The sequence below is a fragment of the Tachyglossus aculeatus genome, chromosome 3 (assembly GCF_015852505.1).
Source record: "Tachyglossus aculeatus isolate mTacAcu1 chromosome 3, mTacAcu1.pri, whole genome shotgun sequence".
Lineage (NCBI taxonomy): Eukaryota > Metazoa > Chordata > Mammalia > Monotremata > Tachyglossidae > Tachyglossus > Tachyglossus aculeatus.
In genome coordinates, this window is record NC_052068.1 from 61,874,756 (window position 1) to 62,001,817 (window position 127,062).

The window sequence follows — 127,062 nt, forward strand, 5'->3', positions numbered from 1 at the left end:
AGTAAGCGCTCAATAAATATGATTGAATGAATGAATAAATGTTGGGCAGGGACCATCGCTTAGTCCAGTGCTGTGCACACAGTAAGCGCTCAATCAATACGATTGAATGAATATTGGGTTGGGACCATCACTAGATGTTGCCAACTTGTCCTTCCCAAGCGCTTAGCCCAGTGCTCTGCACACAGTAAGCGCTCAATAAATACGATTGAATGAATGAATGAATGAGTGTTGGGTAGGGACCATCGCTTAGTCCAGTGCTGTGCACACAGTAAGCGCTCAATCAATACGGTTGAATCAAGCAGTCGTCTAACGCGGCGAGTGCGCATGCGCACTAGTGCGCGCGGAGCCCTGGCGGTGGGGCGGGGGCAGCGCCGCGCGCCACCCTCCTCATCTTCCGCTCCAGCTGCGAGTGGAGGGGTGAGGACCGGAAGTGACGCCGTGGGCCTCTCCGGGGGACCGGAAGTGACGCCGCGGGAGCGCAGGGGACAGGAAGTGACGCGTGGCTCGCCCTCCCGGGGGGCCGGAAGTGACGCGCGGGGGCCGCCCTCTTCTCTTCCGGCGGCGTGTGAGGGGGCTTCGGGGCCCGCGAGGAAGGCGGCGGTGGATGCCCGGACCGCCATGGACCGGGCCGCCATGGACCAGGCCCGGGACCCGACCAGCGGGTCGCAGAAGGTGCCGGCCTTGGGGACCCCCCCCCGTCCCTCCCTCCCTCCCTTCCCCCCCATCTCCCCCATCTCCCCTCATGGCCCTCCGCCATCTTGTCTGACAGCCCCACGAGGGACACCCCCCTTGGCCACACAGTCAGCGCTTAACCATAATCATAAAAATATAATAATCATGATGATGTCATTTTATTAAGCGCTTACTATGTGCCCAGCGCTGTTCTGAGCGCCGGGGGAGATCCAAGGTGGTCGGGTCGTCCCACCTGGGGGGCGCAGCCTTCATCCCCATTCCACTGATTATAATAATAATGATGATAATGATGATGATGTCATTTATTAAGCGCTTACTATGTGCCCAGCGCTGTTCTGAGCGCCGGGATAGATCCAAGGTGGTCGGGTCGTCCCACGTGGGGGACGCAGCCTTCATCCCCATTCCACAGATTATAATAATAAAAAAAATAATAACGATAATAATAATAATGATAATAATGGCATTTATTAAGCGCTCACTATGTGCCCAGCGCTGTTCTGAGCGCCGGGATAGATCCAAGGTGATCAGGTCGTCCCACGTGGGGCGCGCAGTCCTCTTCCCAATTCCACAATAATAATAATAATTATAATAACAATGATAATGGCATTAATTAAGCGCTTACTATGTGCCCAGCGCTGTTCTGAGCGTCGGGGGAGATCCAAGGTGGTCGGGTCGTCCCACGTGGGGCGCGCAGTCTTCATCCCCATTCCACTGATTATAATAATAATGATGATAATGATGATGATGTCATTTATTAAGCGCTTACTATGTGCCCAGCGCTGTTCTGAGCGCCGGGGGAGATCCAAGGTGATCAGGTCGTCCCACGGGGGGGACGCAGCCTTCATCCCCATTCCACAGATTATAATAATAATAATAATAATAATAATGATGATGTCATTTATTAAGCGCTTACTATGTGCCCAGCGCTGTTCTGAGCGCCGGGATAGATCCAAGGTGGTCAGGTCGGCCCACGTGGGGCGCGCAGTCTTCATCCCCATTCCACAGATTGTAATAATAAAAGTAATAATAATGGTAATAATAGTAATGACATTTTATTAAGCGCTTACTATGTGCCCAGCACTGTTCTGAGCGCTGGGGAGGTTACAAGGTGATCAGGTTGTCCCACGGGGGGGACGCAGCCTTCATCCCCATTCCACAGATTATAATAATAATAATAATAATAATAATGATGTCATTTATTAAGCGCTTACTATGTGCCCAGCGCTGTTCTGAGCGCTGGGATAGATCCAAGGTGGTCAGGTTGTCCCACGTGGGGCGCGCAGTCTTCATCCCCATTCCACAGATGATAATAATAGTAGTAATAATAATAATAATGATGGCGTTAATTAAGCGCTTACTATGTGCCCAGCGCTGTTCTGAGCGCTTTGATAGATCCAAGGTGATCAGGTTGTCCCACGTGGGGCTCGCAGTCTTCATCCCCATTCCACAGGTGATAATGATAATAGTAATAGTCATCATCATCATCATCAATCGTATTGATTGAGCGCTTACTGTGTGCAGAGCACTGGACTAAGCGCTTGGGAAGTACAAGTTGGCAACATATAGAGAGGGTCCCTACCCAACAGTGGGCTCACAGTCTAAAAATGATGATGATGGCATTTATTAAGCGCTTACAATGTGCCCAGCGCTGTCCTGAGCGCTGGGATAGATACAAGGTGGTCAGGTCGTCTCACGTGAGGCGCGCAGTCTTCATCCCCATTCCACGGATGATAATAATAGTAGTAATAATCATAATAATAATGGCGTTAATTAAGCGCTTACTATGTGCCCAGCGCTGTTCTGAGCGCAGGGATGGATACAGAGTGATCAGGTTGTCCCACATGGGGCTGGCAGTCTTCATCCCCATTCCACAGGTGATTGATAATAATAATAATAGTAATAATCATCATCATCATCATCATCAATCGTATTTACTGAGCGCTTACTATGTGCAGAGCACTGTACTAAGCGCTCGGGAAGTACAAATTGGCAACATATAGAGACAGTCTCTACCCAGCAGTGGGCTCACAGTCTAAAAATGATGATGATGTTGTTTATTAAGCGCTTACTATGTGCCCAGCGCTGTTCTGAGCGCTGGGATAGACCCAAGGTGGTCAGGTCGTCCCACGTGAGGCGTGCAGTCTTCATCCCCATTGCACAGATGATAATAATAGTAATAGTAATAATAATAATGATAATGGCATTTATTAAGCGCTTACTATGTGCCCAGCGCTGTTCTGAACGCCGGGATAGATACAGAGTGATCAGGTTGTCCCGCGTGGGGCTCGCAGTCTTCATCCCCATTCCACAGGTGATAATAATAATAGTAATAATCATCATCATCAATCGTATTTACTGAGCGCTTACTGTGTACAGAGCACTGTACTAAGCGCTTGGGAAGTACAAATTGGCAATATCTAGAGACAGTCTCTACCCAGCAGTGGGCTCACAGTCTAAAAATGATGATGATGGCATTTATTAAGCGCTTACTATGTGCCCAGCGCTGTTCTGAGCACTGGGATAGACCCAAGGTGGTCAGGTCGTCCCACGTGGGGAGCGCAGCCTTCATCCCCATTCATTCAATCGTATTTATTGAGCGCTTACTGTGTGCGGAGCAGTGGACTAAGCGCTTGGGAAGGACAAGTTGGCAACATATTCATTCAATCGTATTTATTGAGCGCTTACTGTGTGCCAAGCACTGTTCTAAGCGCTGGGGGGGATACAAGGTGATCAGGTTATCATCATCATCATCAATCGTATTTATTGAGGGCTTACTGTGTGCAGAGCACCGTACTAAGCGCCTGGGAAGTACAAGTTGGCAACATATAGAGACAGCCCCTACCCAACAGTGGGCTCACAGTCTAAAAGGGGGAGACAGAGAACAAAACCAAACATACTAACAAAATAAATAGAATAGATGTGTACAAGTAAAATAAATAAATAAATAGAGTAATAAATATGTACAAACAATTAATGAGGTGCAAGGGACGGAGCGAAGTTCAGGTAACACCACAATGCATCACCACCAACTGATACCACTGGGCTGACACCTTTCCTTTTTTTTTAAAGTAAAAAAAAAAATCAGATGTGTGAACATCTTAAAATCCTTAATCACCATTTTACAATATACTGTGATCATGAAATTGAAGCTCACTCTCACACATTTTGCAGGTTTCTGTGTGAAAGTCACAAGACTATGTTGATGACTTTAAGGTTCATATGTCTCACACTTTTATTCTTTTCAAATGTAAACAGAAAATAGGATTCGACACGGTTAACATGAATTGAAATCTCTAAGAAAAATCACGTTTGAAACCCTGGTTCATTCAAAGGCACGGCACTGGATGCAGTCACTGTCTTGCTTCCATTCGACGGCGTTGCTATTTCTTCACAGCAACAACTGCGTAACATCTGGGGGACTTCACGGGATCAAATAACCTCACCAAGGCAGACCAGGAAATGCTGGCCTGTAAATCGATACATGATTTAAAGGTTGTCCCACGTGGGGCTCTCAGTCTTCATCCTCATTCGACAGATGATAATAAGAATAATAATAATAATGGCATTTATTAAGCGCTTACTGTGTGCAAAGCACTGTTTTGAGCCCTGGGTCAGATACAGGGTGATCAGGTTGCCCCACGTGGGGCTCACAGTCTTCATCCCCATTCGACAGATGATGATAATAATAATGGCATTTATTAAGCGCTTACTATATGCCCAGCACGGTTCTGAGCGCTGGGATAGATACAAGGTGGTCAGGTTGTCCCACGGGGGGCTCGCAGTCTTCATCCCCATTCCACAGATGATGATAATAATGATTACATTTGATAAGCGCTTACTATGTGCCAAGCACTGTTCTAAGTGCTGGGAGGGTTACAAGGTGATCAGGTTGTCCCACGGGGGGCTCACAGTCTTAATAATAATAATAATCATAATGATGATGGCATTTGTTAAGCACTTACTATGTGCCAAGCACTGTTCTAAGCGCTGGGGTAGATACAAGGTGAGCAGGTTGTCCCATGAGGGGCTCAAAGTCTTACTCCCCATTTTCCAGATGAGAGGACTGAGGCCCAGAGAAGTGAAGTGACTTGCCCAAGGTCACACAGCAGACATGTGGCGGAGCCGGGATTAGAACCCATGACCCAAGCCCGTGTTTTGTAAAATGTGGAATAATAATAATAATCTTGGTATTTGCTAAGCTCTTACTATGTGCCAAGCACTGTTCTGAGCACTGGGGTAGAGAAGCAGCGTGGCTCAGTGGAAAGAGCAGGGGCTTTGGAGTCGGAGGTCATGGGTTTGAATCCCGGCTCCACCACAGGTCTGCTGTGTGACCTTGGGCAAGTCACTTAACTTCTCTGAGCCTCAGTTACCTCAGATGTAAAAAGAGGGATTAAGACTGGGAGCCCCACGTGGGACAACTTGATCGCATTGTATCCCCCCCAGCGCTTAGAACAGTGCTTTGCACATAGTAAGCGCTTAACAAATGCCATTATTATTATTATTATTATTATTACAAGGTGATCAGGTTGTCCCACGTGGGGCTCACAGTCCTAATCCCCATTTTACAGATGAGGGAACCGAGGCCCAGAGGAGTGAAGTGACTTGCCCAAGGTCACACAGCTGATAAGTGGCGATGCCGGGATTAGAACCCACGACCTCTGACTCCCAAGCCTGGGCTCTTTCCACTGAGCCACGCTGCTTCTCTGGCTCTGATTAAGAGATTAATTGGGGACTGATTAAGGGACTCTGGGGATTAAGACTGTGAGCCCCACTTGGGACAATGGGATCACCTTGTATTCATTCATTCATTCATTCAGTCGTATTTATTGAGCACTTACTGTGTGCAGAGCACTGGACTAAGCGCTTGGGAAGTACAAGTTGGCAACATATAGAGATGGTCCCTACCCGACAGTGCTTCGCACACAGTAAGCGCTTAACAAATGCCATCATTATTATTATTACTATTATTAAGACCGTGAGCCCCACGTGGGACAACCTGATCACCTCGTATCCCCCCCAGCGCTTAGAACAGCGCTTGACACATAGTAAGTGCTTAACAAATGCCATTATTATTATGATTATTGCCATTATTACTATCATTATTATTATTAAAATGGGGATGGAGACTGGTGAGCCCCACGTGGGGCAGGGACCGTGTCCTACCCCATTTGCTTGTACCAGTACCGTGCTCTGCACACAGTCAGCGCTCAATAAATACGATTGATTGATTGATTGTAACCACCCCAGCAGTTAGTACAGTGCCTGGCACATAGTAAGCGCTTAACAAAAGTGATAAAAGTGCTTGACACATAGTAAGCGCTTCACAATTGTCATTATTACTATTAAATAAAGGGTCGGCTGTGGTGGCCACGTGGGGCCCCGAAGCTGCTTGGCGTGGCCCTGTCCCACGTGGGGCTCACAGTTTCAATCCCCATTTTACAGATGAGGTAAAAAACACGGAGAAATCAAGTGACTTGCCCAAGGTCACACAGCCGATAAGCGGCAGAGCCAGGATTAGAACCCGTGACAATCTGATTCCCCAGCCCATGCTCTATCCCCTACGCTGTGCTGCTTCTCCGTGATGGTGATGAAGCACTGAAGAAGAAGCAGCGTGGCTCAGTGGAAAGAGCCCGGGCTTTAGAGTCAGGCGTCACGGGTTCAAATCCCAGCTCCGCCAACTGTCAGCTGGGTGACTTCGGGCAAGTCACTTCACTTCTCTGGGCCTCAGTGACCTCATCTGTAAAATGGGGATGAAGACTGTGAGCCCCACATGGGACAACCTGATCACCTTGTAACCTCCCCAGCGCTTAGAACAGGGCTTTGCACATAGTAAGCGCTTAATAAATGCCATTATTATTAAGACTTTATTTTTACTAGTAGCCTTTGCTAGTCTTTCACCAGAGCCAGTAACAAAATGAAGAGATTTGAGTTTCATTTTCTCTTCGTCCAGAGTGCTACCTTAACGTCGCTCAAAAAACGGGCAACAAGAGTTAGTGGGCTAAAGAAATCAAGGCAGTGGTATTTAGTGAGCTCTTTTTTGTGCACGGGAGTTTACTAAGTAACCCTTACCTTCTTGGAGTTTACAGTGTAGCAGGGGAGACGGGCATTAAAATAAAGTACGGGTAGCAGAAGCAGCCAAGTATATAGATGGATATATATGTGCTGTGAGGGGAGAGAAGCAGCGTGGCTCAGTGGAAAGAGCCCGGGCTTTGGAGTCAGAGGTCACGGGTTCAAATCCCAGCTCCACCAATTGTCAGCTGTGTGACTTTGGGCAAGTCGCTTCACTTCTCTGAGCCTCAGTTACCTCATCTGTAAAATGGGTGTTAAGACTGTGAGCCCCCTGTGGGACAGCCTGATCACCTTGTAACCTCCCCAGCGCTTAGAACCGTGCTTTGCACGTAGTAGGCGTTTAATAAATTGCCCTCATCATTATGAGGTGTCCAATTGGACTCAGGTTGGAGAGAGGTCAGGAAAGACCTCTTGGAGGAGGTGTGATTTTAGTAGGATTTGGAAAACTGGGAAAGGTGCGAAGGCGTGGGGAGTGTGTAGGGGATGGCGAGAAATGCCCTGGACAAGCTGAAAAAGGCTTTAATTAGCAGTTTAAGAATTTCTGTTTCAGCTTTAATTTAAGAATTTCTGTTTCACCTACTGAGACAGAAACCAAGTTGTAAGTCCCGAGCACTTCTAGGTAATTTACTGGCTTTAATTTAAGAATTTCTGTTTCACCTACTGAGACAGAAACCAAGCTGTGAGTCCCGAGCACTTCTCGGTAATTTACCTGAAAACTACTGGTAGTAATGAGCCTGAGAATGGCAAAAATGTTCTGTTTTTAAAACGGCCTTGGAATCGATTTTTAACAGAAAGGTAAAAAGGAGAAGAAGCCCAAGCAAAATAAACCGAAGAAATTGCAGGCCGAAACGGAGGTATCCGAAGAGCTTTCTCCACCCGCCCTCAAAAAGGTGAAAAAGAAAGAAGAGCCCTCTGAAGGGGAATGCGGTCCTCCAAAATCGAAAAAGGCAAAAAAGAAGGAGGAGCCTTCTGAAGACGCACTCAGCACCCCCAAGCCTAAAAAGGCAAAAAAGAAAGAAGAGGTTTCTGAAAATGAACTCGATTCTCCCAAACCTAAAAAAGCCCGCAAAAAGGGAAAAGATTTGGAAGAGAAGAGCCCAACGCAGAAATCGTCAACAGATTATGGAGTGGCTCCCTCCAGCCCTGTGTCTCAGGCACCCAATGTGGCAGATGAGCCACAACAGGTAAACTACAAACTCCAGCGTGCAGTATGTAGACATTTCCACTCTGCTGTTAAATGCATTTCACAAACACAGTAGGGAAGAGCCGTCGATAAAGTAGCGATATTTCGTGGGCAGCGTGAATAGCGATGGTTCCTTCAGCTAGAGGGTTGTCTTGTTGGAAAAAAAAGTATTGGTGAATTTGGGTATTTCTTAGTTTTGTAATTATGTTTTGTACCATGTGACTTCCAGTAGATGACGTTCATTCATTCAATCGTATTAATTAAGTGCTTACTGTGTGCAGAGCACTGTACTAAGCGCTTGGGAAGTACAAATTGGCAACATCTAGAGACGGTCCCTACCCGACAGCGGGCTCACAGTCTAGAAGGGCGGGGGAGACAACAAAACAAAACATATTAGTAAAATAAAATAAATAGAATAAATATGTACAAGTAAAATAGAGTAATAAATATGTACAAACATATATATATATATGACGTGGACTAAGTTGGCTGAACTGATCAGGCATCCTGATTTTTCTTGCAAGTAAACATCAGATACCAAAGTGTGCACTGATGAGTCTTGGCAAGAAAATCATCTGAATAGCATGGTCCCAAATAGAGTTACTTGGGTAGTTCAGATTTCAGATGAAAATAATTTGGGGGCTGGGCGGCGGGGAGGGAGAGAGAGATGGGAGGAGGGAGGAAGGTGAGAAATATATGGCTAATTAGAGGTTGGAGTCTGAGTTATCTATATAATGAAAAAGATTTGACCGCTGCCGTGTTCTTCCGAAGTCCACTGAAATCATACTACCTACAGTAGCACTTGCTCAGTGCTGTGGTGTGTCTTCTCGGACACAGATTTCAGATCCTTTTATTTTCTCTTCACTTTTATTAGAAATTCCTTCCTGATCACCATTCTCCAAGAGTCTGTAGACCTGTAAACAAAATCTTAAGGAATGGAAATGTTCCTTAATTGTAAAACTACCAAATATCTTGAAGGACTTAAGTGAAGCCTAAAAGGAAATAATGTCATTCATCATCATCATCATCAATCGTATTTATTGAGCGCTTACTATGTGCAGAGCACCGTACTAAGCACTTGGGAAGTACAAATTGGCAACATCTAGAGACAGTCCCTACCCAACAGTGGGCTCACAGTCTAAAAGGGGGAGACGGACAACAAAACAAAACATACTAACAAAATAAAATAGAATATTTTGTTGGCCACCTTTGTCATGTTGTGCCTGAAACTGTCAGTCAGTTGTGTTTTTCGAGCGCTTACTGTGTGCAGAGCACCTTACTAAGCACCTGGGAGAGTGCAGTATAACAATGAACGGGCACGTTCCCTGCCCGCAACGAGCTTACAGTCGAGAGGACTGTACAGTGCAGGTGCTTAATGGACTCTGGGTAGTAAAAACTAATCCAACATTTGGACCCATTTGGTCGACAATAGCCAACGTTTCACAAGGGAAGTAGCGTGGCCTAGTGGATAGATCACGAGCCTGAGAGTCAGAAGGTCATGGGTTCTAGTCCCGCCCTCTGTCCGCTGTGTGATGTTGGGCCATTAGCTTTAACTTCTCTGCGCTGTAGTTCCCTTATCTGTAAAAATGGGGATTAAGACTGTGGACAGGGACTGTGTCCAACCCAACTATCTTGTATCTACCCCAGCGCTTAGAACAGTGCCTGGCACATAGTAAGCACTTAACAAATGCCATAATTATTATTATTACAAGTATGAGAAAATGAAAAAGAGCCATCTGCCCCACTCAGACACTGTGTGCCTCCCCTTCTGGAGTCCCACAGAGCCACCAGGGACCTCCACCCCCTTCACCTTAATTCTTCCCACTCTTGGATGGTTCGGGTTACTGTAGGGGTCCCGGGACTCAGAACCCAAGACCCCCGGACAGGACAGCAGGACTCTGCTGCTGAGACTTCCCCTGGGAGCCCGTTAATAGACTTTCAGATTTCTTTTCTCTCTCTTCCCCCATTCCACTTCTTATGGATCAGCAGGGCAACCATAAAAGGTCCTCAGATGACCTGTGTAGATCCTTTCTACCTTTTAGAGTTCTGGAAGAATAGTTTTAAACAGCTGGGAAAACGGAAAAGGAAAAAAAAAGGTTTGTTCCTCTTTGCCTCTAATATGGTGTATTTTTTCTCCTGATTTGGCAGGACCTAACTGCTGAGCAAAAGGAAGGAGCCTTCTCTAATTTTTCTATCTCTCAGGAGACTATCCAGCTTCTTAAAGGTAATTTTTATATAAAGCTGTCGTTTAGTTGTCGTATAAAGCTCCTCCCTCGGCCCAGCTGGGTGAGGGGGAGGGTTGACGTCAACTTGGGGGCTGAAAGTCTTAAGCCAAGGTGTGGGGGAAGAAAGCTGGCGGGGCAGGAGACCCCAGAAGGGAACGGTGAAATGTCTCTTTGCCACCGTCCGCCTTCCTTTGGTGGGCAAGGGGCAGTGGGAGAGGGTAGGGGGGCTTCTCCAAACCAGAGTTTAGCTTCTCTCCCCTTAAGCAGCGTGGCTCAGTGGAAAGAGGACGGGCTTTGGAGTCGGACGTCATCGGTTCAAATCCCAGCTCCGCCACTTGTCAGCTGTGTGACTTTGGGCAAGTCACTTCACTTCTCTATGCCTCAGTTCCCTCATCTGTAAAATGGGGATTAAGACTGTGAGCCGCATGTGGGGCAACCTGATCACCTTGTAAATGCCCCAGCGCTTAGAACAGTGCTTTGCACATAGTAAGCGCTTAATAAATGCCATTATTATTATTATTATTATTGTTTACCTAGGTATAAATCCTATCTATTGTTTTATAGCATCAGTTTTTGTTAGAACTATATAGTAATGGATTTCTAGTGTAATAAAATGATTAAAGTCAGGTCCACGTGCGCACTAGAGAATGTGAAACGGGAGGAAACTGCAAGTTTCCCAGTGTGAAACTCTGGGAAACCGCAAGGACCCTGTAAATTAACAAATGCCTGTCCTTCCTTTAAACCTTAGAATGTGCCAGTCAAGGTCAGATAAATGCATCTTAGTAGAGCTCTTTGGTAATGAGGATTGTTGGACCCGAATAAAGCTCGTTGGTCACGTGAAGTCTTGGATCCAGGGAGCGATAGGCATCGTGTCCCGGGTGCAGGGCGAGATTGGGGGGAGCTCTGTGAAGTTCTCTGTTTTTTGCCTTACGCCTCCCCTTAGACCACGGAGGTGCTTCGTTTCCTAACCCAAGTGTAACTGGGCCTTTTTCCAGCTCGCGGGGTGACGTACCTGTTTCCCATACAAGCAAAGACATTTGGCCACGTGTCCAGCGGGAAAGATGTGATTGCTCAGGCCCGCACGGGAACGGGGAAGACCTTCTCTTTTGCCATCCCTCTCATTGAAAAACTCCAGAGAGATCTGAAGGACCGAAAGAGAGGTCGCCTTCCAAAGGTAAACCCCGGTAGAAGCTTTGGTGGTTTTACGTACGCGTCTGGCGGGGGTGGAGCGATTGATGTGTGGGGTTTTGTCGGCGAGACATTAAAAAAAAACGTATCACGCTTTAATTCTTTAACTTCAATGTCTCTGGAAACCCATCACCTGCACAAGTTACATAATGTGGAGTCAATTTCCTGCGTTTTCAGCAGTGAACCTGGGGGATGGACTTACTTCAAACGTTTCGCGACTTACACAATTTTCCATCGCCGTTTCAGTGGGAAAGCTGGAATTGGAGAAGAGTTGCTGGGGATGTCAAGCTCAGTTTCCAAGGAGGGAAGATAACTCTCATTCATTCATTCATTGTCATATTTATTGAGTGCTTACTGTGTGCACAGCACTGTACTAAGCGCTTGGGAAGTACAAGTTGGCAACACACAAAGACGGTCCCTACTCTCCCAAATGAACTCTGCCTAATCACTCGTAGCGTTCTTGACCACGTAAATCTTGCTTCTTTATTTAACAGAGCTATCACAGACTGAAATGTTAGCGAGACACTGCCCCTAGCAGCGTGGCCTAGTGAATAGAGCACAGGCCCGGGAGTCAGAAGGACCTGGGTTCTAGTCCTGGCTCCTCCACTTGTCTGCCCTGGGGCTTTGGACGAGTCACTTCAGTTCTCTGGGCCTTAGTTCCTCCATCTGTAAAATGGGGATTGAGATAGTGAGTACCATGTGGGACAGGCATGGTGTGTATTCTAATTAGCTTATATAATAATAATAATATAATAATGGCATTTACTAAGCATGTACTATGTGCAAAGCACTGTTCTAAGGACGGGGGTGGTTACAAGGGGATCAGGTTGTCCCACGGGGGGCTCACAGTTTTAATCCCCATTTTACAGATGAGGGAACCGAAGCACAGAGAAGTGAAGTGACTTGCCCAAAGTCACACAGCTGACAATTGGCGGAGCTGGGATTTGAACCCATAACCTCTGACTCCAAAGCCCGGGCTCTTTCCACTGAGCCACGCTGCTTCCCGCTGCTATCTACCCCAGCGCTTAGTACAGTGCCTGGCACATTGTAAGCGCTTAACAAATACCAAAAAAAAAACCTAAAGAGCATTAGGTATCCTTAAGCAGTGCTGCCTTTGGAATTAGAGCTGCTACTTGAACGGAAGCCCGGACCTCACTTAGTTTGTTGAGATAGTTTTGGGTATCGGATCGTGCATGTGGAAGAAGGACCGGAAGAAGTTGTTGGCTTTTTCTTTTTCCAGTGGTATTTGTTAAGCGCTTACTACGTGCCAGCCACCGTTCTAAGTGCTGGGGTAGATACAAACTAACCAGGTTGGACACGGTCCCTGTCCCACGTGGGGCTCACAGTCGCCATCCCCATTTGACAGGTGAGGTGACTGAGGCACAGAGAAGTGAAGCGACTTGCCCAAGACCACACAGAAGAGGAGTGACAGAGCCAGGATTAGCACCTTGGCCCTCTCATTCAGTCATATTTGCTGAGCGCTTACTCTGTGCGGAGCACTGGACTAAGCGCTTGGGAAGTACAAGTTGGGAACATCTAGAGGCGGTCCCTACCCAACAGCGGGCTCACAGTCTAGAAGGGGGAGACAGAGAACAAAACAAAACATATTAATAAAATAAATAGAATAAATATGTACAAATAAAATAGATAAATAGGGTAATAAATATGTACAAACACATATACAGGTGCTGTGGGGAGGGGAAGGGCCCTGAAGGGATGCTCCCACTATGGTCCCATTCAACAAAACCAAACATATTAATAAAATAAAATAAAATAAGTAGAATAAATATGTACAAATAAAATAGATAAATAAATAGGGTAATAAATGTGTACAAACATATCTACAGGTGCTGTGGGGAGGGGAAGGGCCCTGAAGGGATGGTCCCATTCTCTACTCCTCTCACCGCCTCCATCCTCTCAACCTCAGTCGAGGTCGAGCCACCGAATACCGTTGACCGATCGAAAACGCCTGAAAGAGAGATGTGATTTTTCTTTTGTCCGTACCTCTTCCCAACGCCCTTAAGTTTTCTCCTGATCCGGATTCTCAAGTTGGCGTATTCAAGTCACGGAAAGCTCGTCCCCGAATGAGTCCGCAGAGTGTCAGGAGAGGTGAGGGGGCTCGCTGAATGAACTCCCTTCTTTTCTCTTCCCATCCAGGTGCTAATCCTTACTCCTACGAGGGAGTTGGCAATCCAGGTAGCCAGAGACTTCAGCGACATCACCAAGAAGCTGACGGTGGCTTGTTTTTACGGCGGGACCGCATATAATGGGCAGAGTAAGTCCAGCGTGGCTACCAACTGTTCTTTTGTGCTCTCCCAAAGCGCTCAGTACAGCGCCCTACACACAGTAAGCACTCAGTACATACCGGTGATTGATCGAAAATGCTTGAGAGATGTGCTTTTACTTTTGTCCATGCCCAGTCCCCGTGCTTTCTCCTGATCCGGATTCCGCATTCAATTCATGAGAAACTGAACGGGAGAAATGAATAATGTAAAGTTTTTTGACCTGCGGCCCAATCTGCTTCCTCAAATATCAAACCCCGACCTATGAGTTTTCTCCAGTAACCACCCGGTCCTGTGGTTCCTTCACAGTCGATCACATCCGAAACGGAATTGACATCCTGGTCGGGACTCCGGGTCGAATCCGAGACCACATCCAGAGCGGCCGACTGAATCTTACCAGTCTTCAGCATGTTGTCTTGGATGAAGTTGACCAGATGCTGGATATGGGGTTCGCCGAGCAAGTGGAAGAAATTTTAGGCGTGGCTTACAAGAAAGGTATTGAAAACGGAATGGAAAGCACTGGTGATGAAATGCTAGAAAGCGGTGGGGCCTACTGGATCAAACAAGGGACTTGGAATCAAAGGATCTAGGTTCTAATCCTGCCGTGGCACCTTGAACTAATCATTTATCTTCGGTGCCTCTGTTTCCCCAAATGCAGAACGGGGATTCAGTACCTGTCCTCCCTCCTGCTTAGACTCTGAGCCCTATTTGGGACAGGATTGCATTTGGCCCGTCAGGCTTGTATCTACCCCAGCTCTTGAAACACCGATCATCACATAGTTAGTGCCCAACAAATCCCTTAAAAAGATAAAAGAAATGACAGGAATTGGATAAACGTTAGGGAAAGGGGATGTTTGGCTAGGAGATGTGGACTAGACGGACACCGAGGGCATTTTTCCTCCAGCAAGCACTTAACGTGTTCAGTTTCTGCATCACCCTTGCATCCAGCGCTTAGAACAGTGCTTTGCACATAGTAAGCGCTTAAGAAATACCGTCATTATTATTTGGATTTGCATCCTCCATCTCTTCAGCCCTACATCACTTCATTCATTCAGTCGTATTTATTTATTATTCTCCCCCTCGCCCCCCCTCCATCCCCCGCATTTTACCTCCTTCCCTTCCCCACAGCACCTGTATATATGTATATATGTTTGTACATATTTATTACTCTATTTATTTATTTATTTATTTATTTATTTTACTTGTACATATCTATCCTATTTATTTTATTTTGTTAGTATGTTTAGTTTTGTTCTCTGTCTCCCCCTTTTAGACTGTGAGCCCTCTGTTGGGTAGGGACTGTCCCTATATGTTGCCAACTTGTACTTCCCAAGCACTTAGTACAGTGCTCTGCACATAGTAAGCGCTCAATAAATATGATTGATAATGATGATGATTTATTGAGCGCTTACTGTGTGCACAGCACTGTACTAAGCTCTTGGGAACTATAAGTTGGCAACATATAGAGACGGTCCCTACCCAACAGCGGGCTTACGGTCTGGAAGGGGGAGACAGGCAACAAAACAAAACATATTAACAAAATAAAATAAATAGAATAAATACGGATGAGTAAAATAAATAGAGTAATAAATACGTACAAACATATATACATATATACAGGTGCTGCGGGGAGGGGAAGGAGGCAAGGCGGGTTCACCTCCACATCTCATCTATCTTGCTGCTGACCCCTTGCCCATGTCCTCTCTGTGATATGGAAGTCTCTCCAGCTCCATTTATGATGAACCATCACTCTCCCCCACCTTCAAAGCCTCACTAAAAAAAACATCTCCACCAAGGGGCTTTCCCCAATTAGGTCCTCTTTTCCCCTACTCCTTTTCCCTTCTGTGTTGCCCTTGTATTTGGATACATATACCCTTTCTACACTTGATAGTCACCCTACCTTTGGTCCCAGAGCAATTATTTATATAGCCATAATTTATTATCTTATATTAAGGTTAATGTGTCTCCCTATCTCATCTGTAAGCTTCTTGTTGGCAAGGGAACATTTCTACCAAATGAACTTGTACTTCCCAAGCGCTCTGCACACAGTAAGAGCTCAATAAATATGATTGAATGAATGAATTTAATAACACTAGTGCGTGTCTCTCCCTCTAAGACCGTGTGCTTTTGGTGATCAGGGAATGTGTCTACCCTCTCTGTTATAGTGTACTCTCCCAAGCGCTTTGTACAGTGCTCTGCACTCAACTGCTCCATTCGTTCATTCAGTCGTTTATTGAGCGCTTACTATGTGCAGAGCACCGTACTAAGGGCTTGGGAAAGTACAATACAGCAATAAAGAGAGACAATCCCTGCTCAGTATGAGCAATGAATGCGATGCATCGACGGTGGAATCTTAATCAAGGTCTTGTCCCCGAATAATGGTGATGATGATATATAAGTGCTTACTATATGTGTCAAGCACTAGTCTAAGTGCCCGGGTAGACACGAGTTAATCAGGTAACCGGTAAATCAGTAGGACTATTTAAAATAGGATCAGAAAGTCCGGGGATGACTTGCTTAATGATGATGATGGCAATTGTTAAGCACTTACTATGTGCAAAGCACTGTTCTAAGCACTGGGGGGATACAAGGTGATCAGGTTGTCCCACTTGGAGGTCACAATCTTAATCCCCATTTTACAGATGAGGTAACTGAGGCTCAGAGAAGTGAAGTGACTTGCCCAAGGTCACACAGCAGGCATGTGGCGGAGCCGGGATTCGAACCCACGACCTCTGACTCCAAAGCCCGGGCTCTTTCCACTGAGCCACGCTGCTTCTTTAAGAATGCTTAATGTCATTCTCCTGCCATTTCAGTAATTAACACTATTTTTTTCTGAGCGTAAACAAAATCTAAATCATTTTCATAATCTGAGATTTTTTGGGGTTCCTGGACCACTTACTTAGGGGCAAGATTTTCCCAGTTGCCGAACAGTTTACGCCCGAACTCTGTTGATCCTGTTAGAAGTACCGAACCGTGACACTGACTAAAGTGACTTTTCTCTTTTTTAGACTCAGAAGACAATCCCCAGACGTTGCTTTTTTCGGCCACCTGCCCCCACTGGGTCTACGATGTTGCCAAGAAATACATGAAAGTGAACTACGAGCAGGTCGACCTTATCGGCAAGAAGGCGCAGAAGACCGCAATGACGGTGGAGGTGTGTGATTCTTTACCAGTGGCTTTAAGGCGTCCTGCCAGCTTACTCGCACGTACTTATGTTCCACTACCGTCCAACCGTCACGCTTCGCTCCTCTAACTCCAGCCTGTTCTCGGTACCTCCGTCTCGTCTGTCCCACCTCCCGCCACGTCCTCCCACTTTCCATCCAACAGTCCACCACTTTCCAAACCCTCCTAAAGTCACGTCTCCACCGAGAAGCCCTCCTCATTTCCCTCGCTCTCCCTCCCCTCTGCGTCTCCGGTGCGCTTGGCCGGGCGCCCCTTAAGCACCTGGATACTTGTCCGAAAAGCTCCTCGGAGCAGTCAGAGGCCGTGATTCCATCTCTTGCCACCCTCTAATAATAATAATAATTTTGGTATTTTAACAAATAATAATAATGGTATTTATTAAGCGCTTACTATGTGCAAAGCACTGTTCTAAGCCGCTGGGGAGGATACAAGGTGATCAGGTTGTCCCACGGGGGGCTCACAGTCTTCACCCCCATTTTCCAGATGAGGTCACTGAGGCCCAGAGAAGTGAAGTGACTTGCCCAAAGTCACACGGCCGGCGATCGGCGGAGCCGGGATTTGAACCCATGACTTCTGAATCCAAAGCCCGGGCTCTTTCCACTGAGCCGCGCTGCTTCTTCCCTGTATCCCCTTCAACTGTTTGGTACCCTCTAGACGGTAAGCTCGTCTTTGGGCAGGGAGCAGGTCTGCCAGCTCCGCTGTATTGTGCTCTCCCAAGGCACTTTGTACAGTGCTCTGCACACAGTAAGCGCTCAGTAAGTACCATTGATGAGGATGCTGTCCCTCGCAAGGTCACGTATCAGACCATATAGTTGAAGGGGGTATAGGGAAGAAGCAGCGTGGCTCAGTGGAAAGAGCCCGGGCTTTGGAGTCAGAGGTCATGGGTTCAAATCCCGGCTCCACACACACACTTGTCAGCTGTGTGACGTGGGGCAAGTCACTTCACTTCTCTGGGCCTCCGTTATCTCACCTGGAAAGGGGGATTAAGACTGTGAGCCCCCCGTGGGACAACCCGATTACCTTGTAACCTCCCCAGCGCTTAGAACAGTGGTTTGCACATAGTAAGCACTTAATACATGCCATCGTTATTATTATTAAGAAGAATGAGCTGTGGTTAATGGTGCCTTTTGACCCCGCGCCACGCTAGACGTTTTGGACTCCGTGCCAAACCTTAGGAGCGGCAGTCGGTTCTGTCACGTGGCTCAGTACACAGTGGTAGCCCACTGTTGGGGAGGGACCGTCTCTCTATGTTGCCAACTTGTACTTCCCAAGCGCTTAGTACAGTGCCCTGCACACAGTAAGCGCTCAATAAATGCGATTGATTCATTGATTGATTGCGCTTTTACTGGGTGCTCTATCGCGGTGTCCAAAATCCTCCATCCCCATAGGGTTTGGTGGTTATTTCGCACCAGGAGATAAACGGAATTTTCTTTTCCCTCTAAAGCATTTGGCTATCAAGTGCCACTGGTCTCAGAGAGCGGCAGTCATCGGGACCGTCATCCAGGTTTACAGCGGGACTCACGGGCGGACCATCGTCTTTTGTCGGACAAAGAAGGAAGCCACCGAACTGTCCGTCGACGCTGCGATCAAACAGGTGGGGGGTTTCCCTGGGGCTTTGCAAATTAGCCAAGAATCCCCTATGGTCACCTGAGAGATTTGTGACGGGGAGAAATGAGGCCATTTACTCTCTATCTCTAGGGGTTTTTTTTGTTTGGGATTTTCCAAACTGTACGGGGCCGGATAACCCACCCGTTGGTCTCCAGGGGAGTCGTGTCTGCTCGAACGGGGAAGTCGTGCTCTTGGATAAAACAAACAAACCTCGTTTTGGGGGGGATCACTTTATAGTTGCCACTGATGCCGTAAAGGTAGGGCTAGGTGGTTCAAAGATAGCGAAACGGGCCGTTATCGGACACGAAACTCCTGTATTATCTTTGTATCCGATAACGTTAGACTTACTGTTGTAAAAGTAGAGTGCTTTCTTTGCCCCTGGGCCACTCATGGTTATTGTACTGTATTAAATCCCCCCAAATTGTGGACAGCCCGAGGCTGAAGTGGGGAGTGTCCTGCTGAGAGCTCACCTCCTCCAGGAGGCCTTCCCAGACTGAGCCCCTTCCTTCCTCCCCTCTCCATCCCCCCATCTTACCTCCTTCCCTTCCCCACAGCACCTGTATATATGTTTGTACATATTTATTACTCTATTTTGCTTGTACATATCTATTCTATTTATTTTATTTTGTTAGTATGTTTGGTTTTGTTCTCTGTCTCCCCCTTTTAGACTGTGAGCCCACTGTTGGGCAGGGACTGTCTCTATATGTTGCCAATTTGTACTTCCCAAGCGCTTAGTACAGTGCTCTGCACATAGTAAGTGCTCAATAAATACGATTGATGATGATAATGAGTGTTCACATCTCGTTCTGAACCACACTCTCACACACAGCAGTTCCTAGGCAGTGTCAATTTGCGCATCGCATTACACCAGAACCTACTCAGGTTGTGGAAAGACGCATTTCCTCATAGTAATGTCGTGCTGCATCCAAATCATGGAATGAAAATGTTCATTCATGAAATGTTTCATTCATGGAATGAAACAGAAATGACTCTGTCTTGATTGGAAGCGGCCAAAGGCTTGTGGCCTCCAACAGTAGTTTGCGTCGCGTTAATCTTGGTTTCTTTCCTTTTTTCATATCCTGGAGTCTGTGTCCTTGGAGTCAGTGCTTCCCCATCGCTCGAGTTGTTAGTAAACATGTAAAATTTCAACTTTGGCCTCTTCGCCTTTCAAGAAACATACAACTCTTGCCGTTCTTTCCAGTGTTAATCCTATTGTCCGTCTTGATTTTTTTTTTTTTTTTAAGGAAGTTGAGCCACCCAAGTGCCTCTCTTGTATTCACGGTGTGTGATTTGGCATTTTGGCAGGACGCTCAATCGCTGCACGGTGATATCCCCCAGAAGCAAAGAGAGATTACATTGAAAGGTTTCAGAAGCGGTGTCTTCGGCGTTCTGGTGGCCACAAATGTAGCTGCCCGTGGGTTAGATATCCCTGAGGTCGATCTGGTAATTCAGAGTTCACCCCCGGAGGTAAGTGACTTGACATTTTCTTCCCCTCCCCGAACAACAAAAAAATGTGAGGTTTTCTATATAGATTCGTGATGGAATTAGAAATGGAGTTTCTATGTTATCGTAACTCAAAAATGCTCAAAAAACTCAAAAAAACTCAAAAACATGACTTGACCCTTAGAACGACTGGATATTGCCTTTTTTCGCTCGTTTTGTGGGCCGGGAAATTGTCTACCAACTCTGTCGTACTTTACTCTCCCAGGTGCTTAGTACAGGGCTCTGCCCGTGGTAAGCGCTCAACAAATAAGTTTGATGGATATTGTTGTATTATTGGTAGTTAAGGTATTACCTTTTCGTGTTGCCCTTTCAATATCTGCTTTATCTGTTTTGGGGGGAGAAATAACCTTTTTCAAAGCCTCATGGCTTTTATAAAACCCTTTCTAAATGGTTGATAGTCTAAGAATAGCTCCCTAATTAGGGTTGTTTGCTGCATTTGCCAGTTTTCTGACCTGTGAAATACTAGCCTGTCGAACATATTGAGCGCTTACTGTTTGCAGAGCACTGGGGAGAGTACAATATAACATAACAAGACACGTTTCTACTTTACCTCTGCCCCGCCACCCCCTTTTTCGTTGTTGAAAATCCATCTCCTGTTTTCGATTTATTTTCTTTTTAACAGGATGTGGAATCCTACATCCATCGTTCTGGGCGGACAGGTCGAGCCGGTCGAACGGGGATCTGTGTCTGCTTTTACCAGGCCAAGGAGGAGTATCAGCTATCGCAAGTGGAACAAAAAGCGGTAAAGCTGTTCAGATGTTCCCCAGTTTGTACTTCCCAAGCGCTTAGTACAGTGCTCTGCACATAGTAAGCGCTCAATAAATACGATTGATGATGATGATGTTCCCGATGATCCAGCGCGTTGGAGATGACTCCCACCCAGGCCACCCGTCAGCTCTTTGAACTCAGTCCCTTCGATTCAATCTCTTAAACTTGTTCGTGAGGGATTTCAGGCCCATCCTAGAGAGCGTTGGTTTGAAAAAGTCAACTATGACTTTTGAATTTTGCCTTTTGAAAGAGCTGTTCGTATTTACAAATACCCTTCAGCCATTTCCGGAGATAGAAATAGTTTTTCCGCACGTGGGGTTTTTAGACCTCTGAGTTAATCGAGGCTTTTGTGCTGCTCGTTCATTCATTCAATCGTATTTATTGAGCGCTTACTGTGTGCAGAGCACTGGACTAAGCGCTTGGGAAGTACAAGTTGACAACATATAGAGACTGTCCGTACCCAACAGTGGGCTCACAGTCTAGAAGGCAAGCAAAGGTGGAATGGGTACTTGGAAAACCGCCCAATTTTACTTTCCAGTGAATGAAGCTAGGGAACATTTACTGTGACAATAATAATAATAATGATGGCATTTGTTAAGCACTTACTATGTGCAAAGCACTGTTCTAAGCGCTGGGGATCAAGTTGTCCCACGTGGGGCTCACAGTCTTCATCTCCTGGAACTGTCCATTTGATATTTAAGTTCGGACCCAAAGATCGGTCCGTTCTTACGGACGAGGGAACTGAGGGTCCGAGAAGTGAAGCGACTTGCCCCGGGTCACGCAGCAGACGTGGGGCGGAGCCGGGATTCGAACCCATGGCCTCCGACTCCAAAGCCCATGCTCTTCCCACTGAGCCACGCTGCTTCTGTACAAAAAGCACAAAGCTAATGTCATGACGGTTGATCCGTTCCTCCAGGGCATTACGTTCAAGCGGATCGGCGTTCCAAGTACCACAGAGATAGTCAGAGCCTCCAGCAAAGACGTCCTCAGGTCAGTTGTTTGCTTTGTGTCGGCGACAAGTTGCGGTTTGCGTTTTGTTCTGTGGTCCTGGGTGCGAGGTTGAGTGTTGGCACAGCTAACTTGGGGCTGGGAATATGGCTGAGGGATGGAATCCCATCCCGTCTTGACTTCTGCATCCGCCTCCTCGCTGACCGCCCCTTCCCGGCCCCTCCAGCCTCGTCTCTCTCCCCGCTCCAGTCAGTCCTATTTATGGAATGCTTACTGTGCGCAGAGCACTGTACTAAGCGCTTGGGAGCTTACTACACATTCCCCGCCCACAGCAAGCTCTGCCGCCCGGATCGTCGTTCTGCAGAATCTCGCTGATAATAAAATTGATGGCGTTTTTAGATCGTTTTTCCGCACGTGGGGTTTTTAGACATCTGAGTTAATTCTAGACTGTGAGCCTGCTGTTGGGTAGGGACCGTCTCTAGATGTTGCCAACTTGGACTTCCCAAGCGCTTAGTCCAGTGCTCTGCACACAGTAAGCGCTCAATAAATACGATTGAATGAACGAATGAATCAATCAAGGCTTTCGTGCTGCCCGCAAGCAAAGGTGGAATGGGTAGAGAAGCAGTGTGGCTCAGTGGGAAGAGCCCGGGCTTGGGAGTCAGAGGTCATGGGTTCTAATCCTGGCTCTGCCACTTGTCCTCTGTGTGACTTTGGGCAAGTCATTTAATAAATAACATTTATTACTCTATTTACTTATTTATTTATTTATTTTACTTGTACATTTCTATCCTACTTATTTTATTTTGTTGGTATGTTTGGTTCTGTTCTCTGTCTCCCCCTTTTAGACTGTGAGCCCACTGTTGGGTAGGGACTGTCTCTATGCGATGCCAATTTGTACTTCCCAAGCGCTTAGTACAGTGCTCTGCACATAGTAAGCGCTCAATAAATACGATTGATTGATTGATTGATTGATTGATTTAACGTCTCTGTGCCTCAGTTACCTCATCTATAAAATGGGGATTAAGACTGGGAGCCCCCTGTGGGACAAACCTGATTACCTTGTATCCCTCCCAGTGCTTAGAACAGTGCTTGGCACATAGTAAGCGCTTAACAAATGCCATCATCATTATTATGATTATTACTTGGAAAACCATCCAAGTTTACTTTCCAGTGAATGAAGCTAGGGAACATTTACTGTGACAGGAATAATAATGATGATGGCATTTGTTAAGCGCTTACTACGTACAAAGCACTGTTGTAAGCGCTGGGGAGGTTACCAGGTGATCAGGTTGTCCCACCGGGGGCTCACAGTTTTAATCCCCATTTTCCAGGTGAGGGAACTGAGGCCCGGAGAAGTGAAGTGACTTGCCCAGAGTCACCAAGCTGACAGTTGGCGGAGCCGGGATTTGAACCCGTGACCTCCGACTCCAAAGCCCGGGCTCTTTCCGCGGAGCCACGCTGCTTCTCAAGAACCTCCATTTCCACCTGAAATAGAATCTCCTTCCCGTGGGCCTTAAAGCTCCCAGCTTTCCGCCGTCACCGATCTCCTCATATAGCTCGGCTCACCCCCCCCCACTCCTCTAGCGCCAGCGTCCTCACCATGCCCCAATTCATTCATTCATTCAGTCGTATTTATTGAGCGCTTACTGTGTGCCGAGCACTGGACTAAGCGCTTGGGAAGTCCAAGTTGGCAACATATAGAGACGGTCCCTACCCAACAGCGGGCTCACAGTCTAGAAGGGGGAGACAGAGAACAAAACAAAACTTGTTAACAAAATAAAATAGAAACAATTTCATTATAATAATATAATAATATAGCATTGTATTATAATGTTAATATTATATAATATATAATGACAATGATATTAATATTAGATATTATTATATATAATATAATAACAGAAACAAAATAATAGAACAAATATGTACAAGTAAAATAGAGCAATAAATAGGTAAAAACATATATACATATATATGTATATGTTCACATATATAAATATATATAAATATACACATAATATATTATAATACATATAATTTATATAATATAAATATATAATATATTATATAATATTAATATAACATAATGTATGATATATTATATATAATATATATAATATAAATATATATAAATATATATAAATGTATATATGTGTATATATACCTGTATATATGTATATATGTTTGTACATATTTTTTACTCTATTTTATTTGTACATATCTATTCTATTTATTTTATTTTGTTGGTATGTTTGGTTTTGTTCTCTGTCTCCCCCTTTTAGACTGTGAGCCCACTGTTGGGTAGGGACTGTCTCTATGTGTTGCCAATTTGTACTTCCCAAGCGCTTAGTACAGTGCTCTGCATCTAGTAAGCGCTCAATAAATATGATTGATGATGATGATGATGATATGCATATACAGGTGCTGTGGGGAGGGGAAGGAGGTAAGGCAGGGGGGATGGAGAGGGGGCGGAGGGGGAGAGGAAGGAAGGGCCTCAGTCTGAGGAGGAGCAGGGATCCATGGGCAGAGAACAAAACAAAACATATTAACAAAATAAAATAAATAGAATAAATATGTACAAATAAAATAGAGTAATAAATCCGTACAGACATATATACATATATCCAGGTGCTGCGGGGAGGGGAAGGAGGTAAGGCGGCGGGGATGGGGAGGAGGAGAGGAAAAAGAGGGCTCAGTGAGGGAAGGCCTTTTGGAGGAGGTGAGCTCTCAGTAGGGATTTGAAGGGGGGACGAGAGCTAGTTTGGTGGATGTGTGGAGGGAGGGCATTCCAGGCCAGGGGGAGGACGTGGGCCGGGGGTCGATGGCGGGATGGGCGAGAACGAGGCCCAGTGAGGAGGCTTGCAGCAGAGGAGCGGAGGGTGCGGGCTGGGCTGGAGAAGGAGAGAAGGGAGGGGAGGTAGGAGGGGGTGAGGTGATGGACAGCCTGGAAGCCCAGGGGGAGGAGTTTCTGCCTGATGCGTAGGTCGATTGGTAGCCACTGGAGATTTTTGAGCAGGGGAGTAACATGCCCAGAGCGTTTCTGCACCAAGACGATCCAGGCAGCGGCTTGAAGTATGGCAATCCCGACCATCTCGCCGCCTTGCCCTTTCCCACGCCCTCCCTCTCCGGGTCCGCCAGACCACCGCTCTCCCCGCCTTCACATCCTTATCAAGGTCCCTTCCCTCGCCGCCGTCAGAACGAGGGTCAGGCAATCGAATGAGCGGTTTGAAGCCGTCCAGCCCTGTCATTCCGTCCCGTAAACGCGAATGTTTCTAACGTGCAGGTCTTTGGATTCCATCCCGCTGCACGCCATCGATTACTTCAAGCAGCCCGCCCGGGAGCTGATCGAGGAAAAGGGGGCGGTGGATGCCCTGGCCGCGGCGATAGCCGTCATTGCAGGAGTCACGTCCGTTGAGCAGCGCTCCTTGCTCAACGCAGCTGCGGTAAGAGCCCCTTCCTTCGCCCTCTCCCTCCCTTTGCCCTTTTTAATCCCCTCCTGCTCATGACGGGCCGGCTGTTGTGTCTTGAACGGGTCCAAACGGGTAGATTTTTTATTCCTCAGGGCGCCCGTATTGTACAGTCCTCTCTTCTAGACTGTAAGCCCACTGTTGGGTAGGGACTGTCTCTATATGTTGCCAACTTGTACTTCCCAAGCGCTCCGTACAGTGCTCTGCACACAGTAAGCTCTCTGCACACCATAAGCGCTCAATAAATACGATTGATTGATTGATTGATTGGACTGTAAGCTCATTGTGGGCAGGGAGAATGTCTTCATTGCTGGAGACGCAGCATGGCTTAGTGGCTAGAGCCCGGGAGTCAGAGGACGTGGGTTCTCATCCCGGCTCTGCCACTTGTCTGCTGTGTGACCTTGGGCAAATCACTCTGCTTCTCTGTGCCTCAGTTTCCTCATCTGGAAAATAGGACTGTGAGCCCCACGGGGGACAGCCTGATTAACTTGTATCTACCTCAGCGCTTAGAACAGTGCTTGGCCCATAGTAAGTGCTTAACAAATACCATTATTATTCTTATTATTATAATTATAATTTTTATACTGCATTTTGGGCGAGTTTTGGTGCTTAGAACAGTGCTTGGCACATAGTAAGTGCTTAACAAATACCATTATTATTATTATTTTTATACTGCATTTTGGGCAAGTCTTGGTGCTTAGAACAGTGCTTGGCACATAATAAGTGCTTAACAAATACCATTATTATTATTATTATTTTTATACTGCATTTTGGGCAAGTCTTGGTACTTAGAACAGTGCTTGGCACATAGTAAGTGCTTAACAAATACCATTATTAACATTATTGTTTTTATGCTGCATTTTGGCCAAGTCTTTGTGCTTGGAATAGTGCTTGGTACATAGTAAGCGATTAACAAATACCATTATTATTATTATTGTTATTATTATTATTATTTTAATACTGCATTTTGGGCAAGTCTTGGTGCTTAGAACAGTGCTTGGCACAGTAACCACTTAACAAATACCATTATTATTATTATTATTTTAATACTGCATTTGGGGCAAGTCTTGGTGCTTAGAACAGTGCTTGGCACAGTAAGCACTTAACAAATACCATTATTATTATTATTATTATTTTAATACTGCATTTGGGGCAAGTCTTGGGCTTAGAACAGTGCTTGGTACATAGTAAGCGATTAACAAATACCATTATCATTATTATTGTTATTATTATTTTAATACTTCATTTTGGGCAAGTCTTGGTGCTTAGAACAGTGCTTGGCACAATAAGCGCTTAACAAATACCATTATTATTATCGTTATTACTATTATACTGCATTTTGGGCAAGTCTTGGTGCTTAGAACAGTGCTTGGCACATAATAAGCTTTTAACATTATTATTATTGTTATTATTATTTTAATACTGAATTTGGGGCAAGTCTTGGTGCTCAGAACAGTACTTGGCACATAGTAAGAGCTTAACAAATACCATTATTATTATTATTGTTATTATTTAAATATTGCATTTTGGGCAAGTCTTGGTGCTTAGAACAGTGCTTGGCATATAGTAAGCGCTTAACAAAGGCCATTATCATTGTTATTATTATTTTAATACTGCATTTTGGGCTAGTCTTGGTGCTTAGAACAGTGCTTGGCACATAGCGCTTAACAAATACCATTATTATTATTGTTATTATTTTTATACTGCATTTTGGGCAAGTCTTGGTGCTTAGAATGGTGCTTGGTACATAGTACGTGATTAACAAATACCATTATTATTATTGTTATTATTATTATTATTTTAATACTGCATTTTGGGCAAGTCTTGGTGCTTAGAACAGTGGTTGGCACAATAAGCGCTTAACAAATACCATTATTATTATTGTTATACTGCATTTTGGGCAAGTTGTGGGCTTAGAATAGTGCTTGGTACATAGGAAGCGATTAACAATACCATTATTATTATTATTATTATTATTATTATTATTTTAATACTGCATTTTGGGCAAGTCTTGGTGCTTAGAACAGTGCTTGGCACAATAAGCGCTTAACAAATACCATTATTATTATTGTTATTATTATTATACTGCATTTTGGGCAAGTCTTGGTGCTTAGAACAGTGCTTGGCACATAATAAGCACTTAAATACCATTATTATTATTGTTATTATTATTATTATACTGCATTTTGGGCAAGTCTTGGGCTTAGAACAGTGCTTGGCACGTAGTAAGGGCTTAACTAGTACCACTGTTATTATTTATTATTATTATTCTTGTTATACTGAATTCTGGGCAAGTCTTGGATTCATGGAAATAGCTTGGGCCTGGGAATCAGAAGGTCATGGGTTCTAATCCCGGCTCCGCCACTTGTCTGCTGTGTGACTTTGGGCAAGTCAGTTCACTTCTCTGGGCCTCAGTTACCTCATCTGTAAAATGGGAATTAAGAGTGTGAGTCCCTTGCGGGACAGGGACTGTCCAACCTGATTTTCTTGTGCCCGCCCCAGCGCTTAGTAGAGTGCCTACCACATAGTAAGTGCTTAATAAATACTACAATTTATTATTATTACTATAATAATAATTATTGTTACTCTCCCAGGTGCTTAGTACAGTGCTCTGTGCACACGGAGCATTCAATAACTATGATTGAGTGACTGAGTGGGGGGTTTAGAGAAGCAGCGTGGCTCAATGGAAAGAGCCCGGGCTTGGGAATCATAGGTCATGGGTTCTAATCCCGGCTCCGCCAGTTGTCAGCTGTGTGGCTTTGGGTAATAATAATAATAATAATAATAATGATGGCATTTATTAAGCGCTTATTATGTGCAAAGCACTGTTCTAGTCAACTGCTCTGGGCCTAAGTTCCCTCATCTGTACCATGGGGGAAAAGACTGTGAGCCCCATGTGGGACAATCTAATTACCTTGTATCCCCCCCGGCGTTTAGAACAGTGCTTGGCACGTAGTAAGCGCTTAACAAATGCCATCATTATTATTATTTAGAAAAATGGGGCTTTTGCAGTTCGGGGCCTCAACTATAAATGCCAGAAATGAATGGAATAGTAAGTGTTTAACAGATGCCATCATTATTATTATTTCGAAAAATGGGGCTTTTGCAGTTCGGGGCCTCAAGTACAGATGCCAGAAATGAATGGAATAGTAAGCGCTTAACAAATGCCATCATTATTATTATTATTTAGAAAAATGGGGCTTTTGCCATTCTCAAGTATAGATGCCAGAAATGAATGGAATAGTAAGCGCTTAACAAATGCCATCATTATTATTATTATTTAGGAAAATTGGGGGCCTCAAGTATAGATGCCAGAAATGAATGGAATAGTAAGCGCTTAACAAATGCCATCATTATTATTATTATTATTATTTCGAAAAATGGGGCTTTTACAGTTTGGGGTCTCAAGTATAGAGGCCAGAAATGAATGGAATAGTAAGCGCTTAACAAATGCCATTATTATTATTATTATTTAGAAAAATGGGGCTTTTGCAATTCGGGGCCTCAAGTATAGGTGCCAGAAATGAATGGAATAGTAAGCGCTTAACAAATGCCATCATTATTGTTATTATTTAGAAAAATGGGGGGCCTCAAGTATAGACGCCAGAAATGAATGGAATAGTAAGCGCTTAACAAATGCCATTATTATTATTATTATTATTATTATTTAGAAAAATGGGGCATTTGCAATTCGGGGCCTCAAGTGTAGATGCCAGAAATGAATGGAATAGTAAGCACTTAACATGCCATCATCATTATTATTATTTAGAAAAATGGGGCTTTTGCAATTCGGGGCCTCAAGTATAGATGCCAGAAATGAATGGAATAGCAAGCGCTTAACAAAGGCCATCATCATTATTATTATTATTTAGAAAAATGGGGCTTTTACAATTGGGGGCCTCAAGTACAGAGGCCAGAAATGAATGGAATTTAGCTTTAAAGGGGTTTTAGCAATAACTGCAGAAAGACATTTCCTTTTAATTTTTTTTTTTTTAACGCCTTACCCCTCCTACTTCCTCTAGGACCGGGCTAGGGTGGTAACTCTTGGAGTGACTCGGGTTTTACCCGGCCCCGTTTCTTTCACCAGGGTTACGTGACCATGACCTTGCAGTGCTCAATGGAGTTGCACACCATCAGCTACGCCTGGCGAAGCCTGAAAGAGCAGCTCGGCGAAGACATCGATGACAAAGTGAACCACATTTGCTTACTCAAGGGGAGGATGGTAAGATTGGCGGTCCTTTAATGTATCTGACCCGGCGGCGTCCTGGTTGTAGTGAAAAGCATGCACGGACTGGAAAATAAGCGGGAAGCAGCATGGAAAGAGCCCGGGACGTCGGGGGACCCGAGTTCTAATCCCAGCCCTGGCACTCGTCCGCTGCGTATGCCCCTGGACGTATTCGATTCAATATTGAATTGAAGGCCCTTCCTTCCTTCGTGGCTCAGTTTCCTCAACTGGAAAATGGGGATTGAGAGTCTGTTCTCCCTCCCGCTTTAACGGGGGACACGGTGTGGGGCAGGGACCTTCCAACCTGATGAGCCGGTTTCCATTTCGGTCCAACCCAACTCTCTTGCAGAGAAGCAGCGTGGCGCAGTGGAAAGAGCCCGGGCTTTGGAGTCAGAGGTCTTGGGTTCAAATGCCAGCTCCACCGCTTGCCAGCTGTGTGACTTGGGGCAAGTCACTTCACTTCTCTGGGCCTCAGTTCCCTCACCTGTAAAATGGGGGTGAAGACTGCGAGCCCCCCGTGGGACAACCTGAGCACCTTGTAACCTCCCCAGTGCTTAGAACGGTGCTTTGCACATAGTAAGCGCTTAATAAATAATAATAATGATGGCATTTGTTAAGCGCTTACTATGTGCAAAGCACAGCTCTAAGTGCTGGGGGGATATAAGGTGATCAGGTTGTCCCACACGTGGGGCTCACAGTCATAATCCCCATTTTACAGATGAGGGAACTGAGGCTCAGAGAAGTTAAGTGACTTGCCCAATGTCACACAGCAGACGTGGCAGAGCTGGGATGCCACCATTAATTAATTAATTAATTACCCTGGCTCTTAGAACAGTGACTGGCACATAGTAAGCGCTCAACAAATACCGTCGTTATTGTGAATATCTTGTTGCCAATTAGTACTTCCCAAGCGCTCAGTACAGTGCTCTGCACACAGTAAGCGCTCAATAAATGCGATTGATTGATTGATTATTGTCCTAGCACTTAGAACAATGCTTTGTTTTGTTGTCTGTCTCCCCCTTCTAGACTGTGAGCCCGCTGTTGGGTAGGGACCGTCTCTCTATGTTGCCAACTTGTCCTTCTCAAGCGCTTAGTACAGTGCTCTGCACACAGTAAGCGCTCAATAAATCCGATTGAATGAATGAACGCTTGACACTTAGCTAGCGCTTAACAGATAATATAGCAGTAACTTAAATTGCTCAGATTTTCGGCTTCCGGTATTAAAGGCCGTAGCGATAGCGTGTGAATCGTTGCTCGTTGGACGAATTAACGGATTTCTGTACTTTCTAATCCCAAATTTTCAACCGACCTTCACGCGGTCAGATTTCAGTCGAGTGACCCAGTCCGATTTCCATCAGTAAGGTGTAGCGCTTACTCTTCCATTCATTTCTGGCATCTATACTTGAGGCCCCAAGTTGCAAATGCCCCATTTTTCTAAATAATAATAATAATAATGGCATTTGTTAAGCGCTTACTATTCCATTCATTTCTGGCATCTATACTTGAGGCCCCAAATTATTCTAAATAATAATAATAATAATAATAATGGCATTTGTTAAGCGCTTACTATTGCATTCATTTCTGGCATCTATACTTGAGGCCCCAAATTATTCTAAATAATAATAATAATAATAATAATAATAATAATGGCATTTGTTAAGCGCTTACTATTGCATTCATTTCTGGCATCTATACTTGAGGCCCCCAATTTTTCTAAATAATAATAATAATAATAATAATGGCATTTGTTAAGCGCTTACTATTCCATTCATTTCTGGCATCTACACTTGAGGCCCCAAATTGCAAGCTTCGAATGGAATCGCTTCGCGTTCTTTCGTTGGGAGTCGTGCCATCCTTTTTCCCTTAGAGTAGCGTGGATGCGAGGTGCTTTCGGTCCACACAATTTACCGATCGCGCGGTTTACGCGAAACTACCTAAAAGGTTGACAGGAAGGGGCTTCAAGAGACACCATGATCCTTCAGGCCCCGACGGGAACGCGTTCTGCCGATTTGTCCGTGGAAAACTGATCTAGAGGACTTCCTTTGGTTTCTAGGGTGTTTGTTTCGATGTTCCTCAAGCGGCCGTGCAGTTCATTAAGGTATTGTCATCTTGGATTTTAAATTAAAACCAGTTCGCTTAGGCCTTTGGGTACCTATCAGTGCTCTGCACATAACCAGTGCTTAATCAATACCATTGCTTGATTGAATATAGAATAAATGTATCGAGCCAAATGGGGGGAAAAAAGGCACGACTTTTCTTTGTTATTTTATTGAAATTCCATTTCACTTTCCTTATTCCGCCCCCTCCCCGCCACTTTCTTATGACCTTTGATTTCTCGACTCTGTTGGGTGTTGCCAACTTGTACTTCCCAAGCGCTTAGTACAGTGCTCTGCACACAGTAAGCGCTCAATAAATACGATTGATAGGGACTGTCTCTATGTTGCCAACTTGTGCTACTCAAGCGCTTAGTACAGTGCTCTGCACACAGTAAGCGCTCAATAAATATGATTGATTGATTGATTGATCTGCGTGTATTTACCCCAGCACCCCCCAAGTGAGAAGCAGCGTGGCTTAGTGGAAAGAGCCCGGGCTTGGGAGTCAGAGGTCGTGGGTTCTAATCCCGGCCCTGCCACTTGTCCGCTGGGTGACTTTGGGCAAGTCCCTTCATTTCCCTATGCCTCAGTTCCCTCATCTGGAAAATGGGGATGAAGACCGTGAGCCCCACGTGGGACAACCTGATGACCATGTATCCACCCCAGAGCTTAGAACAGTGCTTGACACACAGTAAGCGCTTAACAAATACCATCATTATTATTATTGTATAATAATACAATATTACACTATAATATTGTATTGTAACAACAATAATCATATTATTAATATATTAATGCATAACACATATTACATATAATTAAGTACATCAATATATAATATTACTAATGTGTTATGATATGTTAATATATAATATATACTAACAATGTAATATATACTATATTAGCATGCTATATCATTACATATATAACACACATTGTATAATATATATAATATGTGTAATATAGCATGCTATTTCATAATTATTATTATAATTATATTACACACATGCAATATTGCATCATTGCATCATTACATTATCACACATTATATTTACATTTAACATTACAATATTAATATAATATTACAATAATACAATGATAGTATAATATATATCTTATACTATATTGTAATCAGGCACAATATTATATAATTATAATGCTATTAACATTATATTAATAATATAATGCCATGATATATAATGATATTAGCATAATATTATATTAATTTAATTATAGTATAATATTGTCTAACCCAAATTTGTTGGAATTGACTAGAGAATGCTTTTATTTCCACATATCCCGGAATTAAAGGAGTTTATCAGTGGTTTGGGTTTGTCCTTTCCCAGATTCTTTCTAATTCTGGATGAAACTCCTGTTCCCCAGGAACAATGGCAAGACACAAGGCGCTGGCAGCTGTCGGTGGCAACGGAACTGCCGGAATTGGAAGAACCCTATCGTGACGGAGGCAGAGGAGGCCGAGGCCGAGGCGGAGGCCGAGGCGGAGGCCGAGGCCGGGGAAGTTTCTCGAATAACTTCAGAAATCGTGAGAGATCCGGAGGTGGCGGCTTCAACAGAAACGACAGGTTCCCAAACAGAGGCCAGAAGCGGAGTTTCAGTAGAGCGTTCGATCAGTAATTGGATTTTGGGGAGAATGAGTCAATTTGGAGAGACCGAACCGTTTCAAAACTGGCTTTTATATATATATATTTTTAAAAAAATCTGCCATTTCTTCCGCTCTTATTTCTCCCGCTTTCATTTTCGCCTTGCGAGCCACTGCATCTCCGGGCGGCCGTCAGCAAAACGCCTTGCTGACGGGAAACCAACTGCAGTTACAAGAGGGTGAAATGATCCCTGTAACTAAATACCACTTCCAGACGGAGTTATTTTGTCTGCCAAAAGCATCCAAATGTACATACACGTGAGTTTAATTCTAAGAGAATGGTCTGTGTATTTTCACTTTTCAAACACGCTTTTTTCTACCCGTGACTTTAGGTCCTCTGCGATTTACGTAGGACTGCGTCCCAAAACGTGAGGGGGCTTTTTATTAAATGTTGTATTCTTCCTAAAGAGCACATGTAAGCCTAGCATTTGTTATAGTCAGAGACTTGTGGAGTCAAAAGACAAACCTGAAGATCCCCAGCTTCTTCACCTGTCTGTTCAATCAGTCGTATTTATTGAGCGCTTACTGTGTGCAGAGCACTGGACTGAGCGCTTGGAAAGTACAAGTCGGCAACATAAAGTGGCCCTAATCCCACACCTTCCTCCTCAGTGTCCTCCAATTTCCAGAGGAAAAGAATTCAACCCAGAAAATCGTTCTGCAATCAATCAATCGCATTTATTGAGCGCTTACTGTGTGCAGAGCACTGTACTGAGCGCTTGGGAAGTCCAAGTGGGCAACATCTAGAGACGGTCCCTACCCAACAGTGGGCTCACAGGCTAGAAGACTGCAACTCAGCCGATCCGAGATCCGATGACTCCGTAAAATCTGGTGCTCTAGGATTTACGTAAAATTTTTCTTTTTGGTCGAAAGAGTTTCGAATTAAGTGTATTATATTAAGTGTATTAAGTATATTGCATTTTATGGCTCCTTTTTCAAAAATCAGTACCGATTGACCCTTTTTATTGAATTTATTAAATGCTTACTCTGTGCTGTACGCTTTACTGAGTAAGCGCCTGGGTGGGTACAAGCCAAATTAAGTGTATTATACTAAGTATATTGCATTTTTATGGCTCCTTTTTAAAAACACAGTACCGATTGACCCTTTTTATTGAATTCGTTAAATGCTTACTCTGTGCTGGACGCTTTACTGAGTAAACGCAGGGGTGGATACGAGCCAAATTAAGTGTATTATAGTAAGTATATTGCATTTTATGGCTCCTTTTTTAAAAATCAGTACCGATTGACCCTTTTTATTGAATTTGTTAAATGCTTACTCTGTGCTGGACGCTTTACTGAGTAAGCGCCGGGGTGGATACAAGCCAAATTAAGTGTATTATATTAAGTGTATTGCATTTTATGGCTCCTTTTTTAAAAATCAGTACCGATTGACCCTTTTAATTGAATTTGTTAAAAGCTTACTCTGTGCTGGACGCTTTACCGTGTAAGCGCCGGGGTAGATACGAGCCAAATTAAGTGTATTATATTAAGTATATTGCATTTTATGGCTCCTTTCTTAAAAATCAATACCGATTGACCCTTTTTATTGAATTTGTTAAATGCTTTACTCTGTGCCGGATGCTTTACTGAGTAAGCGCCGGGGTGGATACGAGCCAAATTAGGTATATTATACTAAGTATATTGCATTTTATGGCTCCTTTTTTAAAAATCAGTACCGATTGACCCTTTTTATTGAATTTGTTAAATGCTTACTCTGTGCTGGATGCTTTACTGAGTAAGCGCCGGGGTGGAAACAAGCCAAATTAAGTGTATTATATTAAGTACATTGCATTTTATGGCTCCTTTTTTAAAAATCAGTACCGATTGACCCTTTTTATTGAATTTCTTAAATTCTTACTCTGTGCTGGATGCTTTACTGAGTAAACGCCGGGGTGGATACGAGCCAAATTAAGTGTATTATACTAAGTATATTGCATTTTATGGCTCCTTTTTAAAAATTCAGTACCGATTGACCCTTTTTATAGAATTTGTTAAATGCTTACTCTGTGCCGGACGCTTTACTGAGTAAACACCGGGGTGGATACAAGCGAAATTAAGTGTACTATATTAAGTATATTGCATTTTATGGCTCCTTTTTTAAAACTCAGTACCGATTGACCCTTCTTATTGAATTTGTTAAATGCTTACTCTGTGCCAGACGCTTTACTGAGTAAGCGCCGGGGTGGATACGAGCCAAATTAAGTGTATTATATTAAGTATATTGCATTTTACGGCTCCCTTTTTAAAAATCAATACCGATTGACCCTTTTTATTGAATTTGTTAAATGCTTTACTCTGTGCCGGATGCTTTACTGAGTAAGCGCCGGGGTGGATACGAGCCAAATTAAGTGTATTATATTAAGTATATTGCATTTTATGGCTCCTTTTTTAAAAATCAGTACCGATTGACCCTTTTTATTGAATTTGTTAAATGCTTTTTACTCTGTGCCAGACGCTTTACTGAGTAAGCGCCGGGGTGGATACGAGCCAAATTAAGTGTATTATATTAAGTATATTGCATTTTATGGCTCCTTTTTTAAAAATCAGTACCGATTGACCCTTTTTATTGAATTTGTTAAATGCTTACTCTGTGCTAGATGCTTTACTGAGTAAGTGCCGGGGTGGATACGAGCCAAATTAAGTGTATTATATTAAATATATTGCATTTTATGGCTCCTTTTTTAAAAATCAGTACTGATTGACCCTTTTTATTGAATTTGTTAAATGCTTACTCTGTGCTGGACGCTTTACTGAGTAAGTGCCGGGGTGGATACGAGCCAAATTAAGTGTATTATATTAAGTATATTGCATTTTATGGCTCCTTTCTTAAAAATCAATACCGATTGACCCTTTTTATTGAATTTGTTAAATGCTTTACTCTGTGCCGGACGCTTTACTGAGTAAGCGCCGGGGTGGATACGAGCCAAATTAAGTGTATTATATTAAATATATTGCATTTTATGGCTCCTTTTTAAAAAATCAGTACCGATTGACCCTTTTTATTGAATTTGTTAAATGCTTTTTACTCTGTGCCGGACGCTTTACTGAAAAATCGCCGGGGTGGACTTTCCCTCGCGGGGCCCACGGTCCTCATCCCCATTTTACAGATGAGGTAACTGAGCTTCAGAGAAGGGAAGTGACTTGCCCAAGCTCCCACCGCAGACAGGGGGTGGAGGTGGGATTAGAACTCAGGTCCTCCGATTCCCGGGACCGTGCTCTTGCCACTCAGCTGTGCCGCCTGCGTTGAAAATGATGAGGAGGATGGAAATGATTTTCCATTGAAAATCCTGAGATTTGGGGACGGAGAATCGAGGCAGAGTAATGGATTATATGGATTGATTGATTGATTGATTGATTATAGCGATAGTGGTTTATTCTGTTTTTACTCACATCCTGCTCTGCCAGTTGTGGTCCTGTTAATAATACCGACGGTATTGGGACAACCTGATCACCTTGTATCCCCCCAGCGCTTAGAACAGTGCTTTGCACATAGTAAGCGCTTAACAAATGACATCATTATTAGTAGTAGTAATAATAATAATGATAGTACTTGTTGAGCGCTTACTAGGTGCCAGAGTTGATATCAATCAATCAATCAATCAATCGTATTTAGTGGGCGCTTACTGTGTGCAGAGCACTGTACTAAGCACTTGGGAAGTCCAAGTTGGCAACATATAGAGACGGTCCCTACCCAACAGTGGGCTCACAGTCTAGAAGGGGGAGACGGAGAACAAAACCAAACATATTAACAAAATAAAATAAATAGAATAGATATTTACAAGTAAAATAAATAAATAAATAAATAGAGTAATAAATCTGTACAAACATATACACATATATACAGGTGCTGTGGGGATGGGAAGGAGGTAAGACGGGGGGGATGGAGAGGGGGACGAGGGGGAGATATAAGACTGTGAGCCCACTGTTGGGTAGGGACCGTCTCTATATGTTGCCAACTTGGACTTCCCAAGTGCTTAGTACAGTGCTCTGCACACAGTAAGCGCTCAATAAATACAGTTGATTGATATAAGCAAATCGTCTTGGACACGGCCCCCGTCCCACGTGGGGCTCACAGTCTCGATCCCCGTTTGACAGATGAAGTAACCGAGGCACAGAGAAGCAGCGTGGCCCAGTGGAAAGAGCCCGGGCTTGAGAGTCAGAGGTCGTGGGTTCAAATCCCGGCCCTGCCACTTGTCAGCTGGGTGATTTTGGGCAAGTCACTTCGCTTCTCTTTGCCTCAGTTCCCTCATCTGTAAAATGGGGATGAAGACTGGGAGCCCCACGTGGGACAACCTGATCGCCTTGTAACCTCCCCAGCGCTTAGAACAGTGCTCTGCACACAGTAAGCGCTCAGTAAATACGATTGAATGAATGAATGCTTTGCACATAGTAAGCACTTAATAAATGCCATCATTATTATTAAGTGAAGTGACTTGCCCAAGGTCACGCAGCCGGCAAGTGGCGAAGCCGGGATTAGTTCCCCCATCTGTAAAATGGGGATGAAGACCGAGCCCCCCGTGGGACAACCTGATCACCTTGTATCCCCCCCAGCGCTTCGAACAGTGCTTTGCACATAGTAAGCGCTTAACAAATGCCATCATTATTATTATTTTGCTAATAGTAAAATTATATATTTTATTATATATTACATATATATTCATCAATTGTATTTATTGAGCGCTTACTGTGTGCAGAGCACTGTACTAAGCGCTTGGGAAGTCCAAGTTGGCAACACATACAGTCCCTACCCAACAGTGGGCTCACAGTCTAAAAGACTGTTATGTTTTACATATATATTATATATATATATATTATTATGTGGGGGTGATACCCACACATGAAGCATTCGTATTTACTGAGCAGGGGTGACAACTTTTCATTTTGAGGGAAGTGAGAGGAGGAGAGGAGAAGGGGAAAGGAAGTAAAAAGACCGGAGGGTCCATGTTGTAGAGAAGCAGCGGGGAACTTTTCATTCTGAGGGAAGTGAGAGGAGGAGAGGAGAAGGGGAAAGGAAGTAAAAAGAAAGACAGGAGGGACCATGTTGTAGAGAAGCAGCGGGGAACTTTACATTTTGAGGGAAGTGAGAGGAGGAGAGGAGAATCAGTCGTATTTATTGAGCGCTTACTGTGTGCAGAGCACTGTACTAAGTGCTTGGGAAGTCCAAGTTGGCAACATATAGAGACAGTCCCTACCCAACAGTGGGCTCTCAGTCTAAAAGAACAAAACCAAACATACTAACAAAATAAAATAGAGTAATATGTACAAACATATATACATATATACAGAAGGGAAAAGGAAGTAAAAAGACCGGAGGGACCATGTTGTAGAGAAGCAGCGTGGAACTTTCCATTCTTAGGGAAGTGAGAGGAGGAGAGGAGAAGGGGAAAGGAAGTAAAAAGAAAGACAGGAGGGACCATGTTGTAGAGAAGCAGCGGGGAACTTTTCATTTTGAGGGAAGTGGGAGGAGAAGGGGAAAGGAAGTAAAAAAACAGGAGGGACCATGTTGTAGAGAAGCGGTGTGGAACTTTTCATTTTGAGGGAAGTGAGAGGAGGAGAGGAGAATCAATCAATCGTATTTATTGAGCGCTTACTGTGTGCAGAGCACTGTACTAAGCGCTTGGGAAGTCCAAGTTGGCAACATATAGAGACGGTCCCTACCCAACAGTGGGCTCACAGTCTAAAAGGGGGAGACAGAGAACAAAACCAAACATACTAACAAAATAAAAGAAATAGAGTAGATATGTACAAGTAAAATGAATAGAGTAATAAATATGTACAAACATATATACAGAAGGGAAAAGGAAGTAAAAAGACCGGAGAGACCATGTTGTAGAGAAGCAGCGTGGAACTTTTCATTCTTAGGGAAGTGAGAGGAGGAGAGGAGAAGGGGTAAGGAAGTAAAAAGACAGACAGGAGGGACCATGTTGTAGAGAAGCAGCGGGGAACTTTTCATTTTGAGGGAAGTGAGAGGAGAAGGGGAAAGGAAGTAAAAAGACAGGAGGGACCATGTTGTAGAGAAGCGGTGTGGAACTTTTCATTCTGAGGGAAGTGAGAGGAGGAGAGGAGAATCAATCAATCAATTGTATTTATTGAGCGCTTACTGTGTGCAGAGCACTGTACTAAGCGCTTGGGAAGTCCAAGTTGGCAACATATAGAGACGGTCCCTACCCAACAGTGGGCTCACAGTCTAAAAGGGGGAGACAGAACAAAACCAGACTAACAAAATAAAATAAATAGAATAGATATGTACAAGTAAAATGAATAAATAAATAGAGTAATAAATATGTACAAACATATGTACATATATACAGAAGGGAAAAGGAAGTAAAAAGACCGGAGGGACCATGTTGTAGAGAAGCAGCGTGGAACTTTTCATTCTGAGGGAAGGGAGAGGAGAAGGGGAAAGGAAGTAAAAAGACAGGAGGGACCATGTTGTAGAGAAGCAGCGGGGAACTTTTCATTTTGAGGGAAGTGAGAGGAGGAGAGGAGAATCAATCAATCAATCAATCGTATTTATTGAGCGCTTACTGTGTGCAGAGCACTGTACTAAGCGCTTGGGAAGTCCAAGTTGGCAACATATAGAGACAGTCCCTACCCAACAGTGGGCTCACAGTCTAAAAGGGGGAGACAGAGAACAAAACCAGACTAACAAAATAAAATAAATAGAATAGATATGTACAAGTAAAATGAATAAATAGAGTAATAAATATGTACAAACATATGTACATATATACAGAAGGGAAAAGAAAGTAAAAAGACCGGAGGGACCATGTTGTAGAGAAGCAGCGTGGAACTTTTCATTCTGAGGGAAGTGAGAGGAGGAGAGGAGAAGGGGAAAGGAAGTAAAAAGAAAGACAGGAGGGACCATGTTGTAGAGAAGCAGCGGGGAACTTTTCATTTTGAGGGAAGTGAGAGGAGAAGGGGAAAGGAAGTAAAAAGACAGGAGGGACCATGTTGTAGAGAAGCGGTGTGGAACTTTTCATTTTGAGGGAAGTGAGAGGAGGAGAGGAGAAGGGGAAAGGAAGTAAAAAGACAGACAGAAGGGACCATGTTGTAGAGAAGCAGCGGGGAACTTTTCATTTTGAGGGAAGTGAGAGGAGAAGGGGAAAGGAAGTAAAAAGACAGACAGGAGGGACCATGTTGTAGAGAAGCGGTGTGGAACTTTTCATTTTGAGGGAAGTGAGAGGAGGAGAGGAGAATCAATCAATCAATCAATCGTATTTATTGAGCGCTTACTGTGTGCAGAGCACTGTACTAAGCGCTTGGGAAGTCCAAGGTGGCAACATATAGAGACAGTCCCTACCCAACAGTGGGCTCACAGTCTAAAAGGGGGAGACAGAGAACAAAACCAAACATACTAACAAAATAAAAGAAATAGAATAGATATGTACAAAATGAATAGAGTAATAAATATGTACAAACGTATATACATATATACAGAAGGGAAAAGGAAGTAAAAAGACCGGAGGGACCATGTTGTAGAGAAGCAGCGTGGAACTTTTCATTCTGAGGGAAGTGAGAGGAGGAGAGGAGAAGGGGAAAAGAAGTAAAAAGACAGACAGGAGGGACCATGTTGTAGAGAAGCAGCGGGGAACTTTTCATTTTGAGGGAAGTGAGAGGAGGAGAGGAGAAGGGAAAAGGAAGTGAAAACAGACAAGAGGGACCATGTTGTAGAGAAGCATCGTGGCCCAGCCCTTTAGAGGTTTAGTCTTTTGCGTGGTTGGATTTCGGTGAGGTGGTGGGGACTCTAAGCCATGAAGAAGCCCATTGCGGGGGGCCAAAAGCCCCCGAAGCCATTTGGCCTGGACTTCTTGTCTCAGTCATCTCGTGACTCTGACTGGAGCGGTTTCCGATCGGACGGACATCCACCCTCTGGACTGTAAGCTTGTTGTGGGCAGGAAATGCCACTTTTGATTGTTGTATTGTACTTTCCCAAGCGCTTAGTACAGTGCCGTGCACACAGTAAGCACTTAATAAATACTATTAATCAATATTTTAAGTGCTTACTATGTGCGAAGCACTGTTCCATGCTAGGACTTAATACAGTGCGCATTGCGGGCAGGGAATGGGTCTGTTTAATGTTATATTGTATTCTCCCAAGTGCTTACCGCAGTGCTCTGCACACAGTAAGTGCTCAATACATCTGATTAAATGAATGAAAGAATGAATAGTAATAATAATGATGGCATTTATTAAGCACTTACTATGTGCAAAGCACTGTTCTAAGCGCTGGGGAGGTTACATGGTGATCAGGTTGTCCCACATGGGGCTTACAGTCGTCATCCCCATTTTACAGATGAGGGAACTGAGGCCCAGAGAAGTAAAGTGACTTGCCCAAAGTCACACAGTTTATTTATTTTACTTGTACATATCTATTCTATTTATTTTGTTAATATGTTTGGTTTTGTTCTCTGTCTCCCGCTTCTAGCCTGTGAGCCCACTGTTGGGTAGGGACTGTCTCTATATGTTGCCAACTTGTACTTCCCAAGCGCTTAGTCCAGTGCTCTGCACACAGTAAGCGCTCAATAAATACGATTGATTGATTGATTGAATTGGTGGAGCTGGGATTTGAACCCATGACCTCTGACTCCAAAGCCCAGGCTCTTTCCACTGAGCCATGCTGCTGCTTTATGTTTAGCCCACAGTAAATACTTAACAAACACCGCAATTATTCCATCCTGATGCCTCTGGGAAGCTCAACTTCCAAAGTACTGTTTTGTCCCTATATTGTTCTGTTGTACTCTCCCAAGTGCTTAGTACAGTGCTTTGCACAGAGTAAGCGCTCAAAGTGTGACTGAATGAATGAGTGAATAAGATTGAATGAATGAATGCTTAGCGGGATGAGCCCAGGCTTGGGAGTCAGAGGTCGTGGGTTCTAATCCCGATCCGCCACTTGTCAGCTGTGTGACCTTGGGCAAATCACTTCACTTCTCTGGGCCTCAGTTACCTCATCTGTGAGACGAGCCCCATGTGGGACAACCTGATTACTATATATACACCAGCGTTTGCTACATAGTACGTGCTTGACAAATGCTGTTTTATTATTATTATTACTATTACCCCAGTGCTTAGAACAGTGCTTGGCACATAGTAAGCGCTTAACAAATACCATCATCATCATTATTATTATTGCCCTGGTGCTTAGAAGAGTGCTTGGCACATAGTAAGCGCTTAACAAATACCATCATTATTACTACTATTATTAACCCAGCGCTTAGAACAGTGCTTGGCACATAGTAAGTGCTTAACAAATACCATCATTATTATTACTATTATTATTACCCCCAGCGCTTAGAATACTAATTGGAACATAGTAAGCACTTAAGAAATGCCATTATTACTATTATGAATGAATGAATGAATGAATAATGAATGGATGAATGGCAGTTGAGCGGGACTCCGGGGCCCATGGCAACGGTTGCTAGGGTGAGCCGCGTTCCTCTTCGTCCTTCGCGACCGAGGGGCCTTCCCACTTCCCTCCACCGCGTGCGCATGCGCGGCTCCTCCTTGGTTCCATAAGCGGCCGTCAGGGAGGTGGGGTGGAGTGTATCGGCGCATGCGCGGAAGGGGGGGGCAACGCCATTGAGAGCGAGGCGGGGTGGAACGGCGCATGCGCGGGAGGCACCACAGCGAGGTCGTTGGAGTGGACCGGCGCATGCGCGGTCGGGGGGCCGGCACCACAGCGAGCGCGCTGGAGTGGGCCGGCGCATGCGCGGGAGAGGATCGGGGCCACGGAGAGCGAGGCGGAGTGGGCCGGCGCATGCGCGGGGGGTGGGGGTGGGGTGCGGCCCCATGGTATGAGAGGCGGAGTGGGCCGACGCATGCGCGGGCGGGGGGGGCGGTGGCACCATAGCGAGCGAGGCGGAGTGGGCTGGCGCATGCGCGGGTTGGCACCAGAACGAGCGAGGCAGTGCGCTGGCGCATGCGCGGGTGTGGGGGGGGTGGCACCATAGCGAGCGAGGCGGAGTGAGCTGGCGCATGCGCGGGCGGGGGGCGGCACTATAGCGAGCGAGGCGGAGTGGGCTGGCGCATGCGCGGGCGGGGGTGGCACTATAGCGAGCAAGGCGGAGTGGGCTGGCGCGCGCGCGGGTTGGTACCAGAACGGGCGAGACGGAGTGGGCCGGCGCATGCGCGGGCGGGGTGCGGCACCGTAGCGAGCGAGGCGGAGGAGTGGGCCGGCGCATGCGCGTTGTAAGCGGCACTAGAACGAGCGAAGCAGTGGGCCAGCGCATGCGCGGGCGGGGTGCGGCGCCGTAGCGAGCGAGGGGGAGTGTGCCTGCGCATGCGCGGGCGGCCGTATAACCGCGCGGCGGAGTGTGCCTGCGCATGCGCGTCCGGTCCGGAGCGGCCCGGGGTCGTCCGCCATGGCGGGCGAGGCGCAGTGGGCCGCCGCCTGTGAGAAATTTCGGGCGTCGTTGACCCTGTCGGAGGTGGAGTGCCAGCGGGACCCGGACACCGAGCCCTACCGCTCCAAGTACCGCGCCCGGGACCTGCTGCGGGACGTCAGGGCGCTGCTGGGCCCGCACGAGACCCCGAGCCCGAACCGTCACCATGGCGACGACGACGACGACCGTGAGGAGGCCCGGGCGGAAGTGCAGGCCCCGGCCCGCCGCCCTCCTCCGCCGCCTCCTCCTCCAGGAAGCGGTCCGGGATTGCTGCGGGCGGCCCGTCTGTCGGCGGTGGAGCTGCAGCTGGGCCTGAACCACACGGACACGGAGGAGCCGTCGGCCGGGGAGGAGCATCTCCGAAACTGCCTCCGCCTGCTGCGCCCTCCCCACAGGCTGCACCCGCTCGGCGCCGCCATCGCCGTGCACGCCCAGGTAATCGCCGTGGCATGTGCCAAGCGCTGTTCTAAGCGCTGCGGAGATCACAAGGTGATCAGGTGGTCCCACTCGGGGCTCCCAGTCTTCATCCCCATTTTCCAGACGAGGTCACTGAGGCCCAGAGAAGCGAAGCGACCTGCCCAGAGTCACCCAGCTGACAATCGGCGGGGCCGGGATTTGAACCCGCGACCTCCGACTCCAAAGCCCGGCCCCTTTTCACTGAGCCACGCTGCTTCTCTAAAACACTTATATGTAATATGTTACGTATTGATAGTGTAATTATTATTACAATACAATGTTATAATATTGTATTATTATACAAGAGTAATAATGATGGTGTTTGTTAAGCGCTTACTGTGTGCCAAGCGCTGTTCTAAGCGCTGCGGAGGATACACGGTCATCAGGTGGTCCCACTTGGGGCTCCCAGTCTTCATCCCCATTTCCCAGACGAGGTCACTGAGGCCCACAGAAGCGAAGCGACCTGCCCAGAGTCACCCAGCTGACAATCGGCGGAGCCGGGATTCGAACCCGCGACCTCCGACTCCAAAGCCCGGCCCCTTTCCACTGAGCCACGCTGCTTCTCTAAAACACTTCTATGTAACATGCTATATATTGATAGTATAATTATTATTACAATACAATGTTATAATATTGTATTATTATACAAGAGTAATAATGATGGTGTTTGTTAAGCGCTTACTGTGTGCCAAGCACTGTTCTAAGTGCTGGGGGGGATACACGGTCATCAGGTGGTCCCACATGGGGCTCCCAGTCTTCATCCCCATTTCCCAGACGAGGTCACTGAGGCCCAGAGAAGCGAAGCGACTTGCCCAGAGTCCCCCAGCTGACAGGCGGCGGAGCCGGGATTTGAACCCGCGACCTCCGACTCCAAAGCCCGGCCCCTTTTCACTGAGCCACGCTGCTTCTCTAAAACACTTATATGTAATATGTATTGATAGTATAATTATTGTTACAATACAATGTTATAATATAATGTTGTATTATTATACAGTAATAATGATGGTATTTGTTAAGCGCTTACTGTGTGCCAAGCACTGTTCTAAGTGCTGGGGGGGATACACGGTCATCAGGTGGTCCCACTCGGGGCTCCCAGCCTTCATCCCCATTTTCCAGACGAGGTCACTGAGGCCCACAGAAGCGAAGCGACCTGCCCAGAGTCACCCAGCTGACAATCGGCGGAGCCGGGATTCGAACCCGCGACCTCCGACTCCAAAGCCCGGCCCCTTTCCACTGAGCCACGCTGCTTCTCTAAAACACTTCTATGTAATATGTTATATATTGATAGTATAGTTATTGTTACAATACAATGTTATAATATTGTATTATTATACAAGAATAATAATGATGGTGTTTGTTAAGCGCTTACTGTGTGCCAAGCACTGTTCTAAGTGCTGGGGTGGATACACGGTCATCAGGTGGTCCCACATGGAGCTCACAGTCTTCATCCCCATTTTCCAGACGAGGTCACTGAGGCCCAGAGAAGCGAAGCGACTTGCCCAGAGTCACCCAGCTGACAAGTGGCGGAGCCGGGATTTGAACCCACGACCTCTGACTCCAAAGCCCGGGCTCTTCCCACTGAGCCATGCTGCAGGTACGGGCCCTCCCTCCTTCACTCCCGCCCTCAGGCCTATCTATTGGGCGCCTGCCGTCCGGGCTTGGGAGTCAGAGGTCGCGGGTTCAAATCCCGGCCCCGCCACTTGTCAGCTGGGTGACTTTGGGCAAGTCACTTCACTTCTCTGGGCCTCAGTTCCCTCAGCTGGAAAATGGGGATGAAGACTGTGAGCCACCCGTGGGACAACCTCATCACCTTGTAACCTCCCCAGCGCTTAGAACAGTGCTTTGCACATAGTAAGTGCTTAATAAATGCCATCATTATTATTATTATTATTCTCTGGGCCTCAGTTCCCTCAGCTGGAAAATGGGGATGAAGACTGTGAGCCACCCGTGGGACAACCTCATCACCTTGTAACCTCCCCAGTGCTTAGAACAGTGCTTTGCACATAGTAAGTGCTTAATAAATGCCATCATTATTATTATTATTATTCTCTGGGCCTCAGTTCCCTCAGCTGGAAAATGGGGATTAAGTCTGTGAGCCCCACGTGGGACAACCTGATCACCTTGTAACCTCCCCAGCGCTTAGAACAGTGCTTTGCACATAGTAAGTGCTTAATAAATGCCATTATTATTATTATTCTCTGGGCCTCAGTTCCCTCAGCTGGAAAATGGGGATGAAGACTGTGAGCCCCCCGTGGGACAACCTGATCACCTTGTAAACTCCCCAGCGCTTAGAACAGTGCTTTGCACATAGCGCTTAATAAATGCCATCATTATTATTATTATTGTTCTCTGGGCCTCAGTTCCCTCAGCTGGAAAATGGGGATTAAGTCTGTGAACCCCACGTGGGACAACTTGATTACCTTGTATCTCTCCCCAGTGTTTAGAACAATGCTTTGCACATAGTAAGCGCCTAATAAATGCCATCATTATTATTATTATTATTATTATTCATTCAGTCTCCCATCTATTGGGCGCCTACTGTCTGCCGACCACTCGACCAACCGCTTAGTCCAGGGCTCTGCACGCAGGGAGCGCTCAATAAAGGCGACTGAATGAATGAATGAATTTTTCTTAATCTGTTCCGTTGCCAACTTGGACTTCCCAAGCGCTTAGTCCAGCGCTCTGCACGCACGGAGCGCTCAATAAAGACGACTGAATGAATGAATTTTATTTTGTTAATATGAAGGAATGAATTTTATTTTCTTAATATGTTCTGTTGCCAACTTGGACATCCCAGGCGCTTAGTACAGTGCTGTGCACGCAGTGAGCGCTCAATAAAGACGACTGAATGAATGAATGAGTTTTGTTAATATGAATGAATTTTCTTAATCTGTTCTGTTGCCGACTTGGACTTCCCAAGCGCTTAGTCCAGCGCTCTGCACGCAGGGAGCGCTCAATAAAGACGACTGAATGAATGAATTTTATTTTGTTAATATGAATGAATGAATTTTATTTTCTTAATACGTTCTGTTGCCAGCTTGGACTTCCCAAGCGCTTAGCCCAGTGCTCTGCACGCAGGGAGCGCTCAATAAATGACTGAATGAATTTTATTTTATGTTGCCAACTTGTACTTCCCAAGCGCTTAGTCCAGCGCTCTGCACACAGGGAGCGCTCAATAAAGACGACTGAATGAATGAATGAATTTTATTTTGTTAATATGTTATGTTGCCGCTTGTACTTCCCAAGCGCTTAGTACAGTGCTCTGCCCACAGTGAGCACTCAATAAATGCGACTGAATGAATGAGTGAATTTTATTTTCCTAATATGGTTTGTTGCCAACTTGGACTTACCAAGCGCTTAGTCCAGAGCTCTGCAAGCAAGGAGCGCTCAATAAAGATGACTGAATGAATGAGTTTTATTTTGTTAATATGAATGAATGAATTTTATTTTGTTAATATGAATGAATGAATTTTATTTTCTTAATATGAATGAATGAATTTTATTTTCTTAATCTGTTCTGTTGCCAACTTGGACTTCCCAAGCGTTTAGTCCAGTGCTCTGCACACAGCGAGCGCTTCGTAAAGACAGCTGAATGAATGAATTTTATTTTCTTAATATGGTTTGTTGCCAACTTGGACTTCCCAAGCGCTTAGTCCAGCGCTCTGCACACAGGGAGCGCTCAATAAATGCGACTGAATGAATGAATAAATTTTATCTTCTTAATCTGTTCTGTTGCCAACTTGGACTTCCCAAGCGCTTAGTCCAGCGCTCTGCCCGCAGGGAGCGCTCCATAAAGATGACTGAATGAATGAATTTTATTTTGTTAATATGAATGAATGAATTTTATTTTGTTAATATGAATGAATGAATTTTATTTTCTTAATCTGTTCTGTTGCCAACTTGGACTTCCCAAGCGCTTAGTCCAGCGCTCTGCACGCAGGGAGCGCTCAGTAAAGACGACTGAATGAATGAATTTTATTTTGTTAATATGAATGAATGAATTTTATTTTCGTAATGTGGTTTGTTGCCAACTTGGACTTCCCAAGCGCTTAGTCCAGTGCTCTGCACGCAGGGAGCGCCCCATAAAGACGACCGAATGAATGAATGAATTTTATTTTCTTAGTCTGTTCTGTTGACGACTTGGACTTCCCAAGCGCTTAGTCCAGCGCTCTGCACGCAGGGAGCGCTCAATAAAGACGGCTGAATGAATGAATTTTATTTTGTTAATATGAATGAATGAATTTTATTTTCTTAATCTGTTCTGTTGCTAGTTTGGACTTCCCAAGCGCTTAGTCCAGTGCTCTGCACGCAGGGAGCGCTCAATAAAGGCGACTGAATGAATGAATTTTATTTTGTTAATATGAATGAATGAATTTTATTTTCTTAATCTGTTCTGTTGCCAACTTGGACTTCCCAAGCGCTTAGTCCAGCGCTCTGCACGCAGGGAGCGCTCAATAAAGACGACTAAATGAATGAATTTTATTTTGTTAATATGAAGGAATGAATTTTATTTTCTTAATATGTTCTGTTGCCAACTTGGACTTCCCAAGCGCTTAGTCCAGTGCTCTGCAGGCAGTGAGCACTCAATAAATGCGACTGACTGAATGAATGAATTTTATTTTCTTAATATGTTTTGTTTTGTTGCCAACTTGGACTTCCCAAGCGCTTAGTCCAGTGCTCTGCACGCAGTGAGCGCTCAATAAAGACGACTGAATTTTATTTTCTTAATACGTTCTGTTGCCAACTTGTCCTTCCCAAGCACTTAGTCCAGTGCTCGGCACGCAGTGAGCGCCCAATAAAGACGACTGAATGAATGAATTTTATTTCCTTAATCTGTTCTGTTGCCAGCTGGTACTTCCCAAGCGCTTAGTCCAGTGCTCTGCACGCAGTGAGCGCTCAATAAAGACGACTGAATGAATGAATTTTATTTTGTTAATGTGAATGAATGAATTTTATTTTCTTAATCTGTTCTGTTGCCAACTCGGACTTCCCAAGCGCTTATTCCAGTGCTCTGCACGCAGGGAGAGCTCAGTAAAGACGGCTGAATGAATGAATGAATTTTTGTTATGTTGCCAACTTGTACTTCCCAAGCGCTTAGTCCAGCGCTCTGCACATAGGGAGGGCTCAATAAAGACGACTGAATGAATGAATTTTATTTTTTTAATGTGTTCTGTTGCCAACTTGTCCATCCCAAGCTCTTAGTACAGTGCTCTGCACGCAGTGAGCGCTCAATAAAGACGACTGAATGAATGAATTTTATTTTCTTAATAATTTCTGTTGCCAACTTGTACTTCCCAAGCGCATAGTCCAGTGAACTGCACGCAGTGAGCGCTCAATAAATGCGGCTGAATGAATGAATTTTATTTTGTTTAATATGTTTTGCTTTGTTGCCAACTTGTACTTCCCAAGCGCTTAGTCCAGTGCTGTGCACGCAGTGAGCGCTCAATAAAGACGACTGAATGAATGAATTTTATTTTGTTAATATGTTTTGTTTTGTTGCCAACTTGTCCTTCCCAAGCGCTTAGTCCCGCTCTCTGCCCGCAGTAAGCGCTCAATAAATCGACAATGAATGAGTTTTATTTTCTTAATATGTTCTGTTGCCAACTTGGACTTCCCAAGCGCTTAGTACAGTGCTCTGCATGCAGCAAGCGCTCAATAAATGCGACAATGAATGAATGATTTTTTTGTTAATATGTTTTGTTTTGTTGCCAACTTGGACTTCCCAAGCGCTTAGTCCAGCACTCTGCACGCAGGGAGCGCTCCATAAAGACGACTGAATGAATTTTATTTTCTTAATATGTTCTGTTTTGTTGCCAACTTGTACTTCCCAAGCGCTTAGTCCAGTGCTCTGCACACAGCAAGTGCTCAATAAATACGATTGATTGATTCTCTGTCTCCCCCTTCTAGACTGTGAGCCCACTGTTGGGGAGGGACCGTCTCTAGATGTTGCCAACTTGTACTTCCTAAGCGCTTAGTACAGTGCTCTGCACATAATAAGTGCTCAATAAATACGATTGAATGAATGAATGCCCCTGACCCCCCCCCCCCCCCCCCCCGCGCCCGGGGGAGGCACGGCCCGAGCTATCGTCGCTAATCATCACTATAATAATAATGGCATTGATTAAGCGCTTACTGTGTGCAAAGCACTGTTTTAAACGCTGGGGAGGTTACAAGGTGATCAGGTTGTCCCATGGGGGGCTCACAGTCTTTATCCCCCATTTGACAGATGAGGGAACTGAGGCCCAGGGAAGTCAAGTGGCTCGCCCAAAGTCACACAGCTGACAGTTGGAGGAGCCGGGATTTGAACCCGTGACCTCTGACTCCAAAGCCCAAGCCCTTTCCACTGAGTCGTATTTTTTGAGCGCCTACTGTGTGCGGAGCACTGGACTAAGCGCGTGTGCTGCCCGATCCCCCGGGGGAGGCCCGGGCCCGGGCTTCGCTGTCATCACTAATCATCACTATAATAATAATAATAATAATAATAATGGCATTTATTAAGCGCTTACTATGTGCAAAGCACTGTTCTAAGCGCCGGGGAGGTTACAAGGTGATCAGGTTGTCCCACGGGGGGCTCACAGGCTTCATCCCCATTTGACAGATGAGGTCACTGAGGCCCAGAGAAGTGAAGTGGCTCGCCCAAAGTCACACAGCTGACAAGTGGCGGAGCCGGGATTTGAACCCATGACCTCTGACTCCGAAGCCGCACTCACTAATTTATGAGCGCTCACTATGTGCCAAGCTCTGTTCTGAGCGCTGTGTGTGTGGGGGGGGGGGGTTACAAGGAGATCAGGTCGGCCCGTGGGGGGCTCACAGTCTTCATCCCCTTTTTTATAATAATAATAATAATAATAATAATAATGGTATTTGTGAAGCGCTTACTATGTGCCAAATGCTGTCCTAAGCGCTGGGGAGGTTACAGGGTGATCAGGTCGTCCCTCGGGGGCTCACAGTCTTCATCCCCTTTTTCATAATAATAATAATAATAATGATGATAATAATGGTATTTGTTAAGCGCTTACTATGTGCCAAGCACTGTTCTAAGCGCTGGGGAGGTTACAAGATGATCAGGGCGTCCCATGTGGGGCTCACAGTCTTCATCCCCATTTTAATTGTAATGGTATTTGTTAAGCGCTTACTCTGTGCTAAGCGCTGGGGTGGTTACAAGGTGATCAGGTCGTCCTGGGGGGCTCACAGTCTTCATCCCCTTTTTTATAATAATAATAATGGTATCTGTTAAGCGCTTACTGTGTGCTAAGCGCTGGGGAGGCTACAAGTTGATCAGGTCGTCCCAGGGGGAGCTCACAGTCTTCATCCCCGTTTTAAAAATAATAATAATAACGGTATTTAAGCGCTTACTATGTGCCAAGCACTGTTGTAAGCGCTGGGGAGGTTACAAGGGGATCAGGTCGTCCCCGGGGGGGCTCACAGTCTTCATCCCCCATTTTAATAATAGTAATAATGGTACTTGTTAAGCGCTTACTATGTGCCAAGCTCTGTTTTAAGCGATGGGGAGGTTACAAGGTGATCAGATCGTCCCGGGGCGGGGGGCTCACAGTCTTCATCCCCATTTTAATAATAGTAATAATAATAATATTGGTATTTGTTAAGTGCCTACTGTGTGCCAAGCTCTGTTCTAAGCGCTGGGGAGGTTACAAGGTGATCAGGTCATCCCGGGGGGGCTCACAGTCTTCATCCCCATTTTAATAATGATAATAATAATAATAATGGTATTTGTTAAGCGCTTACTATGTGCTAAGCGCTGGGGAGGTTACAAGGTGATCAGGTCGTCCCTCGGGGGCTCACAGTCTTCACCCCCATTTTAATAATAGTAATAATCAATCAATCAGTCGTATTTATTGAGCGCTTACTGTGTGCAGAGCACTGTACTAAGCGCTTGGGAAGTACAAATTGGCAACATATAGAGACGGTCCCTACCCAACAGTGGGCTCACAGTCTAAAAGATAATACATAATAATGCATAATTATTATACATAATACATAATAAAAATAATGGTATTTGTTAAGTGCTTACTGTGTGCCAAGCCCTGTTCTAAGCACTGGGGAGGTTACATGGTGATCAGGTTGTCCCGGGGGGGCTCACAGTCTTCATCCCCATTTTTTAAATAATAATAATGGTATTTGTTAAGCGCTTACCATGTGCCAAGCACTGTTCTAAGCGCTGGGGAGGTTACGTGGTGATCAGGTCGTCCCAGGGGGGCTCACAGTCTTCATCCCCATTTTTAAAATAATAATAATAATAATGGTATTTGTTAAGCGCTTACTATGTGCCAAGCCCTGTTCTAAGCACTGGGGAGGTTACAAGGTGATCAAGTCTTCCCATGGGGGCTCACAGTCTTCATCCGCATTTTAATAATAGTAATAATAATGGTATTTGTTAAGCGCTTACTATGTGCAAAGGAGTGTTCTAAGCGCTGGGAAGTTACAAGGTGATCAGGTGGTCCCATGGTGGGCTCACAGTCTTCATCCCCATTTTAATAATAATAATAATGGCGTTTAAGTGCTTACTATGTGCCAAGCACTGTTCTAATCGCTGAGGAGGGGGTTACAAGGTGATCAGGTCGTCCCACGGGGGAGTTCACAGTCTTCATCCCCATTTTTATTATAATAATAATAATGGTATTTGTTAAGCATTTACTATGTGCCAAGCACTGCTCTAAGTGCTGGAGTGGTTACAGGGTGATCAGGTTGTCCCATGGAGGGCTCACGGTTTTCAGCCCTATTTTAATAACAATAATAATAATGGTATTTGTTAAGCGCTTACTATGTGCCAAGCACTGTTCCAAGGTGATGAGGTGGTCCCATGGGGGGCTCCCAGTCTTCATCCCCATTCAGAGAAGTGAAGTGACTTGCCCAAACTCACCCAGCTGATCAGTGGCAGAGTCGGGATTAGAACCCATGACCTCTGACTCCCAAGCTTATGCTCTTTCCACTATGCCAGGGGCCGCCCTCACCCACCCTGGGGGGGCAGGGGGCCTGGGTTCGCTTCCATCATTAATAATAATGACGGCATATATGAAGCACCTACTATGTGCCAAGCACCGTTATAAGCGCTGGGGAGGTTACAAGGTGATGAGGTGGTCCCACGGGGGGCTCCCAGTCTTCATCCCCATTTTCCAGATGAGGCAGCTGAGGCCCAGAGAAGTGAAGTGACTCGCCCAAAGTCACCCAGCTGACAAGTGGCGGAGCCGGGATTTGAACCCATGACCTCCGACTCCAAAGCCCGGGCTCTTTCCACCGAGCCACGCTGCTTCTGTATTGTATTGATTGAGCGCTGACTGGGTGCAGAGCCCCGGACTAAGCGCTTGGGAAGGACAATTGGACAAGAAAGAGAGACAATCATTCATTCAACCAGGCGAATTGATTGAGCGCTGACTGTGTGCAGAGCACTGGACTAAACGCTTGGGAGAGGACAGTTGGGCCACAGAGAGAAACAGTCATTCATTCATTCATTCCATCGTATTGATTGAGCGCTGATTGCAGAGCACTGGACTAAGCGCTTGGGAGAGGACAAGTCAGCAACAGAGAGAATCATTCATTCAGCCAATCGAAGTGATTGAGCACTGACTGGGTGCAGAGCACTGTACTAAGCGCTTGGGAAGTCCAAGTCGGCAACATATAGAGACGGTCCCTCCGCAATGACGGGCTCACGGTCTAGAAGGGGGAGACGGACACCAAAACAAAACACGGTAGACGGGTGTCAAAATCGTCAGAACAAATAGAATTAAAGCTAGATGCACATCATTAACAAAATAAGTAGAATAGTCAATATGTGCAAGTAAAATAGAGTAATAAATCTGTACAAACATCTATACAGGTGCTGTGGGGAGGGGAAGGAGGAGAGGAAAAAGGGGGCTCAGTGTGGGAAGGCCTCCTGGAGGAGGTGAGCTCTCAGTAGGGATTTGAAGGGAGGAAGAGAGCGAGCTTGGCGGATGTTGGGAGGGAGGGCATTCCGGGCCAGGGGGAGGACGTGGGCCGGGGGTCGATGGCGGGACAGGCGAGAACGAGGCCCGGTGAGGAGCCAAGCGCTGTTCTAAGCGCTGGGGGGATGCAAGTTGATCATGTTGTCCCAGGTGGGGCTCACAGTCTTCATCCCCATTGTACAGATGAGGCAACTGAGGCCCAGAGAAGTGAAGTGACTTGTCCAAAGTCACACAGCCGACAAGCGGCGGAGCCGGGATTGGAACCCATGACGTCTGGCTCCCAAGCCCGGGTTCTTTCCACTGAGCCTGTGAGCCCGCTGTTGGGTAGGGACCGTCTCTCTATGTTGCCAACTTGTACTTCCCAAGCGCTTAGTACAGTGCTCTGCACACAGTAAGCGCTCAATAAATACGATTGAGTGAATGAATGAATGAAGTAGCCACGCTGCTTCCTGTATGATGATGATGATGGCATTTATTAAGCGCTTACTATGTGCCAAGCACTGTTCTAAGCGCTGGGGAGGTTACAAGGTGATCAGGTTGTCCCACGGGGGACTCACAGTCTTCATCCCCATTTTACAGATGAGGGAACTGAGGCCCAGAGAAGTGAAGTGACTTGCCCAAAGTCACCCAGCTGACAATCGGCGGAGCCGGGATTTGAACCCATGACCTCTGGCTCCCAAGCCCGGGTTCTTTCCACTGAGCCTGTGAGCCCACTGTTGGGTAGGGACCGTCTCTCTATGTTGCCAACTTGTACTTCCCAAGCGCTTAGTACAGTGCTCTGCACACAGTAAGCGCTCAATAAATACAATTGAATGAATGAATGAAGTGGCCAAGCTGCTTCCTGTATGATGATGATGATGGCATTTATTAAGCACTTACTATGTGCAAAGCACTGTTCTAAGCGCTGGGGAGGTTACAAGGGGATCAGGTTGTCCCACGGGGGACTCACAGTCTTCATCCCCATTTCACAGATGAGATCACTGAGGCCCAGAGAAGTGAAGTGGCTTGCCCAAAGTCACCCAGCTGACAATCGGCAGAGCCGGGATTTGAACCCATGACCTCTGGCTCCCAAGCCCGGGCTCTTCCCACTGAGCCTGTGAGCCCACTGTAGGGTAGGGACCGTCTCTCTGTGTTGCCAACTTGTTCTTCCCAAGCGCTTAGTCCAGTGCTCTGCACACAGTAAGCGCTCAATAAGTACGATTGAATGAATGAATGAATGAACGAGCCACGCTGCTTCCTGTATCTATCCCAGCACTTAGAACAGTGCTCGGCACCAAGGAACCGCTTAACCAACACCATAAAAAAAAAACATACCGCTTTCTTAGCTTCTCTTTCGTTCCGTGTAAAAGCAGTTAATCGTCCAAACCAGGCGCTCTAATGAGATCCCTAGGCTAAAATAAAGAGGACACGGACGCTACTTTTTTAATTGATTCGTTCATTCAATCGTATTTATTGAGCGCTTACTGTGCGTACTAAGCGCTTGATAAAACTAACGCTACATGAGCGACAGTAACCTCCCGCCTTAATCCTCACCCTGTAATGTCGATTTCTCCTTTTTGCCTCCTAGAACAACCTGGGAATCCTCTGGTGTGACCGAGGCGAAATGGAAAGAGGCCAGACCTACCTAGAGTCAGCCGAGGCGTTGTACAAGCAGTACACGAAAGAGGTAGGGTGCTCCCTTTTGGGCCTCAAGTTGGAGGTGGGTCCCCTGGGTTGGTGAGAAGTGCTGACAGCGTCTTTAAGGGCCGCGTCCTGAAGAGCCGATGAGCCCGGAAGGCTTGAAGTTGGAAAAATCGAGGTTGGTTTCTGCGGGGAATCTGCGATTCGGCAGAAGGAAAACTGAGGGAGGGCGGGCGGGAAGAGGGAAAAGTATCACGGTGAGACTGTTGTAGTGAAATCTGTTTTAGGTAACCTACCGCTCGTATGGAAGCGCTGATTGGCAAATAAGATGGTGTGTTTGGTAGATACTATTATTATTATTATTAATTATTATTATTAATATTATCAATATTAATAATATTAACAAATGCTATTATTATTATAATATTATCATTATTATTTTTTTCTTTTAGACTGTGAGCCCACTGTTGGGCAGGGACTGTCTCTGTATGTTGCCAATTTGTACTTCCCAAGCGCTTAGTGCGGTGCTCTGCACACAGTAAGCGCTCAATGAATACGATTGATGATACCTGTTGGAAAACTTTTTGGGTCGAACGCGGGGCTGTACCTCTCGGCAGAAGGAAAACTGAGGGAGGGCGGGAAGAGGGAAGAGTATCACGTTAAGACTGTTTTAGTTAAATCTGTTTTAGGTAACCTACGGCTCATATGGAAGCATTGAAAAGACTGTGTATTAGGTAGATACTTGATGGAAAACTTTTTGGGTTGAACGCCTGACCGTACCTCTCGGCAAAAGGAAAACTGAGGGAGGGAGGGAAGAAGGAAAAGTATCACATTGAGACTGTTTTAGTGAAATCTGTTTTAGGTAACCTACCGCTCGTATGGAAGCGTTGATTGGCAAATAAGACGGTGTGTTTGGTAGATACTTGATGGAAAACTTTTTAGGTCGAACGTGTGACTGTACCTCTCTGCAGAAGGAAAACTGACGGAGGGAGGGAAGAGGGAAAAGTATCACATTAAGACTGTTTTAGGTAACCTACCGCTCATATGGAAGCATTGAAAAGACTGTATTAGGTAGATACTTGATGGAAAACGTTTTGGGTCGAACACGTGACTGTACCTCTCGGCAGAAGGAAAACTGAGGGAGGGAGGGAAGAAGGAAAAGTATCACATTGAGACTGTTTTAGTGAAAAATCTGTTTTAGGTAACCTACTGCTCATGTGGAAGCATTGAAAAGACTGTGTATTAGGTAGATACTTGATGGAAAACTTTTTGGGTCGAACGCGGGACTGTACCTCTCGGCAGAAGGAAAACTGAGGGAGGGCGGGAAGAGGGAAAAGTATCACAGTGAGACTGTTTTAGTGAAATCTGTTTTAGGTAACCTACCGCTCCTATGGAAGCATTGAAAAGACTGTGTATTAGGTAGATACTTGACGGAAAACTTTTTGGGTCGAACGCGCGACTGTACCTCTCGGCAGAAGGAAAACTGACGGAGGGAGGGAAGAAGGAAAAGTATCACATTAAGACTGTTTTAGTGAAGTCTGTTTTAGGTAACCCACTGCTCATATGGAAGCATTGACTGGCAAATAAGACGGTGTGTTTGGTAGGTACTTGATGGAAAACCTTTTGGGTCAAACGCGTGACTGTACCTCTCGGCAGAAGGAAAACTGAGGGAGGGCAGGAGGAGGGAAAAGTATCACATTGAGACCGTTTTAGTGAAAAATCTGTTTTAGGTAACCTACCGCTCATATGGAAGCATTGATTGGCAAATAAGACGGTGTGTTTGGTAGGTACTTGATGGAAGACTTTTTGGGTCGAGTACTGACAGACTGTACCTTTGAGTGAGCGGGTCATTCAGAGAATCCCTTGCGCACTCTGTACCATAAAATACAGTAGAACTAAGTGGGAGTAGCGTTCTTTGAGACGATCAATCAATCAATCGTATTTATTGAGTGCTTACTGTGTGCAGAGCACCGTACTAGGCGCTTGGGAAGTACAAGTTGGCAACACATAGAGACAGTCCCTACCCAACAGTGGGCTCACAGTCTAGAAGATCGATCGCGTTTATATTATGTTGTAATGGCGTACCCTCCCAAGTGCTTTGTACAGTGCTCTGCACGCGATAAGCACTCAAGAAATTAGATCTCCTTAAGTATTTGGGAGATTATAATCTGACAGAGTTGGTAGACACGCTCCCTGCTCACAGTGAGCTTACAGTTTAGAGAGAAAGGCCATTTATAAGCGCTTAGTACAGTGCTCTGCACACAGTAAGCGCTCAATAAATACGATTGATGATTTATTTTTTTTTCTACTGTTTATGAAGCAGTGCTTTAAACATCCTCGTCCCGTATGTACATCGGGGAGCCTTTTATATTGTCGACTGGGCCGTGGAGTAAAATCTGTGGAGATTTGCCTTCGGGGCAGACTCCTTCTTTCGGTGAATTCAGAAATGCAGATACTTTTCAAACCCTAGATGTTGGTTAAACACTCTTAGAGTTTAACTAACACTTTTAGCTAACACTCTTAGCTGCCTCTAGTGCAAATAATAATAATAATAATAATAATAATAATAATAATAATGGCATTTATTAAGCGCTTACTTTGTGCAAAGCACTGTTCTAAGCCCTGGGGAGGTTACAAGGTGATCAGATTGTTCCACGGGGGGCTCACAGTCTTAATCCCCATTTTACAGATGAGGGAACTGAGGCCCAGAGAAGTGAAGTGACTTGCCCAAAGTCACACAGCTAACAATTGGCGGAGCCGGGGTTTGAACCGATGACCTCTGACTCCAAAGCCCGGGCTCTTCCCGCTGAGCCACGCTGCTTCTCTTAGTCCAGTGCTCTGCACACAGTAAGCGCTCAATAGATACGATGAATGTGCCAATTAACCATCGCCATCAATACAGGTTGCGATGAAGTGAAATTGCGGTAAGTGGTATTTAAAAAGACTTCATATCTTTTTCTCCGAGTACCGTGCCCGTTAACTGGAGGAGTAAGTGGTATTCGTGTTTTTGTGTTTTTTTTTTTTTTAAATAAAAGACTTCACATCTTTTTCCCCGAGTACCGTTAACTTGAGGAAACGCCGAGGTTGTGTTCCGCCACCCCTCCGGCCGTCGCCCCCACAACCGACGGTTCGGGCTTTGTCTCGTTGCAGATCGGAAGCCCTCCCCTGGACCCCACCGAGCACTTTCTGCCCGAAGAGGAGCAGCTCTCCGAGCAGGAGCGATCCAAAAGGTAGCCGCCTCGCCCGGTGTCCGCGTCCGCCGGGGACCGGGAGGAGACGTACGAATTAAATGAAGAGGTGCCGTTCTTTGCAGGTTTGAGAAGGCCCACACCCATACCCTGTACTACTTAGCCCAGGTCTACCAGCACCTGAATATGACGGAGAAGGCGGCCCAGTATTGTCACACCACCCTTAAGCGCCAGCTGGAGTCCGGTGGCTACCATCCGGTGGAGTGGGCTATCAACGCCGCTACCCTGTCGCAGTACTATCTCAACGAGGTACGCGCCTGTGCCGTCCGACCTGTGTGAGTCCCAGGTTGTGGTCCGGAAAGCGGGGATCCGCAGTCGCTGTTATCAATCAATCAATCAGTCGTATTTATTGAGCGCTTGCTGGGTGCAGAGCACTGGACTAAGCGCTTGGGAAGTACAAGTTGGCAACACAAAGACCCAGCAGCGGGCTGTTACGGCGTTAAAAGCCGGGCGTGACCCGGCGTGTGTCCTGACACGATGCCGGGAACCGTCCGCTGGACGCCACTTCCTCGCCCTCCTCTTACGTCATAAATATGTTGCCAACTTGTACTTTTTTTTTTTTAATGGCATTTATTAAGCGCTTACTACTTCCCCAAGCGCTTAGTCTGGTGCTCTGCACACAGTAAGCGCTCAAGAAATACGACTGAATGAATCAATCAATCATCAATCAATCGTATTTATTGAGCGCTTACTGTGTGCAGGGCACCGGACTAAGCGCTCGGGAAGTCCAAGTTGGCAACGTATAGAGACAGTCCCTACCCAACAGTGGGCTCACGGTCTGAAAGGGGGAGACGGAGAACGAAACCAAACATACTAATAAAATAAATAGAATAGATATGTACAAGTAAAATAAATAGAGTAATAAATATGTACAAACATATGCATATATACAGGTGCTGTGGGGAAGGGAAGCGCTTAGTACAGTGCTCTGCACACAGTAAGCGCTCAATAAATACGATTGATGATGAAGGGAAGGAGGAAAGATGAGGGGGATGGAGAGGGAAATATAATGTCGGTATTTGTTAACAGCTTACTATGTGCAAAGCACTGTTCTAAGCACTGGTAGATGCAAGGTAATCAGAGTGCCCCACGTGGGGCTCACAGTCTTCATCCCCATTTTCCAGATGAGGGAACTGAGGCCCAGGGAAGTTAAGTGACTTGCCTAAAGTCACACAGCTGGTGAGCGGCCGAGTTGGGATTCGAACCCATGACCTCTGACTCCTAAGCCCAGGCTCCTCCCACTAAGCCATCGGAGGTCAGAATTATGCGTTCGAGAGACGGATCCTGAAGGCCTTTGAAGGGCGTTTTGCAGAGTACAGTGCTCTGCACACAGTAAGCGCTCAATAAATACAATTGATGATGATGATGATGTAAAGACGAGGTCTGTTGGGGGGCTGGAAAGGTGCCGGGTAATCTTAGTTGGAGATCATCATCATCATCATCAGTCGTATTTATTGAGCGCTTACTGTGTGCAGAGCACTGTACTAAGCCCTTGGGAAGTACAAGTTGGCAACATATAGATACAGTCCCTACCCAACAGTGGGCTCACAGTCTAAAAGGGGGAGACAGAGAACAAAACCAAACATACTAACAAAATAAAATAAATAGAATAAATATGTACAAGTAAAATAAATAGAGTAATAAATCTGTACAAACATATATACATATATACAGGTGCTGTGGGGAAGGGAAGGAGGTAAGATGGGGGGGATGGAGAGGGGGACGAGGGGGAGAGGAAGGAAGGGGCTCAGTCTGGGAAGGCCTCCTGGAGGAGGTAATCAATATGAGCAAGTCTTATGACTAAAACTAGCTGTAACCATGCATGCCTGATATTAAAGAAATATAAGCATACTTCTCATCTCTCCGTAGTCACGTAATGTTCTTTAGGTAACAGCAGTATAATAGCTTTTATCAGACCTTTCGTAACAGAAGCCGTCTGATAAATGTCTTCATGTGATGTTTCAAGTTATTTTCCTTTTAATCAGCTTTTAATCGAGCCACCGCTTGTGGTCTCCATCCCATTCTTTGAACGTGCGTTTTCTGATCGTTCGATGTACTCCTACTCGGCTTCTTTTTTTCCCTGTAAACTCGGCATCCTCCTTTCTGTTCGCGCTCCACCCTCGCACATTCCCAGTCCTTAATTCTTTCAGGCCGTAGGTGTTGCTTTGGCATTCACTCTTCGAATGAACGTTTCACAACTGCGGTCTGGCGTTTCGTGTCTCCGCACGATTCACACAGCTTTGCTGCGGGTATCCGAGTTCCCCCCGAAATTCAATTGGGAATTAAACTGTTGCTGCAGGTATCTGAGTTCAAAAATTCAATTGGGAATTAAACTGTTGCTCCACCATTTGTCGGCAGGAATTTGTTAGGATGGCTCACTCGTATTTCGCCCTTTTAATTCGGGCCACTTGGACGTGAAACGTGATGGGATTTCAGATTTCCGTTTCAAATGGTCACGGCTGGCAGCGACGGGTCCTGCCTTGGGTCGTATTTATTGAGAATTTACCGTGCGCGAAGCCCGGAGCTGAGCGCGCCGGAGAGTACGGGTTCTGATGTTCTTTCGATATTAAATAGTTAAATGCAGAGTTCAGCATCGTTAGTGTGCCTTTGTTTACCGTGGCATTTTAGAAGAGCCTCTCATTACGATGCTGGAAGGTTAGGCTATTATCTAGGCCTAAAAAAGGAGCAGATTACAATAATCAGTGAGCGCAAGGAGCTGAAGAATCATCATTATAATCGTTACTAAACCGTCTCCCGTTTTCGTCTGATTCCTAAGGTTCAGTTTCCGTATTGAACCAGTTCCTGATTGTTATCCCTACTACCTTTCACTTGTGAAATTTCATCTCCAGTCATTCATTTATTCATTGTCGTATTTATGGAGTGCTTACTGTGTGCAGAGCACTGGACTAAGCGCTTGGGAGGTACAAGTCGGCAACGTATAGCGACGGTCCCTACCCAACAGTGGGCTCACCGTCTAGAAAGGGGAGACAGAGAACAAAACATATTAACAAAATAAGTAGAATAAATATGTACAAGTAAAATAAATAGAGTAATAAACACATACAAACATATATACATATATACAGGTGCTGTGGGGAAGGGAAGGAGGTAAGGCTGGGGGGATGAAGAAGGGGAGGAGGGGGAGAATGGACACTATCCTAAATACATTACATTCTCAATCAATCAATCAATCGTATTTATTGAGTGCTTACTGTGTGCAGAGCACTGTACTAAGCCCTTGGGAAGTACAATCAATCAATCATATTGAGTGCTTACTGTGCAGAGCACTGTACTAAGCGCTTGGGAAGTACAAGTTGGCAACATATAGAGACAGTCCCTACCCAACAGTGGGCTCCCTGAGTGCATATTTTCACTATGCATTAGGCCTGGAACGCAAGAGTTAGGGAGCATTTTTTTTTAAGGTATTTCTTCATCATCGTGATGGCATTTATTAAGCGCTTACTATGTGCAAAGCACTGTCCTCAGCGCTGGGAGGTTCCACGTTGGTCAGGTTGTCCCACGGGGGGGGTCTCACAGTCTTAATCCCCATTTTCCAGATGAGGGAACTGAGGCCCCGAGAAGTGACTTGCCCAAAGTCACACAGCTGACAGTGGCAGAGCTGGGATCCGAACCCATGACCTTGGGCTCCCAAGCCCGGGCTCTTTCCACTGAGCCACGCTGCTTCTCTATGTGGGTAGAATTCTTCCCGCTTCAGTCTACACTTCACTCTGCTGCCTGGATTATCTTTCTACAGAAACTCTCCGGGCATGTCATGTGTCTCCCCCCGCCGCACCTTCCTTCTAGACTGTGAGCCTGCTGTTGAGTAGGGACCGTCTCTATATGTTGCCAACTTGGACTTCCCAAGCGCTTAGTCCAGTGCTCTGCACACAGTAAGCGCTCAATAAATACGATTGAATGAATGAATGTCACCCCCCTCCTCAAAAATCTCCAGTGGTTGCCTAGCAACCTTCGCATGAAGCAAAAACTCCTCACTCACCTCCTCCAGGAGGCCTTCCCAGGCTGAGCCCCCTTTTCCTGTGCTCCTCCTCCCCACCCCACAGCACTTGTGTATATTTGTACATATTTATTATTCTATTTATCTGATTAATGATGTGTATACATAATACTATTTATTTTGATGCTATCGATGCCTGTCTACTTGTTTTGTTGTGTTGTCTGTCTCCCAAATTTTCCTGCCCACTGCCCAGATTTGAATCTCAAGGAAAGAAGAGGGCTTCCCCCGATTAAGGTTTACTACCAGTGAAGTCCCTTCCTCTTTTCCTTTTTGTGTCAACTTTCAGAGCCTGGTGCGCTATTTCCTCTTGGCGGCTATTTTCCCGGAGAAATGTACCACTGTCGAAATTAAAAAAGTGTTTGGTTTTTTTCCCCCTCTGATTTTTCCCTCGGTCCCAAATTCTTCGCTGGTGGGGGGTAGATCAATCCTGTGGTTTTTTCGGTTTGGTTTGGTTCTCCTCCGTGACATTTCTAGCCACCAGCCTCTTCTCATGGCCTGCCTGGAACAAAGGGAGGGGCCTTCTCCCTTCGTAGCTGACGGATCACACCTTTAAAACCCTTCAGAAATCACATCCCCCAGTTATTTTGGGGCGTCCCGTCCCCCCAACCGCCTCTTCCAATTCAGCACTTCTCTGCCTCGTAAGCACTTAAGCTCTCCCAACGTCCTGTAGCCCACGTGTACACCTCAGATGTACACATATTATTCTTCTCCTTCCTCCCGCCTGTAGTTTATTTCAGCGTCCGTTCCCCTGCTTGACCGTAAAATCTCCAAAGACACGGAGCCTGTATACAAATCCTCTTGCGCTCGCCTAGGCGTTCAGTGTTCTGCATACTGCAGGTGCTCAGTAAACACGATTGCTCGATTCAACCCCTCGATGAGCTGCTAATAATAATAATAATAATGATGGCATTTATTAAGCGCTTACTATGTGCAAAGCACTGTTCTAAGCCGGCTGGGGAGGTTCCAAGGCGATCAGGTTGTCCCACGGGGGGCTCCCAGTCTTAATCCCCCTTTTCCAGATGAGGGAACTGAGGCACAGGGAAGTGAAGCGACTTGCCCAGAGTCACACAGCCGACAAGTGGCGGAGCCGGGATTTGAACCCATGACCTCTGACCCCAAGGCCCGGGCTCTCTCCACTGAGCCACGCGGCTTCTCTTATATTAACGCTTTTGGAGCTGTAGTATCTCTTCGCTGCAGAGCTCATTGCGGGCAGGGAATGTGTCTGTTAAATTGTTGTCGTTGGTCTCTCCCAACGCTTCGTACGTATTTATTGCTCTATTTATTTACTTATTTTACTTGTACATGTCTATTTTATTTTGTTAGTATGTTTTGTTTTGTGTCTCATCATCAATCATCAATCGTATTTACTGAGCGCTTACTGTGTGCAGAGCACTGTACTAAGCGCTTGGGAAGTACAAGTTGTCCCCCTTCTAGACTGTGGACCCACTGTTGGGTAGGGACCGTCTCTATATGTTGCCAGCTTGTACTTCCCAGGGGCTTAGTACAGTGCTCTGCACACTGTAAGCGCTCAGTAAATACGATTGATTGACTGATTAGTACAGTGCTTAGTGCCCGGTAAGCCCGACTGATTGAGTGAGCATCCGTATTGAAGGTAGCCTGCGTTCCTGAGACTGTGAGGGGGTGTTGGTGAACCCCTTATTGGTGTTTTGTGTTCATTTTCTTCCATCGCCGCTTTTACGGTGCCTGTGTGATGCTAAAGCGGAGATATTAGTTGCCTGATTCCTGTGTCCTTTTTCCACAGCAATGCTTTATGGAGTCCAGGCACTGCCTGTCAGCCGCCAGCGTCATCTTCAGTCAGACTGAACAAAGTCCGTCTGGGGAAAGCCGTGAGTCGCCAGGGCCTCTATTTTATTTTTTAAAAATATAGCTTTGAAATTAATGGATCTACTGTGTAAGTTTAAAAATATCTTTTGGCCTTCAAAGTGAATGTTAATCCATGGCGACTTCAGGGGTAAGTGCTTCTTTTCCTTGAAGCCTGTATTGAATTTCGGCGAATCTCCCGGGTTTGGTTAGTTCCAACTCCTTTAGAGTTTCAAACCTCACGCATTTCATGCTTTCTTACACATGATAGTAATGGTGGCATTTATTAAGCGCTTACTATGTGCAAAGCACCGTTCAAGGCGCTGGGGAGGATACGAGGTGATCAGGTTGTCCCACGTGGGGCTCACGGTCTTCCTCCCCATTTTATAGATGAGGTAAGTGAGGCTCAGAGAAGTGAAGTGACTTGCCCAAGATAATAATAATAATGTTGGCATTTGTTAAGCTCTTACTATGTGCAAAGCACTGTTCTAAGCACTTGGGGGGATACAGAGTGATCAGGTTGTCCCACGTGGGGCTCACAGTCTTAATCCCCATTTTATAGATGAGGTAACTGAGGCTCAGAGAAGTGAAGTGACTTGCCCAAGATCACACAGCAGACATGTGGCGGAGCCGGGATTAGAACTCGTGACCTCTGACTCCCAAGCCCGGGTTCTTTCCACCAAGCCACGCTGCTTCCCGTCCCGCTTACACATCCTCTTGAGGTTTCAAAATTTTGCGAGTGTGCCTTTGAAGCGGTATGGCCTAGTGGATAGAGCACGCGCCTGGGAGTTTGAAGGACTTGAGTTCTGATCCTGGCTCCGCCACAAGTCTGCTTTGTGACCTTGGACGAGTCACTTAATTTCCCTGGCTCTCAGTTCCCTCATCTGTAAAATGGGGATTAAGACTGTGAGCCCCGCGTGGGGTTAGCTGACCTGTCCCCCGGCACTTAGTACAGCGCCTGGCGCGTAGCGCTTAACAAATACCGTTAAAAAAAAAATACAAGTGAAGGATTTAAAGAGGAACAGTATATTACGTCGCTTAAATGGTCCGTTTTGTAAAAGCGTATGAGCTCGTTTTAATTCTATAATGTAGGATAAACGATCCCATATTGTGTAGCTGTGAGGGGCCTACGAGCTACTTGATCCCTAAGGACCAGCACCCGAAAAGAACAGCTTTAGAAAAGAGGAAATCAAATATCCATAAAATGGGTTAAGAAAATTAACTGTAACTTAACTGTAATTAACTGTAATTAAGCTGTAAGTTGTTGGAGTTCATTCTTGCCTGGTATTTGATAAAACGGCCGGAGAGAAGCAGCGTGGCTCAATGGAAAGAGCTCAGGGTGGAGAGTCAGAGGTCATGGGTTCAAATCCCGACTCCGCCGATAGCTGTGTGACTTCGGGCAAGTCACTTGGCTTCCCTGGGCCTCAGTGACCTCATCTGTAAAACGGGGATGAAGACTGGGTGCCCCACGTGGGACAACCTTGAATCCTCCCCAGCGCTTAGAACGGCGCTTTGCACATAGTAAGCGCTTAACAAATGCCATCATTATTATTATCATTTAGCTTTTTAGGCTCTGGTCAGGTGGCGGGGTACTAATTTAGTGTGGTTTGTTCAAGTCCCTTGGGAATGGTGTCTTAATTACATTCATTATATTAATTAATTATAGCATTAAAATGAGCTCATACGCTTTTACAAAACGGACCAAGGCACATTTAAGCGACGTAAGATATTGTTTCTCTTTAAATTCATCATTTGCATTTTCTTTTTAACGGTGTTCGTTAAGCGCTACGCGCCAGGCGCTGTACTAAGTGCCGGGGGACAGGTCAGCTAATCCCACGTGGGGCTCACAGTCTTAATCCCCATTTCACAGATGAGGGAACTGAGAGCCATTAATTAATTACATTTCCGAACCCATATTCACTCCAGAAATAGTAATCCCATTTGAAGGTGGGAAGACAAGCGTTGATTTTTGAAGTCGGGGAAACTTGGGTTTGCAGCTAAAAACTGATCATCTTTCCCGTTCAGTAAAACAAAGTAATGCCACCGGTTCCTAGAGTTGAATTTTAGAAGTCTGAAAGCGAGCGCCTTCCGTTTTAGTTGTGCCGTTTCATGCTAAAAGACGTGCCGTTTCGTATGCTTCGACAGCCCAGACAGAAGAAGATCAGCAGAATCTCTGCCAGAGAAAGGCTGAAATTGCAAGATGCTGGATTAAGTACTGCTTGAACCTCCTGCAGAGCGCTCGGAAGTCTCTTGAGGTAATGCGACGTCCCCCCATTTCATGTAATAGTGCAGAATGGATGACAGCACAAAATTGGGGAATTTCTTTTTCCTTCACCAGCGACGGCCGCTTAAAAATCAGGACTTGGAGCCCTGAAATGATCAGGATGTTTCTTGCATTTCAGTTTCGCAACGTTTCACAGACCTGTGGCCTGTATGGGGTAAAATCCAACTTAACTGCCAAGAGGGCCTTGTGGAATAGCTGAAAAGACCACAGATTTTTTTTTGTTTTTCACCAGTGCAGGAGTGAGTAAAGATCCCAAGGACTGGAAAAAAGAAAGCAACACGGGTGGACGGATATAATCGGCAGTTAAAAACGCAACTCCTTTGCTGGTCTGGCTCACCCGTAGCTCACTTGGCACGTCGGGTCCCGCGCCGTCCGATCTGGCCGTCGACGGACGGCGTTTACCGGGCACCTTCCGTGGGCAGTTGGGCTAAACCTCTGTCCGATGAGCAGAATTCGCACTGCGCTCTTGAAAAACGCCGATTGGAAAATGAAAGGGCCCCTAGAAAGAGCCTCGTGAAACGGGACGAGTTTCACTTTCCACTTCTCGGCCGAACCACGGAAGTTGGCCTTGTGTATTTCGGTAGCTCAGCTACTTCAGTTAGCCAACTGCCTAATGAGTTGCCCAGGGTCACACAGCAGACAAGCGGTAGAGGCGGGATTAGAACCTGGGGCCTCTGCTACCGAAGATTTTTGTTAAAAGATTTTTTTTGCTTTTATCACTCTCACGTCTGACCCAACAGAGTCCATTTTTTATCACCGCGGATTCCTATCAATCAGTCAGTAGTATTTATTGAGCACTTAGTATGTCCCTTACTTACCGAGCCGCGAGAAGCAGCGTGGCTCGGTGGAAAGAGCACGGGTTTAGGAGTCAGAGGTCGTGGGTTCAAATCCCGGCTCCGCCACCTGTCAGCTCTTTGACTTTGGGCAAGTCCCTTCACTTCTCTGGGCCTCGGTTCCCTCATCTGGAAAATGGGGATTAAGACTGTGAGCCTCACATGGGATGATATGATCACCTTGTAACCTCCCCAGTGCTTAGAACAGTGCTTTGCACATAGTAAGCACTTAACAAATACCATAATTATTGTTATTATTCTCTGGGCCTCAGTGCTTTGCACATAGTAAGCACTTAACAAATACCGTAATTATCATTATTATTATTATTCGGTGGGCCTCAGTGACCTCATCTGTAAAATGGGGATCAAGACTCTGAGCCCCCCGTGGGACAGCCTGATCAATTTGTATCCTCCCCAGCGCTTGGAACAGCGCTTTGCACATAGTAAGCGCTTAACAAATCATCATCAATCGTATTTATTGAGCGCTTACTATGTGCAGAGCACTGTACTAAGCGCTTGGGAAGTACAAATTGGCAACACGTAGAGACAGTCCCTACCCAACAGTGGGCTCACAGTCTAACAAATGCTATCGTTATTATTAATATGTGCGGAGCATCATCATCATCACATCATTATTATTATGTGCGGAGCATCATCATCATCAATCGTATTTATTGAGCGCTTACTATGTGCAGAGCACTGTACTAAGCGCTTGGGAAGTACAAATTGGTAACATATAGAGACAGTCCCTACCCAACAGCGGGCTCGCAGTCTAAAAGGGGGAGACGGAGAACAAAACCAAACATACTAACAAAACAAAATAAATAGAATAAATTTAGTGCAGGAGCACTGCACTAAGCCCTTGGGAGCATACAGTAATACAGACTAAGCAGTCACGCGCTTGGATCTGTGACCTTTGGACGTTTGATAGTCACCCCCCAGCCCCATTGCACTAATGCATATATTTTTAAATTATTTATTACCGACTATTCCTATTAACGTCCGTCTCCCCGTCTAGCCTGTAAACTCACGGTCGGGGATTGTGCCTGCTGATAATTCTGCCTTATCGAACCCTCCCACGCTCTTAGAACAGTGCTCTGCCTCGAATGAGTGCTCCGCGGATACCGTGGATCGACGCGCGACTTCCCGGGTTCATCCAGGCAGTTGATTTTCGCCGTCCTTTAGCGCGTTTCTAAGCCGTCGCGTAAGGAGGCTCGTAAAAGGGTCCGCGTTCACCGCCTCCCGGGGCCGCGGCCGGGGGTTCATTTGTCCGGCTCTTCGTTCAGGCGCCTCTCTGAAGCGTCCGGCTCCCTCCGTCTCACTTTCGTTGCAGGACAACATCGGGGAACTGGATCCCGACAAGCAGGGCGAGCTCAGAGCGCGGAGGAAAAGCGAGGAGGACGCGAGAGAGAGCGGCCGGAAACGGGCCGTCCTGTTCGGCACCAGCGACGTGCGGGACTCCATCATGGCCCTGGAGGAGAAGGTGAGCTGCGCGAGCCCTTTAGATTTTGAAGAAGCCCGGGAGGTGTTCCTAGTGGGCCAGAACTACGTGGCCGAGGCGAAAGAGTACTTCCAGGTCGACGGGCACGTGACCGATCACATCGAGGTCGTCCAGGACCACAGCGCCTTATTTAAGGCGCTGGCGTTCTTCGAGGCCGACTACGAGCGGCGGTGCAAGATGCACAAGCGCCGCGTCGACATGCTGGAGCCCCTCAGCGCCGAGCTGAACCCCCGGTATTACCTCCTCGTGGTCCGGCAGCTCCAGTTCGAGCTGGCCGAGACCTCCTACGAGATGATGGACCTGAAAGTGGCGCTGGCCGAGCGGCTGGCCGAGCCGGCCCCCCGCGCGGTGAAGAAGATCAATGCCCTGGCCCGGGCGGCCATCGGGTACTACCAGCTGTTCCTCGATTCCCTGCGGGGCCCCGACCGGGCCTTCCCCGAGCGGCTGGAGGAGGACGTCCTCCGCCCCGCCATGGTGGCCAGGTTCCACATGGCCCGCCTCTACGGCAAGCTGATCCCCGGCGAGGGCCGCAGGGAGCTGGAGAACCTGCAGACGTCCCTGGCCCACTACGCGGCCCTGGTCGACTACTGCGAGAAGCACCCGGAGGCCGTCCCGGCCGTGCGGACGGAGCTGGAGCTCAGCAGGGAGATGGTCGGCCTCCTTCCCGCCAGGATGGAGAGGCTCCGAGCCAAGCTGGCCCCTCTCGCCCCAACCCCCCGCCTTCCCCCGCCGGGAAGCGCCCCGCCGCCGGCCGACCCTCCGTCCCCCCGGCCGGGCGGGCCCTCGCCTTTAGCGGCCGCGCCGGGGGAAGCCCTCCGCCCCCAGTGACGGGGATGGCGCCCGGAGGCGAACTCAACCCGCGCTTGGGCGCGCGCCCCGGTTCCAAGCCGATCTTTCCCGCCCGATTCCCTCGCATCCGGATCCGGTTCCCGGAACGAGGTCGCGGGGCCGCGTTGGAAGCATCGGCGACGAGGAGGGACTCGGCGGTGGGCGGCCGGCGCACGGGGAGGTGACGGTCGAAACGGCGGAACCGGACCCCCCCCCCCCCCAGCTGTCTTTTGCGTCGTAGAAGACGCCAGAAATTGTCTGCCTTCCTGTCTACTTAATTCCCTTGTGACAACCGGCGTTGCCGCACTAAAAGCCACATAGCCGACCCCCGTATTTATTCTGTGTGCCGTCGAGGGGCTCGTCCGTCTTAATTTGCTTGCGAGTCTCCTGACAGCCGGCGTTGCCGCACTGGAAGCCACGTGACCGACCCCCGTATTTATTCCGTCTGCCGTCGAGGGGCTCGTCTGCCTTGAAACACGTGTTAGGGATTTAGTAATAAACGGCCTTGCCTGAACGCTTATTTCTTCCTCGTACTAAGCCTCTTAATTTGGGTGGCACGAATGGGTCGTCGTCGGTCTTCGAACACCTCTGCTTGAGGTGCTTGGAACTTAATAGTCAAAGTGCCTGACGCGTAGTAAGCGCTTAACAAATACCACGAGTACTGGGTAGGGACCGTCTCCGTATGTTGCCAACCTGTACTTTCCAAGAGCTTAGTCCAGTGCTCTGCACGCAGTAAGCGCTCAATAAATACGGTTGATTGATTGATTGATTAGTATTATTATTGTTATTTAAGACAATCTGCCGGTGGAGACGGGAAGACCCCAATTCTCTAATGGGAACGAAAACGTGGGTATAACAAAGTAAACCAAAAATGAACAAGTGGACTGAATCGCGAAGCCGCACGGGCCCGGGAGTCCGAAGGACCCGGGTTCTGATTCCGGCTCTGCCACTTGTCTGCTCTGCGACCCTGGGCAAGCCACTTGACTTCTCTGGGCCTCAGTCGCCTCATCTGTAAAATGGGGGTTAAGACTGCGGTACAGGGACTGCGTCCAAGCTGATGATCTTGTATCGACCCTAGCGCTTAGTACGGCGCCACGTCGTAAGCGCTTAACAAATGCCATAAAAAAAAATGTAGTTAACACTTGAGGAGTAAGGGTGGATGGATAACGTAAGAACTTTAATAGGGACGTGAGGATTCAAGAATGCCTTCTCGAGGAGAAGGGCTCATTTCAGGTGGTTTTGAAGGCAGGGAGGCAGATTTAATCAATCAATCAATCGTATTTATTGAGCGCTTACTGTGTGCAGAGCACTGTATTAATCAGTCAATCAATCGTATTTATTGAGCGCTTACTGTGTGCAGAGCACTGTACTAAGCGCTTGGGAAGTACAAGTTGGCAACATGTAGAGACGGTCCCCACCCAACAGCGGGCTCACAGTCTGAAAGGGGGAGACAGAGAACAAAACCAAACATACTAACAAAATAAAATAAATAGAATAGATACGTACAAGTAAAATAAATAAAGAAATAGAGTAATAAATCTGTACATGCATATATACAGGTGCTGTGGGGAAGGGAAGGAGGCAAGATGGAGTTCAGTGTTCGTGGAAGGGCTAAAGCCGTGGAGTAGAAGCAGAGTAGCCAAGAGCAGGGTACACGGAGGAGGTCAGCTTGGGAGGAGCAAAGAGTGAGCTGAGACCAGCGCTTAGTACAGTGCTTGGCACACGGTCAGCGCTCAATAAATATGATTGAATGGATAGCTTTTGCTCTCCACTCCCGTCGATGCTGTTTGTCCAGGCCCAGAAATGATCTAGGGCCTCCTGAAATGGCCTTGGGACAGGCAGGTGGAATTAAGGACAGATGACCGACTTTCAGCTTCCAAATCCTCGGGAAAGGGGCCTTCAACTTTCCAAAAAAGTGCGGTTAAACACAACTCTCATTTATCCAGAAAAATTACGCTCGTCTAGAAGTTCTGGGCAACTGTAGTAGAATTTTTCAGGGAATCCAGGTCCTTCCTCTCCCTCTCCTCCCCATCTCCCCTGCCTTACCTCCTTCCCTTCCCCACAGCACTGGTATATAATAATAATAATAATAATAATAATAATAATGGCATTTATTAAGCGCTTACTATGTGCAAAGCACTGTTCTGAGCGCTGGGGAGGTTACAAGGTGATCAGGTTGTCCCTCGGGGGGGCTCGCAGTCTTCATCCCCATTTTACAGATGAGGTAACTGAGGCCCTGAGAAGTGAAGTGACTTGCCCAGAATCACACAGCTGACAAGTGGCGGAGCCAGGATTTGAACCCACGACCTCTGACTCCAAAGCCCGGGCTCTTTCCACTGAGCCACGCTGCTTCTCTCTATATGTATATATGTTTGTACGGATTTACTACTCTATTTTATTTGTACGTGTTTATTCTATTTATTTTATTTTGTTAATATGTTTGGTTTTGTCGTCTGTCTCCGCCTTCTAGACTGTGAGCCCGCTGCCGGGTAGGGACCGTCTCTAGATGTTGCCGACTTGGACTTCCCAAGCGCTTAGTCCGGTGCTCTGCACACAGTAAGCGCTCAATAAATACGATTGAATGAATGAATGAATGAGATTCAGTGGGAGAAGAAAGCGAGTGAGGAGGTCAGCTTGGGAGGAGCAAAGAGGGAGCTGAGACAAGTGCTTAGGACGGTGCTCTGCACACAGTAAGCGCTCAATAAATACGATTGAATGAATGAGGTTCAGTGGGAGAAGAAAGCGGGTAAGGACCAGTCAGCTGGAGAGCATTAAATCCGACGGTCAGGTCACACGAAAAACCACATTCATACGGTGGGACAACGGGATCACCTTGTTACCCCCCACCCCCAGTGCTTAGAACAGTGCTTTGCACATAGTAAGTGTTTAACAAATGCCATTATTATAATTATATGTTCATTCATTCATTCAATACTAGTTCATTCATTCATTCGTATTTACTGAGCGCTTGCAGTGTGCAGAGCAGAGCATCATCATCAGTAGTATTTATTGAGCGCTTACTGTGTGCAGAGCACTGTACTAAGCGCTTGGGAAGTACAAATTGGCAACACATAGAGACGGTCCCTACCCAACAGTGGGCTCACAGTCTAAAAGGGGGAGACAGAGAACAAAACCAAACATACTAACAAAATAAAATAAATAGAATAGATATGGACAAGTAAAATAACAGAGACGGTCCCTACCCAGCAGCGGGCTCACACTCTAGAAGGGGGAGACAGACAACAAAACAAAGCATATTAACATAATGAAATAAATAGAATAGATATGTACAAGTAAAATGGAGTAATAGAGTAATATTTATTATAATTTATAATAATTATAATGTCCTGGACAGATTTCTTGAAACTTCTCTGAGATCACATTGACAAAAAAATCAGTCGTATTGAATACTTCATGTCTGCGGAGCGCTGTATTGGTCTCTTGAGAATACAATGTAGGTATTGTATATATATTATATATAGTTATATATTGTCTTCCTGCCCACAACCAGTTTACAGTCCGGAGGGAAGAAGACTCTTTTTTCCGTTCCTGGTGCAAAAAACTAGATTCATTCGATCGTATCGATTGAGAGTTTACTGTGTGCAGAGCGCTGTAGTAAGCGCTTGTAGATGTTGGAGTCCCTTGTTGCAGCCTAAATCCAGGTCTGAGAAGGGCGAAGGGCTTGAGAAGCAGCGTGGCTCGGTGGAAAGAGTCCGGGCTTCGGAGTCAGAGGTCATGGGTTCGAATCCCGGCTCCGCCACTTGTCAGCTGTGTGACTTTGGGCAAGTCACTTCACTTCTCTGGGCCTCAGTTCCCTCATCTGGAAAATGGGGATGAAGGCTTTGAGCCCCACGTGGGACAACCTGATTACCTTGTGTTTACTTCAGCGCTTAGAACAGTGCTTGGCACATGGTAAGTGCTTAATACATACCATAATTATTATTGTTATATTTTGACAAAAAGAATCAATCAGTCATATTGAGTACTTGTGTGTGCAGAGCACTGTACTCATCTCCTGGGAGAGTACAATATAGTTATTATATATATATATATATATTATATATAGTTACATATTGTCTCCCTGCCCACAATGAGTTTACAGTCTGGAAGGAAGAAGAATCTTTTTTCCATTCCTGGTGCAAAAAACTAGATTCATTCAATCGTATTGAGAGTTTACCGTGTGCAGCGCACTGTGCTAAGCGCTTGTAGGTGTCAGGGTGTGCCTTGTTGCAGCCTAAATCCAGGTCCACATAGTAAGCGCTTAATACATACCATAATTATTATTATTATCATTTTGACAAAATGAATCAATCAGTCATATTTTGAGTACTTATGTGTGCAGAGCACTGTACTCATTTCCTGGGAGAGTACAATATAGCTATTGTATATACTGTATACATATATACAATACAATATACAATGTATATATATATATTCATTCATTCATTCAATCGTATTTATTGAGTGCTTAATGTGTGCAGAGCACTGTACTAAGCACTTGGGAAGTACAAGTTGGCAACATTCATTCATTCAGTCGTATTTATTGAGCGCTTACTGTGTGCAGAGCACTGGACTAAGCGCTTGGGAAGTCCAAGTTGGCAACATCTAGAGATGGTCCCTACCGAACAGCGGGCTCACAGTCTAGAAGGGGGAGACAGACAAGAAAGCAAAACATATTAAGAAAATAAAATAAATAGAATAAATATGTACAAATAAAATAAATAGAGTAATAAATGTGTACAAACATATATACAGGTGATATACATATATATATTATATGTATATATGCTCACAGTCTAGAAGGGGAAGACATGACAAAACAAAACATTAACAAAATAAATAGAATAAATATGTACAAATTAAATAGAGTAATAAATGTGTACAAACATATATACAGGTGATATACATATATATTATATGTATATATGCTCACAGTCTAGAAGGGGGAGACAGACAACAAAACAAAACATATTAACAAAATAAAATAAATAGAATAAATATGTACAAATAAAATAAATAGAGTAATAAATGTGCACAAACATATACAGGCGATATACATATATATGTAATATATACTATATAGCATATATACAATGTATTATATATAAATATATCATATATGATATATATAATATATTATATATCAATATATTATATATGAGGGTACACATATAATATAATAATATATATAATTGTATATAATAATATAAGCGTATATCACCTGTATAGGTTTGTACACATATATTAATATATATTATAATTATAATATAATATATATGAGGTATGTGTATTTTACATATATATGCAATATATTATATATCAATATATTATATATGATGTATATAATATATTATATCAATATATATGAGGGTACACATATAATATAATAATATAATTGTATATAATATATGCATATATCACCTGTATGTGCTTGTACACATATATTAATATTCATTATAATCATAATATATATGAGATATATGTTATATATCATATATACAGCATATCACATATCAATATATTATATATGATATATTTAATATTACCAATATATTATATACGATATATACATAATATATATCATATATGATATATTTGACATATTACATATCAATATATTATATATGATATATATAATATATATCAATATATTATATACGAGGGTACACATATAATATAATGATATAATATATAATTTTATATAATAATAATATAATATATGTGCATATCACCTGTATATGTTTGTACACATATATTACTATATATTATAATATATACATGAGATATGTGTATATTATATATAGTTACCTATTGTCTCCCTGCCCACAACGAGTTTACATTCCGGAGGGAAGAAGAGTCTTTTTTCCGTTCCTGGTGCAAAAAAACTAGATTCATTCGATCGTATTTATTGAGCGTTTACTGTGTACTGAGCGCATGTAGGTGTCAGGGTGGGCCTCGTTGCAGCCTAAATCCCGGTCTGGGAAGGGCGAGGGGCTTTGCGGATAAGATGGGGGTGGGAGGAGGAGAATCTAATAGAATAGAATCTAATAGAATAGAATCTATTCTATTGATTTTATTATCTATTCTATTTATTTTATTTTGTTAGTATGGTTTTGTTCTCTATCTCCCCCTTTTAGACTGTGAGCCCACTGTTGGGTAGGGACCGTCTCTAGATGTTGCCAACTTGGACTTCCCAAGCGCTTAGTCCAGTGCTCTGCACACAGTAAGCGCTCAATAAGTGCGATCAGTGATGATGATGATGATGAGAAGGAGAAGGAAGATTGGTTGGTCCTTAGCCGTTCCTGCAGTCTGTAATCTCTCACTCGCTTCCTTCAGTTAATAATAATAGCGTTTAATAATAGCATTTCTTAAGCGCTTACTATGTGCAAGGCGCCGTTCTAAGCGCTGGGGAGGTTACAAGGTGATCAGGTTGTCCCACAGGGAGCTCACAGTCTTTATCCCCATTTTCCAGATGAGGGAACTGAGGCCCAGAGAAGTGAAGCGACTTGCCCAAAGTCACACAGCTGACAGTTGGCGGAGTCGGGATTTGAACCCATGACCTCTGACTCCAAAGCCCGGGCTCTTGCCACTGAGCCACGCTGCTTCCCAGTTCTGTCTCCTAATCTCGCCTCCGCAGCATCATCTCCCAACGGCAGAGATTTGGGATTTCCGTATGTACTTGAGTGCTGTGGGGCTGGGAGACGGGATTTGTTCATTGTTTTAACTATACTCATTCATTCAGTCGTATTTATTGAGCGCTTACCGTGTGCAGAGCACTGGACTAAGCGCTTGGGAAGTCCAAGTTGGCAACATTCATTCAGCGTGGCTCAGTGGAAAGAGCCCGGGCTTTGGAGACGGAGGTCGTGGGTTCGAATCCCAGCTCTGCCACATGTCCGCTGTGTGACCTCGGGCAAGTCACTTCACTTCTCTGAGCCTCAGTTACCTCATCTGTAAAATGGGGATTACGACTGTGAGCCCCACAAGGGACAGCCTGATCACCTTGTATCCCCCCCAGCGCTTAGAACAGTGCTTTGCACATAGTAAGCGCTTAACAAATGCCATTATTATTATTATTATTATTATTCATTCAATCGTATTTATTGAGCACTTACTGTGTGCAGGGCACTGTACTAAGCGCTTGGGAAGTACAAGTTGGCAACATGTAGAGACGGTCCCTACCCAACAACGGGCTCACAGTCTAGAGAAGTAGCGTGACTCAGTGGAAAGAGCCCGGGCTCTGGAGTCAGAGGTCATGGGTTCAAATCCCAGCTCTGCCACATTGGGCAAGTCACTTAACTTCTCTGTGCCTCAGTCACCTCATCTGTAAAATGGGGATTAAGACTTTGAGCCCTCCGTGGGGCAACCTGATCACCTTGTAACCTCCCCAGCACTTAGAACAGTGCTTTGCACATAGTAAGTGCTTAATAAATATCATCATTATTATTATTATTATATGCCAAGCACCGTTATAAGCACTGGGAAGGACTCAAGATAATCAGCGTGGCTCAGTGGGAAGAGCCCGGGCTTTGGAGTCAGAGGTCACGGGTTCAAATCCTGGCTCCGCCAATTCCCTGCTGTGCGACCTTGGGCAAGTCACTTCACTTCTCTGGGCCTCAGTTCCTTCATCTGTAAAATGGGGGTGAAGACTGTGAGCCCCCGTGGGACAACCTGATCACCTTGTAACCTCCCCAGCGCTTAGAACAGTGCTTTGCACATAGTAAGCGCTTAATAAATGTCATTATTATTATTATAATCAAATTCCACGTCAGACTTAAATTCTAAGTAGAAGGGAGCACAGGTATTGAATCCCCATTCTGCAGCGGAGGGAACCGAGGCACAGAGAAGTGAAGCTACTTGACCGAGGTTACACAGCAGGTAATCCATCAATCATTTAATCAATCGGTAGTATCTATTGAGCGCTTATTGGGTGCAGGGCATGGCATTAAACATTTGGGAGACTACAGTACAACAGAGTTGGTAGACACGTTTCCTGCCCACAGCGAGTTTACAGTCTAGAGGGAGAGGCCGAGCTGGGATTAGACGCCCAGGCCCCGGCTCTTTCCCCTAGGCCACGCTGCTTAATTTATCATGATGGGATTGAGAAGCAGTGTGGCTCAGTGGAAAAGATCCCGGGCTTTGGAGTCAGAGGTCATGGGTGCAAATCCCGGCTCTGCCAATTGTCAGCTGGGTGACTTTGGGCAAGTCAATTCACTTCTCTGGGCCTCAGTTCCCTCATCTGTCAAATGGGGATGAAGACTGTGAGCCCCCTGTGGGACCACCTGATCACCTTGTAACCTCCCCAGTGCTTAGAACGGTGCTTTGCACATAGTAAGCGCTAAATAAATACCATCATCATTATTATTATTATTCTCTGGGCCTCAGTTCCCCCATCTGTCAAATGGGGATGAAGACTGTGAGCCCCACAGGGGACAACCTGATCACCCTGTAACCTCCCCAGCTCTTAGAACAGTGCTTTGCACATAGTAAGCACTTAATAAATGCTATTATTATTATTATTATTATTATTATTATTATTATTATTATTATTCTCTGGGCCTCAGTTCCCCCATCTGTAAAATGGGGATGAAGACTGTGAGCCCCACAGGGGACAACCTGATCACCTTGTAACCTCCCCAGCTCTTAGAACAATGCTTTGCACGTAGTAAGCACTTAATAAATGCTATTATTATTATTATTATTATTATTATTATTATTATTATTATTATTATTCTCTGGGCCTCAGTTCCCTCATCTGTCAAATGGGGATGAAGACTGTGAGCCCCACAGGGGACAACCTGATCACCTTGTAACCTCCCCAGCTCTTAGAACAGTGCTTTGCACATAGTAAGCACCTAATAAATGCCATTATTATTATTATTATTCTCTGGGCCTCAGTTCCCCCATCTGTCAAATGGGGATGAAGACTGTGAGCCCCCTGTGGGGCCACCTGATCACCTTGTAACCTCCCCAGCTCTTAGAACAGTGCTTGGCACAGACTAAGCGCTTGTGGCTCAGCGGAAAGAGCCCAGGCTTTGGAGTCAGAGGTCCTGGGTTCAAATCCCAGCTCCGCCACTTGTCAGCTGTGTGACTTTGGGCAAGTTTTTAGACTGTGAGCCCACTGTTGGGTAGGGACTGTCTCTATATGTTGCCAATTTGTACTTCCCAAGCGCTTAGTACAGTGCTCTGCACGTAGTAAGCGCTCAATAAATACGATTGATGATGAAGTCACTTCACTTCTCTGGGCCTCAGTTCCCTCATCTGTCAAATGGGGATGAAGACTGGGAGCCCCTCCCTGTCACCTCCCCAACTCTTAGAGCAGCGCTTGGCACGTAGTAAGTGCTTAGTAAATGCCATTATTATTATTATTATTTGTGAAGTACTCACTATGTGCCCAGCACCGTACTAAGTGCCGACGTTCAACCCCTCGAGCCTTATCCCTTTTCCACCCTCCTTTCACAAATATTCTTCCTGAGGGTAAAAAAAAAATCCCTTGAGAGGCAGGGTGCCCATCCGAAGGCCTCAGCACTTGGTCGTCCTTCCCAAGCGCTTAGTACAGTGCTCGGCACGCAGTGAGCGCTCAATAAATACGATCGATCGATTGATCCTGTGGCCCGAGATAACCCTTCTTGCTTCAGGCCCTCACTTCCTTGGGGCAAGATCGGACGGAAGTCGACTCACGCGGCCGAGGCTCGTCGGAGAGATGCTTTTCCCCCGATTAGCGCGAAGGACCTGCTTCCCCGGCACCGGGGACGGATTTTGCGGCCGGGCGGGCGTTACGGAAACCAAAAGCGTCACATGAAGATCGCGAACGAGATGTACGTTGAGTGTGGTTTGGCGACTGTAGCAACTCTCGTTTCCGTGTTTCGCAATTCATTAGGTCAACGGGAACTCGACGTAGGATGAGTAACGCGTGTTCCGGGTTGAGGTCGGTAATTAAAATCGGACACTGAGCAGGGTTTTCCAGGATTTGATTCGTGTTTTCCATGTGGCTCCCAGGGAATGTCTCCCCTCTCCCGTTCGTCTTTTCCCAGGCCTAATGAACCCAGGATTTGATGTGTGTTTTCCATGTGGCTCCCAGGGAATGTCTTCCCTCTCCCGCTCGTCTTTCCCCAGGCCTAACGAATCCAGGATTTGATGTGTGTTTTCCATGTGGCTCCCGGGGAATGTCTACCCTCTCCTGCTCATCTTTTCCCAGGCCTAATGAATCCAGGATTTGATGTGTGTTTTCCATGTGGCTCCCAGGGAATGTCTCCCCTCTCCTCTAGGATTTGATTCGTGTTTTCCATGTGGCTCCCGGGGAATGTCTCCCCTCTCCCATTCGTCTTTTCCCAGGCCTAATGAATCCAGGATTTGATGTGTGTTTTCCATGTGGCTCCCAGGGAATGTCTCCTCTCTCCCGTTCGTCTTTTCCCAGGCCTAATTAATCCAGGATTTGATGTGTGTTGTCCATGTTGCTCCCAGGGAATGTCTCCCCTCTCCCACTCATCTTTCCCCAGACCTAATGAATCCAGGATTTGATTCGTGTTTTCCATGTGGCTCCCGGGGAATGTCTCCCCTCTCCCGCTCATCTTTTCCCAGGCCTAATGAATCCAGGATTTGATGTGTGTTTTCCATGTGGCTCCCAGGGAATGTCTCCCCTCTCCTCCAGGATTTGATTCGTGTTTTCCATGTGGCTCCCGGGGAATGTCTCCCCTCTCCCGTTCATCTTTTCCCAGGCCTAATGAATCCAGGATTTGATGTGTGTTTTCCATGTGGCTCCCAGGGAATGTCTCCCCTCTCCCGTTCGTCTTTTCCCGGGCCTAATGAATCCAGGATTTGATGTGTGTTTTCCATGTGGCTCCCAGGGAACATCTCCCCTCTCTCATTCGTCTTTTCCCAGGCCTAATGAATCCAGGATTTGATTCATGTTTTCCACGTGGCTCCCAGAGAATGTCTCCCCTCTCCCATTCGTCTTTTCCCAGGCCTAATTAATCCAGGATTTGATGTGTGTTTTCCATGTGGCTCCCAGGGAATGTCTCCCCTCTCCCATTCGTCTTTTCCCAGGCCTAATGAATCCAGGATTTGATGTGTGTTTTCCATGTGGCTCCCAGGGAATGTCTCCCCTCTCCCGTTCGTCTTTTCCTGGGCCTAATGAATCCAGGATTTGATGTGTGTTTTCCATGTGGCTCCCAGGGAATGTCTACCCTCTCCTGCTCATCTTTTCCCAGGCCTAATGAATCCAGGATTTGATGTGTGTTTTCCATGTGGCTCCCAGGGAATGTCTCCCCTCTCCTCCAGGATTTGATTCGTGTTTTCCATGTGGGTCCCAGGGAATGTCTCCCCTCTCCCGCTTCTCTTTTCCCAGGCCTAATGAATCCAGGATAATAATAATAATAATAATAATAATAATAATAATAATAATAATAATAATGGCATTTATTAAGTGCTTACTATGTGCAAAGCACTGTGTGTTTTCCACGTGGCTCCCAGGGAATGTCTCCCCTCTCCCGCTCGTCTTTCCCCAGGCCTAATGAATCCAGGATTTGATGTGTGTTTTCCATGTGGCTCCCAGGGAATGTCTCCCCTCTCCTCCAGGATTTGATTCGTGTTTTCCATGTGGCTCCCAGGGAATGTCTCCCCTCTCCCGCTCCTCTTTTCCCAGGCCTAATGAATCCAGGATAATAATAATAATAATAATAATAATAATAATGGCATTTATTAAGTGCTTACTATGTGCAAAGCACTGTGTGTTTTCCATGTGGCTCCCAGGGAATGTCTCCCCTCTCCCGCTCGTCTTTCCCCAGGCCTAATGAATCCAGGATTTGATGTGTGTTTTCCATGTGGTTCCCAGGGAATGTCTCCCCTCTCCCGTTCGTCTTTTCCCAGGCCTAATTAATCCAGGATTTGATTCTTGTTTTCCATGTGGTTCCCAGGGAATGTCTCCCCTCTCCCGTTCATCTTTTCCCAGTCCTAATGAATCCAGGCTAATAATAATAATAATAATAATAATGATGGCATTTATTAAGTGCTTACTATATGCAAAGCACTGTGTGTTTTCCATGTGGCTCCCAGGGAATGTCTCCCCTCTCCCGTTCATTTTTCCCAGGCCTAATGAATCCAGGATTAGATTCGTGTTTTCCATGTGGCTCCCAGGGAATGTCTCCCCTCTCCCATTCATCTTTTCCCAGGCCTAATTAAGAGAGGGAATCGGGCCACACCGACATTAGCATCTTTTAAAGAATCAGTTCCTTGAGGACGGTGGGCCGGCGTCCATCAGGCCCGTGTCAGGGAAGCAGCGTGGCTCAGTGGGAAGAGCACAGGCTCGGGAGCCGGAGGTCACGGGTTCTAATCCCGCTCTGCCAATGAGCGGGACTTTCAGCAAGCCACGTCTCTGTGCCTCAGTTGCCTCATCTGTAAAATGGGGATGAAGACGGTGGAGCCCACGTGGGACAACCCGATCACCTCGTATCCTCCCCAGCGCTTAGAACAGTGCTTTGCACCTAGTAAGCGCTTAACAGATGCCATCATCGTTATTATTATTATTATTATTACTCCATGGAAGACCACTTGATTTATTAAGAACCACGTAGTAGAAGCCACCTGCCTCTCAGTCCACCACGACGGCGCCATTAGAATCCAGAACTTTGGCTTAATAAGCCTGTTCCCTCAGCATCAGGATCGAAGCGGAAACTTCGGTGGAAACTCGGGCCCTTGCCGATGATTCTCCCAAAACGTTTCTTTTAGCGGCCGGGCGCGAGGTTTTGTTTTGGAAACAGGAACTCACTCCTTCGCTCACCCCCGAGGGAAAAAGGAAGCTGACTAATACTGACAGTTACGTTGCCAACTTGTCCTTCCCAAGCGCTTAGTACAGTGCTCTGCACACAGTAAGCGCTCAATAAATCCGACTGATTGATTAATACCAAAAAATACTCAATCTCCCGACTGTAAGCGCACTGTAGGTAGGGGAACGTGCCTATCAACTGTGCTGTGTTGTACTCTCCCCCGGGGTTTAGTACAGTGCTCTGTACCCAGTAAGCGCTGGATAAATTAATGGCTGATTAATTGATTGATTGATCGAATGAACGGAGCCTTTATTTGGCAGCTGATCAGAAGTTCGGGGGCGATGCATCTTGCTTTTCCCAGAGTTTAGGGTTATTTGGTGTAAATATTTTGTTTTGTTGTCTCCCCCTTCTAGACTGTCAGCCCCGCTGTTGGGTAGGGACCGTCATCATCATCATCAATCGTATTTATTGAGCGCTTACTATGTGCAGAGCACTGTACTAAGCGCTTGGGAAGTAAAAATTGACAACATATAGAGACAGTCCCGTCCAATATTGTACTTCCCAAGCGCTTAGTCCAGTGCTCTGCACACAGCGAGCGCTCAATAAATACGATTGAATGAAAGAAGCGAATCTGGAACTCAGAGGACCCACTACTAGAGGAGTTGCCAACTTGTCCTTCCCAAGCGCTTAGTCCAGTGCTCTGCACGCAGTAAGCGCTCAATAGATACGATTGATTGATTGATTGATTACTAGAGGAGATTTGGGAAGCTGTGAGAGTTTTCCTGCCTCCGATGTCTCTGCAGGGTGGGGACTGCAAGCAGAATTTTGGGGAAAAAGCAAAACCGTTCTTTAACCTTTCCTGAGCCAGCAGATTGTTAAACCTGTCCGGCGTGGCTCAGCGGAAAGAGCCCCGGCTTTGGAGTCAGAGGTCGTGGGTTCAAATCCCGGCTCTGTCAACTGTCAGCTGGGTGACTTTGGGCAAGTCACTTCACTTCTCTGGGCCTCAGTTCCCTCATCTGTAAAATGGGGATTAAGACTGTGAGCCCCCAGAGGGACAACCTGATCACCTTGTAACCTCCCCAGCACTTAGAACAGTGCTTTGCACATAGTAAGCGCTTAATAAAATGCCACTATTATTATTATTATTATTATGGGTTCTAATCCCAGCTCTGCCGCTTGTCAGCTGTGTGACTTTGGGCAAGTCACTTCACTTCTCTGGGCCTCACTTACCTCACCTGTAAAATGGGGATGAAGACTGTGAGCCCCCCGTGGGACAACCTGATTACCTTGTATCCCTCCCCCAGCTCTTAGAACAGTGCTTTACACATAGTAAACACTTAACAAATACCATTATTATTCTTATTATTATTATCCCCCGCCCCTCTCCCAGCCTCCCCCGACTGTAAGCTCATTGTGGGCAAGGAGTGTGTCTGTTTATTGTTGTACTGTACTTCCCAAGCGCTTAGTACAGTGCTCTGCACACAGTAAGTGCTCAATAAATACGATTGATGATGATGTGTGACCTTGGCTAAGTCACTCAATTTCTCTAGGCCTCAGTTCCCTCATCTGTGAAAGGGGGATTCCTTCATTCATTCAATCGTATTTATTGAGCGCTTACTGTGTGCAGAGGAAGCGCTTGGGAGAGCACAATAAGCAGCGTGGCTCAGTGGAAAGAGCCCGGGATTTGGAGTCAGAGGTCATGGGTTCAAATCCCGGCTCCGGCAACTGTCAGCTGTGTGACCTTGGGCTAGTCACTTCACTTCTCTGGGCCTCAGTCACCTCATCTGTAAAGTGGGGATTAAAACTGTGAGCCCCCCGTGGGACAACCTGATCACCTTGTAACCTCCCCAGCGCTTAGAACAGTGCTTTGCACATAGCACCCAACAAATACCATCATTATTATTATTATTATTATTATTGATAAGCAGACACATTCCCTACCCACAACAAGCTTACAGTTTAGACGAGTTTACAATCTAGAGACAATCTTATATCTCTTCTCCCACCTACTCAGACTCCGAACCCCATATGGGACTTGATGATCTTGACTCTCCCCCAGCGCTTAGTACAGTGCTTGGCACGTAGTAAGTGCTTAACAAAAAAAACCCCACTCAGAGTCCAAGAGTTTCTCTGAGGGGAGCACTGTGGGAAGCAGCCCATTAGGGTTGAGCCCACTGTTGGGTAGGGACCGTCTCTATATGTTGCCAACTTGTACTTCCCAAGCGCTTAGTACAGTGCTCTGCACACAGTAAGCGCTCAATAAATACGATTGATTGATTGATTGATTAAACTCGTGGATTAGTGGTTCGAAGAGGGTTACGAGGAGGACACTTAGGGGTGTTGGGTGGGAGGTTCGTACTTGAACCGTGAGAATGGAGGACAACTAGCAATGTGGAATCACTGTCAGAACCAGGACACTGGGCTGGACGGTCCACTGATACGGCCCAGTAATGGCCTTGTCAGCTGCGTGACTTTGGGCAAGTCACTTAATTTCTCTGTGTCTCAGTTCCCTCATCTGCAAAATGGGGATTAAGACTGTGAGCCCCACGTGGGACAACCTGATAACCTTGTAATCCCCCCAGCGCTTAGAATGGTGCTTGGCGCATAGTAAGCCAAGCACTATATATATATACAGGTATACACACACACACACACACACACACACACACACACACACACACACACACACACCTGTATACATATATATCTGTATATGTATATATACATATATATGCCTATATATACACACACACATACCTGTATACATATATACATATACCTGTATATATGTGTGTGTGTGTATATACACACCTGTATATATGTATATATACCTGTAAATATGTATATATACTTGTAAATATGTATATATACCTGTAAATATGTATATATATATGTATATATACCTAGACTGTGAGCCCACTGTTGGGTAGGGGCCATCTCTATATATTGCCAACTTGTACTTCAGTATAGTATAGTGCTCTGCACACAGTAAGCGCTTAATAAATACAATTGAATGAATGACTGAATATATATATATATACCCACACCTGTATATATGTATATATACCTGTATGTTTGTACGTACTTATTACTCTACTTATTTATTTTATTTGTACATATTTATTCTATGTATTTATTTTGTTAATATGTTTTGTTTTGTCGTCTGTCTCCCCCTTCTAGACTGTGAGCCCACTGTTGGATAGGGACCGTCTCTAGATGTTGCCAACTTATACTTCCCAAGCGCTTAGTCCAGTGCTCTGCACACAGTAAGTGCTCAATAAATACGATTGAATGAATGAATGAATACCTGTATATATGTATATATCTGTATATATGTTTGTACATATCTATTACTCTATTTGTACATATTTATTCTATTTATTTATTTTGTTAATATGTTTGGTTTTGTTCTCTGTCTCCCCCTGCTAGACTGTGAGCCCGCTGTTGGGTAGGGACCGTCTCTAGATGTTGCCAACTTGTACTTCCCAAGGGCTTAGTCCAGTGCTCTGCACACAGTAAGCGCTCAATACATACGATTGAATGAATGAATGAATACCTGTATATATGTATATATACCTGTATATATATATATATATATATACATGTTTGTACGTATTTATTACTCTATTTTATTTGTACATATTTATTCTGTTTATTTATTTTGTTAATATGTTTTGTTTTGTTCTCTGTCTCCCCCTGCTAGACTGTGAGCCCAATGTTGGGTAGGGACCGTCTCTAGATGTTGCCAACTTGTACTTCCCAAGGGCTTAGTCCAGTGCTCTGCACACAGTAAGCGCTCAATAAATACGATTGAATGAATGAATACCTGAATATATGTATATATACCTGTATATATGTATACATGTTTGTACGTATTTATTACTCTATTTATTTTATTTGTACATATTTATTCTGTTTATTTATTTTGTTAATATGTTTTGTTTTGTTCTCTGTCTCCCCCTTCTAGACTGTGAGCCCGCTGTTGGGTAGGGACCGTCTCTAGATGTTGCCAACTTGTACTTTCCAAGCGCTTAGTACAGTGCTCTGCACACAGTAAGTGCTCAATAAATATGATTGATTGAATAAATGAATGAGTAAGCGCTTAACAAATGTGATCATCATCACTGTGTCCGCATGGTTCTCACGTTGTTCCTACGCCTGGCTCTCTGCAGCAGGCCAGGGCCAAAAGGGGGGAAAAAGGAAGTTGACCATCTGTGGAAACCGGATGTCTGGCTGAAGCAGCTGCAGGGAATCAGGTCCTTCTTAATTAATTAATTAATAATGGCGTTTATTAAACGCTTACTACGTGCAAAGCGCTGTTCTAAGCGCTGGGGAGGTTATGAGGTGATCAGGTTGTCCCACGGGGGGCTCACAGTCTTCATCCCCATTTTACAGATACTGAGGCCCAGAGAAGTGAAGTGACTTGCCCGAAGTCACACAGCTGACAAGTGGCGGAGCCGGGATTTGAACCCGTGACCTCTGACTCCAAAGCCCGGGCTCTTTCCACTGAGCCACGCTGCTTCTTGTGAGGGGTGTGTTCTAAGGGCCCCAGGAGTTATGGAAACTCTGGTCAGCTGCTTGCCGGCCCAAGCCTTTGCCCATTATTCATTCGTTCGTTCATTCAATCTTATTTACTGAGCCCTTACTGTGTGATGATGATGGCATTTATTAAGTAAGCGCTTACTATGTGCAAAGCACTGTTCTAAGCGCTGGGGAGGTTACAAGGTGATCAGGTTGTCCCACGGGGGGCTCACAGTCTTCATCCTCATTTTACAGATGAGGGAACTGAGGCACAGAGAAGTGAAGTGACTTGCCCAAACTCACACAGCTGACAATTGGCAGAGCCAGGATTTGAACCCACAACCTCTGACTCCAAAGCCTTTGCTCTTTCCACTGAGCCACACTGCTTCTCAGCCACACTGCTTCTCGTGCGCAGAGCACTAAGTGCTTGGGAGAGTACAATCCAACACTAAACAGACACATTCCCTGCCCACAATGAGCTTACAGTCTGGAAGAGGGGAGACAGTTATTAATATAAATAAATTCATTCATTCAATCGTATTTATTGAGCGCTTACTGTGTGCAGAGCAGCGTACTAAGCGCTTGGGAAGTACAAGTTGGCAACATAGAGAGATGGTCCTGACCCAACAGTGGGCTCACAGTCTAGAAGGGGGAGACAGACAACAAAACAAAACAGATTAACAAAATAAAATAAATAGAATAAATATGTACAAATAAAATAAATAAATAAATACAGTAATAAATACATACAAACATATATACATATATACAGGTGCTGTGGGGAGGGGAAGAAGGTAAGGGGGGGATGGAGACGGGGAGGAGGGAGAGAGGAAGGAGGGGGCTCAGACTGGGAAGGCCTCCATTACTCATTCTTTCATTCATTCAATCGTATTTACTGAGCCCTTACTGTGTGCAGAGCACTAAGTGCTTGGGAGAGTACAATACAACACTAAACAGACATATTCCCGGCCCACAATGAGCTTACAGTCTGGAAGAGGGGAGACAGACATTAATATAAATAAATTCATTCATTCAATCGTATTTATTGAGCACTTACCATGTGCAGAGCACTTTCATTTATTCATTCATTCAATCATATTTATTGAGTGCTTATAGTGTGCAGAGCACTTTCATTCATTTATTCATTCATTCAATCGTATTTATTGAGCGCTTACTGTGTGCAGAGCACTGGACTAAGCGCTTGGGAAGTCCAAGTTGGCAACATCTAGAGACGGTCCCTACCCAACAGTGGGCTCACAGGCTAGAAGGGGGGGACAGGCAACAAAACAAAACATATTAACAAAATAAAATAAACAGAATAAATATATACAAATAAAATAGAGTAATAAATCCCTACAAACATATATCCATGTATCCAGGTGCTGTGGGGAGGGGAAGGAGGTAAGGTGGGGGGGATGGAGAGGGAGAGGAGGGGGAGAGGGAGGGGGCTCAGTCTGGGAAGGCCTTCATTATTCATTCGTTCATTCATTCAATCTTATTTACTGAGCCCTTACTGTGTGCAGAGCACTAAGTGCTAGGGAGAGTGCAATACAACACTAAACAGACACACTCCCTGCCCACAACGAGCTTACAGTCTGAAAGAGGGGTCACACACATTAATATAAATAACTTCATTCATTCAATCGTGTTTATTGAGCACTTACCATGTGCAGAGCACTTTCATTCATTCATTCATTGAATCGTATTTATTGAGCGCTTATAGTGTGCAGAGCACATTCATTCATTCATTCAATCGTATTTATTGAGCGCTTTCTGTGTGCAGAGCACTGTACTAAGAGCTTGGGAAGTCCAAGTTGGCAACATCTAGAGACGGTCCCTACCCAACAGCGGGCTCACAGGCTAGAAGGGGGGAACAGGCAACAAAACTAAACATATTAACAAAATAAAATAAATAGAATAAATATATACAAATAAAATAGAGTAATAAATCCGTACAAACATATATACAGGTGCTGTGGGGAGGGGAAGGAGGTAGGGCAGTGGTGATGGAGAGGGGGACGAGGAGAGAGGAGGGAAGGGGCTCAATCTGGGAAGGCCTCCTGGAGGAGGTGAGCTCTCAGTAGTACTAAGCGCTTGGGAAGTCCAAGTTGGCAGCAAATAGAGACGGTTCCTACCCAACAATGGGCTCACAGTCTAGAAGGGGGAGACAGACAACAAGACAAAACATGTGGACAGGTGTCAAGTCATCAGAATAAGTAGAAATAAAGCTAGATGCACATCATTAACAAAATAAATAGAATGATCAATGTGTACAAGTAAAATAAATCTGTACAAACATCTATACAGGTGCTGTGGGGAGGGGAAAGAGGTAGGGCGGGGGGATGGGGGGGAAGAGAGGAAAAAAGGGCCTCAGTCTGGGAAGGCCTCCTGGAGGAGGTGAGCTCTCAATGGCGGATATGCACCTCAGCGCTGTGGGACTGGGAGGGAGGAAGAAGAAAGGGAGCGAGTCAGAGTGAGGCAGAAGGTTGTGGGAGAAGAGGAAAGTGGGGGCTTACAATACAATACAATAATAACGGTTATCTTGTATCGACCCCAGCATTTGGCATGATGCTTGGCACATAGTAAAGCGCTTAACAAATGCCACAGTTGTGATTATGTAGATACAGCACCTGTATATATGTATATATGTTTGTACATATTTATTACTCTATTTATTTTACTTGTACATATCTATTCTATTTATTTTATTTTGTTAGTATGTTTGGTTTTGTTCTCTGCCTCCCCCTTTTAGACTGTGAGCCCACTGTTGGGTAGGGACTGTCTCTAGATGTTGCCAATTTGTACTTCCCAAGCGCTTGGTACAGTGCTCTGCACATAGTAAGCGCTCAATAAATACGATTGATGATGATGATGATGATGTAGATGACAGGTTAGGGTGATACTGGGCTGGGGGGTCCTTTATTTGGCCTTTCGGCGTTGCTTTTCAGCCCTGACCTCTTCTCCCTTAGAAAATTAGTTTTCTTCTGTGATGCCAGTATCTAAATAATAATAATAATGATAATGGCATTTATTAAGCACTTACTATTTGCAAAGCACTGTTCTAAGCGCTAGGGAGGTTACAAGGTGACCAGGTTATCCCACGGGGGGCTCACAGTCTTAACCCCCATTTTCCAGATGAAGGAACCGAGGCACAGAGAAGTTAAGTGACTTGCCCAAGGGGCCTTTCTTTCCCCCTTTAATGGTATTTGCTAAGCACCAACTACGTGCCAGGCACTGTACTAAGCACTTGGGTAAATGCAAGTAATTTTATTTCCTGGAGGAGATGTGCCTTCAGTAAGGCTCCGAAGGTGGGGAGAGTCATGGGCCGTCAGATTTGAAGAGGAAGGGCATTCTAGGCGAGAGGCAGGATGTGGGCCAGGGGTTGATGGTGAGATAGGTGAAGCACAGCGAGAAGTTTAGCATTATAATAATAATGGCATTTATTAAGTGCTTACTATGTGCAAAGCACTGTTCTAAGCACTGGAGAGGTTACAAAGTGATCAGGTTGTCCCACGGGGGACTCACCATCTTAATCCCCATTTACCAAATGAGGTAACTGAGGCCCAGAGAAGTGAAGTGACTTGCCCAAAGTCACACAGCTGACAATCTCCGGAGCCGGGATTTGAACCCATGACCTTTGACTCCAAAGCCTGGGCTCTTTCCACCGAGCCACGCTGCTTCTCTAGACCGTAAGCTCATAGTGGGCCGGGAATGTCTCCGTTTATTGTTACTTTGTACTCTCCGAGGTACTTAGCACAGTGCTCTGCACACAGTAAGAGCTCGATAAATAGGATTGAAGAAGCCATCCTAGTGTATAGAGTAAGGGCGCACAGTAAGAGCTCGATAAATACGATTGAAGAAACATGGCCTAATGTATGGAGTAAGGGCCTGGGCAACGCAGAAGGGAGTGGGAGAAGAGGAAAAAGCGGGGCTTAATCAGGGAAGGCTTCTTGGAAAGTCATTGTCTGTTGGATTTGAGGACAGAGGGCATTCCAGGCCAGAGGCAGGACATGGGCCAGGGGTTGGTGGCGGGATAGATAATAATAATAATAATAATAATAATAATAATAATAATAATAATAATAATAAATGAGATTGAGGCTCAGTGAGAAGGTTGGCATTAGAAAAGAGAAGCTTGAGGGCTGGGTTGTAGGGGGGAGCAAGTTGATAGAGTGCTTAAAAGTCAATGATGAGGTGTTTTTGTTTGATGCCGAAGGGGATGAGCAACCCCTGGAGTTCTTTGAGGAAGGGGCCACGCGTCCTGAATGATTTTGTAGAAAAATGATCCGGGCAGCAGAGTGAACTAGGGACTGGCGTAGGGGAGACAGGAGGCTGGGAGGTCAGCAAGGAGGCTGATAATAATAATAATCATAATGGCATTTATCAAGCGCTTACTATGTGCAAAGCACTGTTCAGTACAGTAATACAGTGATACAGTAATCACGGCGGCATAGGGTAAGTGATTGTATTAACGTGGTAGCAGTTTGGATCGAGAGGAAAGGGTGGATTTTAACATGTTGTGAAGGTGGGACCGACAGGATTTAGTGATGGACTGAATGTATTGAATTGAATATGCGAGGGAGGAGTCAGATAATGCCAAAGTTACGGGCTTTTGAGACAGGAAGGATGATGGGGCTTTTTTTTAATGGCATTTATTAAGTGCTTACTATGTGCAAAGCACTGTTCTACTCGCAGGGGAGGTTACAAGGTGATCAGGTTGTCCTTTGGGGGGCTCACAGTCTTAATCCTCATTTTACAGATGAGGTCACTAAGGCACAGAGAAGTGAAGTGACTTGCCCAAAGTCACACAGCTGACAATTGGCGGCGCCGGCATTTGAACCCATGACCTCTGACTCCGAAGTCCGCGCTCTTTCCGCTGCTTCTCTACATTGATGGCTGCCTTCTACATTTGATCAATCAATCAATCGTATTTATTGAGCGCTTACTGCGTGCAGAGCACCGTACTAAGCGCTTGGGAAGTACAAGTTGGCAACATATAGAGACGGTCCCTACCCAACAGTGGGCTCGCAGTCTAAAAGGTGTGGGAATATTGATGGGAAAGTCAGGGGGAGGACAGGGTTTGGGTGGGAAGATAAGGAGTTCTGTTGTGAACATGTTAAGCATAGGGTGATGGGAGGATATCCAAGTAGAGATGTCTTCGAGGCAGGAAGAAATTTGAGACTGCAGAGAGGGAGAGGGATCAGGGCTTAAGCGCTCAATAAATACGATTGATGATGATGATGGAGATGGAGATTGGGGAATCATCCCCGTAGGGGTTGTAGTTGTCGCCGCGGAAGGGAATGAGCTCTCCAAGGGAGTGGGTGTAGGTGGAGAATAGAAGGGGACTCAGAACTGAACCTTGAGAGACACCCCCACAGTTAGGGGGTGGGAGGTAGAGGAGGAATCCGCGAAAGACACTGAGAATAAACAGTCAGTGAGATAGGAGGAGAACCAGGAGAGGACAGTGTCAGTGAAGCCGAGGTTGGATAATGTTCCTCTCCCCCTCGTCCCCCTCTCCATCCCCCCCATCTTACCTCCTTCCCTTCCCCACAGCACCTGTATATATGGTTGTACAGATTTATTACTCTATTTATTTATTTTACTTGTACATATCTATCCTATTTATTTTATTTTGTTGGTAGGTTTGGTTCTGTTCTCTGTCTCCCCGGTTTAGACTGTGAGCCCACTGTTGGGTAGGGACTGTCTCTATATGTTGCCAATTTGTACTTCCCAAGCGCTTAGTACGGTGCTCTGCACATAGTAAGCGCTCAATAAATACGACTGATGATGATGACGATAATGTTTCCAGAAGACAGGGATGTTAGACGAGGTTGAAGGCAGCTGAGAGGTCCAGGAGGATTAGGACGGAGTAGACCGTGAGCCCACTGTTGGGTAGGGACCGTCTCTCTGTGTTGCCAACTTGTACTTCCCAAGCGCTTAGTACAGTGCTCTGCACACAGTAAGCGCTCCATAAACACGATTGAATGAATAAATGGAGTAGAGAGGCCGTTGGATTGGGCAAGAAAGAGAACATCGGTGACCTTTGAGAGGGTGGTTTCTGTGGAGCGAAAGATTGGAGGGGGTCACAGTGTCTGGCACAATGTAAAAGTGCTTAGCAAATGCCACGGTTATTAATCATTATTATTACTGACTGACTGGCTTAGGGACAAGATCACGCGGCAGGAAAGGGGTGGGGCCTGGATTAGAACCCGGGTCCTTTGGCTCTCAGGCCTGGATGCTTTCCTTCTAGACTGTAAGGTCACTGTGGCCTGGGGACATTTCTACCAACTCTATGCTATTGTACTCTCCCAAATGCTTGTACTGTGCTCTGCCCAAAGTAAGTGCTCAATAAATAATAATAATAGTAATAATGATGGCATTTATTAAGCGCTTACTATGTGCAAAGCACTTGTTCTAAGAGCTGGGGAGGTTACGATAATAATAATAATAATAATAATGGCATTTATTAAGCGCTTACTATGTGCAAAGCACTTGTTCTAAGAGCTGGGGAGGTTACAATAATAATAATAATAATAATGGCATTTATTAAGAGCTTACTATGTGCAAAGCACTGTTCTAAGTGCTGGGGAGGTTACAAGGGGATCAGGTTGTCCCACGGGGGGGCTCACAGTCTTCATCCCCATTTTACAGATGAAGGAACTGAGGCCCAGAGAAGTGAAGTGACTTGCCACACAGCTGACAAGTGGCGGAGCCGGGATTTGAACCCATGACCTCTGACTCCAAAGCCCGTGTTCTCTCCACCGAGCCACGATCGATTGATTGATTGATTCTCCATTTGCAACCTCATGTTTTCTTAGTGAAATATGACCTTCTGATTGGGGTCTGATTGAGAAGCAGCGTGGCTCAGTGGAAAGAGCCCGGGCTTTGGAGTCAGAGGTCATGGGTTTGAATCCCGGCTCTGCCACATGTCTGCTGCGTGACCTTGGGCAAGTCACTTCACTTCTCTAAGCCTGTTACCTCATCTGTAAAATGGGGATTAAGACTGTGAGCCGCCCCCATGGGACAACCTGATCACCTTGTAACCTCCTCAGCGCTTAGAACAGTGCTTTGCACATAGTAAGCGCTTAATAAATGCCATCATCATCACTTTCTCCCAGACTGTTCATTCATTCATTCATTCATTCAATCGTATTTATTGAGCGCTTACTGTGTGCAGAGCACTGTACTAAGCACTGAGGAAGTACAAATCGGCAACATAGAGAGACGGTCTCTACCCAACAGTGGGCTCACAGTCTTTGGTTTTAAGAAAGCAGGAAGCAGCGTGGTCTTGCAGATTAAGCACGGTCTTGGAAGTCAGAAGGACCCGGGTTCCAATCCGGGCTCTGCCACTTGTCTGCTGTGTGACCTTCGTTGTGCCTCAGTTACCTCCTCCCAGGTGATGAAGGCTCCAGGCTCTGATCTCCCATCCTCGTGTCTCTCTCCACTTCAATCCATACTTCATGCTGCTGCCCGGATTATCTTTGTCCAGAAACGCTCTGGGCATATCACTCCCCTCCTCAAAAATCTCCAGTGGCTACCAATCAATCTGCGCATCAGGCAGAAACTCCTCACCCTGGGCTTCCAGGCTGTCCATCCCCTGGCCCCCTCCTACCTCCCCTCCCTTCTCTCCTTCTCCAGCCCAGCCCGCACCCTCCGCTCCTCCGCCGCTAATCTCCTCACCGTTAGGCCTCATTCTCGCCTGTCCCACCATCGACCCCCGGCCCACGTCATCCCCCGGGCCTGGAATGCCCTGCTCCCTCTGCCCATCCGCCAAGCTAGCTCTCTTCCTCCCTTCAAGGCCCTACTGAGAGCTCACCTCCTTCAGGAGGCCTTCCCAGACTGAGCCCCTTCCTTCCTCTCCCCCTCATCCCCTTCTCCATCCCCCCCATCTTACCTCCTTCCCTTCCCCACAGCACCTGTATATATTTATATATGTTTGTACATATTTATTACTCTATTTATTTTACTTGTACATATCTATTCTATTTATTTTATTTTGTTAGTATGTTTGGTTTTGTTCTCTGTCTCCCCCTTTTAGACTGTGAGCCCGCTATTGGGTAGGGACTGTCTCTGTATGTTGCCAACTTGTACTTCCCAAGCACTTAGTACAGTGCTCTGCACACAGTAAGCGCTCAATAAATACGATTGATGATGATGATGATGGGGAGGCCCCGGGCCACAAGCTGAGCGGCCCTGGCCTCCGTGGGCTTCATCCTGATGCTGGCGGGCTACCATTGACACCAACTGGATGGTCCATGTGCCAAGCACCGTTCTAAGCGCCGGGGTAGATACAAGGTAATCAGGTTATCCCACGTGGGGCTCATTCATTCGTTCATTCAATCGTATTTATTGAGCGCTTACTGTGTGCAGAGCACTGGACTAAGCGCATTTTCGGTCTTGGTGCTTTCTTTCCTGCTCATACAGAACTTACCTCCCAAAGCCTGAAGAGCAGAGGGCGGGATGGCAGTAGCTTTTTAAGGCTGGGCACTCCCTGGCGTGGAATTTGGCCTTTAAGGGAAAGTTGTTGGCCTAGTGGAATCAGTGTACTTCCCAAGCGCTTAGTACAGTGCTCTGCACACAGTAAGCGCTCAATAAATACGATTGAATGAATGAATAAATCAATCAATCGTATTAAGCGCTTACCGTGTGCAGAGCACTGGACTAAGCGCTTGGGAAGTACAAGTTGGCAACATATAGAGACAGTCCCTACCCAACAGCGGGCTCACAGTCTAGAAGGGGGAGACAGACAACAACACTAAACAAAATATATTAACAAAATGAATGAATGAATCAATCAATCAGTTAATGGTATTTATTGAGCACTTACTTCGTGCAGAGCACAGTACTAAGCACTTGGAAAAGTACAATAGGATATTGCTGGTAGAAACATTCCATGCCCACAGTGACCTTGCAGCCTAATGGGAAAGAGCCCAGGCCGGAGTCAGAGTTTCTAATCCAGGCTCCACCCCTTTCCCACTGCGTGACCTTGGACAAGTCACTTGACTTCTCTGTGCCTCAGTTTCTTCAACTGTAAAATGGGGATTCAATACCTGTTCTTCCTCCCACTCAGACCGTGAGCCCCACGTAGGACACAGACCATGTCTGGCCTGTATATCTTGGCTCTCCCCCAGCACTTATAAAAGTGCTTGACATATAGTAAAGGCTCAACAAGTACCATTTTTTTTTAAAAAAAAGTTAGACCAAGCCAACAAGTACCATTTTTTTTTTTTTAAAAAAAAGGCAGACCAAGCGATTTCTGAGTTCGGTACAAGATAGAGAAGGGGAAAAAACCAGCTGCAAAACCCTTGAGAGAGAAGGAGAAGCTTCCCCTTTTCTCACTCCCACTTTTTCCCGAGAAGAGATGGACATGAGGTTCGTGTGAAGGATCTTGGGGAAAGGCCATGGGGTATTTCACAATGCATTTCTCAATAATTAGTGATATTTTTCCACTCCTGTTCACGTTTAAAGCAAAAGGGGGAAAGGAAATGCCAGTTGGGGCAGGAGACTTGAAAAGCTCGTTTCTTTCCATCCGATGCCCTGAGGTATTGTTGTTTTTGAGAGCGATCAGGTGACCTCACTTCCGAAAGCTTCTTTTCTGTCTTGACCTCGTGTCCTTCCTGTAGTTTTCTTCCACCGCTGTGGGTGTGCAACACACTAAGTGGGTTTTTGCAGTCCTCTCCTTCCTTTCAGAAAGGTTTTTGCGAGCCCGTTGTTGGGTAGGGACCGTGTCTCTATGTTGCCAACTTGGACTTCCCAAGCACTTAGTCCAGTGCTCTGCACACAGTAAGCGCTCAATAAATACCATTGATCGATTGATTGATTGAATCAAAGCAAGATGCACTAAGTGGGTTTTTGGATTGACCGATACGTCAGTCCTTTGCAGTCCTCTCCTTCCTTTCAGAAAAGTTTTTGGGAGCCCGTTGTTGGGTAGGGACCGTGTCTCTATGTTGCCAACTTGGACTTCCCAAGCACTTAGTCCAGCGCTCTGCACACAGTAAGCGCTCAATAAATACCGTCGATCGATTGATTGAGTCAAAGCAAGATGCACCAAGTGGGTTTTTGGATTGACCGATACGTCAGTCCTTTGCAGTCCTCTCCTTCCTTTCAGAAAGGTTTTTGGGAGCCCGTTGTTGGGTAGGGACCGTGTCTCTATGTTGCCAACTTGGACTTCCCAAGCACTTAGTCCAGTGCTCTGCACACAGTAAGCGCTCAATAAATACCGTCGATCGATTGATTGATTGAATCAAAGCAAGATGCACCAAGTGGGTTTTTGGATTGACTGATACGTCAGTCCTTTGCAGTCCTCTCCTTCCTTTCAGAAAGGTTTTTGGGAGCCCGTTGTTGGGTAGGGATCGTGTCTCTATGTTGCCAACTTGGACTTCCCAAGCACTTAGTCCAGTGCTCTGCACACAGTAAGCGCTCAATAAATACCGTTGATCGATTGATTGATTGAATCAAAGCAAGATGCACCAAGTGGGTTTTTGGATTGACCGATACGTCAGTCCTTTGCAGTCCTCTCCTTCCTTTCAGAAAGGTTTTTGGGAGCCCGTTGTTGGGTAGGGACCGTGTCTCTATGTTGCCAACTTGGACTTCCCAAGCACTTAGTCCAGTGCTCTGCACACAGTAAGCGCTCAATAAATACCGTCGATCGATTGATTGATTGAATCAAAGCAAGATGCACCAAGTGGGTTTTTGGATTGACCGATACGTCAGTCCTTTGCAGTCCTCTCCTTCCTTTCAGAAAGGTTTTTGGGAGCCCGTTGTTGGGTAGGGACCGTGTCTCTATGTTGCCAACTTGGACTTCCCAAGCACTTAGTCCAGTGCTCTGCACACAGTAAGCGCTCAATAAATACCATCGATTGATTGATTGATTCAAAGCAAGATGCACTAAGTGGGTTTTTGGATTGACTGATACGTCCGTCCTTTGCAGTCCCCTCCTTCCTTTCAGAAAGGTTTTTGGGAGCCCGTTGTTGGGTAGGGACCGTTTCTCTATGTTGCCAACTTGGACTTCCCAAGCACTTAGTCCAGTGCTCTGCACACAGTAAGTGCTCAATAAATACCGTCGATTGATTGATTGATTGATTCAAAGCAAGATGCACCAAGTGGGTTTTTGGATTGACCGATACGTCAGTCCTTTTCAGTCCTCTCCTTCCTTTCAGAAAGGTCTTTCAAAGCAAGATGCCGACAGAGTTGTAACGGCTAGCGCGGGCGCACCTAGGGGAGTCCTCCTTGAATCGAGAGCTCTGTAGATAGCCCGGCTGCTCTTCTAGTGCTCGAAGCAGAGTGGCCTAGGGGGAAAAGCACAGGCCCGGGAGCCTGGGGACCCGCGTTTTAATTCCGCCTCCATTATTCGCCTTCAGCGTGGCTCAGTGGAAAGAGCCCGGGCTTTGGAGTCAGAGGTCATGGGTTCAAACCCCGGCTCTGCCCATTGTCAGCTGGGTGACTTTGGGCAAGTCGCTTCACTTCTCTGGGCCTCAGTTACCCTATCTGTAAAACGGGGATTAAGACTGTGAGCCCCACGTGGGACAACCTGATCAACTTGTATCTACCCCAGCGCTTAGAACGGTGCTTTGCACATGGTAAGCGCTTAACAAATACCAACATTATTATTATTATTCTGTGTGACTTGGGCAAGTCGTTTTTATTTCTCCTGGCCTCAGTTCCCTCATCTGCCAAGTGGAGATTCAGTACCCGTTCTCAATCAATCAATCAATCGTATTTATTGAGTGCTTACTGTGTGCAGAGCACTGTACTAAGCACTTGGGAAGTCCAAGTGGGCAACATATAGAGACGGTCCCGACCCAACAGCGGGCTCACAGTCTAGAAGGGGGAGACGGAGAACAAAACCAAACATACTCCTACTTAGACTCTGAGCCCCACGTAAGACCTGATTATCTTGTATCTGCATGCCCTCCCTCCACACATCCACCAAACTCGCTCTCTTCCTCCCTTCAAAGCCCTACTGAGAGCTCACCTCCTCCGGGAGGCCTTCCCACACTGAGCCCCCTTTTTCCTCTCCTCCTCCTCCTCATCCCCCCTGCCCTACCTCCTTCCCCTCCCCAGTGGAAAGAGCCCGGGCTTTGGAGTCGGAGGTCATGGGTTCTAATCCCGCCTCCGCCACTTGGCGGCTGTGTGACTTTGGGCAAGTCACTTAGTTTCTCTGTGCCTCAGTGACCTCATCTGTAAAATGGGGGTTAAGACTGTGAGGCCCACGTGGGACAACCTCATCACCTTGTATTCCCCTCAGCGCTTAGAATAGTGCTTTGCACATAGTAAGTGCTTAACAAATACCATCATTATTCACTTTCAGATAAAGTACAGTAATCTCAATTATTGTGGACAGGGACGGTGTCTCTTTAGTTGTGCTCTCCTAAGACCTTGGATCGGTGCTCTGTACCCAAAAGATGCTTATTAAAAACTACTGAATGAGGGGTGTCTGTTAAATAGGTAACTGATTCGTAGGTTTGTCAGGGGCTTCCAGGAATCAATCGATCAATAGTATCGATTGAGTGCTTACTATAATAATAATAATAACAATAAATAATCATGGTATTTGTTAAGTGCTTACTATTGGAGAAGCAGCATGGCTCAGTGAAAAGAGCTTGGGCTTTGGAGTCAGAGATCATGGGTTCAAATCCCAGCTCCACCACTTATCAGCTGTGTGACTTTGGGCAAGTCACTTCACTTCTTCGGGCCTCAGTTACCTCATCTGGAAAATGGGGATGAAGACTGTGAGCCCCCCGTGGGACAACCTGATTACCTTGTTAGACTGTGAGCCCACTGTTGGGTAGGGACTGTCTCTATGTGATGCCAGTTTGTACTTCCCAAGCGCTTAGTACAGTGCTCTGCACATAGTAAGTGCTCAATAAATACGATTGATTGATTGATTGATTGATTGATAACCTCCCCAGTGCTTAGAACAGTGCTTTGCACATAGTAAGCGCTTAATAAATGCTATCATTATTATTAGTAGTAGTATGTGCCAGGCACTGTACTAAATGCTGGGGTAGATAAAAGCAAATCAAGCTGGACACAGTCCCTGTCCCACGTGGGGCTCACAGTCTCAATCCCCACTGTACAGATGAGGGGACTGAGGCGCAGAGAAGGGAAGTGACTTGCCCAAGCTCACACAGCAGACAAGTGGCGGAGCTGGGATTTGAACCCATGACCTCTGACTCTCAGGCCGGTGCTTTATCCACTAGGCCATGCTGCTACTATGTGCAGAGCACTGTACTAAGTGCTTGGTTATAATAATAATAATGGTATTTGTTAAGCGCTTACTATGTGCCAAACACCATTCTAAGCACTGGGGTAGATAGAAGGTAATTAGGTTGTCCCACGGGGGGCTCACAGTCTTAATCCCCATTTTACAGATGAGGAAACTGAGGCCCAGAGAATAATAATAATAATGATGGCATTTATTAAGCGCTTACTATGTGCAAAGCACTGTTCTAAGCGCTGGGGAGGTTACAAGGTGATCAGGTTGTCTCACGGGGGCTCACAGTCTTAATCCCCATTTTACAGATGAGGAAACTGAGGCCCAGAGAAGTGAAGTGACTTCCCCAAAGTCACACAGCTGACAGTTGGCAGAGCTAGGATTCGAACCCATGACCTCTGACTCCAAAGCCTGGGCTCTTTCCACTGAGCCACGCTGCTTAGTGGGATACAACAGAATTAGCAGACACGTTCCCTGCCCATAACGCGTTTACAGTCTAGAAGGGGAGAAAGATATTGTTCAGACCAAAGGACAGCACATAAATTAACTCGGTACTTGGGTGTCTTTTTTTATAATTTTATGGTATTTATTAAGCATGTACTACAGGCACTGTAGTAAACACTGGGGTAGATCAAATGAATCAAGTTGATTACAGTCCATGTTCCAGATGAGGCTCCTAGTCTTCATCCCTATTTAACAGATGAGGGAACTGAGGCACGGAGAAGTTAAAACGCGCTGCCCCAGACCAGGAGGACACTATAACCTTCCTACAGAGCATTTTTCAAAATTGCCCAATTCTTACAGCTGGGAAATACGCCCTGGTGATTTTCCTAAATCCCTCCTGCTGCAGTGTGCTGATTGTTCTTTTATCAGTGGAAATGGAAAACAGATGATGACCATCTTTCTAACTCTATAAAGACCCGGTCAGCTGTTTAGAGCGGCTACTTCTTGAAGACACAATGTTTTTCTTGCCAGAGAAATGGCACAGATCCAGCTTTGGTAAGTGCGGCAGTTGTATTTGGTACATTTTAATGGTGGTAGATGCCTGCTCAGGATTCTGGTTTTAACATTAAAATCTGGTGAAATCCATAGTGTTTATTGAGTGCTCACTATAGTACTGACCTGCACGTAGGACTGTAATAATAATAATAATAATAATAATGATGATGGTAGGTATTTGTTAAGCACTTACTATGTGCCAAGCTCTGTTCTCAGCACTGGGGGATACAAGGTGATCAGGTTGTCCCACGTGGGGCTCACAATCTTAATCCCCATTTTACAGATGAGGGAACTGAGGCACGGAGAAGTTAAGCGACTTGCCCAAAGTCCCACAGCTGACAAGCGGCGGAGTCAGGATTAGAACCCATGACTTCTGACTCCCAAGACCGGGCTCTTTCCACTGAGCCACGCTGCTTCTCTACTATGTGCTTGGGAGAGAACAATTCAGGACAGATGGTTTCCTTACCCAAAAGGAGCTCATAGTTTTAGGGGAGACAGATATTAAAATAAATTGCTGAGGTGGGGAATGGGAGAGTATATATATATATACACAAATACCAAACCATATATATATATATATACACAAATACCGTTAAATATATATATATATGTGTAATATATATTCATTCATTCAATTGTGTTTATTGAGCGCTTACTGTGTGCAGAGCACTGTACTAAGTGCTTGGGAAGTACAAGTCGGCAACATCTAGAGATGGTCCCTACCTAACAACAGGCTCACAGGCTAGAAGGGGGAGACAGACAACAAAACATGTGGACAGGTGATATATATATAGATATATATAGATAGATATACACACATATATGTACATATATTTAACGGTATTTGTTAAGTGCTTACTGTGTGCCAGACACTGTACTAAATCCCGGGGTAGATGCAACCTCATCAGGCTGGATATAGTCCCTGTCCTGCATGGGACTCGCAGTCTTAATGCCCGTTTTACAGATGAGGGAACTGAGGCACAGTGAAACTAAATGCTTTGCACAAGATCACACAACAGACAAGTGGCAGAGTCAGGATTAGAACCCAGGTCCTTCTGAGTCCCAGGCCTGTGCTCTAGCCACTAATAATAATAATAATAATGGCATTTATTAAGCACTTACTATATGCAAAGCACTGTTCTAAGCACTGGGGAACTTACAAAGTGATCAGGTTGTCCCACGGGGGGTTCACAGTCTTCATCCCCATTTTACAGATGAGTTCACTGAGGCACAGAGAAGTGAAGTGACTTGCCCAAAGTCACACAGCTGACAATTGGTGGAGCCGGGATTTGAACCCATGACCTCTGACTCCAAAGCCCGGGCTCTTTCCACTGAGCCACGCTGCATGGGGCTGAGGTGTGGTGAATATCAACCCCACAACACTTTTGTATATATCTACATTTATATTAATGTCTGTGTCCCCCTCTAAACTATAAGCTCTTTGTGGGCAGGGAATGCATCTACCAACTCTGTTGTAGTGTATTTTCCCAAGTGCTTAGTACAGTGCCCCGCACACAGTAAGCACTCAATAAATTCCATCGATTAATTGATTCTGGACCCCCATCATCCCAACGGAAGTGAGTTTAGTCTTAGCTTGATTCCTATTTGATAATATATCCTGGTGTTCAATTCTCAAAGGTTCAGGAGTTTATGAAGCTGGGCTTTTGAGATCCAACAAAATCGACAATTCCTCTGGAGTCTTTATTTTTTCCCCCCAACCCTTCAGTCATTGTGTTTAATCTCTTCAAGTAAGGGGAAAGTCCTCCCAAATGTCAGAGACTAAATTGGATAATGACTAATTTGAAACCCGGAGAGTTTGGGGATTCCTAAGAAAGGGTATTTACCCTTTCTGGAAATCAGATTAGGAGACTGTGAGCCCGTTGTTGCCAGCTTGTGCTTCCCAAGCGCGTAGTACAGTGCTCTGCACACAGTAAGTGCTCAATAAATATGATTGAATGAATAAATGAATGAATATTGTCCCTGTTCTCAATTTAATGGACTTAAAGGGGGCTCCTTTGTTTGTCTCCATTGTATGCAGATGATTCAAGTGCCAAAGTTCAAGGAGTAGATGGAACTCTAGTCAAGAGTCTCATACTTTAGTCAAATTCTCTGAACACAAGGCTAGAGAAGAACTGGGGAGCCTTCTATTTGAGGGGTGGGAAAAGGTAAGATTCATTGATACATTGATATGTATATCATACATTGATATATGAGCTTCTGGATTGGAGCAAATTTAGCTGGGTTTCCTTTGGGTGGTTTGATTGGATTAAAAAACTCTCCAGACCCTTGCGTTGTATTTATTCGAGGATTATTTATTCGCTAGTATCACTAATCTCTTTTCACAATTAAATTTAGCTTTTGATTTTCGGTCCTCTTTCAAGTGCCATGTCACTGAGTTATTAAGGAAGGTAGTCCGACCAAGGCAAGGGAGAAAAGGATGGGTTTGTGGGGGCTGTTCATTCCATCACCCCAGGGGTGATTTGACTGGATTAAAAAACTCTCCAGACCCTTGCGGTGTATTTATTCGAGGATTATTTATTCACTAGTATCACTGATCTCTTTTCACAATGAAATTTAGCTTTTGATTTTCGGTCCTCCTTCAAGTGCCATATCACTGAGTTATTAAGGAAGGTAGTCCAACCCTTGCGGTGTATTCGAGGATTATTTATTCACTAGTTTCACTGATCTCTTTTCACAATTAAATTTAGCTTTTGATTTTCGGTCCTCTTTCAAGTGCCATATCACTGAGTTATTAAGGAAGGTAGTCAGACCAAGGCAAGGGAGAAAAGGATGGGTTTGTGGGGGCTGTTCACTCCATCACCCCAGGGGTGATTTGACTGGATTAAAAAACTCTCCAGACCCTTGCGGTGTATTTATTTGAGGATTATTTATTCGCTAGTATCACTGATCTCTTTTTTCACAATTAAATTTAGCTTTTGATTTTCAGTCCTCCTTCAAGTGCCATATCACTGAGTTATTAAGGAAGGTAGTCCAACCCTTGCGGTGTATTCGAGGATTATTTATTCACTAGTTTCACTGATCTCTTTTCACAATTAAATTTAGCTTTTGATTTTCGGTCCTCCTTCAAGTGCCATATCACTGAGTTATTAAGGAAGGTAGTCCGACCAAGGCAAGGGAGAAAAGGATGGGTTTGTGGGGGCTGTTCATTCCATCACCCCAGGGGTGATTTGACTGGATTAAAAAACTCTCCAGACCCTTGCGGTGTATTTATTCGAGGATTATTTATTCACTAGTATCACTGATCTCTTTTCACAATGAAATTTAGCTTTTGATTTTCGGGCCTCTTTCAAGTGCCATATCACTGAGTTATTAAGGAAGGTAGACCAGGGCAAGGGAGAAAAGGATGGGTTTGTGGGGGCTGTCTTTCACTCCATCACCCCAGGGGTTTGGATGGAGGAGGAAATGTTTCAGGGTTGTTGTGCTCTTGATTGAGGGCTTGGCTAAAGATATCTTTTTTTCCATCAGCCAAAATGATCTGATTTCTCGGTATGTCGTTATCTTGATACTGAGCGGCATTACTGGAAGTGTCACGGATGGCTTTGTGTTATTGTGAACTATAAAAGCTTTAAAATGGTCCCTTTAAGATGCTTTCCCAAATAGTACAATATTCCCTGTTGGGACAGAAATTCACCTAAGGAAGCTGCCCCAGAGATATGCCAGAGAAGCACCACGGCCTGGTGGAAAGAGCATGGCCCTGGGGCGTCAGAGGATCTGCCTAATGCTTGCTGTGTGACCTTGGGCTAATTACTTTACTTCTCTGTGCCTCAGTTCTCCTGTTCTCCCTCCTACTTAAACTGTGAGTCCCCATGTGGGACGGGGACTTTGTCTCACTTAATTCACTTGTATCTATCTACCCCAGCCCTTAGAACAGTGTTTGACACGTAGTAAGCGCTTAACAAATGCCATTTAAAAAAAAATTGCCCCTTTATATCCTGACTCTGTAGTCTTCACAGCCAGAGTTACTCTTGGGCCTGTTCTAGCTGAGACTGAGAGAAACCTTTTCAAGTTAAGTGGCAATGTGAGCAAAGAACGTGTCATGGCTAGTGTCATCAAGTGCTTAGTACAGTGCTCTGCACACAGTAAGCACTCAATAAATACGATTGATGATGACTAGGGACACTTGAGTGAAGTATGGAGTCTTACTGTGGAAACCCAGAGAGTTTCTGGATGGATGTGACTGTAGCCCAGTAAAAAAGACACCCGAGGGTTAAAATGTGGGGTGGAGAGAAATGACCCATTTAGAAATGAGAAAGAGCAGATCTTCAGTAATGATAATAATAATGATGGCATTTATTAAGCGCTTACTATGTGCAAAGCACTGTTCCAAGCCCTGGGGAGGTTACAAGGTGATCAGCTTGTCCCACGGGGGGCTCACGGTCTTAATCCCCATTTTACAGATGAGGTGACTGAGGCACAGAGAAGTTAAGTGACGAGCCCAAGTCACACAGCTGACAATTGGTGGAGCCAGGATTTGAACCCATGATCTCTGACTCCAAAGCTCGGGCTCTTTCCACTAAGCCATGCTGCTTCTCTAGTATTCATTTATTCAATCGAATTTATTGAGTGCTTACTGTGTGCAGAGCACTGTACTAAGCGCTTGGGAAGTACAAGTTGGCAACATATAGAGACGGTCGCTACCCAACAGCGGGCTCACAGTCTAGAAGATAATAACGATGGCATTTATTAAGCGCTTACTATGTGCAAAGCACTGTACTAAGCGCTGGGGAGGCTTCAAGGTCATCAGGTTGTCCCATGGGGAGGGCTCACAGTCTTAATCCCCATTTTACAAATGTGGTAACTGAGGCCCAGAGAAGTGAAGTGACTTGCCCAAAGTCACACAGCTGACAATTGGTGGAGCCGGGATTTGAACCCATGACCTCTGACTCCAAAGCCCGAGCTCTTTCCACTGCGCCACGCTGCTTCTCTAGTACCAAAGGATTGGATGCAACATCCTTCATCTGTTTTCCGGTGGAGAGAGTCCAGGTCAAGGAGTTAGAGGATCCGAGCTCTAATCCTGGCTCTGCCACTTTCCTGCTCTGTCACGTTGGGGACATAACTTCTCTGGGCCTCAGTTTCCCCATCTGTAATTTGGGGATTCAATATCCATTCTTCCTCCCTATTAGATTGTGAGCCGCGTTTGGGACGGGGGCTGTCCCTGTGTCTATCCCAGGCTTAGTTACAGTGCTTGGCAAATACTATTATTATTATTATTATTACTGGTGATTTGAGGGAAAAGGGGGTGATCTGAGTGGTTTGCAAACACTATTCCAGAATCACAGCTCAGTTTCAAAATGCCAACATGGAGAGAAATCAGATTACTTTGGTTGATGGAGAAAAGGTCTTGCAATCCTGAACCCCACTACCTTCTCCATCCAAACTCCTGGGATGGAGTTTCTAGACTTTGAGCCCGTTGTTGGATAGGGACCGTCTCTATATATTGCCAACTTGTACTTCCCAAGCGCTTAGTACAGTGCTCTGCACACAGTAAGTGCTCAATAAATACGATTGAATGAATGAATGGGAAACTGGAGTGAAAAAGACAACCCCCGCAAACCCATCCTTTTCTCCCTTGCCTTGGTCTGAATACTTCCCTCATTGACTCAGTGATAGATGAGATGCCTCAGTTTGTGTTGACGCAAAAGGATTGAGAGAACACTGAGTCCTTTGCCTAAAGATGAATAAAAATGATATATTAGAGGGGGGATATGTTCAGCATAACGCTAGTGGGAAAACACAGCAAGCGAAAAAGTATTAGAATGCTACCATTCCACCCTTGGGAATTTCTTAGTCTTCTATGGATAACTTGGTAGCAACTCAACTACATTTTTCTGCTTAGTGCTCCTGTTGTGTGTTTAAGCGCTTAGTACAGTGCTCTGCAAACAGTAAGCGCTCAATAAATACGATTGATTGAATATTTATTGTGCTCCTGGTTCCCTGCTGCCTAAAAATGACACCATGTATTCTGCCTTTATTATACCAAAAAGCACTTCACTAGTATCATTCATTCATTCATTCAATCGTATTTATTGAGCGCTTACTGTGTGCAGAGCACTGTACTAAGCGCTTGGGAAGTACAAGTTGGCAACATACAAGTACAAGTTGGCAACCCACTGTTGGGTAGGGACCATCTCTATATGTCGCCAACTTGGACTTCCCAAGCGCTTAGTACAGTGCTCTGTACACAGTAAGCACTCAATACTGCTGCTGTGGAGAAGCAGCATGGCTCAGTGGAAAGAGCCCGGGTTTTGGAGTCAGAGGTCATGGGTTCAAATCCCTGCTCCGCCCCTTGTCAGCTGTGTGACTTTGGGCAAGTCACTTCACTTCTCTGTGCCTCAGTTCCCTCATCTGTAAAATGGGGATTGACTGTGAGCCCCCCGTGGGACAACCTGATCACCTTGTAAGCTCCCCAGCGCTTAGAACAGTGCTTTGCACATAGTAAGTGCTTAATAAATACCATAAAAAAAAATATGATTGAATGAATGAATGAACATCTAGAGACGGTCCCTACCCACCAGCGGGCTCACAGTCTAGAAGGGGGAGACAGACAACAAAACAAAACATATTAACAAAATAAAATAAATAGAATAAATATGTACAAGTAAAATAAATAGAGTAATAAATATGTACAAACATATACAGGTGCTGTGGGGAGGGGAAGGAGGCAAGTCGGGGGGGATGGGAAGGGGGTATCACTGATCTCTTTTCACAATTAAATTTAGCTTTTAACTTTCTGTCCTCTTTTAAGTGCCATATCAAAGACACTGAAATAGTCAATTATATGAAAGGATGCTGGGTGGTACTTTATAATAATTTTAATACTTGTTAATTAGCACTTACTATGTGCTAAGCACTTGGGTAGATGCAAGTTAATCAGACTGGACACAATCCCGGTCCCATGTGGGGCTCATGTGTATCGGTGCTTAATCCTCCTAAAGTGGCTTATTATTTTCCCTAACTTACGGATCGGGTGACTGAGGTCCAGTGGGTTGAACCTGGTGAGTTAGAGCCGGGTCCAGACCCCACAGGAGAAGCAGCATGGCGTAGTGGATTCGGGGTGGGACTGTGAGTCAGAAGGTCATGGGTTCTAATCCTGCCTCTGCCACTTGTCTGCTGTGTGACCTCGGGCAAGTTACTTCACTTCTCTGGCACTCGGCTACCTCATCTGTAAAATGGGGATTGGGACTGTGAGCCCACGTGGGACAGGGACTGTGTCCAGCCCAATTACCTTGCATCCACTCCAGTGCTCAGTAAAGTGCCTGACACGGAGTAAAGACTTAACAACCACTATAATAATAATAATTATTATTATTACTATGAACTTTTGAGTTTGAGTCTATTAATAGTCTACCACAACTCACAGTCAATCAGTGGTATTTATTGAGTGCTTACTGGGTGTGGAGCACTCTACTAGGTACTTGGGTAGGGACCATCTCTTTATGTTGCCAACTTGTACTTCCCAAGCGCTTAGTACAGAGCTCTGCACACAGTAAGCGCTCAATAAATACAGTTGATTGGCAATACAAAAGAGTTGGTAGATGCATTCCCTGCCCTCCTCCTATCAGACAGATAATTGCTCTCCTCCACTTCAAAACCTTATCTCCTCCAAGAAGCCTTCTCTACCTAAGCCCTCCTCTCTTCTCCCACTCCCTTCTGCGCCACTCTTACTTCCTCCCTCCCATCCCTTCAGTACGTATGTATATATCTGGAATTTATTTATTTAATCCACTTATTAACGTCTGTCTCTCCCTCTAGACTGTGAGCTCTTTGTGGGCAGGGATATGTCTGTTTGCTGCTATGTTGTATTCTCCCAAACACTTAATACAGTGCTTTGCACACAGTAAGCACTCAACAAGTATGATTGAATAATAATAATAATAATAATAATAATGGTATTTGTTAAGCACAAGTGCTAGGTGGTATATGGGGATTGTTCAAAATTTGCCAGATAATACAAATGAACTAAATTAACAAGACTGGCAACAAAGATTTCACACGAAAGTGAAAGTTAACAGCTCTTAGGCCACCATCAGATGGGGGAGAGTGAGAGCGCGGAAGAGAGAGAGAAGGAGAGAGGAAAGAAGAAGAGGGGAAGGAAGAGGGAAAAGAAGAAGAGGGGAAGGAAGAGGGAAAAGAAGAAGAGGGGAAGGAAGAGGGAAAAGAAGAAGAGGGGAAGGAAGAGGGAAAAGAAGAAGAGGGGAAGGAAGAGGGAAAAGAAGAAGAGGGGAAGGAAGAGGGAAAAGAAGAAGGGGGGAAGGGAGAGGGAAAAGAAGAAGAGGGGAAGGAAGAGGGAAAAGAAGAAGAGGGGAAGGAAGAGGGAAAAGAAGAAGAGGGGAAGGAAGAGGGGAAAGAAGAAGAGGGGAAAAGAAGAGGGCAAGGCATTGTTCTAAGCGCTGGGGAGGTTACAAGGTGATCAGGTTGTCCCACCGGGGGCTCACAGTTTTTTAATCCCCATTTTACAGATGAGGTAACTGAGGCCCAGAGAAATGAAGTGACTTGCCCAAAGTCACACAGCTGACAGTTGGCGGAGGCGGGATTTGAACCCATGACCTCTGACTCCAAAGCCCAGGCTCTTTCCACTGAGCCGCGCTGCTTCTCTACTGAGCACTTACTGTGGGCAGAGCACTGTACTGAGCGCTTAGAATGTACAATACGGTAACAGATAGAGACAATCCCTACCCAACAGTGGGCTCACAGTCTCTAATCTGCTGTGTGACCTTGGACAAGTCACTTCATTCATTCATTCAATCGTATTTATTGAGCGCTTACTGTGTGCAGAGCCCTGTAGTAAGTGCTTGGGAAGTACAAATTGGCAACATTCATTCATTCAATCATATTTATTGAGCGCTTACTGTGTGCAGAGCTCTATACTAAGCGCTTGGGAAGTACAAGTTGGCAACATTCATTCAATCGTATTTATTGAGCGCCTACTGTGTGCAGAGCACTGTACTAAGCGTTTGGGAAGTACAAGTCGGCAACATATAGAGATGATCCCTACCCAACAACGGGCTCACAGTCTAGAAGGGGGAGACAGACAACAAAACAAAACATGTGGACAGGTGTCAAGTTATCAGAACAAATAGAATTAAAGCTAAATGCTCATCATTAACAAAATAAATAGAATAGTAAATATGTACAAGTAAAATAAATAGAGTATTGTAACCTCCCCAGTGCCGAGAGCAGTGCTTGGCTCATAGTAAACACTTAATAAATACGATTGAATGAATGAACAAAACACGTGGACAGGTGTCATCAGAATAAATAGAAATAAAGCTAGATGCACATCATTAACAAATAGAATAGTAAATATGTGTAAGTAAAATAGAGTATTGTAACCTCCCCAATGCCTAGAGCAGTGCTTGGCTCATAGTAAGCGCTTAATAAATACGATTGAATGAATGAACAAAACCTGTGGACAGGTATCAAGTCATCAGAATAAATAGAAGTAAAGCTAGATGCACATCATCATTAACAAAATAAATGGAATAGTAAATATGTACAAGTAAAATAGAGTATTGTAACCTCCCCAGTGCCTAGAACAGTGCTTAGCTCATAGTAAGCACTTAATAAATACGATTGAATGAATGAACAAAACACGTGGACAGGTGTCAAGTCTTCAGAATAAATAGAAGTAAAGCTAGATGCACATCATTAATAGAATAGTAAATATGTACAAGTAAAATAGAGTATTGTAACCTCCCCAATGCCTAGAACAGTGCTTGGCTCATAGTAAGCGCTTAATAAATATGATTGAATGAACAAAACATGTGGGCAGGTGTCGTCATCAGAATAAATAGAAGTAAAGCTAGATGCACATCATTAATAGAATAGTAAATATGTACAAGTAAAATAGAGTATTGTAACCTCCCCAATGCCTAGGGCAGTGCTTGGCTCATAGTAAGCGCTTAATAAATATGATTGAATGAATGAACAAAACGTGGACAGATGTCGTCATCATAATAAATAGAAATAAGGCTAGATGCACATCATTAACAAAATAAATAGAATAGTAAATATGTACAAGTAAAATAAATAGAGTATTGTAACCTCCCCAATGCCTGGAACAGTGCTTGGCTCATAGTAAGCACTTAATAAACACGATTGAATGAATGAACAAAGCATGTGGACAGGTGTCATCAGAATAAATAGAAATAAAGCTAGATGCACATCATTAACAAAATAAATAGAATAGTAAATGTGTACAAGTAAAATAGAGTATTGTAACCTCCCCAATGCCTAGAACAGTGCTTGGCTCATACTAAGTGCTTAATAAATATGATTGAATGATTGAACAAAGCACGTGAACAGGTGTCAAGTCATCAGAATAAACAGAAGTAAAGCTAGATGCACATCATTAATAAATAGAATAGTAAATATGTACAAATAAAATAGAGTATTGTAACCTCCCCAATGCCTAGAACAGTGCTTGGCTCATAGTAAGCGCTTAATACGATTGAATGAATGAACAAAACACGTGGACAGGTGTCGTCATCAGAATGAATAGAAGTAAAGCTAGATGCACATCATTAACAAAATAAATGGAATAGTAAATATGGACAAGTAAAATAAATAGGGTAATAAATCTGTACAGACAGGTGCTGTGGGGAGGGAAACTTCACTTCTCTGGGCCTCAGTTCCCTCATCTGGAAAACGGGGTTTAAGATTGCGAGCCCCTGGTGGGACAGGGATTGTATCCAACCCGATTACCTTGATTTTTACCCCAGCGCTTAGTACAAGTGTGTGGCACAGAGTAAATGCTTAAGAAATACCATTAAATAGAGTGAAAAGCAAATGGAGCAATGGCAGGAAAAACTCGGGGCTTGTCTTTCCGACCCTGCTCTGACTTATCTGGCTGTGAAAAGCTTTATCGGAGCGAGAGGAGCGTAGAGGGCCTAGTTTTTCGATCATTGTTTATCTCCGCGTAGCAGTGAATGATCTTGTCAGGTTGGCCGGGCCACATAATCAGACAAATGGCCAGTAAAGCGCAACGGTTTTGTGGCCAAGGAAAGTTGGCCGGAAGGAGTTTGCTCTCCCCTCTTCTCGATAACCTCGGCGCGGGCTCTGAAATAACGATAAGCGCGGGCCTGGAAATCAGGAGGTCACGGGTTCTAAGCCCGCCATCCGCCGCTTGTCTGCTGCGTGACCTTGGGAAAGTCACTGCGGGTCGCTGGGCCTCAGTTACCTCACCTGGAAAAGGGGGTTTAATAATAATAATAATAATAATGATGGCATTTGTTAAGCGCTTACTATGTGCGAAGCGCCGTTCTGGGTGGATACAAGGTGATCAGGTTGTTCCACCTGGGGCGCTCAGTCTTAATCCCCTTTTTCCAGATGAGGCCCAGAGAAGTGACTTAATAATAATAATAATGATGGCATTTATTAAGCGCTTACTATGTGCGAAGCACTGTTCTAAGCGCTGGGGGGATACAAGGTGATGAGGTTGTCCCCCGTGGGGCTCACAGTCTTCACCCCCATTTGACAGATGAGGGAACTGAGGCACAGAGAAGTTAAATGACTTGCCCAAAGTCACCCAGCCGACAAGTGGCGGAGCCGGGATTCGAACCCACGACCTCTGACTCCCAAGCCCGTGTTCTTCCTTGGAAGCAGTGTGGCTCAGTGGAAAGAGCCCGGGCTTTGGAGTCAGAGGTCAGGGGTTCGAATCCCGGCTCTGCCACATGTCTGTTGTGTGACTTTGGGCAAGTCACTTAACTTCTGTGAGCCTCAGTTCCCTCAGCTGTAAAATGGGGATTAAGACTGGGAGCCCCACGTGGGACAACTTGATCACTTTGTAACCCCCCCCCCCCCAGCGCTTAGAACAGTGCTCGGCACATAGTAAGCTCTTAACAAATGCCATCATCATTATTATTATTATTTCCACTGAGCCACGCTGTTTAAGACGGTGAGCCCCACGTTGGACATGGACTCTGTCCAACACAATTTGCTCGTATCCACCCAGTGTTTAGTACAGTGCCTGGCACATAGTAAGCACTTAAATACTACAATCATTATTATTAGTCTTGTTGTAATGGTATTTGTTAAGCACTTACTATGTATTAAGCCACTGTCCTACATGCTGCAGCAGAGCCAAGATAATCAGGGCATGCCGAGTCCCTGGGGTACATGTTACTTCCAGCGTAAAGAGGAGGGAGAACAGATATAATAATAATAATGGCATTTATTAAGCGCTATGTGCAAAGCACTGTTCTAAGCGCTGGGGAGGTTACAAGTTGATCAGGTTGTCCCATGGGGGGCTCACAGTCTCATCCCCATTTTACAGATGAGGTAACTGAGGTCCAGAGAAGCTAAGTGACTTGCCCAAAGTCACACAGCTGACAAGTGGCAGAGCTGGGATTTGAACCCATGACCTCTGACTCCAAAGCCCGGGCTCTTTCCACTGAGCCACGCTGCTTCTTACTACAGTGCTCTGCACTCATTGAGTGCTCAGTAAATACCACTGATGGATTGACTGGTTGATTCTCCAATGCTATTGGTTTATTCATTCATGCAATCGTATTTATTGAGCGCTTACTTATTGAGAGTTTTAAGATGATTGAACTACAGCTGTAGGATTTTAGGTCACCAAGAAAGACCTCTAGGATGATGAGATAAAAGAATGTTATCCAAAGAGAGATCATCTATTTCCCTTCAAATTTTGAATTACACTGTCCTTGAAGGGGAGAGACGGTGCTTTGCACATAGTAAGCGCTTCATAAATGCCGTTATTATTATTATTATTATTACTAATAAAGTGGAAAGGTTTTTTTTTGTGTTTTTTTTTTTTAAGTGAAGTCAGAAGCACTTTGGTTTCACTGGAAGCTGGCATCTCAGACTAAGAGCCAGGAAACTTGGTCAAATGATTGGACTAAAAAGTCAGTTTTTTTGGCCTTTTGCATAATTCTTTCTAAATCCCTCCAACTGGCAGCTGGCTTCTTGCGAAAGTTTTGGAACAAAATTTAAGGAAACAATTTTCGGGAGGGGTCTGGAGCCTCTGGATGAAATCGAGGGCAGTCTGAGGGTGAACGTTGACCTGCGTGGGGGTGTGGGGGGGTCGCAGATATTTGCTGTGTGACCTTGGGAAGTCATTTGACTTCTCTGTGCCTCAGTTACCTCACCTTTAAAATGGGGATCTATATTGGGAATCCTATGCGGGACAGGGACTGCATCTAACCCAATTATCTTGGATTTATGCCAGCACTTAATATGATGCCCGGCACATAGTAGGCATTTAAGAAATACCTTTAAAATAAAAAGGCCAGTTTCATCTTTCTTCACCGTCAGAGACCACAGGAAAATGAGGATGATTTGGCTTTTCAACCTCTCTGGTTTGGCTAAAGTCCTCTGAGGTCCCTTTTGCCCTCTCTGTCCAGGAGAAAAATACGCAGAAATGAACTTGTCTGATCATTTTAATACCAGAGTCATGAACTGCAATGTGTAACCTCCAGCTAACCGCTTTTAGTACTATTACTTAGGACCTGGTGTGTTTTTTAAAATTATTATTATCCATTTATTTATTTGATGGTATTTGTTAAGCAATTCCGTGGCTCAGTGGAAAGAGCCCGGGCTTTGGAGTTAGAGGTCGTGGGTTCGAGTAATGGCTCCGCCACGTGTCTGCTGTGTGACCTTGGACAAGTCACTTCACTTCTCTGAGCCTGTTACCTCATCTGTAAAATGGGGATTGACTGGGAGCCCCACATGGGACAACCTGATCATGTTATAGCCTCCCAGCACTTAGAACAGTGCTTTGCACATAGTAAGCACTTAACAAATGCCGTTATTATTATTATTATTAATTACTATGTGTCAGGCACTATGTTCCAAGCACAGGGGTAGATTCATTCATTCAATCGTATTTATTGAGCGATTATTGTGTGCAGAGCACTGTACTAAGTGCTTGGGAAGGACAAGTTGGCAACATATAGGTTGTCCCACGGGGGGCTCACAGTCTTAATCCCCATTTGACAGATGAGGCAATTGAGGCCCAGAGAAGTGACTTGCCCAAAGTCATCCACTGACAATTGGCGGAGCCGGGATTTGAACCCATGACCTCTGACTCCAAAGCCCGGGCTCTTTCCGCTGAGCCATGCTGCTGCTGATAGGAAAGTGAGTGGGGGGACAGGGTTTGGGTGGGAAGGTAAGAAGTTCAGTTTTAGCTGTATTAAATTTTTCCCCACAGGCTGTCACTGCCCATCTGCTCTGCTGTGGGGTGGAGGGGGAGAGCGTTTAATTGAACCCGCTGTCGGGTAGGGACCGTCTCTATAAGTTGCCAACTTGTACTTCCCAAGCGCTTAGTACAGTGCTCTGCACACAGTAAGCGCTCAGTAAATACCATTGAATGAATGAATGAATTGAAGGGTAGGGTAGCAGTGTGGCATAATGGTTAGAACACGGACCTGGGCATCAGAAAGATCCCCACAGCACCTGTATATATGTGTATATATATATATATATGTGTACATACATATATACATATATGTTTGTATGTATTTATTACTCTTATTTGTACATATTTATTCTATTTTATGTTGTTAATACGTTTTGTTTTGTTGTCTGTCTCCCCCTTCTAGACTGTGAAGCCCACTGTCGGGTAGGGACCATCTCTCTATGTTGCCAACTTGTACTTCCCAAGCGCTTAGTACAGTGCTCTGCACACAGTAAACGCTCAATAAATACCATTGAATGAATGAATTGAAAGGTAGGGTAGCAGTGTGGCATGTTGGTTAGAACACGGGCCTGGGCATCAGAAAGATCCCCACAGCACCTGTATATATGTATATATGTTTGTATGTATTTATTACTCTATTTTATTTGTACATATTTATTCTATTTATTTTATGTTGTTAATACATTTTGTTTTGTTTTCTGTCTTCCCCTTCTAAACTGTGAGCCCACTGTTGGGTAGGGACCGTCTCTGTATGCTGCCAACTTGTACTTCCCAAGCGCTTAGTCCAGTGCTCTGCACACAGTAAGTGCTCAATAAATACGATTGAATGAATGAATAAATTGAAGGGTAGGGTAACAGTATGGCATAATGGTTAGAACACGGGCCTGGGCATCAGAAAGATCCCCACAGCACCTGTATATATGTGTGTATATATATATATATGTGTGTACATACATATATATATGTGTTTGTATGTATTTATTACTCTATTTTATTTGTACATATTCATTCTATTTTATGTTGTTAATACATTTTGTTTTGTTGTCTGTCTCCCCCTTCTAGACTGTGAGCCCGCTGTTGGGTAGGGACCGTCTCTAGATGTTGCCAACTTGTACTTCCCAAGCGCTTAGTATGGTGCTCTGCACACAGTAAGCGCTCAATAAATGCGATTGAATGAATGAATGAATCTGGGTTCATTCATTCATTCAATCATATGTATTGGGTGCTTATTGGGTGCAAAGTATTGCACTGAGCACTTAGGCGAGTACAATGCAATAATAATAATAATGGCATTTATTAAGCACTTACTATGTGCAAAGCACTGTTCTAAGCGCTGGGGAGGTTACAAGGTGAACATGTTGTCCCACGGGGGGCTCACCGTCTTCATCCCCATTTTACAGATGAGGGAACTGAGGCCCAGAGAAGTGAAGTGACTTGCCCAAAGTCACCCAGCTGACAATTGGCGGAGCTGGGATTTGAACCCATGACCTCTGACTCCAAACCCTGGGCTCTTTCCACTGAGCCACGCTGCTCCTCCATAAACAGACACATACAACAATAAAATGACACATTCCCTGACCACAATGAATTTACAGTCTCTCAACCCAACTCTGGCACTTGTCTGCTGTGTGACCTTAGGCAAATCACTTCCCTTCTCTGGGTCTCAGCGTGGCTCAGTGGAAAGAGTGAGGGCTTGGGAGTCAGAGGTCATGGGTTCGAATCCCGGCTCCACCACTCGTCAGCTGTGTGACCTTGGGCCACTTAACTTCTCTGTGCCTCAGTTACCTCATCTGTAAAATGGGGATTAAGGCTGTGAGCCCCAAGTGGGACAACCTGATCACCTTGCAGCCCCCCCAGCGCTTAGAACAGTGCTTTGCACATAGTAAGCGCTTAACAAATGCCACCATTATTATTATTCATTTACAAAATGGGGATTGAGTGTGAGCCCCATGTGGGATATGGACTGTGTCCAACCTGATTAACTTGTATCTACTCCAGTGCTTGGTACATAATAATAATGATGGCATTTGTTAAGCGCTTACTATGTGCAAAGCACTGTTCTAAGCGCTGGGGGGGATACAGTGTGATCAAGTTGTCCCACGCGGGGCTCACAGTCTTCATCCCCATTTTTCCAGATGAGGTAACTGAGGCTCCGAGAAGTTAAGTGACTTGCCCAAGGTCACACAGCAGACTTGTGGTGGAGCTGGGATTCGAACCCATGACCTCGGACTCCAAAGCCCGGGCTCTTTCCACTGAGCCACGCTGCTTCTCTGGTACGTGGCTGGCACGTTCATTCAATTGTATTTATTGAGTGCTGACTGTGTGCAGAGCACTGTACTGAGCGCTTAATATAGTAAGCATTTAATAGATAACGTTTAAAAAAAACAAAAAAGGTGGAAAATGCTCTCCCTGCCACTTCCTGAACCTGATTCCCGGTCGCAATAGTGGGGGAAAGGATCCACTTTGGCCTTCCCAACGACCGGGAGAATGTGTCGTTGAATACGCTCACTCTTTCATAGTGCACGTTTTCATCTTCCGCTTTGGCTTGAGTGTTGTTGGGGAATTAGAGAACCCAAGCCTGTGATGATACGAGAAATGGCTTCTGGACACGTATGAAGTGTTGGAATGGGTGCGCGCTGTAGCACGTGTGTTTCTTAAGATTTTTTTTTTGCAAAAGAACAACCTCCAAATAACCGGAGATGAGGTGTGCGCTTCTCATGTGACTTGGCCATTCTGCTGAGAAAGGAAAAGCCCCGGGTTATGACGAAAAGGCCCTGCTGAGAGCTCACCTCCTCCAGGAGGCCTTCCCAGACTGAGCCCCTTCCTTCCTCTCCCCCTCGTCCCCCTCTCCATCCCCCCCATCTTACCTCCTTCCCTTCCCCACAGCACCTGTATATATGTTTGTACACATTTATTACTCTATTTATTTTACTTGTACATAGCTATTCTATTTATTTTATTTTGTTAGTATGTTTGGTTTTGTTCTCTGTCTCCCCCCTTTAGACTGTGAGCCCACTGTTGGGTAGGGACTGTCTCTATATGTTGCCAATTTGTACTTCCCAAGCGCTTAGTACAGTGCTCTGCACATAGTAAGCGCTCAATAAATACGATTGATGATGATGATGAAGCCGTGTGATGGAGCATGGGCTGAGAAGCAGCGTGACTTTCTTTTGTTCATTCAGTCGTATTTATTGAGCGCTTACTGTGTGCAGAGCACTGGACTAGGCGCTTGGGAAGTTCAATCAATCAACCGTATTTATTGAGCGCTTACTGTGTGCAGAGCACTGGACTAGGCGCTTGGGAAGTACAAGTTGGCAACATATAGAGACGGTCCCTACCCGACAGCGGGCTCACAGGCTAGAAGGGGGAGACAGATGACAAAAAACAAAACATATTAACCAAATAAAATAAATAGAATAACTATGTACAAGTAAAATAGAGTAATAAATATGTACAAACATATATATATATACAGTGCTGTGGGGAAGGGAAGGAGGTAAGGTGGGGGGATGGGGAGGTGGGGGAGAGGAAGGAGGGGGCTCAGTCTGACTTAGTGACACCCAACTTGACACCTATTAGTGACACCCAATATTTTGTTAATATGTTTTGTTCTGTCGTCTGTCTCCCCCTTCTAGACTGTGAGCCCGCTGTTGGGTAGGGACCGTCTCTATTTGTTGCCAACTTGGACTTCCCAAGCGCTTAGTCCAGTGCTCTGCACACAGTAAGCGCTCAATAAATACGATATGAATGAATATCCTGGGAATTCCCGTTGAGAGCCAGAAGGAGCTGGCTTTGAAGGGGAAGTCAGAAGTCTGCTTTCTGTTCAGGCTGGGCCTCTCTGACGTTAAGGGAGGTTTACCTCTGAGGAGGAAGTTGTGTCAAATTGTCTTGCCCACCTGATCCCTCAGGATAACACCCAGAAATAGAAGTGATTCATTCATTCAATCGCATTTATTGAGCGCTTACTGTGTGCAGAGCACTGTACTAAGCGCTTGGGAAGTACAAGTTGGCAACATATAGGGACGGTCCCGACCCAACAGCAGGCTCGGCAGCCACGGAAGGATAACACCCAGAAATAGAAGTGATTCATTCATTCAATCGTATTTATTGAGCGCTTACTGTGTGCAGAGCACTGTACTAAGCGCTTGGGAAGTACAAGTTGGCAACATATAGAGACGGTCTCGACCCAACAGCGGGCGCGGCAGCCACGGATGTCGACCAGCAGAGAGGGGCCGGGGGAACCCCTGTCTTTCTCCCTCCCTCATTCATTCATTCAATCGTATTTATTGAGCGCTTACTGTGTGCAGAGCCCTGTACTAATGATGATGATGATGATGGCATTTATTAAGCGCTTACTATGTGCAAAGCACTGTTCTAAGCATTGGGGAGGGTACAAGGGGATCAGGTTGTCCCAAGGGGGGGCTCACAGTCTTAATCCCCATTTTACAGATGAGGGAACTGAGACTCAGAGAAGTGAAGTGACTTGCCCAAAGTCACACAGCTGACAGTTGGCGGAGCTGGGATTTGAACTCATGACCTCTGACTCCAAAGCCCGGGCTCTTACCACTGAGCCACGCTGCTTCTAAGTGCTTGGGAAGTACAAATTGGCAACATATAGAGACGGTCCCTACCCAACAATGGGCTCACAGTCTAGAAGGGGGAGACAGACAACAAAACATGTGTCAAGTCATCAGAATAAATAGAAATAAAGCTAGATCAATCAATCAGTCGTATTTATTGAGCGCTTACTGTGTGCAGAGCACTGTACTAAGCGCTTGGGAAGCACAAGTTGGCAACACATAGAGACAGTCCCTACCCAACAGTGGGCTCACAGTCTAGAAGATGCACATCATTAGTCTAGATGCACATCAGTCTAGATGCACATCATTAACAAAATAAATAGAATAGTCAATATGTACAAGTAAAATAGAGTAATAAATTTGTACAAACATCTATACAGGTGCTGTGGGGAGGGGAAGGAGGTAGGGCGGGGGGGATGGGGAGGAGGAGAGGAAAAAGGGGGCTTAGTCCCATTCTGAGGCAGAGAGGACACCACAAACCGAATGAAAAAGCTTTAATTTATGTTCAACCACCCCGATCCCCACGCTACGTGACCAGAGGAGTGTTGGGCCGTGCCTGAGGAGGAAGTTTAAGGAAATGTTTGAAAGTCATTTCAGAATCTGGGTGGTTGTCCCTCGCTCCAGACCTACCGGAGGCTGTGGGCTGATTTTCTCCCAAGGGCCTTTTTTTCCTCTTACCAAGGAAAGACCAGTTTTGGAAAACCCACTCCATGGGCGTAGAGGGTTCTACGGGGCCCAAAGTGGGTGAGGTGGTGAGAGCCGTTTGGTCGGACACGTTTCTTGGAAATAACCTGGTGAGATGAAGGGAAACCCTTCTGCTCCGGAACCAAGTGGGGGGACTAAATAGGGGAAGAAAAAACATTAAAATAAAACAATTGGTCCGACCTTGATGACGGGATCCGTATTCTAGCCCGTCAGCCCCATCCATGACCCTCATCCTCCCTTTCAGTACATTCTTGTGTCTGTATTTATCCATATTTGTGTTGATTATATGTTTACCCGGCTGGCCCCTCGGTTTTAGAATTTAAATTTCCTGTGGGTAAGGTTTGCTTCTGTTCTCTAACAATGAATCTAATAATAATGATGGCATTTATTAAGCACTTACTATTCATTCAATCGTATTTATTGAGCGCTTACTGTGTGCAGAGCACTGTACTAAGCGCTTGGGAAGTACAAGTTGGCAACATATAGAGACGGTCCCTACCCAACAGCGGGCTCACAGTCTAGAAGGGGGAGGTTAACTACTATATCTGTAGTTAATTGGGAAGCAGCGTGGCTCAGTGGAAGGAGCACAGGCTTTGGAGTCAGGGGTCATGGGTTCAAATCCCGGCTCTGCCAATTAATAATGACATTTATTAAGCACTTACTATGTGCCAAGCACTGTTCTAAGTGCTGGGGAGGTTACAAGGTGATCAGATTGTCCCACGGGGGGCTCACAGTCTTAATCCCCACCCGACAAGTGCTGGGGGGGATACAAGGTGATCAGGTTGTCCCCCGTGGGGCTCCCAGTCTTCATCCCCATTTAACAGATGAGGGAACCGAGGCCCAGAGAATAATAATAATAATGGCATTTATTAAGTGCTTACTAAGTGCAAAGCACTGTTCTAAGTGCTGAAGCACTGTTCTAAGCGCTGAAGTGAAGGGACTTGCCCAAGGTCACACAGCTGACAATTGGCAGAGCCGGGATTTGAACCCATGACCTCTGACTCCGGAGCCCGGGCTCTTTCCACTGAGCCACGCTGCTTCTCCATAATAATCAATGGTACTTATGGAGCTCTCACCGTTTGCAGAGCACTGTACTAAGCACTTGGGAGAAGACAGTATAACAGAGATCATCATCAGCAATCATATTTATTGAGCGCTTACTGTGTGCAGAGCACTGTACTAAGCGCTTAAGAGATGGTAGATGTGTTCAAATTTACAGCCTAAAGGACAAACTCACAGTCTCTGCATCCTGGGTGCGCTCAGTACAGTCTCACTGACCACAAAGTAATTGAAGTATCCCAAGGAGGAGCTTTTCAAAAATGACAGTGTGCTTAATATTCCTAGTCACGTCCCACGTTCACCATTTAAAGGGTAAAACGGAAAAAAAGAAGGAAAGGAAAAAGATAGCTCTGGCTCAAAATAAGTACCAATTAACGTGTAGTAACTTGACTGTTAAATGTGGTCAGCTTCTGGAGGTTGCAATCGAAGGACCGTTGAAGATCTGGTTTAAATTATGTGGTTGCAAATGAAGAGGACTGTTCTGGTTATAGGATTGCCCCACTTAAAGAGCTAAACTTTCCATTTTTCCCGTGTCCATCAAGGTGGAGGTGACTGACAGCAAATCCAGTGAATGGGAAATGACAATGGCTGAGTTTGTGATCTTCTCGAGTGGGTAGAGGAGTTTTTATAATATAATTACTCTAATTATGGTATTTGTTGTGTGCTTACCGTGTGTCAAGCACTGGGGTAGATAAAAGTTCAAGTCCACCCACAGTCCCTGTCCGGCATGGGGCTCGCAATCTAACAGGGAGGGAGAATGGGTATGGAATTCCCATTTTATAGATGAGGAAGCTGAGGCGTAAAAAAGCGAGGTGACGTCTCACAGCGGGCAAGGGGCAGAGCAGGATTAGAACCCAAGTCCTCTCCAAACTGATTCTGCTCAGGAGCTGAAGAGATTCTGGACCGGGCTAGGTCTCTGCATCCCTGTCTCTCTCCCTCCATACCCAACAGACCAATCAATCAATTGTATTTCATTCATTCAATCGTATTTATTGAGCGCTTACTGTGTGCAGAGCACTGGACTAAGCGCTTGGGAAGTCCAAGTTGGCAACATATTCATTCATTCAATCGTATTTATTGAGCGCTTACTGTGTGCAGAGCATTGTACTAAGTGCTTGGGAAGTACAAGTTGGCAACATATTCATTCAATTGTATTTGTTGAGCGCTTACTGTGTGCAGAGCACTGTACTAAGCGCTTGGGAAGTCCAAGTTGGCAACATATTCATTCATTCAGTCGTATTTATTGAGCGCTTACTGTGTGCAGAGCACTGGACTAAGCGCTTGGGAAGTCCAAGTTGGCAACATATAGAGACAGTCCCTACCCAACAGTGGGCTCACAGTCTAGAAGGGGGAGACAGAGAACAAAACATATTAACAAAATAAAATAAATAGAATAAATATGTACAAATAAAATAGAGTAATATGTACAAAATATATATGTATATACAGGTGCTGTGGGGAGGGGAAGGAGGTAAGGTGGGGTGGAAGGGGAGAGGAAGGAGGGGGCTCAGTCTGGGAAGGCCTCCTTATTGAGCACTGTGTGCAGAGCGCTGTACTAAGTGCTTAGGAGAGTTCAGCGCTTAGAACAGTGCTTTGCACATAGTAAGCACTTAATAAATGCCATTATTATTATTATTATTATTATTACTATGAAACAGAGTTGGTAGATGTGTTCCCTGCCCACACAACAAGCCTATAGTCTAGAGAGAATAATAACTGTGGTTTTTGTTAAGTGCTCACTATGTGCCAAGCACGGTCCTAATGGCTGGGGTAGATGCAAGATGATCAGGTCTCCCCTTCTAGACTGTGAGCCCGCTGTTGGGTAGGGACCATCTCAGGATGTTGCCAACTTGTACTTCCCAAGCGCTTAGTCCAGTACTCTGCACACAGTAAGCGCTCAATAAATACGATTGAAGGAATGAATGAAAGGTCCCACATGGGGCTCACAGTACAAATAGGAGGGAGGACAGGTATTGAATCCCCATTTTGCATTTTGCAGTTGAGGTAACTAAGGCCCAGTGAAGTGAAGTGACTTGCCTAGTGTCATTGGAGAAGTAGCATGGCTCACTGGAAAGAGCCCAGGCTTTGGAGTCAGAGGTCATGGGTTCAAATCCTGGCTCCGCCATCTGTCAGCTGTGTGACTTTGGGCAAGTCACTTCACTTCTCTGGGCCTCAGTTACCTCATCTGTAAAATGGGGGTTAAGACTGTGAGCCCCCCGTGGGACAACCTGATCACCTGGTAACCTCCCCAGCGCTTAGAACAGTGCTTTGCACATAGTAAACGCTTAATAAATGCCATCATTAATTAATTAATACTGCAGGCAAGTGCTTAGAACAGTGCTTTGCACATAGTAAACACTTAATAAATGCCATTAAAAAAAAAAGTGGCAGATCCAGGATTAGATACTCTCCAAACTGAGTCTATTCAGGGGCTGAAGGGATTCGGGACTAGGCCAGGTCCCTGCCACTCTGCGGAATACTCACTGTGGGCAGGGAGTGTGTCCACTATATTCATTCATTCAATCGTATTTATTGAGCTCTTACTGTGTGCAGAGCTCTGTACTAAGCGCTTGGGAAGTACAGGTTGGCAACATATGGACTGTGAGCCCACTGTTGGGTAGGGACCGCCTCTATATGTTGCCAACTTCTACTTCCCAAGTGCTTAGTACAGTGCAACTTGTCCTTCCCAAGTGCTTAGTACAGTGCTCTGCACACAGTAAGCGCTCAATAAATATGATTGAATGAATGAATAAATGAAAGGTCCCACATGGGGCTCACAGTACAAGTATTGAATCCCCATTTTGCAGTTAAGGTAGCTAAGGCCCAGAGAAGTGAAGTGACTTGCCTAGGGTCATACTGCAGGCAAGTGCTTAGAACAGTGCTTTGCACATAGTAAGCGCTTAAATGCCATTTTTTTAAAAAAGTGGTAGATTCAGGGTTAGATACTCTCCAAACTGAGTCTATTCAGGGGCTGAAGGGATTTGGGACTAGGCCAGGTCCCTGCTACTCTGCGGAATACTCACTGTGGGCAGGGAGTGTGTCTACTACATTTATTCAATTGTATTTATTGAGCGCTTACTGTGTGCAGAGCCTGTACTAAACGCTTGGGAAGTACAGGTTGGCAACATATAGACTGTGAGCCCGCTGTTGGTTAGGGACCGTCTCTATATGTTGCCAACTTGTACTTCCCAAGCACTTAGTACAGTGCTCTACACACAGTAAGTGCTCAATAAATACGATTGAATATAGAGACGGTCCCTACCCAACAATGGGCTCACAGTCTAGAAGGGGGAGACAGACAACAATATTGTTACAGTGTACTTTCCCAAGAGCTCATACAGTGCTCTGCACACAGGAAGCGCTCAGTAAATACCTTGTCTTATGCTGTCGAGTCGTCTCTGACCCATAGCGACTCCATAGACACATCTCTCTAGAGAAGCAGCATGGTTCAATGGAAAGAGCCCGGGCTTGGGAGTCAGAGGTCATGGGTTCAAATCCCAGCTCCGCCAACGGTCAGCTGTGTGACTTTGGGCAAGTCACTTCACTTCTCTGGGCCTCAGTTCCCTCATCTGTAAAATGGGGATTAAGACTGTGAGCCCCACGTGGGACAACTTGATCACCTTGTATCTCCCCCCAGCACTTAGAACAGCGCTCTGCACATAGTAAGTGCTTAACAAATGCCAGTATTTATTATTATTATTATAATCATTATTATTATTATTATTCTCTGGGCCTCAGTTACCTCATCTGTAAAATGGGGGAGTAAGACTGTGAGCCCCACTTGGGACAACCTGATCACCTTGTTTCCTCCCCAGCGCTTAGAACAGTGCTTTGCACATAGTAAGCGCTTAACAAATGCCATTATTATTATTATTATCTTTCCCAGAATGCCCCACTCTCCATCTACAATCATTCTGGTAGTGGAACCGGAGAGTTTTCTTGGTAAAAATACAGAAATGATTTACCATTCCGTGCAGCAAATTCAAGTTTCTGCCCTCTACTCTCTTCCATGCCTCTGCTGCTCAGCACAGGTGAGTTGGGTAGGGACCGTCTCTCTGTGTTGCCAACTTGAACTTCCCAAGTGCTTAATATAGTGCTCCACACACAGTAAGTGCTCAATAAATACGATTGAATGAATGAATGAAGTGGCTTGCCCAAGGTCACACAGCTAAGTGGTGGAGTTGCCAACCTTCTCACTGTACCTCCATCTCATCCATCTTCCCCTCTTAGACTGTGAGCCCGTTGTTGGGTAGGGACCGTCTCTATATGACTCCAACTTGTACTTCCCAAGCGCTTAGTCCAGTGCTCTGCACACAGTAAGCGCTCAATAAATACGATTGAATGAATGAATTTGATTTGTAGCAGATTGCCTGTCACTCGCTAGCCACTGCCCAGGCTAGGGATGGGTATGTTTCTACCTGACTCTCCCTCCCGTAGCTGAGACTGGTAGAGGACTGGAAACTCTCCAGGTGTGACCCTGAGAGGGGACAGTAAGTACCCTTGACTGACAAATATAATTGACTGAATAATAGTGAATCAATCAATCAATCGTATCTATTGAGTGCTTACTGTGTGCAGAGAAGAAAAGAGGGCAGTCTCCTGCTCCCCTCCCTCATCATCAATCGTATTTATTGAGCGCTTACTGTGTGCAAAGCAGTGTACTAAGCGCTCTTCATATACACCAGACCGCCCCTCTCCCCACCTTCAAAGCCTTACTGGAGATTCATCTCCTCCAAGAAGTCTTCCCCGACGAAGCCCTCAGTTTCCCCTCCCTTCTGTGTCGTCCTTACACATGGATTTGCCCCTTTATTCATCCTATCCTCAGCTCTAAAGCACTTACATTCGGATCTATAATTTATTTTAATGCCTGATTCCCCTGAAAGCTGGTTGTGGGCAGGGAATGTCTACCAACTCTATCAATCAATCAATCAATCAATTGTATTTATTGAGCGCTTACTGTGTGCAGAGCACTGTACTAAGCGCTTGGGAAGTACAAGTTGGCAACATATAGAGATAGT

General features: G+C 45.5%; 2 protein-coding genes across 2 annotated transcripts; both read left to right on the forward strand.

Annotated features, from left to right (window-relative positions):
- Positions 1-571: 571 nt before the first annotated feature.
- Positions 572-34,006, forward strand: LOC119925708 (nucleolar RNA helicase 2-like). The gene is made up of 15 exons (XM_038744103.1): positions 572-672; positions 7,554-7,946; positions 10,094-10,169; positions 11,166-11,344; positions 13,516-13,633; positions 13,950-14,135; positions 16,649-16,794; positions 18,268-18,417; positions 19,737-19,898; positions 20,557-20,676; positions 21,619-21,692; positions 24,934-25,093; positions 29,205-29,339; positions 31,396-31,440; positions 32,819-34,006. The coding sequence occupies exons 1-15, from the start codon at positions 619-621 to the stop codon at positions 33,068-33,070; spliced, it is 2,250 nt and encodes a 749-aa protein (XP_038600031.1). The 5' UTR covers positions 572-618; the 3' UTR covers positions 33,071-34,006.
- Positions 34,007-43,391: 9,385 nt separating this feature from the next.
- On the forward strand, positions 43,392-70,116 carry LOC119925749 (kinesin family binding protein). Its single transcript, XM_038744162.1, has 7 exons — positions 43,392-43,912; positions 55,442-55,540; positions 58,645-58,724; positions 58,808-58,991; positions 64,520-64,604; positions 66,724-66,833; positions 69,029-70,116. The coding sequence occupies exons 1-7, from the start codon at positions 43,457-43,459 to the stop codon at positions 70,022-70,024; spliced, it is 2,010 nt and encodes a 669-aa protein (XP_038600090.1). The 5' UTR covers positions 43,392-43,456; the 3' UTR covers positions 70,025-70,116.
- Positions 70,117-127,062: the final 56,946 nt, after the last annotated feature.

Excerpts from the sequence above, each read along its gene's own strand:
- LOC119925749 (XM_038744162.1), top strand. The coding sequence starts at position 43,457 with ATGGCGGGCGAGGCGCAGTGGGCCGCCGCCTGTGAGAAATTTCGGGCG. Across the intron at positions 55,541-58,644 it reads ACAAGCAGTACACGAAAGAG|ATCGGAAGCCCTCCCCTGGA; the intron begins GTAGGGTGCTCC and ends GTCTCGTTGCAG. Across the intron at positions 58,992-64,519 it reads CGCAGTACTATCTCAACGAG|CAATGCTTTATGGAGTCCAG; the intron begins GTACGCGCCTGT and ends CTTTTTCCACAG.
- LOC119925708 (XM_038744103.1), top strand. The coding sequence starts at position 619 with ATGGACCGGGCCGCCATGGACCAGGCCCGGGACCCGACCAGCGGGTCG. Across the intron at positions 7,947-10,093 it reads TGGCAGATGAGCCACAACAG|GACCTAACTGCTGAGCAAAA; the intron begins GTAAACTACAAA and ends CTGATTTGGCAG. Across the intron at positions 19,899-20,556 it reads TTCAGAGTTCACCCCCGGAG|GATGTGGAATCCTACATCCA; the intron begins GTAAGTGACTTG and ends TCTTTTTAACAG.